General features: G+C 42.0%; 2 long non-coding RNA genes across 2 annotated transcripts; one reads left to right on the top strand and one right to left on the bottom strand.

The window, feature by feature from the left end:
• Positions 1 to 19,541: 19,541 nt before the first annotated feature.
• LOC117366411 lies at positions 19,542 to 58,304 on the bottom strand. The gene is made up of 3 exons (XR_004540582.1): positions 58,202 to 58,304; positions 30,690 to 30,790; positions 19,542 to 20,225 (listed from the first exon to the last, which is right to left on the bottom strand). It is a non-coding gene; the product is annotated as an uncharacterized LOC117366411 (long non-coding RNA).
• Positions 58,305 to 71,036: 12,732 nt separating this feature from the next.
• On the top strand, positions 71,037 to 74,519 carry LOC117366405. The gene is made up of 3 exons (XR_004540580.1): positions 71,037 to 71,097; positions 72,149 to 72,277; positions 74,309 to 74,519. It is a non-coding gene; the product is annotated as an uncharacterized LOC117366405 (long non-coding RNA).
• Positions 74,520 to 144,179: the final 69,660 nt, after the last annotated feature.

Here is a 144,179-nt window from a genome sequence, read left to right on the forward strand (position 1 = left end):
AATGATATCTGTGGCTGGTGTAGAACTATGGAATGCCTTGCCTAGTATTCTGCGGTTTTGTATAGGGAGGATGAATTTTAAGACAATGCTGAAAACTTAATTATTTGCTAATGCCTTCTTATGTTAAGGTATATTTCAGTTGATAATTGCCTTTAGAATTTTTTTTGACAGCAATGTATGATTTAAAAGTTTGCGTGTATCTCTGAATTGATTGAATTTGCGTTCTAATCTAATCTAATCTAATCTAAACCTTAAGTTTATATACCGCATCTATCCCTCTTTATAACAGGGATGATTAATGATGTTACTTAGTCATGTCTATGTTATTTGTGATTTTATGTATGTATGTACGTACATAAAATCACAAATTTTATGTATGTATGTGTGATTTTATGTATGTATGTGTGATTTTAAGATTTTATGTATGTATGTGATATGGAAATCACATAGTTGTATGTGGTATATAATTTTTTTTAAATAAATAAATAATAATAAATAAGATAGGCCTGGGAAGGGCCAAAGATGGTGGGAGGGTGGCATTAGTGATTGGGAGGAGTGTTGGGGGGGAGGGGAGACTGTTTTGGTTTCGGATTCCATAAAAATCGTATGTCAAATTATAACTGTAGATTCAGTTTTGGTTCCCATTTAGGCTAATTATGAGGTGGTAAGTGCACATGGACTGGCCTGATAATTCAGAAACAGTTGTGTGAATTGTTATATGGGTTATTAGTGATAGATTTCTATACACAGCCTTTAATTTTTGAACTGTAATTTATGCAAATGTTACATAGAAAAGAGCTCAGTCTGGAGGATAAAGTCCCAGGCATTTCAAAGAAGTAACACCTTCTGGCAGGTTCATGAGTGCATTTATTCTGGGATTCATAGCTAGTGTCTCTCTGTCATAAGATTGTTGATATAATATTTACATAGGCTGATTAGAAACTTGATTCAAGAAAACTGGACATAATAGTAAAGGAGAAACCCAGAACATTGTTAATAGAAGTGACAGTGCCAAAAGATTATTCTATTATGAGGTGAAAGAGAAGATGCTCAAATACCAGGAAATGCAGCCAGATTTTTTTTTTTAAAAAAAAAGCTGAAATAGAAGCATTCTCCATCATGTTGTATGCCATAGGCCAGGGGTAGGCAATTCGGGTCCTTGAGAGCCAGAGCCAAGTCAGGTTTTCAGGATATCCACAATAAATATGCATGAGATAGATTTGCATCTCAAGGACCTGACCTGGCTCCGGCTCTCGAGGGCTGGAATTGCCTACCCCTGCCATAGGCCAAGTAAAGGTATTTTACAAGTATACTTTGATAAGTTGTTTATTAGGGGCATTTTCAAAACACAAAGGCCTAGATTGACTGAGTCAGGGCAGAGCCCTGACAGTAGTGACAGGCGTAGCAGCCTCCTGTCACTGCTGTCAGGGCTTCTGCTGGGCATTTCTTTTTTTTAAAGGTACAGATATTTTGCATGTATTACACACGCAAAATATCTGGCCAAGAAAAAAAAAGCCTCCCCCCAACCCCCACAAAGCACTCCCTCCCTTCCCCCCCTCCCCAAACCCCAAAAAATGGCAGGAGGGATGCTGACTCCCTCTTGCCATCGGCACTGCCCCCACTGCGCTAAAATAAATAGAAGGAGGGATGCCGACTCCCTCCTGCCCTTGGGCCTACTCCCCCCCGACCCCCCAAAACAAATGGCAGGAGGGATGTCCACTCCCTCCTGCCACCGGACGTGGGTGAATTCCCTGTCCCCATCCCCCTCCCTCTCCCTGTAAAAGTTGGAAGCAGGAGGGGTGCTCAGTCCCTCCTGCTCTGTAGGCCTCCAATCTTCGGGAGCAGGAGGAACAGCTAAGTCCTCCTGCTGCTCTGCCTGGCTGCGACGCAATGCTGGCCTTAGGTCTGGCCCGGTGCATCATGTGATGCACAGAGAGGGACCTAAGCCCCTGATTGGCTCAGGCACCTCAGGCTCCTCCCTTGGGAAGTCTCTGATTGGCCATTTGTTTGGCCAGTTACCAACAGGTCTGCAGTAGTCAGGTTTTAGGATAGTAAAACCCGATTCAAAATAGCCAATCAATTGTTAGTGAATCAATCGCTTGGCTATTTTGCATGGGGTTTTACTCATTTGCATGGGTGTATCGGATGGGATCATAAACTAGGCAATGGACTGTTTAGTGAATCGGGTCGGGGAACAGGAATGATCGCAAAACCAGTAAAACTGGTTTTGTGATCGTCGTTACAGGATCGGTAAGTTTAGTGAATCTAGGCCTAAGACGTCCAAAAAATGTGAAAGAGGCTATTAGAGCCAAAAAAATATCCTTTAAAGAATGGAAAAAGGATCCGAATGACAAAAAATAAGAAAAGACACAAGCACTGGCAAGTTAGATGCAAAGCATTGATAAAGAACGCTAAGAAAGAATATGACGATAAACTTGCCAATGAGGCAAAAACTCATAACAATTTTTTAGGTACAACAGAAGCAGAAATCCTGTGAGGGAATCTGTGGGTCCGTTGGATGATCAAGGCACAAAAGGGGCACTCAGGGAGGATAAAGCCATAGCGGAGAGACTGAATTAATTCTTTGGTCTTTACGGATGAAAAATGTAAGAGATCTACCTGAACCAGAAATGGTTTTCAAGGGTGATGATGCAGAAGAACTGAAATAAATCTTGGTAAATCTGGAAGATGTACTAAACCAAATCAACAAGTTAAAAAAGTGATAAATCACCTGGACCAGATGGTATACATCATATACAGTACTATATTCTCTGTCACCTCCAAACATCTTCTCAGTTTGGCTCATGTGCTGGGCAAAATGGGTGGGTTTCTTACTACCTAATCCTATGCTCAGTCACAAGGTGCAAATATAGAAACTGTCATTTTACTTATGGGCACACAAATATTTTCTTAGTGGAAGCAAAACAGGTATATCTTGGCTATTCTGAATCAGGGTTGCGTCACATATCCTTGAGAAGACACCAAGATTTGCAGCTCATTCTGTGGAAATAAGGACGTGATCCGTTTTTGTTTGACTACCTTAAGATATCCATGATGAGCTTTAAAAAATTATCCTCTTTTCATCAGGTAGACTAAAATAGCAACCGTAGTTCTTTGCTCAGCAAATTCTGCAACAGACTGTTCAGAACTTCAGGCAGTTCAGAAACAGGTTTTATATTATTTATATGGAAAGTGAGCTAGTAGTTTTTCCAAGTAATATATTAACAAATTTGGAGATTTTTCAGAAGCCCCAAGTTTTTGCAGACTTGCATTCTTAGATAGTGAATGTCCATAGTTTCTTAAAATGGAGAAAAATACATGTTTGTATACAGGGCACGTGACTTCAAATACAGTACATAGGGCTAGAGTCACTAAGCAAACCGATCATGTACCGATCGGTTTGCGACCCGATTTTACTCCAGCCCGATTCACTTACCTCTGTGCCGATCTGAGCATGGGGCATTGACGCCATTTGTGAAAGCTTCAGGTTTGAAAATAATTCTACATGCAAAATGACACCAGCGCAAGGTTTTAAAATTATAACCAGGATTTATTGAATTATTGGTTCTATTTTCCCATTATTAGATCAAAAGAATAGCATAATTGCTTACGTTGCGCTCATGGGAGATCATCATCGTGGCCAAAGACTGGCCTTCTCACAATGGTCTCGTCGTTCTATCTCATTACAGTCTATTATATAACTTTTGGTTTAGTGACATCATCAAGTTTGACGACCAATAACATTTCTATGGGTGGTCTTAAAGTTTAGACAAAGAAACATTCCTCCATGTTTAAAAGTTAGTCAAAGTTTCAGATGATTTCTGAATTAACATTAACATTCAAAAGAATTCACAATTATTAACATGGTAAATTCTCAGTCCTTCCATGCTGACAAGTTCTGAGCCTTAAAGGAAAAAAACTCCTAAGCTGACAGATTCAAATTGCACAGCCTTACACAGAAATCTTACTCAGGAGAAAAAGGGGGGGTTAAATCCCCCTCTCCTCTTCCTGAAGCATGGGCTTTCAATGCCCCCCTTTTCCCTATTCTTGAGACTGACTCTAATCACTTCCAGATGTTGTGCTCAAGATTTTTTCTTAATGTTTCTGCTTATAAACAATTTATATAAACCATTTATATTTCCACAATCATATCACCACATATTACATTCAGGGGCCCCAAACATTCATAATTTCATTCATATCTTGGCCATTCATACTTCATACATTTTATATCTCAGTTTGGAATATGGAGTTTTCCTAACTAGCCTGAGCACATCTGTTTTCAATTAGAACCACGAGGCTAAAGGCGGGAAGCTGAACAAAGAACAGAAACTATTCACTGGCACAAGATGCTGGCCTAAGACAGGACAGTTATAGCACATACAAAAGAACCTAAAACTGGACTCCATGTAATCATGTAATCATGATTTAGCTCAACAGCAAAGTACACAAGAAAACACCATTCTTTTCCTTATATTAATCTTTAGTGTGTTTTTTCTTCTGGCCTTAGCTACATTATATTTAAATGTTTTATTCACCTGTTTTTCGTACGCTTCTATTTGGGCGCGGTCCTTAACTAACACAGATGTTTGTCTAACTAGAATTACCCAGAATCATACGAAAAACTGGCGCTACAAAAATACTGCACTATCATGCTTCTGACCTCAATATCGTCCCATAAACAGCACCCCCTGCTGGCCACGAGCCACTACTCCTCAATCCCCTCTTGAATATTTCTGAATTTATGAAGTAATATTCAGAATTGAGCTCGTGGTCTTATCTGTGGCGCTGGGGTTCACTCAGGGTACGGTTCTTCTTATGGATCAGTGTGTCTGTGCAAGTATATTCTTTTAAATGCCAATTAGATAGCAAAAGCCAGAAAAATGTACTACCTAGGCCTGCAACGGCAGGTGCCTAGAAGATCTTACCCAAAGCTTACTTGAATTCTCTAGTGAGAATGCAAGCAAATCCCATCCACTATTCTAGATAAAACCCATTCAAGTGTACATTTATGTAAGTTGCTGTCTAAACCATATCATATAGGAAACTTACCATTCCAGTGATAGCTAGACAGTCTGTTCTAGGTGCAAGTACAGTCCTAGAGCAGAGACTAACCTAGTGTCTGTTGTTTTATTCATAGAGGTATTCATGAAACGCCAGTACTTTTGAAGTTAAAAAGTCAGAAAATTTAGAGAAAGTATAGCTAAAGAAAAATAGAACCCTAGATTTCCCTAAGATAAAGAGAACCTCAGTATTACCTAATTTAATTAGTCCCTATGCTCAAAAGTGTTATGTTATAAAATCTTGGAATTATATCAATAAAGTGTAAAATAATGCACAGTGTTAAGAAAACCCAAATATATGCTTAATATGGAAATGTACTCATGTGCAGATAATGCATGCACATCAGATATAAGTTTTCTTTTTCTGTATGTGTTGCAGGAACTCATTTCTCAAATTTAAATTAAAATCATTAAAAGGACTGATGATATCAGCTGTTAAACCCAATTAAACAATATTGCGGCACTGTGTTACAGCTTAGAAGCTGCCACTGTGTATAGAAATACAGTCATATGAAATAAAATTTAAAATACAGGATAAACAAAATATTTTCTGAGAACAATGCATGAAGACAATGATAAAGAAAATACAGTTATTAATACAATATCAGAATAAGTCTATGAAATTATGCAAAAGCATAATTAAAGTTCAGAAGCCTAATTCAAATGAAGTGATTTAAAGTAACATGGTTTAAGATAAAGTCTGTTTTTTCGTTCAAAATTTTTATATGAGTCCAGAAATGTCTTTTGCAAATAGTTTTAGCAACTTGTAAGGTCGGAGTCTCTAAATTAATTTCAGTGAAATTTAAATCATGGCTTTAAAAAGTTCATGCTGCAACGTTTTCATAATTCAAGCTTGGCTTTTCTGTAACTATGGAACTGCTTTTCTTTACACCCGTACTGGTACAACTGAAAGGTAAGCACAGCTCATTAGTTGAAGACAAAGGAACACTGAAATTCCCGCCGAAAATTCAGCATCGGAATTTTTCTCTGTGTTCTCCACAGCTCTAGTGGTGGAATGTGGTACTGCTGATCAGTGTAAATCCTGGAAGGAAAGCACATGTTCATTAACAAAAGAACAAAGAAAAGAGAAACACATAGCACGTTATCACGTTATCCCCTCTGCAAACAGTACTAATTCTTGTATTGCAGAGTCTTCTGTGTAGAATTGTTGAAAAGATTCAAAGAAGGTTCTTAACTGAAACACAAAACATACAGATTAAATAGACTTTTTTCAGGGTCCTGTAGTACCAAAATATGGCCACAGGAAAATTTAAACATGCAGACACATTCTCTACATGGTAAAATTAGACTTTCTTTTTTTTCTAACATCAGGGAATTATTCTCAATTTCATATTTTTTATTAGGTTCCTATCCTGAAGAGCTTACTTGTAAAAAGTAAGCAAAATTTCAATTCCGAATTCATCCACTTAAATAAAAGTTTATTATAATTGTTCTTTTCCGTTAACCAAGTTAGCAAGCCCTTTGTTTCACATTTATTTCAATTTTAAAAAAATATATAGGTACTTAACCTCTATTTTTCTTAATCTTTTTATTTTAAACTTCCCAATTTAATTTTAAAATGTATTTAAATTTAATTACTCCCTAATCATACATTCCGGACAATGCACAAGTTTAAAAATACTTTATAAACCATGCAGGGGCACAAAAATTCATATTCAAAATTAATTTGAACCCTGAGATAAAAATATAAAGGCAGGGATTTTATTTTTCATGCACTGCTTTGCTTGCTCATAAAAACAATCTTTCTTGTAAGCATGGTATCTGTTTTTTGGAATAAATCTTTTTCTTTTCCACAAAATTATCCTTTCACTGTTGAATACAATTCCCAAGTCCAGCAGAATTCTTTTCTCTTCTCTCATCTTCCCTATCGAACTTCTCCATATCAGATCCCTTACAATCAGGTCATAATTCATAGCACATCCTTCCTTAACACGTCTCACAAAACTTTCTTCCACATTCTTGTACGTTCGTTCTACAGACTATCTCCCTGCTTTGAAATCGCCAGACATTTAACTTTCTTTTCCTTTTCACTTAACCATCTCGTTTAAAAATCATTAACAGTTCTGTTCTTCCAACATTCTGATAACCTTTTTTAAAATATAAAGAAACAAGGGAAAAATTCAAGCTACATAACGTCTTTTTTTTTTTTTTTCTAGAATGCATCTTGTACAGAGCCCTTAGGCTACAAACAGCTTCTGAAACTCTCCCAAAGTACCTCCATTGTTCCTAACACAGCAGGGATCACTTAGCTATGTAAACTCTGCTCTCCCAATACACTGCAAGCCTTTTTGAACTTAAATCAACATATTCAACTTCTCGACATCAAAACAATTGAATTACATGCTCGTGCTTAGTTGGTAAAGTTTTATCAGAAAGAGACCACATTGAATCCTGATAATAAGCAAATACCTGTTGGAAAATCTGTAGCCCTGAGACAAAGGACTCCATTGCTGCTATTCCCTCCCCCTCTTTCCTCACGTGATAGCTCTGTGGAAGGCATGGAGGAAAAAGGTGGGGGTGAAAATCCCCCATTTGCAGCCCGCTCTTTCAAACAACGAAGACTGAAGGGAACGGGAAGCCATTAACTTTATTTTTCTTTTTCCAGAGACAAGAGAAAAAGTTAGGGCAGAGCAAAAAAAAAGACAGAGAGAGACAGAACTGGAGTTTAGAAAGACAAAGCTGAGAAACACAATTTCTTTTTTCTTTTCAAAGTAGTTACTTCAGATAGGCACTGAAAATGCAGAGGGAGACAAAGAAAGAGGGGGGGTGCCCTCAGCCCGTTTTTTCAAACAAAGAGACGGGTGAGGGAAACTTTTCAAAGTCAGATTAAAACAGACAGTTTTCTTTTTCACAGAGAGAAAGAGTTAGTTCAGAGACAAAGCTTAGACACACAGCAGGAAAGAACAAATTTGTTTTTTTCTTCAAACTTAATAACTTCTATTATAGCAAAAACTTACGTTCACAGAGGAGACCTGCTCTCTACTGGGCCTTACTTTTACCTTTCAGACAGGCACTGCTCAGTTTAAAAGCCAGATGGAAAAATGCCAGCACTGCAAGGTTTTTTTCTTTCTTTTCACAACATTCTTTCTGTGTTACTTTTATTTCTAATTTTTTTCTTTTTCTTTTTCCATTAATATTTAATTTCCACTAACTTTATACAATTATGTACAGATATATACAAGCATGCATGCTCCTTACTGTTAAATAATATTTCTTAATATTTTTAATTTTTTTATTAATTTTTTTTTTTTTTTTTTTTTTTTTATAATTTTTTTTTTTTTTTTTCTTTTTTTTTAAACAGGCGTAATACTCACAATTTTCCAGTTTTCCGGTCCCGTTTTATCTCTAATTTCCGCCATATTCCTGCGCAGCCAGTCAACCTGTGACTACCTTTTGTTACACAACCATGCGAAATCTCTAAAATTCCCAGAGTTTCTATGAATAACCTATAAGCTTTTTCAAGGCGTCAAATTAGTTAGTTCCCGGGTTTCGCCACCAATTGAGCATGGGGCATTGACGCCATTTGTGAAAGCTTCAGGTTTGAAAATAATTCTACATGCAAAATGACACCAGCGCAAGGTTTTAAAATTATAACCAGGATTTATTGAATTATTGGTTCTATTTTCCCATTATTAGATCAAAAGAATAGCATAATTGCTTACGTTGCGCTCATGGGAGATCATCATCGTGGCCAAAGACTGGCCTTCTCACAATGGTCTCGTCGTTCTATCTCATTACAGTCTATTATATAACTTTTGGTTTAGTGACATCATCAAGTTTGACGACCAATAACATTTCTATGGGTGGTCTTAAAGTTTAGACAAAGAAACATTCCTCCATGTTTAAAAGTTAGTCAAAGTTTCAGATGATTTCTGAATTAACATTAACATTCAAAAGAATTCACAATTATTAACATGGTAAATTCTCAGTCCTTCCATGCTGACAAGTTCTGAGCCTTAAAGGAAAAAAACTCCTAAGCTGACAGATTCAAATTGCACAGCCTTACACAGAAATCTTACTCAGGAGAAAAAGGGGGGGTTAAATCCCCCTCTCCTCTTCCTGAAGCATGGGCTTTCAATGCCCCCCTTTTCCCTATTCTTGAGACTGACTCTAATCACTTCCAGATGTTGTGCTCAAGATTTTTTCTTAATGTTTCTGCTTATAAACAATTTATATAAACCATTTATATTTCCACAATCATATCACCACATATTACATTCAGGGGCCCCAAACATTCATAATTTCATTCATATCTTGGCCATTCATACTTCATACATTTTATATCTCAGTTTGGAATATGGAGTTTTCCTAACTAGCCTGAGCACATCTGTTTTCAATTAGAACCACGAGGCTAAAGGCGGGAAGCTGAACAAAGAACAGAAAACTATTCACTGGCACAAGATGCTGGCCTAAGACAGGACAGTTATAGCACATACAAAAGAACCTAAAACTGGACTCCATGTAATCATGTAATCATGATTTAGCTCAACAGCAAAGTACACAAGAAAACACCATTCTTTTCCTTATATTAATCTTTAGTGTGTTTTTTCTTCTGGCCTTAGCTACATTATATTTAAATGTTTTATTCACCTGTTTTTTCGTACGCTTCTATTTGGGCGCGGTCCTTAACTAACACAGATGTTTGTCTAACTAGAATTACCCAGAATCATACGAAAAACTGGCGCTACAAAAATACTGCACTATCATGCTTCTGACCTCAATATCGTCCCATAAACAGCACCCCCTGCTGGCCACGAGCCACTACTCCTCAGATCCGAATCCGATCCGTGCATGCAAATGAGGGGAATGGCATGCAAAGTAGGCAGAGACGCGATTCAGTAAAGAAATTTTTGAAACCGGCTGGGCTGGCCGACCAACACGAAAAGCGACCGCTGGGGACCAGTCGCAAGCGTCCTCTCTGACTGTCCTCAGGACTGAAATCGCAGCCCTGCAGCCCAGCTCTGCCGCTCTGCTCTTTCCAGCCAAATTTCCCACACAAACGCCCCTTCCAGCCGCGCCCCGCTCCTGCCCTTCTCCTGCTGAGCCTTGCTCTTGCCGCCCCGACTCTCCTGCACGGGGCTGCACGGCAGGGAAGGGCGGCAGAGAGCAGGAGAGTCAAAAATTGCAGGGATTTAAAAAAAAGAAAATTGTTCTTAAAGAAAGTGTCAGAAGGGCAGGCAGCTTTCAGAATGGCAGTTACAGCGACTTGGTTAATGCCGGGGATCGCTCTTCCAGAGCAGGAGAGTCGGAGCCAGTAAAAAACAAACAAATCAACCCCCCCCCCAGCAAAAATGAACACCGAACGCATCTTCCACCTCGACACGACCTGTGATGTACTTAAACGTCATGATAGAGACGTTTAAGTACATCACAGGTCGTGTCGAGGTGGAAGATGACATCTTCCTACTCAGGGGACCCTCGGCCACAAGAAGGCATCCGCTGAAACTCAGAGGAGGGAAATTTAAGGGTGACACCAGGAAGTATTTCTTCACGGAAAGAGTGGTGGGTCTCTGGAACAAGCTTCCGGAGCAGGTGACCAAGGCCACCAGCGTGCTTGACTTTAAGAATAAATGGGACATCTACGTGGGATCCCTACAGAGGCCTAGTAAGGCACTCAGACGCGATGGGGGTGGGTCAGTAGAGTGGGCAGACTTGGTGGGCTGTAGCCCTTTTCTGCCGTCATCTTTCTATGTTTCTACAGGTCATCAGGATCACACACTAGCGATCCATGTGGTCGGGGGGGGGGGGGGCCTCCGATCGCCCTCATTTAAATTTTATTGTTTATTGAATTGGTCGGGCCTGAACGGATCGGCCACGGAAACAAGGTTTGTGAATCTAGCCCATAGAAAAGATTAAAGCTATATAAACTTGAAACATGAGCACTCGTAGCACCAGCCATTGTTCTTCCACCTGAGATACTGACCTTTCAGACACTCTGGCGTAAGTGGTAATGGGATGAAGATGAAAGGGAATAATGGTTTGTTTCCGCTTATATGTCACCCTTTCATGGGGAACAAAGCAAGGTGATGAGCAAACTAGACAAGACAGTTGTCAAGCAGACTGGATAGGTCTTTATCTGCCGTCATTTAATGTGCTGCATATGTTAAATATGCATGTAACTCTCATATTTCAATGGATTTCTGATTTCTTTCTTTCGATATTTAATTTTATTTGTCTGTTGTAGAATACCTTGACCTGTATAGTATAGCAAGTTTTTAAATAAACATAAACAAACAAATACTTGCTAAATTCAAATACCAGTATGAAAAGATCTACCGTATTTTCACGCATATAACGCATGCGTTATACACGATTTTACAAACCGTGCATAACCATGCGCGTTATATGCATGAGTGCGTTTTACAACTTTTTTTTACATAGTTCCCCCCCCCGATGCCCGATTCATCAACCGGAAGGACCGCTCACACCCCCACCCCAAAGGACCGCTCACACCCCCACCTAAAGGACCGCTCGCACCCCCACAGCCTCACCCCCTCCCCCTCCCCCTCCCCCTCCCGCATGGAGAAGCGCAAGGCGATATACAAGTTTGTTTATTGGAAGCTTCTATACCACTGCTAAATGACTGGGGAATCAATGCTGAGTGGTTTGCATGAGCTTCCGTAAAGGTGTTACAATACCTGAGCTTCAGTAATGGTGTTACAGTATATGACCTAAATATACAGTATGTGAATCTTCCCTATTTATACCATCTATATACATATACTATAATTATTGTTTCTGTATTGCCATATACCGGTACTCGTCTTTCTTTGTATTATTTGTGAGTTTACCCTTTCATGTTCCAAGTGGGGGGGGGGAGGGGTAGCCTGCTGTTTCCTCCATGTTGCTGCTCCCCCAAAATGTTAAGACACCCATAACGAAGCATGAGGAATAATGGATACATCACATCAATGAGAAGGATACAATGTTGCGAGTAGATAGGGAAGCCGGGAGAAGGTAACGCCACTAATGCGGTAAATACTAATCCCCAAACTAGCCACCATTTGACGTCCCCACAACCCCAAATATACCCCCAACTCCCTCCAGGTCTAGGTATGCCCTCCTGGGCCCATCCGTATCCCTGGTGGTCCAGTGGGGGCCATATGGGCAGGAGAAAAGCCTTCTTGCTTCTTCCCCTTCTAGTTGCATATTGCAAATGACTGCCATGGTCTTGCAGCAGTTCGCAGTGCCACGAGCAACCACAAGAGGCTGTAGAAGCCATTTGCAAAAGGCAGCTGCATGAGGCAAGAGTGAGTGGGCTTTGCTCATGACCCCGTCGTCCCCCACTGGGCCATCAGGGATACAGGTAGATCTGGGGAAGCCTACCTCAGGGGAAGATTGGGGGTATGTTTAAGAGAGGACTGGAAGGCCTCAATGGATGGCAGACAGGGAAAAGGGGAGGCAGTAGGCAGATTCAGAGGGCTCAGGAGGGGGAGGGAGTTATGTAGGCCCTAAATTAACATGCTTAGCTATGTGGATCCTGGCATTGAATATTACCTGCACCCATATAACCCCCTGACTCCTCTCTAACTCTGGCCCTTGTACCGCCTCTAATCTGCCCACTTTTTCTTGGGGCTGGTCAGAGACAATTTTCAGTAGCACTGTCTGCTTTAGCGCCACTGAATATCAGAGGTTAGACAGTGGTAAGTAATTTAAGAGCACAGGATAGGTTCCTGTCTGTTTAAATCACTTTGAATATTGATCAATTGAGATACCATATTTTTCGCACTATAAGATGCACCTGACCATAAGACGCACCTAGGTTTAGAGGAGGAAAACAAGAAAAAAAATATTCTGAGCCAAATGGGGTACTAATAAGAACATAAGAACATAAGAAATGCCTCTGCTGGGTCAGACCCGAGGTCCATCGTGCCCAGCAGTCCGCTCACGCGGCGGCCCAACAGGTCCAGGACCTGTGCAGTAATCTTCTATCTATACCCCTTTATCCCCATTTCCAGTAGGAATTTGTCCAATCCTTTCTTGAACCCCAGTACCGTACTCTGCCTTATAACGTCCTCTGGAAGCGCATTCCAGGTGTCCACCACACGTTGGGTAAAGAAGAACTTCCTAGCATTTGTTTTGAATCTGTCCCCTTTCAACTTTTCCGAATGCCCTCTTGTTCTCTTATTTTTCGAAAGTTCGAAGAATCTGTCCCTCTCTACTCTCTCTATGCCCTTCATGATCTTGTAAGTCTCTATCATATCCCCTCTAAGTCTCCTCTTCTCCAGGGAAAAGAGACCCAGCTTCTCCAATCTCTCAGAATATGACAGGTTTTCCATACCTATTATCAGCCGTGTTGCTCTCCTTTGAACCCTCTCGACTAACGCCATATCCTTCTTAAGATAAGATATTTCATAAAATTTCATATTTCATAAAATATACCAGGCTCTGCACCCAACCCACTCACTCCTTGCCAGGCTCCTTACCCATCCCCACACTCCATGACAGGCTCTGCACCCTGTCCTCCCTCCCTGCCAGGCTCTGTACCCTGTACCACCACCCTGACCTGTACCCTGTCCCCCCTCTGGTGGTCTAGTGGTAGGCCGGGACAGGAGGGATCTGTCCCAGCCGACTAACAATTTTTTATCCCCCCGGGGGATTTCAAAAGGTACAATTGGGGGAGGGGGGGTTACAAATTGTTATATTCACTCCATAAGACGCACAGACATTTCTAACCACTTTTTTAGGGGAAAAAAGTGTATCTTATGAAGCAAAAAATATGGTATATATTAAATTATCTAGTGTTTAGGTTCTCATTAAAAATGTTGGAATATTATGAGGGCTGGAAAATGAAAATAAGTACAAAATTGTAGCATCCACCCCATACAATGCAGCCTGTTTTGACAATAAAATGCTATTCTGGATCTTGCAAAATATCACCATTAGACTGAAAGCTTTAAACAAAATACAGAAATGAGAACACAAACATGAAAATCTGCTCTATGAAATGCATTTTGTAGAAAACTAAGTATTTTTCCAGAACAGAATGTGTAATGGTATTTTGCAATTATCTAATATTAAGTAAATGACTTAATGCAGCTTTTCTCTATAAGGAAGTTAAGGGACTAAATGATTCCTAACTAAAAACATCAACTTTCTTGATTTTATCTGTAGAATTCTTAGTAACATTATGATAGCTTAAGTAAGTACAAAATGTACCCATGTATAAATTACTTCCCTCAGTCATATGCATGCAATTTAATGTATAATTTAAATTTTGATAAACATGTTTTGTCAGTAAATGTACTAAACATTTACATAGTGGAGCCACAAACTGTGGGGGAGAAGGCAACGGCAAACCCCTCCTGTACTCTGCTGTGCAACGTCTCAGGGTGGATTCTTTACTGCGCGTGTTGCCATGAGTCGGTGGCCGGCTTCAGTCGCACCATCCATCCATCCATCCTAAACATTGATAGATGCAAATATACAATCTTGAGCATATGCGCTGCTCCATCTCTGTTCATCACCCTTTCCTGCTCTGAAGGAAGTTTCGGAGAATGAATATATCTGATCGTTGCAAGGTTGTCGTCCGTGCAACAAGGCAGTGCTGGGAACCAAATGACTGCTAAAGGATGCTAATTTATGGAACGCGCTGCCTTTTGAATTATGTAGTATTAGCTCTGTGACACAATTTAGAAAACATCTTAATGCTCATCTGTTTTCCAAAGCCTTTTTTAGGGGTCCTTTTAAGTGCTACAGTAAACACTAATGCATGATTACCACAGCTTACCGTATTTTCACTCATATACCGCGCACCCGTGTAAAATGTGCACACGGGTATAGCGCGCGGGGAACAGAAATTTATGTAATAAAATTTTAATATAGCGCGCACACGCGTATACCGCGCATGCTAAAACCTCCTCCCGCCTACTCTGAACCGGCATCCTCCCTCCCCGCTCGCGTCACCCCCCCTCCCCCGCGATCCTACATCCCCCCCCAGCACCGCAAAGACAACTCTTACCCGATAGGGCACCGGCACCGGCACCAGCACCAATGCACAGGATGTGGCAGTGCCAGTGCCCGAAGATCCTCCCTCATTGGGCTGGGCTGGGCTGGGCAGTGCGAGAGAGATCCTCCTTCTTTCTATGCCGGGCTGGACTGGGCTTTGAGCATTTGCGCATGCTCAAAGCCTTCTGGTCTCGCTCTCTCCGAGATTATCTCGAGAGATTATCTTGGAGAGAGCGCGACCAGAAAGCTTTGAGCATGCGCAAATGCTCAAAGCCCAGTCCAGCCCGACACAGGAAGAAGGAGGATCTCTCTCGCACCGCCCAGCCCAGCCCAGCCCAACCCAACAAGGGAGGATCTTCGGGCACTGGCACTGGCCCATCCTGTGCATTGGTGCTGGTGCCGGTGCCCTATCGGGTAAGAGTTGTCTTTGCGGTGCTGGGGGGGATGTAGGATCGCGGGGGAGGGGGGTGACGCGAGCGGGGGGGGGGGAATTTTTTTTTTAATGAAAAAAAAAATTTGTACAACACGCTCACACGTATAACGCACATGGTTATGCACGGTTTGTGAAAATACGGTAATATGCCTTACCATGCAGTGCGCTTAAACGTCCTTGGTAATTTTGGCAGCTGCATGCCAAAACAGCAGCATAGAGAATAGCCTAACGCTGCTTTTTTTTTTTTTTTTACGAATAGTCCCCTGAAGCAGTCACCATGGAGAAAAGAGGAAACCTTCTCAGGGCTCTGTGAACGGCATCAACTGTTGTGTGGACATTTAAAGGTGACCCTGGCTTGAATTTTCATCTTATAGAAAAATAGCAAAACCCGAAAGTCAATGGGAGATGAAAAATCACACAAAAAAAGGCAAAAACTCCCATACCCCAAGAAATGGAACTGGATAAGGGGGAGAGACAAGAGCAAGAATGGTAATCTACTCAAAGAATGAATTTTAAGTGCATGGGAGAGCCCTCAGTCACACAGCCACCCACTGGAAACTCCCAGAAGTAATGGCTGTCACTGGCTTACACCCAGAAGAGTGTTAACTGTGAAACATCCCCGAGCTCTCTCCGTGCTAATTTAAGTGAACAAAGTGCACCCAACAGTGCTGAGTGTGAAAAAATATATAGAAATCAAAAAAACACACTCTACCATTCGCTAAAATTGTCTCTACCCCTTATCCAGGGGGCCAACAAGTAAGAATCAAACGTCCATATCCAACAGAGCAAAAGACCAACTGGAAGTACTTAGCTTCTCCGTGGACAACAACAGTCAGCAGATGTCAAATTCGTCCGACGGGACTCCGTTTCGGGGGTGTACACCCCCTTCTTCAGGAACGGCTAGACTGCGCTGTGTCCCCCAAATCATCCGACACAGCTTGGATTGACAAAGCGGAAAATGGCTTAAAATTCATTATTTGGTTATTCTTTGAGTAGATTACCATTCTTGCTCTTGTCTCTCCCCCTTATCCAGTTCCATTTCTTGGGGTTTGGGAGTTTTTGCCTTTTTTTTGAATTTTCATCTGGCATGGAAAGCTGAATGGACTGTTTCTAAGTGCAAGATAAGCGACCATTTTTTTTTCTGCTACAGATGGTATATTTTTCAACAGTAGACGAGGGGCTGCTGAGAAGTTTTCAGCCAAAGATGATGACAATAAGGTGCTGGTCGCCTATGTATTTTATTGTTTGTATTTCTGTTTTGGTTGGTAGGTGTGTTTGATGTTGATCTAGTTCAGGGCTGCCCAGTTCCGGTCCTCGAGATCTACTGGCAGGCCGGGTTTTCTGGATATCCACAATGAATATGCATGAGAGAGATTTGCCTGCACTGCCTTCTTGGTATGCAAATCTCTCTCATGCATGTTCATTGTGGATATCCTGAAAACCTGGCCTGCCAGTAGATCTTGAGGACCGGAATTTGTATTTTGCATGTAATTTTATATTTTTGTATGTAAGTTTGTAACCCGCTCTGGATAAGGGCGGGATATAAATAAATAAACCAAACCAAATCAACCAAGTTGGGATAGTCTCCATCGAGAGCGATATACTTACCCCCTCCTTTACCAACGCGTAGCGTGGATTTTAGCGCCAGCAGAGATGGTAACTGCTCCAATGCTCATGAGCGTCGGAGCAGTTAGAAACATAGAAACATAGAAGATGACGGCAGAAAAGGGCTATAGCCCATCAAGTCTGCCCACCCTACTGTCCCTTCCTCTTAAGTCTATACCTAGTGACTATTTATTCAGATTGACTCTCTTAGGCATCCCCTATAGGCATCCCATTTATTTTTAAAGTCCCATTTATTCTTAAAGTCCAACACGATGCAGGTTTCGATCATCCCATCAAGTCTGCTGACCCATCCTCTTAAGTCTATACCTAGCGACTGATGTTCCAGTTCGACCCTTGTAGGGATCCCACATAGGTATCCCATTTATTCTTAAAGTCCCAGCACGCTGCTGGCCTTGATCACCTGCGCTGGAAGCTCATTCCAACGGTCAACCACTCTTTCTATGAAGAAGTACTTCCTGATGTCGCCATGAAATTTCCCGCCCCTGAGTTTGAGCGGATGCCCTCTGGTGGCAGAGGGTCTCCTGAGAAAGAAGATATCATCTTCCACCTCGATACGTCCTGTGATGTATTTAAATGTCTCAATCATGTCTCCCCTCTCCCTACGCTCCTCTAGAGTGTAGAGCTGTAGTTTGTTTAGTCTCTCCTCGTACGAGAGACCTTTGAGACCCAAGATCCTCCTGGTGGCCATCCGTTGAACCGACTTGATTCTAAGCACATCTTTACGGTAATGTGGCCACTGCCAGCGCTAAAACCCACGCTACGCTTTAGTAAAGGAGGGGGGTTAGTCTAGCGATTTTACATTTCTTTCATTCCATATTTTTCCATTGGAATGAAAAAAAGTGGAAAATCACTGGACTGTGTATAGCCCTCAGTAGAGACTATGTCGGCTGGGCTGAGAAATTTTCAGCAACCTCTTGTATATAAACTATTTAAATACTCAACTATTTAGAAAAATATAACTGCACATTGCACTTTTTTATTTTGTGAAATGGCATTTTCAGGGCCAATGATGGTAACTTATTTTATGGGGTTTTGAGCCATTATATGGACTGCCTCGTTATTGATTTATTTTGTACTGAGGTCCTTTTTCTCCATTTTCTTTGAAGAACCTGTTAAGCTGATGAGTCTTTAATATCATGGAGAGGCTTATTGGATTCTATATCTGGGTTGATTTTTCCTCTACTCTCTATGCATTTTGGTCTTTAATGACAACAGATTTTGTGGCAAAATAACCCATCTTAATGGTAGCTCACAATGATAACTTCCCCCCTATATAGACCATATACGAATCACTATTCAAAGTGATTTAAATAGGCAGAGAGTCTGATCAGACACAAATATTCAGTGCTGGTGACTAGACATGGCCAAGCAATGAATATGGGGACCTAATTCTACCTGTGGTAGTTAGCATTAAAAAACTGCTAACTGCCACCAGCTGAATATCAATTAGACTGCATTTGTCTGCTATTTCATAATATAAGAATATAAGAAAAACTAGATAGAGTCAGACTGAGTTCCATCAAGCTCAGCATCCTGTCAACGGCAATGGCCAGTCTTGGTCGCAGATACCCAGCCGATCCCGAGATCTGTTACTTATAGCTGATTTACAGGGATGACCAGTGGCTCTCCGAAATTGACTTAGCTAATTATATTTTTTTTCTGGACTTTACCTCCAGAAATATTTCTAGTCCCAAACTGACTTCTGTTGTGTTTAACCCTATTAAACTAACACCTAACCTCCAATGAAAAAAAATAATGAGTATTGGTCTACTATCATGAAAAATCATTCACTAGGGGAAAAAAGCCTCACTGAGCCAAGACTCAATTTAAAAGTCTATTAGATGGCTCTAGTCTTATCATACAGGAGGTCTAAAAATACTCCTCATTGAAATTAACTATTTTTTTCAACACCAGAAAGTGTTTTGAAAAATGAATTTTTTTCTTAACTTCTATCAAAATTGAAAACAAGCTTTCTTTAGAGACATCCAACAACTCATTCAATGTCCACATCCTGTCCAATGAAGGCTGAATGTCTCTGAAGAGAGCTTGTTTTCAAGTCTGATAAAAGTTAAAAAAAAACATTTTCTGATGTTGAAAAAATAGTTAACTTCAATGAGGTTTATTTATTCCTAGGTTAAGACTAGAACCATCAAATCAAATAGATTTTCAAATCAAGTTTTGGCTCATTGAGGCTTTTCCCCTCTTTTGAGTTGATGATTATAGTAGGCTGATACTCATAATTTTTCAGTGGAGATTATGTGTTAGTTTAATTGCATATTAGTACTCCACTTCCCTCTGAATCATTTATAGTGGAAATTTAACCCTAACTAGGAAAATTTCCAAGGTATGGAAAGACAAAGTCAGCCTTGCATCGGGATTGTGGCTATCAAGCTTAGCAATCTCTTCAAACTTATTTTTTAAATGATATTTTCTATTGACGTAACCTAAAGTGTTTCTATAATAGCATTTTATTACAAAAGCATCTGCGTGGATATATATTCAGTCATATAAAGATATGAATTGCAGAAAAGATGTTCTCCAAAAGGAAATTATATGGAGAGCTGCAGTGCAGCAGAATGAACAAGATAAGTTCTGTCTCAGCAGGGAATAGAGGTGAAAAAACAAAACCCAACAACCCCCAAAAAACACCCACACACAGAACAAAGCATCTTAAATTAGCACGACCAAAACACAGCAGGCGCCAAGTCATGGTGTAGCCATATTTCCTGAACAAATGAGTGTTAGAGACCTTGCAATTAAAGCTTTGGATGGAAACTTTAAAACTACCCAGGAGTCACAGACATTCCAACTAAAATGAAAAAGCTTCCTGACGCACAAATGAAGCAGAGATATCGGTTTCTGATACATTAGCAGAAATAAAGGTCACTATGAGATACATTAGCAGTAATAGAATTTCATTGATTTGCAAACGGTACGCTTCCCCTTCTCTCTCTTTTCCTCCATAGCCACCATTCCTCAATCTTCAGCAAATAATTAGTGACTTGCCATGACTGAAGCTATCCTTTTTTTTACTCTAAGAGCCATCCTCTTGCTTTGCCTTCGATTGAACCTCTTCGGCTTCCTGGTGGGTGGATCCCTGACAAAGCTTCAGCATTCCCTTTTCAGGTTGTTGCCTGTGGAGATGAGTGATATGACATTTGTTGCTGGGTTGTTTTTTTTTTTTTTTTTTTTAGTTTTCAAATAATGAAACATTAATAAGTTACCACATTTGAAAGCAAAATAGCGACGGAAAGAAAAACTCAAAGGGAAATTTCAAATGAACAAAAGTTATTGAAATCAGTGAAACCAATCCAGTATTTAGTCCTCAAAACAGGGAACGAATCCTTCGCAATCCAAAGTAAATCATTTTATTCATGAATCAAGAGTTCTTCATTAGTACCGGGTAGCGCTTTGGATTCTTGCCCAGAAATAGCTAAGAAGAAAAAATTTAAAAAAAGTTTAAATTGAATCAGGTTGGACAGACTGGAGGGACCATTCGGGTCTTTATCTGCCGTCATCTACTATGTTACTATCTGTCCTGGTAGGCTCACCATATAACTGAAGTACCTTGGTCCAGTGATGTAGTTAGGGTAGGAGGTATCCAGGGCGGTGGAGCCCCCTGTACCCTCCTCTTCACACCTACACTCCTTCCTTCCCCCTACTCCTTCCTGCCCCCCATTCCACACTTGTGCTCTCCCCCCAGTACCTCTTAACCTTCGCCAACACGAGTGGCTTCTGCAAGCATGTTTCTCGTTTAGCAAAGATAATACAGAGGTACGGAGTGGGAGGGGGGAAGGAGGGTCTCTCAACTGAGGTGATGGAGACAGGCAAGGATGGGACAAGCACAAAGGATCTCAAAAGAAGAGGAAAGGGGAGTGTGGCCTAGTGGCCAGAGCTGCCACCACAGCATACTGAGGTTGGAATTTCAATCCCAGCCTGCTTCTTGTGACTCTGGGCAAGCCACCATTGCCCCGGGCAGTGGCATAATAAGGGGGATATGGACTGACCCGGGCACTGGCATCTCTCCGCCCTGCCCTGCCAACCATGTCACCCTCGTGCCATCCCTCTTTCCACCCCGTACCTCTGTATTATCTTCGCTAGCGTGAGCAACTTCTGCCTGTGGTTCACGGCAGCCTGGTTCCCTTCTGAATCACTTCCGGGTCACAGGGCCAGGAAGTTATATCAGAGGGAATCCAACACTGGCTCGAGGAGCATACTTGTAGAAGCCACTTGTACTGGTGAAGGTAAAGAGGTTCGGGGGAGGGGGGGAGAGCGCAAGTGTGGAATGAGGGGTAGGAAGGAGGGGGGGGGGGCACGAAGAGGGGGCATAGGGGCGCTAGGCTAGGGATACCAGACGTCTGGATATACCTGGACATGTCCTCTTTTCATTGGTGTGCAGACGGCTTTTCAAAGCCCGGCACTTTGTCCGGATTTTGAAAAGCTTCCTCCTCGGGACCACATTGGGAGAGCATCCGCACGTGCGCAGAAGCGAAGCAGTGACATCACACGCATGCACACATCCGTGTGATAGCATTCAGTCATACCTGCGCATTCTGATGCGGCTCTGAGCAATTGAACAGGTTGAGGGGGGCAGGGCTGGGGACGAGGCTGGGGTGGAACGGGGTGTGACTTGGGCAGAACGAGGTGGAGCTGGGTGGGCCTGGGGCGTGTCCATGGGTTCGGATTTTACAAAAATAAAATCTGGTAACCCTACGCGAGACACCATTTATAGAATCAGGTCTAAGTGCTCTTGCGCTAGTTTTTATTTTGCGGTAACCTGGACTTTTGTACAACATGCAACAACAACAACAAAAGCTTTACAAAAAGCCACATAAATACTGGGCTTAGTGTAGGGGAAAGTCCTGAGATAGAATGAACGGCACCCAAACTTTACCACCTTCTGAAAATATGAATTAGACATATTTTATACCATAATCTATCCTAAGGGTCTCAAAGTCCCTCCTTGAGGGCCGCAATCCAGTCGGGTTTTCAGGATTTCCCCCGTGAATATGCATGAGATCTATGTGCATGCACTGCTTTCAATGCATATTCATTGGGGAAATCCTGAAAACCCGACTGGATTGCAGCCCTCAAGGAGGGGCTTTGAGATCCCTGATCTATCCTGTATAAGACTCTGGTGAGATCTCATTTAGAATATCGTGTGCAATTCTGAAGTCCACACCCTCAAAAAGATATAAAAGGGATGGAGTCGGTCCTGAGGAAAGCTACTAAAATAGCGCGTGGTCTTCGTCATAAGGCGTATGGGGACAGACTTAAAGATCTCAATCTGTATACTTTGGAGGAAAGGCGGGAGAGGGGAGATGTGATAGAGACGTTTAAATACCTACTTGATGTAAATGCGCATGAGTCGAGTCTCTTTCATTTGAAAGGAAACTCTGGAATGAGAGGGTATAGGTTGAAGTTGAGAGGTGATAGGCTCCGGAGTAATCTAAGGAAATACTTTTTTACAGAAAGGGTGGTGGATGCGTGGAACATTTCTCCCGAAAGAGGTGGTAGAGACAGAGACTGTGTCTGTATTTTCAAGAAGGCGTGGGATCTCTCGGAGAGAGAAAGAGATAATGGTTACTGCATATGGGCAGACTGGATGGGCCATTTGGCCTTTATTTGGCATCATGTTTCTATGTTTCTATAAATATGTATCAGAAACGTATTGTAGGGAGTCATTCATCTAACTAATAAAGTGAATTTAAATAATAAAAAACAATGTTTAAAAAATCATTAAAAATGATTTTGAGAGTGCTCAGTGTGATATCTTATTCAAAACCAGCAGATTGTGAGAATAAAGATATATGATCTTTACATCATTGCACTCACCTCCCTACCAGCCCTAAACATCTTGTTGAATATAAACTGTTCAAGCAAACTTATAGTAAAAGATGTATATAGATGAATACTTAGCTGAATTCACAAGATGTCAATTTGATTGAAAGATATTGTAAAGTTCACCACTCATGAATGAGTTTGTTCAAAGAGTCTTGTCTTTAAGGGCTGCTTATTGATGTTAACTTATTTAGTGCAATGAATTATTCCGTATTGTTACTCCATGTTGTTATAGCTGGCTAGGAAATAGTGTTGAATAAAGTGAGTCTCCACAAAAACCAAAATGAAAGTCAACGTGTAGCTAAAATATCTTAGTCTGAAAGCTAAAGCAAAGTGTCCAACATTTCCTCATTTCCTCAACACCGATCGTGTTTCGCTTTAAATAGCATCATCAGGAGGAAAAAACTAAAAATAGAACAAAAAATATAATAATAAATTTGATGCAGTTGTCAAATATCAAAAATATTTTAAAGATATATATAATGTATAAACTTTGAAAAACTACTAATAAATTACCTTCGGGTCTCCCAAAAGAGAGAACACGCCGTCAGGAGTCATTCATGCCACATATACACGAACTGTTGACAAAACACCAACTGTATGAAAAAGCATAATACAACGGAGAAAAATAAACCTCAATTGTGAAAGGCTGGGGCTACACAAGTGCCCAAACCTGTTCACATCATCACTGGTTTATAAAAAAAACTCCGTATACATATAAATAAATAAATAATTTCCATTCATGCAGAATCAAATATTTTTCAAAAATTTTTTCAATATAAGCAGTGTAAGCAAAGTTCAATGCATTAGATCGTGTCAAAAAAGTGACCAGAATCCCAAACTAACTAAAATATTAGCGAGGGCTACAGCTCAACTTCACTTGTGAAACGGTTGTGGAGGCGTAGGGCATAGAATCACAGTAGAGGAGAAAAATGCACTCATCTGAAGGTGTGGAACTTCTAAAAAAGCTTCTAACTCCTTGTCCCGACAGAAAAGTCTTTCTGTTTCGCCTGATACATATTTACTGATTATATACGATTGTATTCCTTAATATATTTAGTTGTACAACTTCTATGTTTCTATAACCATAAAGCTCTATGAGCTCACAATGCAAGTGTTAAGAACGTTTACTTGTAATAATAATGTTTCCTATGATCTCACAATGCAGGTATAAAGAGCCTTAGCCAATAAGGAGAGGAGGAGACAGTGGATGCTGTAGATCAGGGGTCTCAAAGTCCCTCCTCGAGGGCCGCAATCCAGTCGGGTTTTCAGGATTTCCCCAATGAATGTGCATGAGATCTATGTGCATGCACTGCTTTCAATGCATATTCATTAGGGAAATCCTGAAAACCCGACTGGATTGCGGCCCTCGAGGAGGGACTTTGAGATCCCTGCAGTGTAGATGGTCAGACTGGATGGGCCATTTGGCCTTTATTTGGCATCATGTTTCTATCCTCTTTGACCCTATAGTCAATAAAAATTTGTTGTCAATGAATCAGCTTTGATTTTTTTAAAGTATATTGCACATTTTTTTAATCAAAGAAAGATACATCAGTATTTCTATATTTCTTTATACTGCTCTATTACCAAAAGAAGTTACTACTGCAATATTTGGTTCTCAAAAGTCTGATGCACATTATTCTTAATGGTTTAGAAAGATATGCAGGAACAATAAGTACAAATTCTAATTTATACTTCCAAGCATAAAAGGTTCCCGTCATTACATTAAATTAGAAATTAATGCTGAAGTAAAGATGTTGAAAAAAGCTCCATTTGTAACATACTATACTTCATAATTTACAGTACATTAAATTATATAGCTTTAAAACACATTATGCCTACGTCATGAGCAGATGAAAGACATAAGCCATAAGCAATTTTTTTTTTGTATTGATCAGCATTTTTAATCCATCTAGTTCTAATTAGCTCTCTTGAAACAAATCAATTAAGCCCAACTTACCTTAAGAGCTGAGAGGATGGTAAACAAATGAACATTTTAGGCACATTTCAGAAGTTTAAACCATCAGAAACTGTGCAAGAAGAATTTTGCTACCACAAACTATAATCGTAAAGCCCTGCACTCGATACAAGTTATTATTTGATAAGAAAGAGAAAATCATTTTCTGTCAAAAAAATCTGGAAAGTATTTCTTTATGCCAAGGTAGTAAAAAGAAAACAATAATAACAGGGAAAACAAATGGTGCTTCTGTCATGTAGTTACAGGAGGAGGAAGGGAAATGATTTATCTCCAAGATCACAGAAAATTACTCATAAGAACAAAATAGCCTCACTGGGTCAGACCAATGGCCCATCCAGGTCACTAGTACCTGGCCACTAGTACCTGGTCACTAGTACCTGGCCAAAACCCAAGGAGTTGCAACATTCCATACAGAATCCCCAGAGAGTAGCAACATTCTAGAACCCCAAAGAGTAGCAACATTTTAGAACACTAAAGAGTAGCAACATTCTAGAACCCTAAAGAGTAGCAACATTCTAGAACCCCAAAGAGTAGCAACATTCTAGAACCCCAAAGAGTAGCAACATTCCATGCTACCGATCCAGGGCAAGCAGTGGCTTCCCCCCATGTTTGTCTCAATAACAGACTCAAAATGTGGATGGCATCAGAAGGAACAATGGTACTGTTTTAAGGGGAAACAAAAACACTGTATGTACTTGAGCAAAAAACTCACATCGCAAACGAGACTGGTTTGAAAAGTTTGGTAAAAAAGCATACCCTCTCTTTTACAAAGGCGCACTAAGCATTTTTACGTGGATTTAGCATGCACTGAATCAACGTGTGCGCTAACCACTAATGCGTCCATAGGATAACATGCACACATTAGCGTTTAGTGCGTGTTTAGCGTGTGATAATATTTACCTTTGTAAAAGAAGGGATAGTCTCCCTCAAGGGCTATAAACTTAGTCCGGTGAGTTTCCAAGTTTTTTCGGAAGTTATGTTTCCTATGCGATGAAAAAACAGGAAACTTGCTGGACTAAGGGTCGGATTCTGGAAATGGTGCCACACTATTGGTGACTGCCCAGAAAAGTGACGCCATTCCTATGTTAATCCTGCGATGTTGCCATTCACAGAATCATGGTCACATCCAAAGTAGGCGCTGGAAATGTAGACCAGGGTTTTACAGGCCTCCATTTCTGGCGCCTACTTTCAATGAGAATCACGTCCATAGAGTTGCCTACCTGCGCCTATGTCAACTTCCAGCATAAACCACGCTTACTTTCTAATCTAATCTTCTATTTGTGTGTCGCGCATACCTATGTAGGCTCAAGGCGACTTATAGAGAGAAGAAGATAGAAAGAGGATAGGAAGGAGGGGAAGGGAGGAGTAAGGGGAAGTGTTTAACTAGGAGGAAGGATATACTGTAGATATAGATTCATTGAAAGTGCAGGTGTCGAAGTGAAGGGTTTTCAGTTTCTTCAATACAAATTATACAGATCATACTTATCCTAAATTAAAACAAAAACCTAACATGACCCTGGGTATTGCAATCATCTCTACTGTACTCTATATTACAGTCTTAACTATAAATCCATAAACAATATTATACTTAGGGCTCCTTTTACTAAGGTACGATATGCGTTTTAGCGCGCACTAACCATGTGCTAAACGGTAGCACGTGCATGTAGGTCTATGGATATGTTAGCACGCGCTAAAACAAATAGCGCATCTTAGTAAAACAGGAGGTTAGTCTAAGTTCACAAAGTTACATAAAGGTTCACAATTTTTTTTTCATTTTCTTACATTGCCAGATCTTATAGCTAAAATTTTCTCATACTTAGCATATAAGCATAACATATTCCACCAATTATTATAATCTAATTTTGAAAAATCTTTCCAATTAGAAAGTATTATTTTAATAGCAATCATTATTAAAGTTTTTAACATCTGCACCTTATAAATGTCTAACTCCATTTTCAATCTCATCTCATCTATTATAATTATTTGATAAGATAAGGGTTCCGTTATATCAAGAAGTTCAGATATAGTTATCCAAATCTCCCACCAAAAGATTGTATAAGTGGTCTTTTGTAGATCATATGTTCTAAAGTTCCAATCTCAGACTTACAAATTCGACCGTAGTTCTGCATCCATAATGCTTTCAATGTACAGTATACAGCATAGTTGAATATAAACTGACCCGAATATAAACCGAGGTAACCTTTCCCCCGTCCAAAAAAAAGAGGAAAGAAGGTTGACTTGAATATAAACCGGGATGGGGGGGAGGAGGTGCCCTGCCATGCACTACACTGTTGAGACCCTGTTCCCCCTCCCTCACTGCTCTGCCAGGCTCTGCATCCAGCCCCCTCGCTCCCTCCCTCCCTCCCCTGCCCTACCAGTCTCTGCACCCAGACCCCTCCTTCCCTGCCAGGTTCTGTACCCTTTCCCCCCCCCCCTCCCTCCTGATGCCTTGCAGGTCTCCACCAGGCCTGCCATGAGACCTGATGGTCCAGTGGTGGATGGGACAGGAGGGCTCCTTCTTGCTTCCTGTCACAGCCGATTCTAATTTAATTATTTATTTTAAAAATTTATATATCACCTGGAGTCTCATCGGTTTCCAAGATAACATGCATAAAAAAACCCTATAACAGCATACATATACCATTATACAATAATTCAATATAACGTAATAAAGTGCAACTTGAGGAATCTTCAATATTATCCATCACTTTCATTCCAGATAAATCAGAGCAGTATCAGAAAAAGCAATTCACAAATATGCATCAACAAATAGCTTTGTTTTAAGTAATCCCTCCCACCTTCCCTAAGTACCTTAAGTATCCCTGGTGGTCCAGCGGTGCATTGTGTCAAGAGCGACTTTTCTTTGCTCCTGCCTGTGCAAAACCGCTAGCTAATTGGTTGCTGTGAGTTCACGTGGGACCACGTCTGCTGTGCTCCGCTGTTTGTGGAAGTTTTGCCTTCCATGTGTGTTTTGCAATCTAATACAGTATAGAATTAGTATAGAATTTCCTGATGTATCGAAATGGACTCAAGTTAGACGAAATAAATTTCTGACTTATCGTCAGTCAATTTTGAGTATGGGAGCAACTTTTCAGTTACGTTTCCCCTGCAAATGCTGCGTTACCCATCAGAACACTAGATATATATTTTATGACCCTGATCAGTTGAACTTTTTTCTAGAGGGCAAAGCAGCTGGTAAAGCTCCAGATTCCCCCATGGAACTTCCTAACCAGGATGATAATTAATTTAATCCAACTGTGATCTCTTAATGTGATTGAACATTTCTTGAAAACCAACTTCCCTTGGAGGTGAAGGATTTTCTCTCCTCAGGTTGTGGACTGTGAACTTAGTTATTTTTGTGGAATTTATAATTCACTTGTTTTGTTTCCTTTCTAATTGTTTATTACCACTATATTTTTGTTTAACAATTTGTAAATCTTATAAATAAAGTAAACTAAATTAAACCTTAAGTTTATATACCGCATCATCTCCACGGATGTTGTGGAGCTCGGCACGGTTTACAAGAACTTAAAATATAGGAAGAGAAGGAAAAAAAAAAAAAGGTTTACATGAATAAATAAGAATTAGGCCTTAAAAGTATCTGCTGTGATATAGAAGTAATGGTTCTTCATTCTATCTTTTGTAGGCTTACTTCTTTGATAAATTGGTTATGGCTTTTAACATGTGAAATCTGGGGAAAGGGAACTAATTAGAAGCCAGGGGGAGGGGACAGGAAGGGAGTGAAAGGGAGGCTGAAAAAACAAAACCTGCACTCTTCTGTTAGAATATTAGGTGGATGTTATCTTGGTACCTTTTCATGTTATATTTACACATATGACTTATTTATAGTTAAGAAAGGTTTGGACAATTTATAGTTAAGAAAGGAAAAGTCCATAGTCTGTTATTGAGAAATACATGGGGGAAGCCACTGCTCACCCTGGATCGGTAGCATGGAATATTGCTACTCCTTGGGTTTGGCCAGGTACTAGGGACCTGGATTGGTCACTGTGAGAATGGGCTACTGGGCTTGATGGACCTTTGGTCTGACCCAGTATGGCTGTTCTTATGTTCTTACATTTGCCAAGTATAGGACAATCAAGCCATTGTAACATCACTGATGAGGTTGGCTCTGAGGCACTGTGGACTGAGGCATTATGACATCACAATCTGAGCTCTGGAATGTTGCTCTCATTGGGGTTCCGGAATCTTGCTATTCTTTGAGATGCTGGAATATTGCTACTCCTTGGGTTTGGCCAGGTACTAGGGACCTGGATTGGCCACCATGAGAACGGGCTACTGGGCTTGATGGACCTTTGGTCTGACCCAGTATGGCTGTTCTTATGTTCTTACATTTGCCAAGTATAGGACAATCAAGCCACTGTAACATCACTGATGAGGTTGGCTCTGAGGCACTGTGGACTGAGGCATTATGACATCACAATCTGAGCTCTGGAATGTTGCTCTCATTGGGGTTCTGGAATCTTGCTATTCTTTGAGAAGCTGGAATGTTGCTACTCCTTGGGTTTTGGCCAGGTACTAGGGACTTGGATTGGCCACCATGAGAATGGGCTTGATGGACCATTGGTCTGACCCAGTAAGGCTGCTATTATGTTCTAATGCCGTGCAAATGTCTTTCAAAAGTGGACTGTTTATAATCAGGCTTGTCCAACCTTTTTCTGTTGGGGGGGGCCACATTTTATATTTTGTAATATTTGGAAGTCCAAAACATTTGCGCGTGTTGGCCTTAATTCCCTTTAAAAAAGGGTCCCTTTCTGATTACGAATGTTTACTCTAGACTAGAACAACCCCAACCCAAAAAGCCCAAAAAGCAGAAGCTGGGCTTTGGAATCAAATCAAGATCTTAATATTTAATAGTGCCACTGAGATAGTCCAATGGTATCATACCTTCATATAAACTCTTTATCTAACATACTAGTCCTCTGAAAATGATGAAAAATATAATTTGTATTAGTAATTATATTTCAAATTATAATGCAGTAAATATAATGCTTTTTGGTCTATCTCTAACAGAGATGTATAATTTTAATGAAGACTACGTCGGAATTGTTAAGTGAATAATTAATATGTGATGATAACCTTTTTTACATAAGGATTGTACTATTCATATTATAGAACTTTTCTTGGTAAAAAATAATTGGCTCTCTTGAAAAATAGACATGCTATTAAAATATTACATGCATATCCATGTGCTTCTTTGGGGATGAGGTGAGAAACATACATTTTTACTTTAAAAAAAAAAAGAATTACACAATTAAATGTTATTAAATGCTCTTCTGGAAAGTTGTAATATATTCTGTAACAGCAACTGGTATATGGTAATTATATCTGTAAAAAATATCAAAATATATTACGGTAGCAAACCTTTTCGTGCTTTTTCTTTGTTCTTTTCAAGGTCTTTTGAAAATCATGGCTTATGAAAGAACTTGATTATAATCAGTTGTGGAACACATAAAAACGTAAGCATTCCCATTCTGGCACAGACCGAAGGTCCATCAAGCCCAGTATCCAGTTTCCAACAGTAGCAAACCCAGGTCCCAAGCACCTAGCTAGATCCCAAGTAATAAAACAGATTCTATGCTGCTGCTTATCCTAGGAATAAGCAGTGGATTTCCCCGAGCTATCTCAATAATGGCCTATGGACTTCTCTTTTAGGAAATTATCCAAACCTTTTTAAACCCCGCTAAGCTAACTGGTTTCATCACATTCTCTGGCAGATTCTAATTAAGATGAATTTATGGTATGCATACTGTATACTCACTTTAATATTTCCTTGACTGTAATTCAGACTTGGTTATATTTTCTAGATTAGATTAGTATTTCATTGATCTTTTCATAACGACAGATATATTCATTAACGACCTGGAAGCAGGAACAAAATGTGAGGTTATTAAATTTGTAGATGACACCAAACTATATCGCAAGGTCAATAACATGGAGGACTGCGAAGATCTCCAAAAAGATCTGACAACACTGGAAAAATGGGCCAAAAAGTGGCAAATGAGTTTCAACATAGGGAAATGCAAGGTCATGCATATAGGGAAAAAAACCCCGATGTTCACTTACAAAATGGGGGGATCAGCGCTAGGGGTGAGCGACCTTGAAAGAGACCTGGGAGTGATGGTAGACACAACATTGAAGGCATCAGCGCAGTGTGCCACGGCCTCAAGGAAAGCAAACAGAATGTTGGGTATCATTAAGAAGGGTATCACGACCAGGACAAAGGAAGTCATCCTGCCACTGTATCGTGCTATGGTGCGCCCGCACCTGGAGTACTGTGTTCAGTTCTGGTCTCCGTACCTCAAGAAGGACATGGAGGTACTTGAGAGGGTCCAGAGATGAGCAACTAAGCTAATAAAGGGCATGGAGGGCCTCTCATATACTGACAGACTGAAAAAGCTAGGGCTTTTCTCCCTGGAAAAGCGGAGACTTAGAGGAGACATGATAGAAACCTTCAAGATCATGAAGGGCATAGAAAAAATAGACAGGGACAGATTTTTCAAATTAAGGGGATCAATAAGTACAAGGGGGCACTCAGAGAAATTGAAAGAGGAGAGGTTTAGAACAAACGCCAGGAAGTTCTTTTTCACACAGAGGGTGGTGGATACATGGAACGTGCTACCAGATGATGTGATAAACAGGAGCACGCTACAGGGGTTCAAAGAAGCTTTGGATAGATACTTGGAAGACAAAGGGATTGAGGGGTACAGATAAGAGTAAAGGTAGATTATAGGGATGGGATTAGAGGTAAGTTACAAAATTAATCAGGGACCACTGTGCAGGCACTAGGCCTGATGGGCTGCCGCGGGAGCGGACCGCTGAGCAAGATGGACCTCTGGTCTGACTCAGCGGGGGCAACTTCTTATGTTCTTATGTTCTTATCTTTTGATGGAAATGTTCTAAGTAGGAGTAGCTGAATCTCTCTTTTGTACTTGGCATGGAAGTTCTGAAATTTAGGGCTCCTTTTACAAAGGTGTGTTAGGGCCTTAACGTGCGGAATAGCGCCCGCTAGCCCCTACCGCCTCCTCTTGAGCAGGCGGTAGTTTTTCGGGTAGCGCGCATTAATCCGGTGCATGCGCTAAAAACGCTAGCGCACCTTTTTTAAATTATTATTATTTCTTTATTCATTTTCAGACTTACAATAAGTGTGACAATATGTCCAAACAAATTAACAATAAATATATCACTTAATAATCATCAATGGTACAAATAATATGCTCTTATCACCCACCCTTCCCTATCATATAATCAAATATCTTGTACAATATGTAATAATAAAAATACCCCCCTCACCATTGAACTCGTAAATTTAAGGGAAATAATGTCATCTAATCAGTACAATACTTTGTTAATGGCTCCCACACATCCTGAAATTTCTTGAAATATCCCCGCTGTATTGCAATAAATCTCTCCATTTTATAAACATGACATCAGGAATTCCACCAGAAATTATAATTTAATCTACTCCAGTTTTTCCAATTATACATGCTAGCGCACCTTTGTGAAAGGAGCCCTAAGTTCTCAAGAGCTGCAATCTGATCAGGCACTAAAGAAACACCACACTACAGGGCTCATTTTCAAAAAAGAAAAATGTCCAAAAAGTGGCCTAAAGAGGCAAATGGATGTTTTTCTTGCCAAACCCTTCCAATTTGCTATTTTTGAAACCCATTTTCTAGATGGGCATCCATGCTGTTCATCCGCAGTTTGTCTAAATCTCAAGGGGTCATGTTAGAGGCATGGTGGGGGCAGGGCTAGGGCAGGCCTATGACTTGAACAATTTTCAGCCATAAACATTTTAGAATACATCCAGGGGACAGTTTGGATGTTTGGGGCTAGACCTGTTGTAACAACAAATAAATGCCCAAAAAGGTGCCCAAACTGACCAGATAACCACTGGAGGGATCTAAGCATGACCCCTCCCCCCCACACACACACTTCCCCAGATTTGAATTAAGATATGCATGCAAATTGGGTGCATGCCAAATCTATGCGGTTAACTCAAAGTGCCACATATAGAATCTGGGGGTAAGCGTGCATCATATTATGTACATAAATATTGATCACGCTCCTTCCCTTTCCATGCATCTTCCCCTGTGAATGCCCTCTCCTCCCCCCCCCCTCCAATTTACAAGCTAAAAGAGTTAGGTGCAAGCAGGTCGATATCCAAAGCAAATTAAGTAGTCAGAAATGGCTCCTGGCTGGTTAAATTGCCTGCTTAGGCACTATCTCGAAACTGGCTATTTGGAGGAGGAGATGATCTGGGGGCGGGGTCAGTGCTTGGCCTTTTAAATGCTGATATTCAGCACTTGACCAAGGTAACTATATAAATAGATCTACATAAGAGACTGGGATTGTTCTCCCTTGTGAAGAGGAGACTACGAGGGGATATGATCGAGACCTTCAAAATGCTGAAAGGAATCGACAAAATAGAGCAGGAAGAAAAATTATTTACAATGTCCAATGTGACACGGACAAGAGGACACGGACTGAAGCTGAGGGGGGACAAGTCCAGGACAAATATCAGGAAGTTCTGCTACACGCAACGAGTGGTGGATACCTGGAATGCTCTCCCAGAGGAGGTTATTGCGGAATCCACCGTTCTAGGATTTAAAAGCAAACTAGATGCACATCTGCTTACGAGAGGCATAGAGGGATATGGGTGACTAAAATTACGCCAGGTGTGCACCTGACTGGGCCTCCGCGTGTGCGGATCGCCGGACTTGATGGACCGAAGGTCTGATCCGGAGATGGCAGTTCTTATGTTCTTTTAATGTCTCATTCCACAGTGCCTCAGAGCCAACCTCATCAGTGATGTTACAATGGAGTAGCAACATTCCAGAATCCCAAAGAGTAACAAAAGATTCCAGAATCCCAAAGAGTAACAAAAGATTCTAGAACCCCAAACAGTATCAAGATTCCAGGCAGAATCTCAAAGAATAGCAAGAGTCCGGAACTCCAAAGAGTAGCAACATTCCAGAGCTGAGATTGTGGCACGGACAAGAGGACATGGACTGAAGCTAAAGTGGGACAAGTCCAGGACAAATATCAGGAAGTTCTGCTTCACGCAATGATTGGTGGACACCTGGAATGCTCTCCCAGTGGAGGTTATTGCAGAATCCACCGTTCTAGGATTTAAAAGCAAACTAGATGCACATCTCCTTACGAGAGGCATAGAGGGATATGGGTGACTAAAATTACGCCAGGTGTACACCCTGCTGGGCTTCCGCGTGTGCGGATCGCCGGACTTGATGGACCAAAGGTCTGATCCGGAGATGGCAATTCTTATGTTCTATCTTTATGCCACATAGTTAATTAAATGTTGAATATCACACTTAGCCAGTTATGGTGTAGCAGGTTCAAGAAACTCGGAAATTTGATGCTGAAGCTCGAGCATGGCACACAGTGACGTAGTGAGGGTGAGAGGCACCTGGGGAAGTGGCGCCCCTCCCCCGCCATCTTCTTCACCCCCACCCCCATCCGTTCCTTCCCCGTCCCCTCCTAATATGCACGCGCTCCCCCATGTAAATATAACAAGCGGATTAATTAAACAGAACTGTGCTGCAGTCATAATTCTGAACAATAACGTAATAATGCATATTACCCAATACAACATATGAGCAGTTGCAGTTGGACGGTGATGTCCTAGCCACAATGAAGTCCTAGGTCTTTCAAAGCACTAGCAGTAACACTAGGTTCAAGTTTCACAATTTGATAAAACGCTTATAAACATTTCTAAGCGATTTACATTAAAAGTTAAGATATAAACACATAAATTGTACCAAAACATAAAGAACACTCACTGGAAAATTGAGGAAAGAGGGTGGAACTACAATTATGATAGGAAAGCAGCATAAAATGGGTAAAAATGTTAGGGAGGCTACCTAAGAAAGGGTGGTTTGTAACTGTGGCTATATTAGTCTAAGGATCTGAAGTTTATCGCTAAATTTAACTCTCAAAAGCATCAGTAAAAAGAAAACTTTTAAGGTAACTTTTAAATCTATCGAGGAGTGTTTCTTCTCTAACGAAAGCTGGTAGGTGATTCCATGTTTGTGGTGCTGTTACTAAAAAAATATTCGCTCTTGTGTTGATAATTTTCAAAGAGGGGACAGACAGGAGATTATGATCTATGGATCATAGTGTCCTTAAAGGGGCGTAAGGAATGAGTAGCTTGTCAAGAAAAATAGGTTGTTTTGACTGACGGATTTGAAGGTTATTCTAGGGTGGATTGGCAACCAGTGTGCATTTTTCTGGAGGGGTGAAACATGATCAGATTTCTTTGAGTTTGTTATGCCGTATTTTGTATAATTTGTAAATGTCTTATTTCTCTTTGGGGTAGGTTTTTATAGAGGGAGTTACAGTAGTCCAATTTCGTAATAACCAGAGAATGTATTAGTACAGTGGTTCCCAACCCTGTCCTGGAGGACCATCAGGCCAGTTGGGTTTTTCGGATAGCCCTAATGAATATGCAGGAGAGAGATTTGCATATAATTGAGGTGACAGGCATGCAAATCTGCCCCATGCATATTCATTAGGGCTAATCCAAAAACCCGACTGACCTGGTGTTCCTCCAGGACAGGGTTGGGACCCACTGTATTAGTATATTTAAGGCCGCTGGGTCGAGTACCTTTGCTAGGGATCTTATCATTCTTAGTTTTAAAAAAACAACAACAATTTTTTTACGACTGTGCTGATCTGGTCGTGGTAAGTGAGTTTCTGATCTAGCACTACACCTAGGATTTTAACTGAGGTGACTGATTGGAGCACACAGTTATTTATCAAAATTGGTGATTTTAAAGTGAGAAAATTCCACTATCACTTATTCAGAGAAGTGCACTCACTTTTTAGCTTTCACGGGAAAAGGCCTCAGAAATGGAGCCTACGCACGATTATAGACTGAATTGATCAAATTGATCAGCGTAGTGGTAATGCTCCTTGCTCCAGTCATCGGCCAACAAAAACCCGTTTATTTAACTTTATTTCTAGAATGCTTAAATCTTATTCTATCATAATAAATTATTAAGTTTATGTTATTTAAAACTTAACTTATGTTCTAAAGCATTTTTTATGGGTTTTCTTTTTTATAAATGTTCATGCACAACTCTATATTCACTGAAAACAGTGCTGTAATTGTGACTTAGCTTCACAGTGGTACGGATAATTTATTATGATAGAATAAGATTTAAGCATTGTAGAAATAAAGTTAAATAAACGGGTGTTTGTTGGCCGATGACTGGAGCAAGGAGCATTACAACTACGCTGATCAATTTGATCGATTCTGTCTATGATCGTGCGTAGGCTCCATTTCTGAGGCCGTTTCCCGTTAAAGCTAAAAAGTGAGTGCACTTCTCTGAATAAGTGATAGTGGAATTTTTTCTAGTATATTATTGGATCATATACTCCACTAGGGTAGGTTTATTTAGATTTTAAAGTGAGGCCATCTTTCCGGACTTAGCCATTAGATGAACGCTCACACAATGTCCAGAAGTATTACTAGAGACCTGTTGGATCCCCACAGCCCAAATCCTTGAATGGGCCAATCATCCCCAAATCTAAAAGCTGCAACAACATAATGACAATCTACCCCATGCCCCAAACCTACTCAACTTAGGGTAGGCAAATGTCATTGAGCTTAAGCCCACTGACTACCCAGCTCTGATTGATTAGCACCACAGGCAATCACTGCCTACCCTTTGTGGGCCAGGTGGGGGAAGGGGTTAGTTCAGCCCCAGCTTATTATGGAGTTTCTCTTTTAATGTGCTTTAGTGAAAAGGCCCCCTCAGGCAAAAAAGTATGAATTGCAGTCTTAGGGCTCCTTTTACTAAGCTGCGATAGCGGTTTTAGCACGTGCTTTGCGGCGCGCAGAATTGCCGCACAGGCTAGACGCTAACGCCAGCATTGAGCTGGCATTAGTTCTAGCCACGTAGCGTGGGTTTAACGTGCGCTAAAATTCTGCGTGCGCTAAAAACGCTATCGCAGCTTAGTAAACGAAGCCCTTAGTTTTTATAATAATTCTGCATCTTCTTTTCTGCTCTTAGTTTAGAAGACAACTAGATTATTCCACTTGCAATAAAAAAAAATAAAATAAATGTAACATAGAAACATAGAAATAGACGGCAGATAAGGGCCATGGCCCATCCAGTCTGCCCACCCTAATGACCCTCCCCTGCCTTCATGTACTACAATCTAAATCCAATGCATACTTTAATGTTCCATAATCTAATATATCTAGCATAATGTAAATATATTTAAAAAGCAATTCTTAAACGCAAGTATAAGCTACTCACTGTTAAGCATCAAAGGTGCTTATGTCAGTTTATATAGCAATTTATGTGACAAAATGTGCATGCTAATTGCTAATATATTTGAATTCTAAGTACTTATGCTCATTTTTAAATGCTCTTCAAGCATCACATTAAGTAAATATTATTCTAAGAATGTCATTTGTCTCTCATAAGAATTAAAAATGAAAGTAGATATTAGTTTATGCTGGGAAAGACGATGGCTCCCAACCCTGTCCTAGGGGCCCACCAGCCAGTCGGGTTTTCAGGATATCCTTAATGAATATGCATGAGAGAGATCTGCATATAATGGAAGTGACAGGTATGCATATCTCTCATGCATATTCATTAAAGACATCCTGAAAACCCGACTGGCTGGTGGTCCCCCAGGATAGGGCTGGGTAAACGATGGGCTCCTTTTACTAAGCCGCGTTAGGGCATTAACGCGCGCTAAATTGCCGCACACGCTAGACGCTAACGCCAGCATTGAGCTGGCGTTGGTTCTAGCCGCGTAGCACGGGTTTAGCATGCGCTAAAATGCTGCGGGCGCTAAAAACGCTAACGCAGCTTAGTAAAAGGAGCCCTATACATATTGCTTGATGTGAAAGCTGGGTGCTTACTCTAAACCAGGGGTCTCAAAGTCCCTCCTTGAGGGCCGCAATCCAGTCTGGTTTTCAGGATTTCCCAAATGAATATGCATGAGATCTTTGTGCATGCACTGCTTTCAATGCATATTCATTGGGGAAATCCTGAAAACCCGACTGGATTGCGGCCCTCAAGGAGGGACTTTGAGATCCCTGCTCTAAACCAAGGGTCTCAAAGTCCCTCCTTGAGGGCCGCAATCCAGTCTGGTTTTCAGGATTTCCCCAATGAATATGCATGAGATCTATGTGCATGCACTGCTTTCAATGCGTATTCATTGGGGAAATCCTGAAAACCCGACTGGATTGCGGCCCTCAAGGAGGGACTTTGAGACCCCTGCTCTAAAAGATCTCGCTGCTATTATTACTGAATGTTCAATTCATGAAATATTTTTGAAATTCAAAGACCTGCTTCTCTTTCCCTCACAAAAAGAATTATTGATTGGATGTTGTGCAGAATTTTTTTTTTTACCTTGATGAAAGCGTTTCAGGCAGGCCTGAGATGCTGAATTTTGGCTTTTAAAATGTGATAAACCGCTGCAGCTCGTAAGTGGAGAGAGCCTCTGGCAGAGCGAAAGTTAACCTTTGTGATTTGGATTATCATGACAGGCTGAAGAAGAGGGCAACTTTATACGGGTATTAAATTCCTATTAATACATTTCAGTCTTTGAAATGTAAAGATTATTTTAAACATTCCCCTTCATATACAACAAACACAGATAGCATTCTATAAGCATAAAATAAAGACAGGATGATGGAGGAGGCAGGGGGGACAATTCCATTTTTGCATGAATTCCAGTATCTGAAAACTTGGCTTTTCTCAAAAATGTAACACCTCCCCCCTCTCTGGTACCCTAAAACCCTCTATTCCTCCTTTACTCTTAATCCACAACCATCCTTTGGAGTTCCATTCTGTCTTAGTCCTGTAAAGTTTCAAGTTTCAAGTTTATTAGGTGACTTGATTAATCGCTTAATCAAATATTCTAAGCGATGTACATTATAAAATTTACAATTATTAGAAAACAATACAATACGTACAAATACTTAAATAATGGTAAATTACTCTTAATTTTAACATTACTAAACATAGGGTAAGGAGGGATGAAATACAATTCATAAAGTAAATAAGAAACATTGAGGGAAAATACAAAAGGGAAAAGGTAATACAGGTATAACAAGGTAAAATATAATACTCCAAAGATAAAATTATGTTGTAAAGGCATCTTTAAAAAGGAAGGTTTTTAACTCGGTTTTAAATTTTCCAAACTCTTTCTCCTCCCGTAAAAAAATAGGGAGGGCGTTCCAAGTCTGTGGTGCTGTACATGAAAAAATAAATTGTCTCCTCGTATTAATAATTTTTAATGAAGGAATAGATAGCAGCTCTATGAGCCGAGCTCTACGATCGTGGAGACGATGCGGTATACAAACCTAAGGTTTAGTTTAGTTAGTTTAGTTTAGTATCCTTAGTGGAATTCAAGTATCCTTAGTGGAAATATCTCCAAATGTTTACATTTACAAATACTGCAACAGTAATGAACCACACTCTTAAACAGTGGTCTCAAACTTGCGGCCCGGGGGCAACATGCGGCCCGCCAGGTACTATTTTGAGGCCCTCGGTATGCTTATCATAATCACAAAAGTAAAATAAAACAGTTTCTTGATCATATCTCTTTAGCTATAAATTACAATATTATTATTAAAACTTAGCCAAAAGGAAAGATTTATAAACTATAAAGAATTTTTACCTCATGCAAAACTGTCATTTCTTTAATAAGACATTAACTATTTTTTTCTGCGGCCCTCCAAGTACTGACAAATCCAAAATGTGGCCCTGCAAAGGGTTTGAGTTTGAGACCACTGCTCTTAAACCAGGTTATCTGAAGTCCAATCTCAGTCTCTCAAATTTCCTGAGAACCTCTTTCTAAAAGTTGCAACATGTACAAGGGGCCGCTAAAATGTTCTCAGCACAACCACCAAAGTTGGGGCAGTCTCCATCAAGGGCTATACAGTGCTCCCCCGGTCATTTGCGGTAGGTGATTTGCGGTCCCGGTCATTCGCGGTATTTTACGACCACAAATAACCAGGCAGGAGAGAGCAGCCGGAGCGCCGGCGAGTGAAGGAAATCACTCGCGGTATGCTTTGACCGCCTCTTCCTGCACTAAAGTCGGGCCTCACCAATCAGGAGCTGCGTGTCAAAGCGAGCGATTTCCTTCACTCGACGGTGCTCCGGCTACTCTCTCCTGCCTTTCCTGTCTCCCCCGCAAAAAACATATTCACGGTTTTTCAAGATTTGTGGGGGTTCCTGGAATGGAACCCCCGTGAATATCGGGGGGTACTGTATACTTAATCCACTTTTTATAGAATTTTTTATAGAATTAGGCTGCATATGTCTTTAATGACTTATATTTTATCACACTGCCGAGATTAGAGCGAGACCAGAAAGCTTTGAGCATGCGCAAATGCTCAAAGCCTAGTTCAGCCCGGCGCAGGAAGAAGGAGGATCTCTCTCGCACCGCACTGCCCAGCCCAGTCCAAACCAACGAGGGAGGATCTTCGGGCACTGGCACTGGCACATCCTGTGCATTGGTGCTGGTGCCGGTGCCCAATCGGGTAAGAGATGTTTTGCAGTGCTGGGGGGGATGTAGGATCGCGGGGGAGGGGGGGTGACGCGAGCGGGGGGGGGGAGGATGCCGGTTCGCAGGGGGAATGCCAGATTCGAATGAAAAAAAATGCTCTCGGGTAAGCGAGCGGGGGGGGCGGGGGGAGGATGCCGGTTCGGAGTAGGCGGAAGGAGGTTTTAGCATGCGCGGTATACGCGTGTGCACGCTATATTAAAATTTTTTAACATAAATTTGCGTTCCCCGCGCGCTATACTCGTGTGCGCGTTTTACACGGGTGCACGGTATATGGGTGAAAATATGGTAAAGGCTCCTTTTACTAAGGTGCGCTAAGAGTTTTAACACACGCTAAATATTAGCGCTCGCTAACGCGCTAAACGCTAACGCTTGAATGTTAGTCTAGGGACTTCTTAGCGGTTAGCGTGCATGCATATTTAGCGTACGCTAAAACGCATAGCACGCCTTAGTAAAACGGGATGTTGCTAGGGCCAGGGTGTTTCGGGCTTATGAACATGTTTTCTAATAAGCACAAATATACATGCAAAATAAGACAGGAAATTTGTCTGTGCCAAACAGCAGGTTTAAATGTTGGATTGGATTGAATTTAATGCATTTGATATTCCACTTGAGCCTAGGTAAGAAACGGTTTGCAATACTAAATATAGGCATTGAGCTACTGTCTCTGTCCCAAACGAGCTCATAATCTAATTAAGCATACAAGAGAAGACAATCACTAATATTACGGAGATACAGTGGTGCCTCGCATAAAGAACGCCTCGCACAGCGAACGCTGCACACAACAAACTTCATGTCATGATTCATACAACGAACTTCGTTTCACACAACGAAGTCGCCCGAGCTTCCACGATCGCTGTTGATGTATTGCATCCTTCCGCGCAGGCACTGCAGGCAGTCGTTAGTCACTGCGCTTAACGCGTTTCACATAACGAACTTTTCGCATAACAAACTTGCTCCTGGAACGAATTAAGTTCGTTGTGTGAGGCACCACTGTATATAATAGGAGGGAGGAAAAGAAAGTACCCCACGGAAAGTAAAGAACAGAGAAGGCAAAGAAAAGAAAAAAAAAAAACCAACCCTCAAGATGCAAGAAAATGAGTATTATAGTTAGATTGCAAGGAAAGATAAAATAGTTAAACTAACAATCTAAATTTATAACACGAAAATGAGAAGATTAAAAATTAAACTAAAGTAAACTCTAAACAGTTTATAGTTCTGAGTTTCATTCCTGCCCAAAAGACAGAACAAACACCTCAATTTATCATCCAAGAAAGGCTAGTGCGTATACTTTCCTTCGGGTAATTTTCAAAGGCTAGGCGCATATTTTCAACCATGCAAGTTAAGCATCCCGTTATAAAATTATGGGCACCTTTTACAAAGGCGCGCTAGGGCCTTAACACGCGGAATAGCGTGCGCTAAATTGCCGCGCGTGATAGCCGCTACTGCCTCCTTTTGAGAAGGTGGTAGATTTTTGGCTAGTTGCGTGCGCTAATCCGGTGCGTGCGTTAAAAACACTAGCGCACCTTTGTAAATGGAACCCCACGTGTATTTCAAAGTTAGATGTGCTTATATTGACTTATTATATATGATATATATTTATATATTGCACTATTGAAGTTTGGAAAATCAATAAAGATTTTTTAAAAATAATAATTTCCCTGTGAGTCGATCGTACTAGAAATCGATTCTTAGGGACAGAAATCTCAAAGTGGACAATAAGCAAGTCAGCTTAATAGCCATAAGCAGTAAAAGCCAACGGGACTGGAAAACCACAAGTATTTACAGTATTTGTTCAATCAATTGTTGAAAGCTAGGAGCAATAGCCCATTCTTAGAAGGGTCAATTGGAACACATTTGTTTTATGTTTTGGGTGTTTTATAAACTGCTCGCTCAGAGCTTTATCTTCAGCCCTTCAAGTTCACATTATTGCTAGGGGCTTTTACCATTTGTTTTTATCTGAGAATCTCTGGTTTTTTTTTATGTGTCTTGGATATGTACACTGTTGGCAAACTTGAACGTACCCTAGAGGACAAAATTACAATACCTTTGTTATAAATGAAGAGTTTTCCTTAATCACCTACTTGTTCCTCGGTCATTGAAGCTATTTCGTAATGTTCAGTCTGAGCAGTTTTATAATCCTGAGTGCAAATGATATAATTTTCTGTTCCCCAATGCGAACATCATTCTGCAGGAAGATGAAACACAAGTGACCACGATGTGGCCAAAGCCATCTCTCAGCTGTTGATTCCATTCGCAATGCGGCCTTTTCAAATCTCTGACTTTTAATCTTTTGAACCACAGGGTTGAAGTGATGCTTAATATTAAGTTAAGACCAAACGAGTGAGGAGAGAAAACCATTTGATATCAGGAATACCAAATCAGTGTTTAATTGGACCATGAATTTCCCCTGGGGACTTATTTTTTGTTGTTTTTTTTTTTTGCAAATAATGTTTAATCCCATATATTTTATGTTCCATGTGACTTGTGTTGTAATTCGTAAGAGCAAATATATTAGTGCAAGTGCGTTTGTGTGCTGGCAGAGTAATTTAAAAAAAAACCTATTAAAGACACAGTTGATTACAAGTGCATTTATGTGAGTAAAGGGTCCTTTTACTAAGGGCCTGTTTTACAAAGCCGCGCTAGCGGCCCCGAAGCCCATAGAGATTTAAAGGGCTTCGGGGCTGATGCCGCGTGGCTTTGTAAAACAGGCCCTAAGGTGTCGAAGTGGAAGATGATATTTTCTTTCTCAAGGGACCCTCGGCCACAAGAGGGCACCCGCTCAAACTCATGGGCGGAAAATTTCATGGCGACACCAGAAAGTATTTCTTCACAGAGAGAGCGGTTGATCATTGGAACAAGCTTCCAGTGCAGGTGATCGAGGCAGACAGCGTGCCAGACTTTAAGAATAAATGGGATACCCATGTGGGATCCCTACGAGGGTCAAGATAAGGAAATTGGGTCATTAGGGCATAGACAGGGGATGGGTAAGCAGAGTGGGCAGACTTGATGGGCTGTAGCCCTTTTCTGCCATCATCTTCTATGTTTCTATGTTTCTATTTAGCGCGTGCTAAATTGGCTAGCGCCCCTTAGTAAAAGAGAAAGTAAGTGAGGGGTTGAGCGGTGGTACAGATAATCAGCTGTTTTATTTTTTGTGTATATGTAATGTTTTTTTTAATTTTTTAATGATTATGTATGTTGCTTGGAAACCACCTAGGAGTTTAGGCAGGGAATACATTTTTAAATAATAAATATACATAAATAAAGGACTTAATTCTATAAATATGGATGCAAAAAAAAACCCAAAAAACATGCTAAATGCTGTTGCATAAATCAGTCTCGAGACGCGGCACACTAAAGGTAGTGGCTGTGGCTCGAGGCACCTGGAAGTGCATGGATATTGCCGTGATGACATCACATGCATGCGTGACATCATCATGTCGATGTCCACGTGTGTGTGAAGGCCCTCCATGCGGGCCCTGAGATGCCAGTGAAGGGTGCCAGAAGGGAAGAGGGCCAGAGAGAAGGCTAGGTGCTGGCGCCCACTGATTGCAAACAGGAAGCGCCTCTCGCCATGAGAGGCACGTGCTATAGGCAGTCAGCTGGCACTGCCGCCTCTCCTCCTCCCCAGTATACCGCGGCACACAGTTTGAGATATACTGGTATAAATGGTGCTCAAAGTTGAGCACTGTCTATAGAATAGCGCTTAGTGCCGGGATCCGTGCTGAATTTTAGGCATGAGGATTTACACCAACTGAATCCTGGAGTAAATCTCCCAAATTTTCTAACACTGTGTGCAAATTTATTTATTTAATTTATTTTTAAAATTTCGATACCATTTTATTCCAAAACGGTTTACCAAAAAGGTTACATACCTAAAACATCAACACTGATCCGCTCAAGCCCCTTTTTTATTCAATATGGCAACCAAATCTAAATTTGGATGTTTTGCGGAAGGTGCACAAAAATCCAGTACCAAAAATGCCCATTTTCAAAACTGCAAAAAATGCACAGAACAAGCCGTCGGGATGTAGGAGGGTTCAGCATTCTTAGTAAACTAGCCACACAAACTGCCCAGCAGAGCAGTGAGGCACCATAGGGGGGCGCTGTAGTGAAATTAACATAAAAGACCCCAGGAACACATCTCACCAAAACCCTCTCAAAATCTGCTAGACCCAACTGTACACCACGCCAATAACCATTATGCCTGCAGGTGGCACCTTCATGGGTGGATTTTGGAACGATCACAGATACCACGAGTGTAGTGGTTAGAGTGGGATATGGGTTTGAGTCCCCATCTCTATGGTTGACTACACTGCTCACTAAGCTACCCGAGGAACCTGTTTGCTTCTCTTCTAGGACTGTCCATAACATCTGAAGCTGTCATATAGGCTGGTATGTACTGTTTCATTCACATCTTTGGAGTGGGTCAGTGATCACTGAGGGAGTTTGGGGGGGAGGTCATGATAAAATCCCTCCAGTGATCACCTGATCAGTTTGAGCACAGTTTTGCCACTTACTTGTTATTAAAACAGGTTTACCACCAAATATCCAAATTGTGCCTTGGATGTATTCTTAAATGATGTTATAATAATAATAATTTTATTTCTTATATACCGCTATACCATAAGTTTAAAGCGGTTTACAAGTTACATACAATGAGAGTAAGAGATGTTTACAACAAGAAGTAAGAGATGTTTACAACGATATACATACAATGAGTGTGTGAGATGTAAGGGGAACAGAAAAAGTACTTTCTGGGATACAAATTACAAATGGAAGAGAACCAAGATGGTTTGAATCAAAAGGAAGTATCTAGTCAGAGATTGGGGTGCAGGGGAAAACAATTTGGGTGGAATACCTTTACAAATGGGAAGAAGGATGAGTTAATCTAAAATCAAGAGAATTGGGGATTGGGATGAGGATAGCTGAGGGGGATTGGGCAAGAATTAGGAATTAGAATCTGTTAAAGAGACGGGTCTTCAGTGGTTTTCTGAAGTCGGCATAAGAAGTGGCCTCGAGAATGGGTTTTAGAGCCATGTGTTCAGTTTGCCCACACCATGCCTCTAACAAACCCGCTTGAGATTTAGACTAATTACTGATCAACTGCCTAGATAACCATCTAGAATATGTTTTGAAAACAGCGAATTGGAAAGGTTTGGCAAGATAAATGTCCATCTGCCCCTTTATATAGGGTTACCATATTTTTCTCCGGGAAACCCCGGACACATGACTCTGCCCTATTCCACCTCTAGCTTCCCCCACACACACAAAGCGTCCTTCCGGACGAGCCACAGCTGCGTCTGGAGGGCCCGGAGCATGCGTGGATGTGTGTGACATTATCCGTGCACACTCAGAGGTTCTCCAGATGCGGCCGGAGCTCGTTGGGGGGCTTTCCAAAACCCGGACAAATGCCGTGTTTTGGAAAGTCCGTCCGGGAGCCTGGACAGTCCTCTAAAAGAAGGACATGTCCGGGTTTTCCCGGATGTCTGGTAACCCTACCTTTATGCCACTTTTGGGATATTTTTCTTTTTTTGAAAATGAGCCCCATAGTGGACCAACCCCCCTCTTTTACAAACGCAAGCGCGGTTTTTTTTGCGCCGGCAGCGGTGGTAACTGCTCCGACGCTCATAGGAATTCTACGAGCGTTGGAGCAGTTACCACCACTGCCGGCGCTAGAACCCGTGCAATGCGTTCGTACAAGTTATAGCAAAGGACTTACTTTGCCCTAATAGTCAACCCAAATAAGGTCAGCTTGAACATAAAAAGACAATGTTTTCCACTGATCTACCTGCCATATAACAAACATTTTATTACCTACTGAGCGTGAATCATGCATCTAAGAAATACAAAAATATATAGGTGAAACTGCTGAGTACAGCATAGTAGCTGACGTACTAATTTGATTGCCTGTCCATGATATACAGCCACCTACTGGTTGTTCTATATGATTAATTCACCCTTTTGTTTTACCATTTGCAAGAAAGTTAATTAAACACATTTATCTTGAATAGGGAAAGTGTAATATCAGCATCTAATTTTACATACCTTTAGGTCTTTTAGAAGTTCAGAGTTGTCATGGTCTGTCCAATCCTCTTTAAAAATTCTAATAAAAGTATTACAGATCTGTTCTTCATTTCAATGAATTTTCTTACTATGCAAGGATATTTCCCTTTTTTGTTGTTGTTGAGAAAATGCATTCTCATTTTTTAGAATTAAAATGAAGTCCAGAGAAAAGCGACTAAGATGGTTAAGGGGCTGGAGGAGTTGCTGTACAGCGAAAGATTAGAGAAACTGGGCCTCTTCTCCCTCAAACAGAGGAGATTGAGAGGGGACATGATCGAAACATTCAAGGTACTGAAGGGAATAGACTTAGTAGACAAGGACAGGTTGTTCACCCTCTCCAAGGTAGGGAGAACAAGAGGACACTCTAAAACTGAAAGGGGATAGGTTCCTTACGAACGTAAGGAAGTTCTTCTTCACCCAGAGAGTGGTAGAAAACTGGAACGCTCTTCCGGAGTCTGTCATAAGGGAAAACACCATCCAGGGATTCAAAACAAAGTTACACATGTTCCTACTGAACAAGGATGTACGCTGGTAGGGCTAGTCTCAGTTAGGGCGCTGATCTTTGACCAGAGGGCCGCCGCGTGAGGGGCTTAAGGTCCTTTATATTTTGTGCCCTGTGCTGGGGCAGGGGGTGGGGATGAAAGGCCCTTGTGGCCTCCAAATCTGACTATGAGGGCCCTCTAAGCCTTGCCACGATCCCCCACAAAAAAGACGAGACCTGGAGTGTGTCAAGTTCTCTGCTGTGGCAACAAGCAAACAATTTCTTAAAGGTTTTATCTATGAAGCAAATGGGTTCATTTGCAGACCATGCTTAATTCTTGCAGGGGGAAAAATATATATATAATGGATCCTAAGCCCTGCAAACATTTGCACAGGAGGCCTGAAGAGAGAAAAATAAGATACGGGTTAAACAGCAGCAGGGCACTGAGGGAATAGAAGTAACAAAGGGAATTAAACGATCTGTCTGTAATTATTCACTCTCCCCTTTTCACAGAGCACTCGCACCTACACTTCAGTTGGAGGGGAGCAGGAAACAAACAGAGCCAGATTATTAGCATGTCAAAGCCCCCACACGCCCCGAGCCAGCACTGGCCACCGCGATTGCCCACGACCGTCTTCCTTTCTCTGGCCAAGAATACAGTCGCATGCCATGAGCAAAGCCAAGATGCAGAAAAAGAAGAATCGTGAAAGCCCGCCGGGCACCAATAGGCACTTGGAAACAATCTCCAGTTTCACTCCTTCCAGCTGCCTATTGCCTATTAGAAAGCCCTTGGCGAGCAGCGCATTGTAGTGCAGGCGAGGGGCAGGGGGTGCCCGTGCGAGGTAGGAGGTGGAGCCTTGAGACAGCCTAAAGCAGGAGCGGCAGTGAATGGCCAGCAAGAGGCAGCTTCCGCTCCTGCTTTAGGAGATCTGAAGGCACGGGGAGGAGGGTTGGTCACTCCGAATCAGGAGGCCGATTTTTTTTTTTAACAAACTGATTTGAATCGATTCATCCAAAGTGAATCGGTGAATCGATTTGAATCGTGAATCAGGCAGCACTAATGGAAGGTAACAGAGGATAGAATAGACAGCAGAGTAGAGTACCCAACAAAAAACTGGGAAAAGTGATAGTTATCACGTGGGTGATACATAAAATAGTACAAGATACAAAAAACACCCATTCTTTCAGTATATAAATTAATTACTTGAAGATATTCAAAGTGCTCAGAACCAATCAAATGGTAATAAAAGATCACGCCGGGGTTTTGCCTCTGGAGAAAATCACTTGTTCAATCATCGCAATTTAAATAGTATATTGATTATAATTCCAACTATTCAAGGTGCCATAAACAACTCAACAACTATTGTATACTCATCTTGGGTGTCCAATTCTTCCAGGTTCTGACGCTTTTCGCCAGACCAGGGTTCCTCAGAGAACCCACACATAAAATGTCTCAAAACGATCTTGAAAAACCACAAATACAGTTTTTAGCAGGGGAGACTGGAGAGGGCAGCCGGAGAGAGAGAAGCCAGAGCGTTTTGACATGCAGCTCCTGATTGGTGAGGCCCGACCTTAGTGCAGGAAGTGGCGGTTGGAGCATACCAAGAGTGATTTCCTTCACTCGCCGGTGCTCTGGCTGCTCTCTCCAGGACTGTGAATCGCCAACCGCAAATGACCAGGGGAGCACGGTAAGCTCTTACCTCAAAATCTGGAGTCCAGTTATATCTTATTGTAACACGGTCTGATGACATTCAGCTACTTTATTAGAATATAGCTTTCATTAACAAAAGTCATACATTACATTATGGCTCATTTCTTACATCCCTTTAGGTGTGTAGCTCCGGTGTCACTCTGTGCTTTGGATACTGCGCCTGGTGTTGGCTATGGGTTGTACTAATACTCTCCTGCTAGATAGGCATTGTTCAGCCTGTTGTACTGTATCCATAATTATTATTCTACTAGTCTTTAAGCTCATTCCATTAACAAGTGCTAGAATAGATTTGTGTGTCTGTCTTTCTTTCTTTCTCTCTCTCTCCTTGGCCGCTGTCTGTATGTCTTTCTTTTTTTGCTGTCTCTCCTTGGCCGCTGTCTGTCTGTCTTTCTTTTTTTGCTGTCTTTCTCCTTGGTCACTGTATGTCTGTCTTTCTTTCTCTCTCTCTCTCTCTCCTTGGTCGCTGTCTGTCTTTCTTTTTTTGCTGTCTTTCTCCTTGGTCCCTCTGTCTGTCTTTCTTTCTTTCTTTCTCTCTCTCTCCTTGGTCGCTGTCTGTCTGTCTGTCTTTCTTTTTTTGCTGTCCTTCTCCTTGGTCGCTGTATGCCTGTCTTTTATTGCTGTTTCTCTCCTTGGCTGCTGTCTGTCTGCCTTTCTTTTTTTGCTGTCTTTCTCCTTGTTCGCTGTATGTCTGTCTGTCTTTTTTGCTGTCTCTCCTTGGCCGCCGTCTGTCTGTCTTTTTTTTTTTTTTTTTGCTGTCTTTCTCCTTGGCCGTTGTCTGTCTGTCTTTTTTTGCTGTCTTTCTCCTTGGCCGCTGTAAGTCTGTCTGTCTTTTTTCTGTGTGTCTCTCTCTCCTTGTCCGCTGTCTGTTGTTTTTTTTTCCCCTTTCAATTTTTCTCCCTGTCAATTGTCGTGTGCCATCCTACCTTTTTTTTTTTATCACGTGTTGTGTTGGGAAGGGCAACCGGCACACAGTAACTGCTGCTGGATTAGGTTAAACCTCCACTCGAAGCAAATCGTCATGCGTGCACGCGCCGCATGCTTTACAATTTCTCTGCCAGTCACAGAGCTACGGACGCATGGAGCCATGAAGATTGAAGTGCGCATGCGCGCTAAGGGTATTATTATATAGGATGAGCCCTTCTTTGTGCAGCTTATCTATATCGTGCCTTGTTAACATTATTTGTATTTTTGCTGTATGTTAAAATAAAAAAAAAATCTTTGAACTAAAAAAATATTATGGGCTTGTTAAAGCTCATAATTGAAGTCAAATTACTAATTAACCCTCACTTTTAGAAAACCATAGCACAGTTTTTAGCACCTGCCATGGCGGTGACAACTCCAACATCATAGGAACCGTGCTACAGTTTTGTAAAAGGGGAGTAAGTTAGACGTTTAACTTAAAGCACCCATTTATTTAGATGCCTTTCCTTAGGTGCGTCTTATAGAATCTTCCCCCAGGTGTTAAACCCAGATTTTACAGCACTTTAGTAAAAGAGACCCTGAATAGATCAAATATAAAATACATTCCTTTTTTTTTTTTCTTCTTCTAAGCAATCATTGCAGAGTGAGCATGATTTCTAAGAGCTGCAGTGTAAGTGAGAAGTGTTAAACATGGCAGAAACCTTAAAGGAATTTTCTGCGTCAGTGTTCACAAAGGAGACCACGGAGACTAATGACAAAGCCAGAAATATATTTTTACATTGAAAGGAAAAAAAAAAATGCTAGAGTAATTGAGGGTCATAGTGTTACACGTATCAAAAGAAACTATTTTTATAACTGAAAGTGGAAGAGCACAAGGGAATCGGGAGCTTCATCCCAGAACGGTAAAGACAGTGATGTCAACTTACCGTATGGAGCAGCTCATTAGGAAGAAGAAAAGAAAAAAGGTTAGGGCGATAAGCAATAGAGATATTACGTGCGCATGCATTTGAGAGGAGATCGAGGGCTGTAGGGAAAATATGAACTGTTACTTCTACAAGGAGCTGAAACATTAACAGAAATGCTTTTTTTTAGGGTCATAAAGACAAATAGTGAGAAGCAGACCGATAATTGCAAAATGCTCTTGGAAAAATAGTTATATGTATATGTTATATCTGACAGAAAGAGGGATGGTGTGCCTTAAAAAAAAAACCCAAAAGAAATACAGACCCTCATTTATCAATCTGCGTTAGAATTTTTTTTATCGCGGGCCACTGGGATAAAAATCTGATGCTCATAGGCGTTCTAAGAGCGCTGGAGCTTTTACCGCACCGGCCTGCAATAAAAAGTCCTAACACAGCTTAATAAAAGGGGGCCATAGTAGAGTTACCAGATTTTACTGTAGTAAAATCGGAATCCCTAGACCCACCCTCAGGCCTGTCCTAATCCCACCCTAGCCTTGGCCCCCAGCCCCCCGTTGCCTGCTCTCATTGGGCAGGAGGGCATCCGTGCATGTGTAGATGCGTGGTGATGATGTCACGCACATGCGCATGTGCATGTGACCTCATCAGACAGCATCCACGCATGCGCGGATGCCCTCCTGATAGATCGGTTAGTACGCCTTAGTAAAAAGACCCCTATATTCTATGGGCACCTTAGCATTTAACGCGCATTAAATCGGTTAGCGCACTTTTGTAATAGGACCCCTGAGTTTTGTAGAGCTATACAAATTCCATTTTTATAACAAAATGAAATGGATACATTTACAGAGAGCAGTGGGTGAGAATGTTTTCATATTTGAATATCAAAAATGTTCAGAGAAATTTTTGCTGACTCACTCCCACCACTTTTGCATGACCCCGTCTTAGTCACGAATCTACATTTTTCATCTGAAAACATTTTTTTTTAAATTCTCTCTTCTTTCAAATAACTTCAAAAACTTTGCAGCATATTGATTATAATTAGCAGATCTAAAACTGATTGCATGTCACATTAATTGCAATTTGTTCATAATGAAGGATGTGAACAATTCAAGGTTAAACACAGACTAGGTGGATTTTAGATTTTTAATTCTTTAGAATTTACCTAGGTTGCCTTGTAAGGATTTTCCCTTTGAAAGTGAGATTATAGGTTCATGCTTGCATCGTATCATCCTCCCTACTATTTGAATATTAATGATATGATTGCAAGCATTTGCATGTGGTACAGCTTGTTGAATTTGGTGTTCATTGAATTTGATATTTCCTGAAAGATTACTGATGTGGAAACTTTCTTTATTGATTTGAAGGCAGATTAAACAACTACAGACAATTCAGAATATAGCTCTGAGACTCGTCTATTCATTGAAAAAACATGATCACATTACTGAGGCATTCATCAATTCTCATTGGCTTCCAATCCAGGAAAGAATACAATTTAAATTCTACTGTATACTATTTAAAACCATAAATGGAGACAGCCCAACCTACCTAAACGACCGCCTCATCCAAACCACTTCTACCAGGCATAGAAAAACACACACCCCATTCACTTACCCCCCAATCAAAGAAGTAAAACGGAAAAAAACTATACAACGGACTACTGGCCACTCAGGCAGCGAAGATAGACAACCAAGTCTCCAACCTATTGACAACAACCCCAGACTACAAGATGTTCAGAAAGGAAATAAAAACTATACTCTTCAAGAAATCCCGTAATAAAGCTTAATACCATGATAAAGCTTAACCCCCCTCTTACCATCCCCTCCCTAACCCCAGATCCTACTTTTCCCTCTCTTGGAAACCTTCTCTGATCTAACGTTGTAACCCTTCTTCCATAACTCTTTTTGTAATCCGCTTTGAACCGAAAGGTCATGGCGGAATAGAAATCTGTAATGTAATGTAATTTTACATAGTACCGGAAGCCACTGAAAAGTTCTCAGCCCAACCAAGAAGAGAATGATGTGGGGCCATGAACCCTACAAGTTGTTCCACACTTTTCTTGAAGGGGTAAAAAGGTTGAAGAATTTATAAAACAAATACTTATCCTGAACAAGCTTTTTGAATAGCGCTAGGTCTATAATTGCTCAAGCCACTTGTATTGATATTTTGGAAGCTGGTTTCTAAAAGATCTTTGTAATGATTAGGCCCAAACACAAACTAATACATTTTCAAAGAGGCCAAGTTAGGAGCAAAATTTTCAAAGTTAAGAACATAAATATTTTGAATGGGGTCTTTGTATCTTACAGCTCCCACCTTTTATATGCCCACGGAGGATTGTACAGGCTGCCTGAATCAATATGTCGTGTTCCATCCCTGGCAGTGTTCAAATCCAAGCTAAAGGCCCACTTTTTTTTGAAACTGCCTTCAACTCTTAACTCCCACCCACTGCTGTCAGATACCTAGACCCACTGTATCATTTCCTCTACCATAATCTCCCTAACACTGAAATGTCCTGTCTAAATTAGATTGTAAGCTCTTCTGAGCAGGGACTGTCTATTGTATATTAAAATGTCAGATGCCTCTACCCACTATATCATTTCCCCTACCATAATCTCCTCATCCCCTAAATGTCCTGTGTAAATTAGATTGTAAGCTCTTCTGAGCAGAGACCGTCTATTGTATGTTAAAATGTCAGATACTTAGACCCACTGTATCATTTCCTCTACTATAATCTCCCTAACCCTGAAAAGTCCTGTCTAAATTAGATTGTAAGCTCTTCTGAGCAGGGACTGTCTATTTATGTTAAAATGTAAAGCGCTGCGTTTGCCTTTTCAGTACCTGCAGGAAGCCGAAAATCACTGTTTAAAGTTAACTGAATCACTGGCATACTTTCCATCCCTCCTTCTTTTTCAAAAGCATTTATCTGGTTAACTTAGGCCCTCTTTTACTAAGGTGCGCTAAGCGATAAGCATGCGCTAATCAATTTAGCGCGCGCTTTACGCTAATGCGCACATGTTAGTCTATGGACGCGTTCGTGTTTAGCGCGGGCTAATTGGTTAGCACACCTTAGCAGTGGCGTACCTAGGGTATGTGGCACCCGGGGCCCATCATTTTTTGACACCCCCCCCAATGTAAAAAAATATTTCTTGTAATGACCATGAAACGGAATAAATGGTCAGAATAGAAACAGGCAGTGAAAATTTTCTTATATTCCAAACATAACATAACATAAATTATGTCTGAATTGTCATGACATCAGAAGTACATATGGAGTAGTTGCAGGTGATGCTTGGGACAATTCTGATTGTGTTAGTTCGGTTTTATGTGTTTTTTGAATAGAAGGGATTTTATTTCTTTTAGAAGGTTTTGCAGTATGTGGTCGATGTCAATTGGTTGTAGGGTTGGGGGTCGAGTGTTGCAGCTCGAATGGCTAGGAGGTTGTCGAACAGTTTTTTTCTTTTGACGTTTTTGGTTGGAGGGTGTGTGAATGGTGCGTGAGTTCTCCTATGTCTGTTTGAAGTGGATTGAATTATTTAGCTGAAGAAATTAGTTACCCCCTCATCCCACACACATTAATTCTCTTCCATTTTTGTTCCCATTCTAAAAAACACTGATAAGTTCCCAGAAAAAAAATACATTAAAATAAGAAGTGAAAACAAAGGCCCCTACAGATGAGAACATAACATAAGAATAGCCTAACTGGGTCAGACCAATGGTCCATCATGCCCAGTAGCCCATTCTCATGGTAGCCAATCCAGGACACTAATACCTGGTCAAAACCCAAAGAGTAGCAACATTCCATGCTACCGATCCAGGGCAAGCAGACACTTCCCCCATGTCTTAATAACAGATTATGGACTTTTCCTCCAGGAATTTGTCCAAATCTTTCTTAAAACCAGCTACACTATCTGCTTTTACCATAACTTCTGGCCACTTCATTTTTAAGTTTAGATCTTTCCTTTCAAACAGAGACCTTGCTAGATGTCAAATACAGCACAAGGTAACTTCACATGGACTTAGCTGTGCAGGAAATGTGAATCTCCTCATACACCCACCATATAGTGCAAAAATGTGCAAAGGTCTGTTTTTTTCTTTCGATCACTACATAGCCTAATGCCACACAAGCAGCGCTGTTACAAACATATTCTGTAGGTCAATGCTAAGGATAACAAAGTTTCCTTCTTTGGACCAGAAGGAGATACTGATAAACCACTGGAAGAGATCCCAACACAACACCCAAAGACCCACTCAGTGTGTGAACCAGTTGAGTGGAGTGGACTAACTGGGGGGTGGAAATGGGCCCGGAGTTTGCTCAGCAGAATTTTCCAGACCACCTCTTCCTCTCAACACATTGACACGCTGCCACCACCACCACTAGAAACACCTCACTGGGTAGGCCAGCTATGCTATAAACTTTATAAAACACATTATTATATTTTCTTATAAAGCACATATTTTAACTGAACTCTCTGACATCCTCAGCCTTTCCATTCACAAAAATAGAAGGAAGAAAAGTTCCCATTTCCTGCTGTTTCATGTCCCCGGCCTATACAATATTTTTTTTCTGCAGACCCTTCAAAAGTCTGACCAAATCCTCGTTTCACTTGCATTATAAAGTACTGAGGATGCCATCTCTCCCCAATCCCAGGTCCTAAAGTCTAAGACAGTAGCGCAAACTAATGCTGCCAGATTCAGGAAAAAATATTTCGATTCGATTCAGCCTATTGAATTGGTTTTTCAATTCGATTTTCCTGCCCAGTTGGGTGATTTTTTTCTAAACTCCTGGTGGGTTTTATAGCTTTTTCACCCCCTTTGGCTTCTCCTAACCACACTGGCGCTGTGGTGTAATAAAATAAAGAAACAAAAAGGACTTTTCCTCTCTCTGTTAAATCCTAGCTCACGTTTGCAGTCCAACACCAGCTCTGTCAGGATACACATTTCAAATCTGACATATTATAATCACAAAACAGAAAATAAAATTAATTTTTCTACCTTTTGTTGTCTGGTTATATTTCAAATCTTGTTGGTCCAAGGCTCTGGTTTTCTTCTGATAACTTGCTTGCCAGGGTCTCCTTCTTTCTTCTTTCTGCGTGCTAACCATCCATCTGCCAACTCTGTCCTCCCTTTCCATTTCCCTTCCCTCCCCAGGAAGTCTGGTATCTTTCCTTTTTTTCATCTCCCTCCACAGATCCACCTTTTCTTAACTACCCTTTCATCCGGCATCTCTCCCTCCTTCCCCACCACCCCAGAGTCCACCATCTCTCCCTTTCTTTTCCCAATTACCCTCCTATCCAGTATCTCTATCCCTCCTCCACACCATCCCTTGTGTCCAATTTCTCTCCCTTTCAGTTCCTTCCCTCCCTAAATCCCATGGTCCATCATTTCTCTCCCTCTCCTCTATTTTCAGACCCATTATTTCTTCATCCCCCCCAAAGTTTGGCATATGCACGTCTCTTTGAACACCCCCTTCCCTCCGTGTACTTCTAAACCAGGGTCCCCCCCCCAAAGGCCTGCCCCCCCTTAAAGGTCTGCCTGTCCCCCCTTGAAGGCCTGAACCCCCCTTGTAGGCCTGTCCCCCCCTTGAAGGCCTGTCCCTCCCCCTTGTAGGCCTGTCCCCCCACCTTGAAGACCTGCCGGCCTGTCCCCCCCTTGAAGGCCTGTCCCCCCCCCTTGAAGGTCTGCACCCCCCCCAAAGGCCTGCACCCCCTGAAGGCCTGTCCCCCCCTTGAAGGCCTGTCCCACCCCCTTGTAGGCTTGTCCCCCCCCTTGTAGGCCTGTCCCCCCCTTGAAGGCCTGCCTGCCTGTCCCCCCCTTGAAGGCCTGTCCCCCCCCCTTGAAGGCCTGTCCCCCCCTTGAAGGCCTGCACCCCCCGAAGTCCTGCACCCCCCCTGAAGGCCTGCACCCCCCCCTGAAGGCCTGTCCCACCCCCTTGTAGGCCTGCCCACCTCCTTGTAGACCTGTCCCCCCTTGTACACCTGTCCCCCCTTGAAGGCCTGCCTGCCCCCCCCCTTGAAGGCCTGTCCCTCCCCCTTGAATGTCTGCACACCCCCCTCGAAGGCCTGTCCCCCCCCTTGAAGGCCTGCCTGCCTGTCACCCCCCTCCCCCTTGAATGCCTGCCTGCCTGCCCACCCACCCCACCCCGAAGGACCACTCGCCCCCCTGGCCTCCCCGCACCACCTATGAAGCAGCACTACCTATGCTCCCGGCCTTGCCGTTCAGTCCCCACCACCACCACAACCCCCGAAGGACCGCTCGCCCCACTGACCTTCCTGCACCACCTATGAAGCAGCCGCAGCAAGATCGCGACGTCAGCTATCCCTGCGCTGCTTAGGCGCTGCTTCCTGTGCCGCATTCCCGCCCCTCCTCTGACGTCAGAGGAGGGGCGGGACCGCGGCGCAGGAAGCAGCGCCCAAGCAGCTCAGGGATAGCTGACCTCGCGATCCTGCTGCTTGCTGCTTCACAGGTGGTGCAGGAAGGTCAGTGGGGCGAGCGGTCCTTCGGGGGGGTGGGGGGACTGAATGGCAAGGCCGGGAGCACCCCTTCAGGGCTGGCACCCGGGGCGGACCGCCCCTCCCGCCCCCCCCTTGGTACGCCACTGCACCTTAGTAAAAGAGGGGGTTAGTGTTAATGGGCCCATTTGTTTATAAATTTCCCAGCATGCTAAATGAACAGCTTTTCATTGGATATCGTAATGCCCAGTCAACAGTAATCCATTTAGAATCAACGGATAGGACAGATTTAAATGTTATCCAGATGGCAGCAATATTCAATTACTGTCACACACTTACCTCCTAAATAGATGGTCTCGTGCAGGAAATGGTATTTTTTTTCTATATTTAGTAATTTCAATTATACTTATCAAGCATATATATACAAGAAAAGAATAACATTGGTGACACATATTAGACAAGAAATATTACAAATAGAAAGAAATTAGTTCTAAAGTCCACTTTGCGAGGATAAACTAAAAGTAAATAATTCCCGATGGAAATCCAGTTATAAACACTGAGATCCATTTTCAGTTTTAATTACCCTTTTTTTCATGTTCCAATAGAAATTTCTAGAAATGAAAATGATCGAAAAATATAGGGCTCCTTTTACGAAGGTACGCTAGCGTTTTTAGCACACGCACACGATTAGCGCGCGCGAGCTGAAAAACTATCGCCTGCTTAAAAGGAGGCGTAGCGGCTAGCACGCACGGCTTTTTGGCGTGTGCTAAGTGCGTGCCAAAACTGCTAGCGCACCTTTGTATAAGGAGCCCATAATTTTTTTTTTAACCCTGATAACATAGGAGAAACACAGGAAAAAAGTTGCTCCAATAGCCAAAATGAAGGGACAAAATTTATTTTTTTTTTTTAATAATTTTTTTTGACGGACAAGATGCTCAGAACCAAAAGGTGGCAAGAAAATCACAAAACCGGGGACAAACCCCTGTAAGTGTTTTCAATAGTCTATCATTGTACCTTCTTCAGTCGTTAGAAAGGTTTTAACAGTGTCTGAATAAAAATATTATTTTAAAGTGTCCATTTCTTAATAGAACAGCAAACTCCAATAAGTTAAAGTGCAAATTATTTTGAAAAACATAGCTTGAAAATAAAGGTGAAGTTATAAGGATGTTGTCTCACTTCAGCGGGTCCTAACGCATTTCGCAAGTGGCTTCCTCAGAGAACCCCCTCATGCTGGCTGTAAAAGATGAGTAAAACTCCTACCTCCTACCTCACTCTTCACCCATGATTACTTCACTTCCAACAGGAAGTGAAATAATCATGGGTGAAGAGTGAGGTAGGAGTTTTACTCATCTGTTACAGCGGGTCCTGACGCGTTTCGCCAGTGGCTTCCTCAGAGAACCCCCTCATGCTGGCTGTAACAGATGAGTAAAACTCCTACCTCCTACCTCACTCTTCACCCATGATTACTTCACTTCCTGTCAACAGGAAGTGAAATAATCATGGGTAAAGAGTGAGGTAGGAGTTTTACTCATCTGTTACAGCCAGCGTGAAGGGGTTCTCTAAGGAAGCCACTGGCGAAACGCGTCAGGACCCGCTGGAGTGAGACAACTTCCTTACAACCTCACTTTATTTTTAAACTAAGTTTTTGAAAATAATTTGCACTTTAACTTATTGGAGTACGCTGTTCTATTAAGAAATGGACGCTTTAAAATAATATTTTTATTCAGACACCATTAAAACCTTTGCAATGATAACACTTACAGGGGTTTGTCCCCAGTTTTGTGATTTTCTTGCCACCTGTTGGTTCTGAGCACCTTCTCGGTCAAAAAGGATTATAAAAAAAAAAATTTTTTTGTCCCTTCGTTTTGTTTGTTTACCTGATAGGCCTTTGGGGACATTTTTTTTTTTGTTTAAATCTTTCCCAGTAGTGTTATTGGGGTAGTCCAAATTTATGTCTTGAGCAAAACTTTCAAACCGGGGAGAAGAAAATGGTTTGCATTATTTTTGTAGACATGCAGTAGGTTCTTTGTGGAATTGTCTCAACTAGTTTACTTTCATTTTCCTCTCTGCTGATGAATTTAACCCATTTTTGTTCCTTCAGTTTTCAGATCCTTTTTGCTGCTCCACGACTGCAAGCAAATGTTAGCCATCCTGTTATACCAACTCTGAATAAGTCTCTTTAATAGATTTTCAATTTGCAAACCATTAAGAGTGAACCCTATCAGAAAGTAAATTTAGGTAAATGAGCAATCATTTGGAAGCAGTTAGCCATTGATTTCAAGCTGCACTAAACTGCTGCAAGTGAAGAAAATAACAATTTGCTATATCAACTGAATAACTCTGTAGATCTTAGTGCAAACGATGTTATGTGCAATTGAAATCCAATGTGTATAGGCCGGGGATTCTCAATCTGGTTCTCGGGACACACCCGGTCAGTCCGGTTTTCAAAGATAGCCACATAAAAGTTGCCACACCGCAGGGTTTCTCGACTTGGACCTATGGTTCATAGACAAAATCGCGCGAGACAACGGCACGCCGACAACTGGGCGCAAGGTTGATGGCGCGCCGAAGAAAAGCACTATTTTAAAGGGTTCCGACGGGGGGTGTTGGTGGGAACCCCCCTATTTTACTTAACAGACATTGCGCTGGCGTTGTGGGGGGTTTGGGAGGTTGTAACCCCCCTCATTATACTTGAAACCGAACTTTTTGCCTGTTTTTTAGGCAGCCACCGAGATCGGTGTCCTTTAAAGAATCAGGCCCTAAAGATACAGAGTGCAGTGCAGGGAATTTGTAGTCAATGCAGACAGTGACCTAGCAAGGTGGGGAACAAGGGGAGGGCGGTCCGTCCTGGACCTCCTCTCCTCATGCACAGCCCTCCTTCCCTTCCCCCACACCTCTAATTGTTCACCGCCGCAAGCAACAACTTCGTGTCCCTATCAGCTCTCCCGCTGTTGTCACTTCCGGGCACCACACCTAGGAAGTGGCATCAGAGGGAGAGCCGCTGGGGTCGCGAGGAGCTGACGTCGTCACTTGCGCATTGAAGTTGTTACTCGCAGCGGTGAACAGCTTGAGCTTCGGGGCAAGGGGGGCTGGAGACATGGGCGGAGACGAGGATGGGGGAGGGGCGCCTCTCACCCTCATTATGCCACTGAATGCAGAGGAAACTGAGTCACATGGGAAGTGAGGTGAGCTGCAGAGTTCAAGGTGGGCTGGAGGAAAAAAAAAGGCAAGAAATAGGGATGACGGAGACCAGCAAACTGCGCTAGCAGTTTGTAGCGCGGTTTGTAGCACTAGCAGTTTGTAGCACTAGCAGTTTGTAGCGCGGTTTGTAGCACTAGCAGCTTGTAGCGTGGTTTGTAGCACTAGCAGTTTGTTGCGTGGTTTGTAACACTAGCAGTTTGTAGCGCGGTTTGTAGCACTAGCAGTTTGTAGCACTAGCAGTTTGTAGTGCTCCCAAAGCTCATAGAGTTCCTATGAGCATTGGGAGCAGCGTGGGCCATTCAGCGCTACTCTCTGTGCTAAAAGCCGCTAGCACAGTTTGATAGAAGAGGGCCCCGAGCTATTGCAATAACCTTGAAGACACGAGCCTGAGTTAAAAGTTTAACAGACCAAAAAGAGAGGCAAGGACAAGTGAGGTAAATGTGAAGAAGTTGTAATGATAGCTTTGAGCAAGGTGAGCATTGTGGGCAGAACAAAGAAAACATCCCAAAAATAACACCAGTTCTGAGCTGTCATTCTTACACCGTTGCATGCCACTTCGGCGTGTGCAATGAAACAAGTGACACCACTTGAGAGAGGAAAGATAATTTTGTGCAAATCTAGAAAGCAAAGACCTGAAAGTCTCATTTTAAGACATCACGCCTGACATATTAATGGCAGGAGCCAGCTGTTAACTTTATTAGACTCTTCTCCTCTTGTACTTTTCTGCCACTACAAGGGGGAGAATAATTTCAGAGTTAAAATAGGTCACACTTTCCACAAGAAAAAGATGACTTCATAAACATATTTTGGGGGTCTCATATCTCAGCTACTGAAACACTGGACAGAGGTAGACTTTTGAAGATAAATCTATTTAAGACAGGAAGCTAAGGAGATCTCTTGATTCAGTGGCATACCAAGGGGGGAGGGTGGTCTGCCCCGGGTGCACGCCCCAAAGGGGTGCACAGCTGGCCACCCTCCCTATTCACCACTAGGCAAAGAAGAACTAAGACCCCTTTTACCTACCCCCCACTCAAAGGCACCCAGCGCAAGAAGATATTTGACAGTCTGCTGACGACGCATGCAGCGAAACTGGACCACACTATCTCCAACCTGCTGATAACAACAAACGACTACAAATATTTTCGCAAAGAAATCAAAACCCACCTATTCAAAAAATGTATACAGATGGCTTAACTCCAACCAATTCCCAACTCCAACTCAACGCAACTCCCCCCTCCTCCCCCCTTCACCAGTTCCTTTCTCTTTAGCCTCAAGCATGTCAACTGCTTCCCTAACGGTATATATACTGGATCTGCACTATTTCCTATTTGTACAGCATCTTGTAGCTCTTGAAATATACAGCTCCATTATTCTTGTAACTTCTCCTGGAAATGACTAGAATTCTCTCTGTAATTATCCTGGAAATGTCCAGTTGTCTCTTTTGTAATCCGCCCAGAACTGCAAGGTTGAGGCGGAATAGAAATCAGTAATGTAATGTAATGATACTACCATCACCAATCTACTGACCAAATCAACAGACATTAAAGCATTCCGAAAAGAAATCAAAACTCATCTCTTCAAAAAACACTTCCCATCATCATAACCTCACAAAAGTATTAGAAAATGCTCTCATGACTACCCTAACACCACCACCAGCAACACCCGAATCCGGACAGTATTATCTCTATTCGTCTAAACAGCAGAATCCGGACAATATTATCTCTATTCGTCTAAACAACCTATCACTATCTACTATCTACTACCAATCTATCCTGGAAAAGTCCAGAACAACAATTGTAACTTAACGCATTCTTGATTATATGTACTGCAATGCTACTGGAAATGTCCAGTCTTCTAACTTGTAATCCGCTTAGAACCGCAAGGCACAAGCGGAATAGAAATCACTAATGTAATGTAATGTAATCTATTCTGTTGCTGCTGCTTTCCTTAACCAGCAGCAGCGGCAGTAAATAGTGGTGTCCGCAGGTACTCACTCCGGCGGTTCCTCAGCTTCTGGCTGCGTCGGAAGCGTTCCCTCTGATGTCACAACGTCAGAGAGAAGGCTTCCGATGCAGCCGCGGATCACGTGAGGTATAGACGCCCACAGCTTTGAGCAGGGGACCGGCCAGAAATGCTTGGCAGGGAAGAGAAATGTTGCTGCACAGGGAAGGGAGGGGGAGTAGAACTGTTGCACAGGGAAGGGGGGGGCGTAGAAAAGTTGCTGCTGCACAGGGAAGGGGGAGGGTAGAAATGCTGCACAGGCAAGGGGGGTGTAGAAATGCTGCACAGGCAAATGGGGGGGAGAAATGCACAGGCAAGGGGGAGAGAAATGCTGCTGCTGCACAGGGAAGGGGGGGAAATCATGCTGCTGCTACAGCACCCAATTGGGGAGAGAGAGAGGGAAGGAGGGAGAAGGAAGACAAGGGAGAGGAACCAGAGATGCCAAGTCCATGGGAGGGAGGGAAAGATAAAAAAGGAAAGGAGATACCAGACCATGGAGGGAGAGGAAGAGATGCCATGGCATGGGGGGGAGGGAAGGGAAGGAGATAGAGATACTAGACCATGGTGTGGAGTGGAAAGGAAGGAAGGAAAGTAGAAGAGAAAGAGAAAGATGCCTACGCATAGGGGAGGGGTGGAGACAGAAAAATGGAGAGGGGGTGAAGCTGAAATGAATCATGTGCAAAGGAGAGAAGGGACACAGGATATACAGTTTATTGAAGGGACATAGAAAAAGGGAAGATGCCATATGGAAGAGAGAGAGGGTGGACAGTAGATGGAAGGGGCAGAGAGAGTGTGGGCAGTAGATGGAAGGTGTACAGAGAGAGAGCAGACGCTGGGTGGAAGGGGCAAAGAGGGCAGATGTTGCATTGAAGGGAGAGAGGACAAACGCTGTTTAGAAAGAAGAGATCAAAGAGAAGATGATTAAATGGCGGTTCAGTTTAACTTTGGTCTACATATTTCTATTTTTAGTTTGTGATTGTTCCATATTGGGCGGAGGTGTATCTGTTCTGTGTGTATGAAAAGGACATAGTTTTCAGTTGGCATTGACTGTACAGGATCAACTGACTGTGCGGGATCTGGCTTGTTTAGTTTTACAATGTATGTGTTGGTGTTCTAGTGCTCACTGCAGTGTTTAAGATGTTGCCTTTTCCTAGGTACACTCTTGTTGTGCGATATGTGGATTGTTACTAAAAATCATATTTTTCATATAGATGGGGTGGGGGTGTCAAAAAATGATGGGCCCCGGGTGTCACATATGCTAGGAACGCCACTGCTTGATTTCATTTATGAGGATTTGTATATGGGCATGATAATATATGGCAGGCTAGGAAGTGATGTCAGAGGGAGAGCCAAGGCCATCATAAGCAGCCAATTCCAGACTTCATTCCTTTCATCTAGCTACCCGCTATGCCTGGGATAAATTACCCAAGTTTGTCCATCAAGCCCCTTCCCTTGTTTAAAAACAGACTGAAAATCCACCTTTTTGATATAGCTTTCAATCCTTAATCCTACTCCTCTGCCCTCCAACCCAGCCAGCAGATTAATTGTTCCCCTTAACTGTAGCCATGACATCCTGTTTGTCTGTCTTGCCTGTTTAGAGTGTAAGCTCTTTCGAACAGGGACTGTCTTCTTTGTGACTCTGTACAGCGCTGCGTGTGTCTGGTAGCGCTATAGAAATAATTCATAGTATTAGTAGTAGTAATGTAATGTAATGTAATTTATTTCTTATATACCGCTACATCCGTTAGATTCTAAGCGGTTTGAAGAAAATATACATTAAGATTATAAATGAGAAGTAAGAAGGTACTTAAAAAATTCCCTTACTGTCCCGAAGGCTCACAATCTAACTAAAGTACCTGGAAATTAATAAAGAAGAGAAAATAAAGATGGTTGAAAAAAGAAAAATTCTATGTGAACTTATAGGATGGAAATTAAACTGACAGTGAAGAACTGTATGAAAAATACATATGAATGCAGTTAGAGAGGGTCGGTTACAATCTATTTATGGTATTTGTTTAATTGGAAGGTGTTAAGGTGGGTAATTTGGGGGAAGGTTATCTGAAGGTAGGTGAATCTTCTGGAGGTAAAAGAGGAGGGGTTAAGATATTTGGATGAATTTTTTGAAAAGCAGGGTTTTGATTTCTTTTCTGAATGTTTTGAGGTTGTCTGATATTGTCATAAGATTCGAGATGGAATGGTTGATTTTTGCTGCTTGTGTTGCCAGAAGGTTGTCAAACATTTTCTTGCGCAGTGTGCCTTTGAGTGGGGGGAAGGCGAAAGGGTTCGAGGTTCTTCTGTGTCTTGAGGTGGAGATTTGGTTTAAGCGGTTGTTTAGATAGGAGGGGGAAGAGCCGTGTAATGCTTTGAATATCAGGCAGTGGAATTTGAATTGGATTCGTGCTTGTATGGGTAGCCAGTGAGAGTCTAAGAAGGCAGTTGTTATGTGATCATATTTTTTGAGTGAGTAGATCAATTTGAGGGCGGTGTTTTGTATGGTCTGGAGTTGTTTTATCATAGTGGCTAGACAAGGAAGATATAGGGAGTTGCAATAATCCAACAGACCTAAGACTAGGGATTGGACGATTAGTCTAAATTGTGCTTGGTCAAAGAATTTTCTGATTTTACGGAGATTTCTCATGGTTAGAAAAGCTTTCTGGGTTGTTTTGTTGATCTGGGGCTGCATTGTGCAACATCTGTCTATCGTAACTCCTAGGAGTTTTAGTTTGGTGTGTTTAGTAGTGTGAAGAGTTTCAGTTTTTGGGAAGCAAAGATGAGATTATGATATCATAATGCCTCATTCCACCAATAAGAGCCAAGCTCATCAGTGATGTCACAATGGCTTGATTGTTCTGTACTCTCCTCTGCCCTCCAACCCAGCCAGCTATTAACCGTTCCCCTTAACTGTATCCATGACATCCTGTTTATCTGTCTTGGCTGTCTAGATTGTAAGCTCTTTCGAGCAGGGACTGTTTTCTTACTCTTTGTGACTCTGTGCAGCGCTGCGTGCGTCTGGTAGCGCTATAGAAATAACAGTAGTAATAGGTTGGAGATGCTGTTTGCTGTTGCTGGTGAAGATTTCAAGAGGTACGATGGGATGCCACGTGCAGCGGAGAAGGAGCAGGGATAGCTGTGGCAGGGAGGTGTATGGCTCGTTGATGCCGGGTGTCACCGCCCCGGGCACCTCCTTCCTTCGCTACGCCACTGCTGTAAAATTGTCCCTGCTTCTACACGCATAAAATTACGTACAGAGATGTCATAGAATCTACTTTTGCAGGATAACGTGTGGAAGGATTCCTAGGAAAGAGGAACTTACAAGTGGAGACATAACATAATAGTTAGAATAACAAACTATGACCCAGGGAAGCTAGGTTCAAATCCCACCCACCACTCCTTGTGATCTTTGACAAGTCACGTGAAAGTGGGGTTACCAGACATCCAGGAAAACCCGGACTGAATTTCCAAAACTCGGCAGTTTGTACAGGTTTTGGGGAAAGCCTCAACAAGCTTTGGTCGTATCTGGAGGGCCTCTGAGGATGTGCGGATGAGCTCACACACATTCGCGCATGCTCCAGGCCCTCCAGACGCGGCCAGAGCTCGTCGGGGAAGAGAGGAGGCTTTGTGGGGGCAAAGTTGAGGGCAGAATGGCGCGGGTCTGGAGGCCGAACTGGGCACGGCTGGAGGCGGAACGGGACGGGATCATGTATCTGGGGTTTTCTGGACTCTAATATGGTAACCCTACCTGAAAGGCAATTTTATAACAAGGCTAGGCAGTGGACACAGTGTGAATAAAACTCTGAGGGCCACCAAAAGATTTCAAGATTACACATACTAATAATTTTGTAAACCCCCTTGACCTGCTTGTTCATGTTGGGTATTAAACATTAAAAATTAATATTGGAGTTTATCCATAAGGACTGCAAAGTAGATTTCATCTGTTAGTTTATCAATAAATGTAATTGTTTTCCATGTATCCAATAAAATTATGTTGTCCTTAGCATAGCTAGGTAGTCTGATACTTAATACTTGAGAAAGTCGCATAGGGGACATAATTATATAGTTATTAGTGCATTCTATGCAGTATTTTATGATTTACCAATTGTATTGCACTATCAAAGTTTGAAAATCAATAAAGATTTAGACCAAAAAAAAAAATCAAAATTAATATTAATATTAACATTCATTGTACAGCACTTCAAGGACACATTTTAAAAACTCTCACTTTATTTCGGATTGTCAACAATAGCAAATTCCATAAATGAGACACCTGAGTAACACACTATGTTACATCCAGATATTCAGTGGTAGATTTATAGTCTAAGTCAGGGGTAGACTTATAGTCTAAGTCAGGGGTCTCAAAGTCCCTCCTCGAGGGCCGCAATCTAGTCGGGTTTTCAGGATTTCCCCAATGCATATGCATGAGATTTATGTGCATGCATATGCTTTCAATGCATATTCATTGGGGAAATCCTGAAAACCCGACTGGATTGCGGCCCTCGAGGAGGGACTTTGAGATTCTTGGTCTAAGTGGTTTACACTCAGGTACTCCAGCATTTTCCCCTATCTGTCCTAGTGGGCTCACGCTCTATATAATGTACCTAGGGCAATGGGGGATTAAGTGACTTGCCCAAGGTCACAAGGAGCAGTGTGGGGTTTGTACCCACAACTTTAGGGTGCTGAGGCTGTAGCTCTAATCACTGCACCACACACTCTCCCTGTGCTGAATATCAACCCCATAGTAACAACCCTCCCCTCCCCCACACACAAATATTCATAACAAATTGTTCCACTTGATAAAGTTATATTAAGATTCAATAGAGAACTCACTTTTACTGCAGCGATAATTTTTTTTTTTTTTTTAAAGAAGAACAGTAATATGGAAAATGACATGCAAACGAGGAATTCTCCCAATTTCCAGTGCATTAATGAACCAAAATTGTAAACTGCATGCTAATATGCTCCAGCTAACACAATTAAGCATTCTGGTGTGGTTCATTACAAAAGGTAGGTTGTGAAAGCCACATCTCAAGAGAAATAATGCCAGAATAGCAATAACAGTTGCAGAGAGGTATTGCAACCTTAATAACTGGCTCAATAAAGCTGAGGAGTAATTGTGGGTGATCTTTTTCCAGTATGGAATAATTGGCTGCATGATGGCTATTATTATAAAGGCAGAGAAGGGCAGAGAGCGAAGAAAAGAGAAGCAAGTAAGAGACAAAGACAAGGGGAGAATTCGAGGAACAGAGTAACATAGTAAATGACGGCAGAGAAAGACCAGAATGATCCATCCAGTCTGCCCCAACCATACCTGCTCCATAAATTAATTTAATTTAAATGGTCCTTTTTCTTAGATATTTCTGGGCCAGAAACCCAGTGCCCAGCCACTAGTGTGCTTAGGTTCTATCTGCTGGAGTCTCCATCAAAGCTCACTCCAGCCCATCTTAACCATCCCAGCCATCGAAACCCTCCCCAGCCTGTCCTCAACTGAATGTTCATATATGGGACACAGGCTGTGCAAGCTTGCCCAGTACTGGCCTTAGTTCCTACGATGTATAACCATTATTTTCTGATTAGAGATCCTCTGTGTTCATCCCACGCTTGTTTGAACTCTGTCACCGTTTTCTTCTCCACCACCTCCCTCGGGAGCACATTCCAGGTATCCACCACCCTCACCATAAAGAAGAATTTCTTAACACATTAGTATCAAGAGTCACAGAAGAGAAGAGGAAATTTTAGGCCTAAGGTAGCTTATAAGGGAATTCTAACCAGCATGCAAATATTGAATTAGCTAACCAGACATCCAGAAACATTCCATGTTTCCCGTGGTGGATGCATGCAGCTGACAGAAACAAAAAAAAGCAGTGGCAGAATCCAGCAAAGCTTATGCAAGGTGAAGAAAAGCAGACTTGCAAATGAACCAAATCACAATGAATAAAGAGTAAAATAAGAAAGCTATTAAAACAAATTATTTACAGGAAAAGATAAGTCCTCAACTCTTTAGCCCATGCCAATGCGAGCAATACTACAAAACAGTTATCAGATAAGCAAAACATTCATTTTACAAAGCTTCAGTAAGCATTAGTGTGTGCTTACCACAGATAAAAATGGACTTACCACAAGCCAGGCTGAGGTGACAAAAATTATGTTTTTCCTCTAGAATAAATCAAAACTTTTAAGCCAAAACATTTTATTCCAATTACTAGGGCTAGGATACATGATTGTAAAGCAAGTGGGGTTGATGTTCAGCTAGGTTTCCAGACGTCTGGATTTCCCCAAACAATGTCTTCCTTTTGAGGACATGTCCTGGATCCAGACGGCTTTTCAAAACCCAGCACTTTGTCCTGGTTTTGAAAAGCTTCCAACAAATCCCCGTCGGGGATCCGCGCATGCACGGATGCCCTCCTGACCGACGAGAGCAGGCAGCGGGGGAGGGGGCTGGGCGGGGCTAGGATGGGATTAGGGGCGGGACTGGGGCATAACAGGGTGGGGATGGATGGAACTAGGTGGGTCAGGGGAGGGCGGGTCTAGGGGGTCCAGATTTTCCATTTGGAAAATCTGGTAACCCTATTCAGCCTGCATTGACAAGCAACTTATTACCTGTGTCTCAACCACGGGCTGAACTAAGTCTAGATCAGGGGTCTCAAAGTCCCTCCTTGAGGGCCGCAATCCAGTCGGGTTATCTGGATTTCCCCAATGAATATGCATGAGATCTATGTGCATGCACTGCTTTCAATGCATATTCATTGGGGAAATCCTGAAAACCCAACTGGATTGCAGCCTTCAAGGAGGGACTTTGAGATCCCTGGTCTAGATACAGTGGCGTAGTAAGGGGGGCATAGGGAGTGGGATGGACCACCCCAAGAGCCATTTTGGTGGGGGCGCCAGCATCTCTCCTCCTATCCGTCCCTTTCCCCCTCTTATCTCTTTAACTCATTGTTGGCTTGATCAGCAACTCCAACCTACTGCCTGTGTTAGGTTTGCCAGATTTTCCAATTGGAAAATTCAGACCCCCCTAGACCCACCCCCCAGGCCCGCCCAGTTCTGCTCATCCCTGCCCTGTAATGCCCTACTCCTACCCCCGTCCCGCCATAGCCCTGCCCCCTGCTGCCGACTCTTGTCAGGCAGAGAGGAAGTCCACGCATGCGCGGATGACATCACGCATATGCATGTGTATGCGTGACATCATTGCGTTGCATCCGCGCATGCACGGACTTCCTCCCTACTCGGCGCGATTTGAGGAAGCTTTTCAAAACCCAGGACAAAGTGCCGGGTTTTGAAAATCCGTTCAGACCCCTGGACATGTCCGGGGAAATCCGGACATCTAGTAACCCTAGCCTGTGTCGACCTTGGCTCTCTCTCTGAAGTCACTTCCTGGTTGAGGCACTAGAAAATGACATCAGAGGGAGAGCCGTGGCCGGTGCGGGCAGCAAGTTAGAGATGCGGCTCATGCCAGTGAAGAGTTAGAGGTGTGGGGGAAGGGAAGGCATGCACAAGGTAGGGTTGGGGGGCATGGAAGAGGGCGCCATTGCCCTGGGCGTCTCCTACCCTTACTTTGCCACTGCCTAGATATTCAAAGCTAGGATAGGGCTGCCAGATTTTCCAATTGGAAAATCCAACCCCCACCTAGACACACCCCCAGGCCCGCCCAGTTCCGCTCATCCATGCCCTGTAATGAATCTGGGAGTAAATGTCTTGCCCAAAATTACAAGGAGTATAGATTAAATTTTAACTTTGGCTTCCCTGGTTCTCAGCCTGCTCCTCTACTAGGCTATTAATCCATGTTATTTTAATCTCTTTTATCAGATATTGAGGGGGAATTTTTGATAGTGTGTTTAAAGTCTGACTTTGGACGTTTCCCATAAGACGTCCAAAAGTCTGGGCAGGGAAACATCCATTTTCGAAACCACTATATGTCCAATTTTTTAATATATATATATATATTTAATATGACCTTTTTAGACGTCTTGGCCCTTAAGACATCTAGCTTTTTTTGCCATTTTTTCAAATACAAAAACATCCAAGTTCAAATCGCACCCATTTGGATGTGGGAAGGACCAGCACCTTAATGGACTGACCAGCATCTTAGTAGACTGGCCACACAGACATCCCAGCAGTGCAGTGAAGTACCCTCACATAAAGGTACACATTTCACCTGAACCGCCTTTTAGTATATGGTGATCCCTCTAAAACTCCCTCAAAATCTATTATACCAATCTGTCTACCATCCCAATAGCCCTTACGCCTGCAGGTGGCACCTATATGGCAGTACAATAGGTTTTGGGTGGTTAGAGTTGCTTATGGTTAGGGTAGTGGTTAGAGTGGCTTATGGGCCTGGGTCCTCCTCTCTGTGGTTCACTAGCCCACCCACCAGGCTACTTAAGACATCTCTGTACTCCTCTACTAGGCTTTCCCATACCTGGTGCTGCTGTTCAAGAGACCAGGGCTGTGGAGTCGGTAGATAAATGTTCCGACTCCGACTCCTCAGTTTTTTGTACTTCAGACTCCGACTCCGACTCCAGGTACCCGAAATTTCCTCCGACTCCGACTCCATAGCACTGGTTAATTTTCAGATCGTTAAAATGGAATGTCAAGTTGAGAGAAATGAGCATTTTCGACACCACCTTCTTTTTGCTTTTAATCAAGGTTCTAAGGCCGTAGAAGCTGCTCGCAACATTTGTGCTGTGTATATAGTGGGTGCTATAGCTGAAAGAATCGCTCGTGATTGGTATGCCAAGTTCAAAAATGGAGTCGGTAGATAAATGTTCCGACTCCGACTCCTCAGTTTTTTGTACTTCTGACTCCGACTCCAGGTACCCGAAATTTCCTCCGACTCTGACTCCTCGACTCCGACTCCACAGCCCTGCAAGAGACAGGTATGTACTGTTTAATTTACATCTTTGGGGGTGGGAGGAGGGTCAGTGACCACTGGAGGAGTGTAGGAAGCCATACGTTCATCTCTCCAGTGATCATCTGGTTAGTTTGGGTACCTTTTGGCCCTTACTCACTTTTAAAACAGACCTACTTCTGAACGTCTAAATGTCGCCCCGGGCATCTTAAAAAAAAGTTTTGATTATCCCTGCAAGATGTCAAAATGCTAAGCCCGTCCAAATCCCACCCAAAACACACCTCTTACATGCCCTCATAACATTTAGATGTCCTGGAGGGTGAATGCCCTGCAAGACATCTAAAAAATTAGCTTCGAAAATTGGCACTTGGACGTTTGGGCGATTCATGGCGGTTTATTCCTTTTTTGGACGTTTTTCTCTTTTGGAAATGAACCCCCATTTAATTTTTGTTATTTATAATGGTTTGTAATAACTCTTGTTATCTACTTCAAATGCCCTGTGCACGTGAAAAGGCAGAATGCATGTTTTTAAATTGCATTACATTACTGGAATGTTCTATATGTAGGGCTTCCAAAGGCTGACATTTGAATTTTAGAAATAATTCAGAATACTTCAGCTCGTCTTTCTTTAGGACTCTGTCATTGTGAACCCGTCAAACCTGCTTAATTCCACCTTCACTGGCTTCCAATTACCTGGCAAGCTAAATTCAGGATTGCATATTTTAAATATATTATGCAGAGTTGTTCTCTCTCTCTCTCGAAACTTGAGTCCTTCCTTGAAAGCTGCACATCTGCCCTGCGCTCACGCCAGATAATTTCCCATTTCTTGCCTTGTACTTTGCCTTTATAAATTTGACAGTTTGATTTTATCTAACCTGCTGCGACAAGTACATATAAATAAATAAATGACCATGGAAATGGCACTAGTAGGGTTAGGTCAAATGTTTAGATGCTCTAACCTTAAAACAGCTCGTTATAAAGTCAACTGGAGATTTTGCTTAATCGACTTAAATAAACAAGCTCCACGAGAATAAGTTCATTCCTCTTTTTAGTATTATGCACAATGATACTTCTCGCAGGTCTACTGGTAGCGCTTGGGCTTTTGGGGCCAAGAAGACGCGGCCGTATCCCGCTTACCCCGAGGCACAGAGCCAGAGAGGGAACCTCCCTCCGCGGTGACCCGACACTCGGATCCCTGCCGGCCGAAGGTGAGGGAAAAGTTTTTTTTTGTTTGTTTGTTTTTGTTGTTGTTGTTGGTTTGTTCAGTCGAGGGTGAGCGGGAGGGAAGTCGCGTCCGCCTCGTGTGAGGTCGGATCGAGAGGGGCGACCCCCTTTCCGCTCACCCCTAATCTATCCTACCCCTCCCACCCCTACACCTAGCCTATTGGCCCCAAGGCTTCGACCGATTTGTCTTCGCTCCTCCCTATGTGGCTCGGAGCTTGTTTTTACTTCTCGTTCCCATTATATAATGCGTCTTGTAAATTCATCCGTTGGTGAAACAACCCCCCTCTTTTTCAAAGGTACGCTATGCTTTTTAGCGCACATTATCGTGTGCTAAACATGTACTAAATGCTAATGCATGCATGTTATCCTATGGGTGCATTAGCAGTTAGCGCATGTGTTGTAAAGGAGGGCCAAAGTATTAATTTTTTTATCTGCTAGAAGTTCATAAAATATTTGTAAATCCAAAGCAATCAAAAAAACCATATTTTTTTTTTTATCTTACCAGAGTGGAAATATAAAGATTTTTTTTTTTAAATGTATTTGCATTATTTTTTTTTTTTTTTAATTGAAATTTATTAATGTATCCAAACAAGTATACAGGATATGGGAATTTACACAAAAAATATAGAAATATTATTTCTTAATACAACTTAAATCAGTCATAGAAAATCAGAAATCCCATCAAGCTCACATCATTGAGGAGAAAGAATTATATTACATAATAACATAAAATTTAGTAATCAATAAGAGATAACACCCATAATTTTATAGAGGCATTTAACTATTTAAACTCCTATTTTCATTGAAATTGTCATAACCAAGAAAGGAAAATTCTACCCCAACTTACAAAAAGGGGGGTTACTAAGAATGGATCAAAATATATGTAATCCTTATCCTGAAAAGTTATCAAACACTTACACGGAAATTTCAGAAAAAATGTGGCACCGGATTCCACTACCTTAGATTTCAAAGCCAAAAAAGCTTTTCGTCTAAGTTGGGTTACTCTTGCCACATCTGGAAATATTTGGATTCTAGCCCCACAAAACATTGCCTGTTTATTTTTAAAATATAGATTCATTATCAGTACCTTATCAGTACATATTTGCATTGTTATTATTTTTTTTTATCTTTAGACTGTTTTAGTCACATTTCAATTTCATAATGAGTTGTTAATTTTGCATATTTTACAGTTTTTGTCTTTTTTGTATTAGTGGAGATTTTGCTGTTAATATTTTTACAGTATATCTTTAGATGGTAACTCAGTTGTATACATTTTTAATCCTTTCTGTTGTTTGTTTTAATCATTTCAGGTTTCAAGTTTATTTAAAAATGTGATTAATTGCCTAATCATAACTTTAAGGCAATGTACAATACTAAGGGGCTCATAATAATAATTTTAAAAAAGTCTAGAAAGTGGCCTAAATGGGTACCTTGGACGATCAAAAAGCCTGGTCAATCAAGCACCCATAACCAAAGCTGGTTTTAGATGTATCTAAAACCAGCTTAGGCCTTTCCCCTGCTTCTAAACGCATAGAGCAAAAAGAGGCGTTTTTAGAGGAGGGGAAAGGGCGGGAGGTGGGACGACCTAGACATAGGCGTTCAGCAGGTATAACCAAAAGTTTAGGCAGGTTGCCTAGCCGACACGTATATGTTTTGACTTAGACCAAGTCAAAACAGGTATAAATGCCAAAAAAGGGGCCGCTGAGCTGATCGTGGCTGCCACGATGAACTCAGCGGCCCCGGCAAACTGCCCCCTCCCCCCACCGCAACCATCGTGGCAGAACAGATGGCTCATCTCTCCTGCCGAAATGGTGATCGCCCACCCCCCGAAGCGCTTCACTTCAGGGTGAGGATCACGGCAGGGGATGGGAACAGTGATAATTTTTTCCCCCGTGTAATTTTCTAATCCAGACATTTTTGGGCTGCCATAGCTAATGTTGACCTTTAAGGTCTTGCTGTATTTATGGAGCCTGCAACAATCTAAATAATTGCACTGAAAATATATCTAATTTCAGGCAAGAAGATTGAATCAGCATGTTACCATGGATGTGCTACTGTTTTATGACAACAGTAAATAGATGCATTATATTTGAACCATGCGTGTGGTTGCTATCAGAAAGAAAAAATCAGCGTGAAGTCGATCATAATCTGTAGCAATCTAAAACTAACTTCTCCAATTAGAACGATGCAAATTATAGGGACCATATTTTTTTTTCTGTGATCTATCACATTTATAACGTGTTGTTTAATTCTTATAGCATATGATGCTTCAAATATACAACATGTGTAGCTGTGTCATTGGTTATGCATATAGAAGCTGATTCTATAAAGGACACCTAAAGTAAGGTGTATCTTAGGCGCATAACTTAGGGGTCCTTTTATTAAGGTGCGCTAACCGATTTAGCATGCGCTAAATGCTAAGACATGTTATAATATCTGTAATGCACTGCCATTGTCTAAAATTCAAAGTTTAATAAAAAAAAAAAGAATTGGGAGATAGGCACTTATCTGATTCAATAAAAGATAGGCACCTATCGCAATGCGCTTATTGGCATCTATCACCTAAATAGGTGTTTCTATGGGTGGAGCGCGAGTTAGGGGCCACTAAGCGCGGTTCTCCTAAATCTTAGGCGCCTGAAATGTAGGCCTTTAAAACCCTCACCTACATTTCAAGTTCAAATTCAATTTATTCGATATACAGCAAATCTAAAACCAAAGGCACATCCAAGCGGTTTGCAATAGAAATATAATAAAAGAAATAAGAATAAAGACTAAAAGGATTAGGTAGCAAAAATTAGACTAAGTACAAATTTCCCCAACAGGCAAAACAATAGGGAGAACACGAGGAAAGGGAAGAATTGGGAAGTTACAATAAAAACCAACAACAGATGATTGGGGAAAGGGAAGGGATGAGCAATATGGTGGGGAAGGAGGACTTTTTTTTTTTTTTTTAATCTTTATTGATTTTCCATTACTAACAAAAAGTGCAACACAATATTCATATCAGTAACATTAAGAAATAATCACTTAAATTCAATCAGTAGCAATGCAACAATATAAGACCCCCCCACCCCACAATTACATCAAGGAATCACACTAAATATATATCCCTCCCCTCCCTCCCCCGCTAGATGTATCTGAATTATACCAACAAAAAGAAGGATAAAAGAACTATAACAGTTGTACAAAAGACGTTAATGGACCCCAAACTAAGTTAAGCATCTTAGAATGCTTTTGTATGTTGGCATTCATTTTCTCTTACCTATAGTTTAAACATAAGCTCGACCACCAAAAAGAAAAATTAAGACGATCACAGTTTTTCCAATTTCGAGTTATCTGTATGGCTACAGATTTTTGATTCAGCCCACACAAATTGAGAACTGCAATAGTAAAGGCTGGATGTGGCTTTGACGGAAAAAAAAATGAAAGTTAAGAGCACAAAACCGAGGAGAAATAGTAGGCCTTTAATTGATTTTTCAGAACGGAGATAGTAAGGCGAGGAATTCCAGAGAGCGGGAGCCACGACTGAAAATGAGGAATTCCGATGAAAGTCAAGGAAAGGTTGTTGAAATGAAGGGACAACTAATAACTGTTGCTGTGGCGAGTATGGAACGAGGAGACTGACCCCCCCCCTCTTACTAAGGTGCACTAACCGATTAGCGCGCTAATCGAATTAGAATGCGCTAAACGCCAATGCGTCCTTAGGCTAAAATGTGCGCATTAGCGTGTAGCGCGTGTGTTACCGTGTAGTGCACGCTAACCGGTTAGCGCACCTTAGTAAAAGAGGGCCTAAATAAAAAGGAAGGGAGACTGCTTGATAGGATTTGATGAGAGAGAATGTTAAATTTAATGGTTTGTTTAATGGTGTAATCTGTGAAAAAATGTGCACACTGCCCAGATAAATATAACTCACTGAAATTTCATTGATTTGCACTATTTTTTTTTTTTTGTATTGCATTCTTTTGCAAAAAAAATTAGAAGTGCGGTTAGTTTCTGTAGTGAACGTTCACACAAGATTAAATATATGTGAAAGTACATGCTGGATTTTTGTGATGCAAAATTATGCCAAGTGTTACATACCTGTATATTTACTGTATATACATAAATTAGGAAATTAACATGAAAAAAATGTGTTCAAGGGCTGGTCTTTGCAAACTATATAAGAGGTAAACAAGGGCAGGCTGACGAATTCACAAAAGGCCTGCATGCAAATGGCGATGATCGTTGACACGCCCCCCCCCCCCCCCCCACTGCATGGATCGCTAGAGAGCGATCCCAACGCATTCGCAGACCATCTGCCCATGTGTCTAGAGCAGCAACTTTAAAAAAAAAACAACTTTCTGGCCCAGTGAGCCCATGGTTTTAACCCGCTTTAAACCCGCGGGTTAAAACCCCGGGCTCACAGTGCAGGGAAGGGCTGGAGATCAGGGCTGAGACGAGGCAGAGAGCAGATCGGGGCAGGCACGAGAAGGGCAGAGAGCAGATCGGGGTAGAAAAGCAGGGCAGTCGGAAAGGACCTGAGCGACTGGTCCTCAGCAGTCGCTTCCTTTTGGATCGGCCAGCCCAGTCGGTGTTCCCTGAAAAGTTTTGTGAATCGCGTCCCTGCCTACTGTGCATGCCATTTCCCTTCATTTGCATGCACGGATCGGAATCGAATCAGAGAGGTTAGTGAATCGAGTCGAGGTCGCAAACCGATCGGTACACAATCGATTTGCTTTGTGAATCTAGCCCATAGTCAACATTTTGAGCCAATGTGGCAAAAGGTTGGAGCGAGGGGGGGGGAGTTCTCTTCTGCTTAAATCACTAGACTATCAGTAAGTGCTGGGAAGGCTGGAAAAGGGTTGGATGATGCATTTGGAAGGAGCATGTGATGAGAGGATAGGGTCTACCAAATATAGCAGATTGTCAGTCTCTGCAGAAACACCAAGGTTCCAAATAAGGAGTAGAGGAAACCAGGTCTTCAAACCTAAGAAAACTTTACATGGCCTGTGTTGAGTCATGCAAATGTTTAATTTATAGGGTTGCGATTAAAGTTTACTTTGGCTTGAAGATCTGGTTTCCTCTGCTCCTTGAAGAGAGAATAGGGTCTGTCTTGAGTAAAAGTCAAAGCTAAGCAATGGAGAAAAAAACTTATTTTCAACCCAGCAGGAGTCCTAAGAAAATTTCTAAAACGTTATGAAAATGATAGGCTCCTCTAAATATCTGGCAGTCTTTGAACTTGAATATCAATTGCATTGAATATCTATGCAAAAATGTGCTCAGAGACCTGGAGACTGTACCCAGAGAATGCTCCCCATATACAGCCTCTCCATCCAATCATAGCATATTTAATATAGTGTTAAGAACATAAGAACATAAGAAGTTGCCTCCACTGGGTCAGACCGAGGTCCATCTCGCCCAGCGGTCCGCTCCTGCGGCGGCCCATCAGGTCTGCGACCTGTGAAGTGGTTTCTGACCACTTTTATAACCTACCTCAAGTTCTATCTGTACCCCTCTATCCCTTTATCCTCCAGGAACCTATCCAAACCCTTCTTGAACCCCTGTACAGAATTCTGGCCTATCACTTCCTCCGGAAGCGCGTTCCATGTGTCCACCACCCTCTGCGTAAAAAAGAATTTTCTAGCATTTGTTCTAAACCTGTCCCCCTTCAATTTCTCCGAGTGACCCCTAGTGCTTGTGGCTCCCCTCAGTTTGAAGAATCTGTCCTTATTTACTCTCTCTATGCCCTTAAGGATTTTGAGGTTTCTATCATGTCCCCTCTAAGTTTCCTTTTCTCCAGGGAGAACAGTTGGAAAACGGTACTAGACCTTTAATAATCAAATACGGTCAAAACCAACTAAAACACTTGTCTTATCTTGAAGGTTCCGATGAGAAATTTCATGATTTGTCCCTGCGTCAGGGAACCTTATTGCTGAATAGATGATAACTGCTCAAATCAATAATCGGACTCGGGTCTCTCAAAATGTCAGCTGGACTTCAAAAGCGACTTACTATGTCCACTGACGCAGGGATGAAACGTGACGTTTCACTTCGGAACCTTCAAGACGAGATAAGTGTTTTAGTTGGTTTTGACCTTATTTGATTTTTAAAGATCTAGTACCGTTTTCCAACACAGCACTATATTAAATATGCTATGATTGGATGGGGCTGTATATGGGGAGCATTCTCCGGGTCCGGTCTCCAGGTCTCTGAGCACATTTTTGCTTAGCTATAGAATGCAATTGATATTCAAGTTCAAAGACTGCCAGGTATTTAGGGGAGTCTATCATTGTCATAAAGTTTTGAGTAAAAGGTTTGCATTGGGGGATCTGATGTTGGAAAGTGCTTTAGATTTTGGGAGAGGCTGTGATCGTCTTTGCAAATTGATGGTGTCGGTGAAGCTGCGTTACCAATGCATTTAGATGGCATTTCTATAAAGAGGAACCTAACTGGAGCTTAGTCTATAAAAGAAAAGTAGACACCTACTGCTGCGGATGGGCAGACTGGATGGGCCATTTAGACTTTATCTGTCATCATAATTTTATGTTTCTTTTATAGAATACTAGCATAACCAGATGTAAGGATGTATATTCGTGGTTTTTTTCTTTTAGTTTTTTTGTTATATAAATTGTACACCTATTTCAACTTCTTAATTATGCTTATCTTGATTTTCTATTACTGCACACAAGAATTTATACTTTTGATAGATTTATGTATAGGAAGTGCAAAATATAGTTCAAAAAAATCCTGAACCTCAACTAATGTACAAATAGAATGGTTTTCCACATTTAAAACTTTTTTTACAGGAATAAACCTTTATTGATCCAGTTCCAATGCAAAGTCAGAGTCAGGTTTTGGCAGCTAAAACTGACTTAGACTTTTTAATGAAATGCTTATTTTAAAGTGAAATGGCCAACACTTGACTTTTCGTAATCTAAATCCCTTCCAAGTCCTGAATATACATGCAGTTACTAAACGGAACAGAAAAAAAAGGCCAAAATCTAACTTCATAGTGAATTAAAGTTCCAATTATTCAGGCTTTTTTGCTGAGAGAAATAAATTGGATGGCCCTGTTGAAGTATTAGCTTGATGCGCCTTTTAACAGATAGAAGGGGCAAAAGTGTACATGAGTTTCTAGCAACTACAGTATATGTACTATAATGGGGCCTTTTCACTAAGCCACAAATAACCAGGATGAAAGCAGGAGTTCAAGATACAATCACTTTATTAAAAACACTATATAAAAAATGAAACAGCAAAATCCAGATGAATGGTTGTACTAAGGACCCAAAACAGAAAACAAAACCAGAACTGCAGTATAATGTGCAAGGTGCAGGAATTTAATAAAAAAATCATCAAAACATACATAAAATAAATATAATAAAAAATCCAAAAACTGGTCCAAAAAACCCACTTCTTCCTCAGGGGTCCCGGATGATGGTACGTGGAATATCAAAAAACCAGATTGGAAAAAAACAAAATCGAACAGAACAGGCGTACTAAGGATCCAACATGGACCTATATCTTCATCAGAAGTCCATACATCCTGTGCTGCACCATATAAAATTGTGGATATTTGGATTAAAACCAGGTTGATACGCACAATCACACACTGGTCTCCTGCTACAAAGCACAGGCTATATGGACTCCTGACGAAGGCATAGGTTGCCGAAACACGTTCTGTGTTGGGTCCTTAGAACATCCATTCATCTGGATTTTGCTCCTTCGTTTTTTATATATTGTTTTTTAATAAAGTGATTTTATCTTGGACTCCTGCTCTCATCCTGGTTATTTGTGGCTTTTCTAGTCCTTGCATTTTTGACTTGACTTTTGCGGGTTTGCCACCCCTTTTGGTTTTCTGCTCTTTTTACTAAGCTGCGGTAAATAACGCATGCGTACCGTGGGTTAAAATCCACTGCCACAGGGCACACTCAAGCATCCTGTGATGTTCAGTGCGCACTATCCACATGCTAAAATATTGAAATCAATTTAATGCCGGGGGTGGGGGTGGTGGAGAGTAGGTATGCTCAGCGCTAATTGGTTAGCGCAGCTGCATTGCTGCACACCAACCAATTAGCACGCAGTTAGCATGGTAGCACTTAGATCTGAATAAATAAGTATTGGTAAGAGCTCCCATGCTAATGGCCATGCGCTAATTGAAAAGTTAAGGCCAGATTCTGTAAATGTCACCTAAATTGGCAGTTGCCTAAGAAAAAGGTGCCGGCTGTGTGTCAGTCATGCTTAGGCACCGTTTAATAGGGTTACCAGATTTTCGTAAATGAAAATCTGGACCAATGGCCCCGCCCCCAGACCCGCAACGTTCTGCCCGGCCCCACCCCATTCTGCTCGAGTCATGCCACGTTCTGCCCCCGCCCCTCAACCCGTTTGCTCGTCAGGACAGCATCTGCGCACGCGCCGGTGTGACGCGATGATGTGAAGCGCACGCTTGTGATGTCACCGCGTTGCATCCGCGCATGCACAGATGCCGTCCCGATGTCGCTCATTGCTAGAAGCTTTTCGAAATCTGGACAAAATGCCGGGTTTTGAAAAGCCGTCCGGACCCCTGGACGTGTCCTCAAAAAGGAGGACGTATCTGGTGAAATCCGGACATCTGGTAAATCTACCGCTTAAAGCAGGGGTGTCAAAGTCCCTCCTCGAGGGCCGGAATCCAGTCGGGTTTTCTGGATTTCCCCAATGAATATGCATTGAAAGCAGTGCATGCAAATAGATCTCATGCAGATTCATTGGGGAAATCCTGAAAACCCGACTGGATTCTGGCCCTCGAGGACCGACTTTGACACCTGTGGCTTAAAGACTCGCGGCTAACGACACCTATAACAAAACTTAGGCATAGAGAAAGTGGAGAGGGGCAGATTCTTTAGACTAGCGGGGACAACAAAAACAAGAGGTCATTCAGAAAAACTGAGAGGAGACAGATTCAAAACGAATGCAAGGAAGTTCTTCTTCACTCAGCGGGTGGTGGACACCTGGAACGCGCTTCCAGGAGAGGTGATAGGACAGAGTACAATACTGGGGTTCAAAAAGGGACTGGATGACTTCCTGGATGCGAAGGGGATTGCAGGGTACAGATAGAGGGTTACTTACAGGACATTAGGCGAATAGGGTATGAACGTTTTAGGTTAGAAGCACTTACAGGCCATGGACCTGGGGGGCCGCCGCGGGAGCGGACTGCCAGGCACGATGGACCCCCCTGGTCTGACCCGGCAGGGGCAATGCTTATGTTCTTATGGTAGGTGCCGCTAATGTAGGCCAGGGTTTTACAGACGCTTAAGATCTTTTGAGATTCATGCCTAACGTCGCCTAAGATCATCTCTGCCCCCTTAACCATGCCTACTTTGAACTTAGGGTGCCTTGATGTAGACGCGATTATGACGCCTACTTTTTTAACACGATTTCAATTCATTTTTTAATGACTCGGTCAACTGCCGTACTGATCAAAGCAATTAAGTTAGGCATTGGTAGGGTACCTAATGCCATATTGTGGCACCACTTACAGAATCAAGCCCTTAGGGCCATATTCTATAAATGGCCGCTGTAAGTTAGGCGGTGATAGGGGCCTAACTTAATTGTTTTAATTGGCTTTAATCGGCACAATAATTGACCACATCATGCAAAACTCATTAAAAACTCATAAAAAAAGAAGGAGCCAGGAGGCATCTACAGTATAGGCATTGTTAACGCGTCTGCAACAGGACGCTCAATGGCGCCTTATGACTAAGTGGGCGTGGTTAAGGGCAGAGGGAGACTGAAGCACCATTAGGCACGATGCACTAAATAACTTAGACCCCTGCAATGTAGGCCAGTAAAATGCTGGTTTTTTTTATTGCAGGTATCTATGTTTTTTCTTAGGCGTCATTAGCCACGATTTTGTTAACGGAGCTGAACCATGACTGACACACAGCTGGCATCCATTTGTGAAAATGCCACTGATTTAGGCGCCGTCTGACAGAATCCAGCCCTTAGGGGCTGATTCTGGAAGCGGCGCCTGCCATGGCAGGTGCTTACATAATGGGCGCCTGCCACACGTCAATAACCGACGGGCGCTGCTTCCAGAATCGCGGCCTGACGGGAACCCGGGCGCCTGAAATGCAGGCCAGGGTTTCACAGGCCTCCATTTTTGGCGCCTGGGGTCATGTCAGAATCGTGGCCGGCGGTGCATTGTGACCCCGAAGTCCAGCGCTGCCCCTAACCGATCCCCCTTCTGGGCTTCAGCGTCACTATGCACTGCTAGCCGCCAGGGAGATAGGCGCCGATCAGGGAGGCCGCATAGCCGTGGCTATTTTTTTAAATCACCTTTTAATTGGTTTTAAAGGATGCCGTCAATTACCGCATTTTCTATCACCAATTAAAACAATTAGCCCCCTCTTTTACTGAACTGCAATATTAGCGCAGGTTATTAGCGCAGGGAGCTGCACTGAATACTCCATGCTGCTCCCGACGCTCATAGGAACTCTACGAGCGTCGGGAGCAGCACGGAGCATTCAGTGCAGCTCCCTGCGCTAATAGCTGCTATCGCGGTTTAGTAAAAGGTGAGGGGGGGGGGGTAAGTTAGGTGGTGGTAGGACGCCTAACGTCTAGCTTTTGGCGGCCCAACGAGAATCAGCCCTTTAGTGCATCGCCATTACAAGGGGAAATAGAAAATTATGGCTATTTTATCTCAACAGTAAAAATGGCCTCAGTGCAAAGGAAAACCCACAATATGGAATCTTTTCCAGAGAAGTGAAAATGGCAAAACCAGAGGACATAATTTGAGGCTGAGGGGTGGGAGACTCAAGAGCAACGTAAGGAAATTCTTCTTTACGGAGAGGGTGGTGGATGCCTGGAATGAGCTCCCGAGAGAGGTGGTGGAGAGGAAAACGGTGACTGAGTTCAAAGAAGCGTGGGATGAACACAGAGGATCTAGAATCAGAAAATAAGATTAAATATTGAACTAAGGCCAGTACTGGGCAGACTTGCACGGTCCGTGTCTGTGTATGGCCATTTGGTGGAGGATGGGCTGGGGAGGGCTTCAATGGCCGGGAAGGTTTAGATGGGATGGAGTAGGTTTTAACGGAGATTTCGGCAGTGGGAACCCAAGCACAGTACCGGGTAGAGCTTTGGATTCTTGCCCAGAAATAGCTAAGCAGAAAAAATAAAAAAAATTTAAATTGAATCAGGTTGGGCAGACTGGATAGACTATTTGGGTCTTTATCTGCCGTCATCTACTATGTTACTATGTTACTAACATGCATGCATTAGCATTTAGTGCGTGGTTAGTGCACGCTAATATTTAGCGGGTGCTAAAATGCTTAGCTCACCTTAGTAAAAGGAGCCCTTGGGGTAATGATAGGAAAAAAAAAAATTTTCATGGAGAAGATGCTGATGAAGACGGTGAGAGAATTCAAAGAAGCGTGGGATGAACAGAGAGGATCTAGAATCAGAAAAGAATAGTAAATATTGAAGAACTAAGGCCAGTATTGGGCAGACTTGCACGGTCTGTGTCTGTATATGGCCATTTGGGGGAGGATGGGCTGGGGAGGGTCTCAATGGTTGGAAGGGTATAGATCAGGGGTAGGGAACTCCGGTCCTCGAGAGCCGTATTCCAGTTGGGTTTTCAGGATTTCCCCCAATGAATATGCATTGAAAGCAGTGCATGGAAATAGATCTCATGTATATTCATTGAGGAAATCCTGAAAACCCGACTGGAATAAGGCTCTCGAGGACCGGAGTTCCCTACCCCTGGTATAGATGGACTGGAGTGAGCTTTGACAGAGACTTCAGTAGCTGGAACCTAAGAACAGGACCGGGCAGAGCTTTGGATTCTTGCCCAGAAATAGCTAAGAAGAAGAAGAAAAACAACAACAAATTTTTAGATTGAATCAAGTTGGGCAGACTAGATGGGCCATTCGGGTCTTTATCTGCCATCATCTACTATGTTACTATTAATACCGCAGGCCACTTTTTAGCGCAGGATACTGAAAAGTGTCCCTGATTAAAGGAATGTTTACTCTAAAATTTTATTGTAATCATGCAAATATTTTCCATTTATTTTCAAACACAAAGACTTTTGATGCTTATCATTTGTTTTTACCTTTCAATCAGTTATACAGTGCCATTAATATATTTATAAATGAATATGACAAATTATTTTTAAAAGAGTTAAATCATGGGATAATGTGTGTAGCTGCTGGAAATCAGGTAATTGAGAAATGAATGCCACCTGAGTTTATTTTCTATTATTCATTCTGTTTTGATGATTTTTTTTCCTTGTTATTTGTATATATTATCTTCACAAAAAAATGTAGGCACCGAAGCATTAACCTGGATGGAAAGAGCTTCAGCACCTTGTTTGCTGAGGCTCGTAATAAAATATCTTCTGCGAAGGAACTCGTATTTTAGGGGTGTGCGGAATGAACATTTTTGCGCTATGATTTCCTTCGTTGTTTACGAGAATGTTTACAATGTTTTCAGCCATGAGCATTGCCGACGCTAGCCACGCAGGTGGAAGTCGCCGGAGATGGGCCATGCATTCGGGTCAGCGGGGCACCGCGAAGGCACTGACTGTACCGGACGGTGATCCGGGCCATCGACTCCCCCCTGACCATGTGTGCAGCGGCCGAACCCCCTCTCGACGCGGACCCACCTCATGCTGGCACCCCGCAGGCGGCGGTCCCACACACCAGCGTGCAGCCGTCGGAGGATTTGTTCGCCGCGGGAGCCGGAGGCGCCTAAGGTGAGGGAAAAGACTGTAGTCGAGGGTGGGAGGAAGGGAAGCCGCGTCCATCTCCCGGAATCGCCGTGTCAAAAGGGCGACCTCCCTTCCGCTCACCACTATCCCCCTAACCCACCCCCCTCCCGCTTCTTCGTTAATTGGCCCTTCCTTCTCCTCCTTTCCCCCTCCCCCCTTCCATCTTTATCACTCTGGCTTCGGCCGATTTGGCTACGCTCCTCCCTATACGGGATCGGAGCTTGTTCTTTATCCTCATTTTCTGAGCACTGCAGTGTTTCCTTTAAAGTCACAGGGGTGTCACTGTGACAATATAAATAAGGTTAAAAGCAGAATTGCAATTATAGTAGGGAGGAAAAAACATTAGGTTAAAACTTCTGTCTTGCAGAAAACTCTCAAAAGCCACAGGCCACTATTTGTTATAATAAGCTTCTGGTGATTTCCAAAATTGACTACTGCAATGCCCTATTCAAGGGTATAGCTCAAAATGAAATCAAACGTCTACAGATTATCCAGAACGCCTCTATTAAGCTCATATCAAAAGCCAAGAAGTTTGATCATGTAACACCTCTCCTTAAAAAAAGCACACTGGCTTCCGGTAGCTCACCGGATAACATATAAATTATGTCTGCTCACATTCAAATCATTACTCTATAAAACTCCCGCTTTCATCTATAAATTATTAATTCCATATACAGTGGTGCCTCACACAACGAACTTAATTGGTTCCAGGAGCAAGTTTGTTATGTGAAACGTTCGTTATGTGAAACGCGTTTTCCCATAGGAATACATGTAAAAAAAAATAATTCGTTCTGCAGCATAAAATATGCTAAGATGACATAAAAAAGATAAATTTTTTGTTATTATTTTTATTTAGATACATCTAAAAACATACATCTCCCTGTCCTTTTACTTCCACTATCTTCCTATCCCATCTCTATTCCCTTTTGTCCCTCTCCCCATGATCAATCATCTCACCACCTCTCTCTGCCCTCACCCTCAGGGTTCAAGATTGCTTCCACTCTTTTTCCTGTTGTTCTCTCTGCCTGTCACCCTATGATTTAGCATCCCTTCTGCCCTTGTCCAATATTTCCCCTTCTCTCCCTCCCTCTCATCCCCTGCTCCAACATGTGCTTTCTCCACTCCACCTTTCCTCCCTCCCTGCCTCCACCTTTGTGGCGCTTTTGCACCCGACCGACAACAGAACAGGCCCGGTCGGACAAATCTCCCTGTCCTGTAGCCGCGAATCTAAATTACCTTCTTACAGCAGCTGGATTATTGAAGCTGCTGTAAGAGGTAATTTAGATTCGCGGCTACAGGGCAGGGAGGTTTGTCGGCCGGGCCTGTTGTCGGTCGATCGGGGGACCTGACCATCTGTGCACATTCTTCGGGGCGGACCGCCCCCTCCCCCCTCTTTCGTTCGCCATTGCCTTCTTCCTACCTGCCCTGCCGCAGCCGCACACAGCCGACCGGAAGTCTTCCTGATGTCAGCGCTGACGTCGGAGGAAGGGAGGGCTTTGCTTAAGCCCTCCCTCCGACGTCAGCGCTGACATCGGGAAGATTTCCGTTCGGCTGTGTGCGGCTGCGACAGGGCAGGTAAGGAGAAGGAGACTACCCTCGCGGCTCGACCAACCCCGCTGCGATCCAACCCCGCAGGAACCCCGGAAGTATGCAGCTCGGGCGACTTCGTTGTGTGAAACGAAGTACGTTATACGGATCACGACATAAAGTTCGTTGTGCGCAGCGTTCGCTGTGCGAGGCGTTCGCTGTGCGAGGCACCACTGTACTTCCAATAGAATGTTGAGATCCAATGAACAGCATTTGCTAACGATTCCCTCTCTCTCAAAATTATTAATACAAGACGACAATTTATTTTTTCTGTTACGTCTCCCCAAGCCTGGAATTCTCTCCCTGTTTACTTGAGGGAAGAATAAAATTTGGAGAAATTTAAGAGTAAATGAAAGAGTTTTCTTTTTAAAGACGCCTTTGAAAATTAGTTATCCAGTCAATTTTAATCTGACTCTATTATTTTATTGAAGCTTTTTAACTTCACCCCCCCCCTCCATGTTTTTTCCCTGAATGTCTCGCTTTCTGTCAAATAACTTGTAGTTCTTTTCCTTTTCCCTCTGTTTTTAGTTTTGTCAAGTTTGTTAATAGTCCCATAGGACTTTGTTTTTGTCATGCATTGTTTTGTTTCCCCAACACTGTAATTTTTATGTACATCGCTTAGAATCAAGATTAAGCAATTAATCAAAATTTTATTAAACTTGAAACTTGAAATGTTTGTTGGAGTTTTTCTTTTGTGAATCATTTTTATTTCTCAAAATAAATATACAAAGTATACAGATAATTATTATAAATATACAACTATACAAAAGATAACTCAAACATGAAACAGACTAGTTGTACATATCACAGTTAATAAGCAGGGAGATAGTATTAATTATAAGCCAATACAACCAGTATCCTATGTCAACCAAATCCAGCAGGGCCAGTACATATAATTTCAGCTGAGAGTATACATGTGAAATATGGAAGAGAGTTCCCAATGAGCATCATAATGAGCATCCCAAATGACTTAATTAATTGATAAGAAGTGACTCTCTCTATATTTTTTATAAATATTACATTGAGGTAATTTATGTCAAATGTCCAAGTCACAATAAAGTTGAAAAGGTCTCCATACTCTGAGAAAAGGACTAATAGAATGATGTTTTTCATGGTGTGTCAATATTTTTCAATGATAAACTATTTCCCGTTATTCACAATTTTAAAATAGACACTGAAGGAAGATGGTGTCTAGTACATGCTGCGATACACTCAACTAATTTTATTTTTCTTAATATATACGGCCCGGTCAAAGACCACCCAAACTTTTTCAAAGAGCTTCAGCTGGCGATAGTTGAATTTGATACTTGTTCTCTGATATTGGGAGGGGACTTTAATCAAATTCAAGATCTATATATTGACAGATCTTCTTCTTGTAAACCCTCCAAATCCAAGTCTTTCACAGCTCTTCATGCTTTAAAGGACGCCTTTTCTCTTGTGGATCCTTGGCGCTTGCTTTACCCGAAAGGTAGAGAATACACACATTTTTCACCTCCACATAATACATACTCGAGAATCGATTATTTTCTCTTATCCCCTTCTCTTATTCAAGATCTCACCAATACCATTATACATCCAATCTCTCTCACTGATCATGCTGCCATCTCTTTATATATATCCATCTCAGCCCCACATAAGGAATCCCCTTCATGGCGGCTAAACAACGCCTTACTGCTAGACGAGGAAATTATTGAAAAAATCAATTCTTTCACTGCGGAGTTTTTTGAAAATAATTCTAAAGATCCTGAAATTTGCCCTTCCATTGTCTGGGAAGCATACAAAGTAACCCTTAGAGGTGAATTGATTAAAATTGCCTCTTGGAAAAAGAAACAGTCCATGAGAAAGGAAAAAGATTTAGAAAACTCCATCAAAACCTTAGAATTACAACATATGTCTAATCACATACATGACCCAAATACTTTCCAACGTATTCAAAATCTTAAATATGAATATAATACTTTAGTTTCATATATAGCTAGGCGTGATATTTTTATCTCTAACTCTGGTCATTACATGGGAGATAATATAATGGGTCGTCCTTTGGCCAGATACCTTAAAAATAAATCTAAAAGACTACATATAACGGCTATTCAGAATCCATCAGGTCAATTAGTCAAAACCAGATCTCTAATTTCCTCTCAATTTGAAAAATTCTATACTTCTTTATACCAATCCGAATCTACCACTCCTGAAGCAGATATAGACTCATTTCTTACCTCCTTAACTCATCCGACCATTCCAGAATCTGTTAAATTGGAACTTGATTCTCCAATAACTATATTAGAAATTGAAACTGCCATATCTTCCTTACCTGCTGGGAAAGCCCCTGGCCCAGACGGCTTCACGAACGAATTCTTTAAGCAATTTCGCACCCTACTAGCTCCTCATCTCCTTAAATATTATGACTTCCTCCACTCCACTCCGGACAAGCAATTCAATTTCACCGAGGCCACCATTGTAGTAATCCCTAAACCTGACAGAGATGACACTTTAGTTAAAAGCTTTCGCCCCATCTCTCTCCTCAATTTAGACTACAAGATAATGGCAAAATTACTTGCATTAAGACTTACCAAAATAATCCCATTGCTTATACATAAAGATCAAACAGGGTTCATTAAACAAAGATATATAGGAGACAACCTGCGCCTATTTCACTATATTAACGCTCATGCTAAAACAATGTCAGACCCTGTAATAGGCCTAGCTATTGATGCTGAAAAAGCCTTTGACCGAGTGGAGTGGTCTTTCCTTTTCCATGTCCTGAAGTGGTATAATTTTGGCCCATTTTTTACAAACTGGATAAAAACGCTATATCATCAACCCACAGCTCGTATTAGGATTAACAATTCTTTATCCAATAAATTTCCCCTCCATAGAGGTACTCGACAAGGCTGTCCTCTCTCACCATTGCTATTTAATTTAGTGTTAGAGCCACTCCTTTCAGCTATACGACAAAGTCCCTCAATTAAAGGTATTCCCTCCTCTGATCGAGATTTCAAATTAGCAGCTTATGCTGATGATGTTTTACTTTTTCTGAGAGACCCTTTACTCTCCCTTCCCAATATTATTCACATTATCACTCAATACTCCCTCCTTTCCGGATACTCTGTTAATTGGGAGAAATCAGAGATCTTCCCTCTAAATGATAATATACTTCCATCAGATTTGGCTCATTTTCCTTTTTCATGGTCACATGAAGCTGTGAAATACTTGGGGATTTTAATACATAAAGATTCGGTTCATGCTCAAGATCTTAATATATCTAAAGTCAAAAATCTAGTTCTAAACACTACATCTCGATGGACTCCACTCTTTTTATCCTGGTGGGGTAGAATTGCATCCATCAAAATGACTCTGGCCCCTCAAATTAATTATATCCTTTCTATGCTCCCTCTGTTATGCCGGAAATCATTATTTAATTGGCTAAATATGAAAATATCTGAATTCATTTGGAACAAGAAAAAACCTCGAATTGCTCTCGCCAAACTGAAAGCCTCTAAGATCAACGGTGGTCTCAACTTTCCTGATTTCTATCACTATTATATTGCTTCATTAGCCAAATATGGAGCTTACTGGCTCACTAACTCCTCCACTCAAAATCTTCCCACTCAAGATCTTCCTGCCTGGTTTGAAATGGAATGTTTTTTATGTACGCCTTTACACATCTCATGCTTACTAACGGTGTCAATACCAAGGCACTTAAAGAGATACTCTTTATTGGGTGCAACGCAGCATGCTCTTTATCTTATAGATACATTGACTGAAATCTCAGTTAATGTTAGTCCACTCATGTCCCTTTGGAACAATCCCAAAATTCAAAATCACGACAAATCTCTATCATGGAAAAGGTGGCAGCGGGCAGGTATATGGTTTGTCCATCAATTGTCTACCCTCAACTCGTTAGTTCCATTCGATATACTGTGCTCTACATACTCGCTGCCTCCTTCTACTTATTCACAATGGCGTTCTCTCACTGGAGTGTTGCCTTCTTTGCATATACGATTTGACTATATGACTTCCAAAAATACTATTTACAACTGGTCTTCTCTGTCTCTATTAAAAGGCAAGGCGATATCATCCTTCTACAGTATTTTAAGAGATCACTCCTTCACTTTTTCACCTCACTCTATGAAGCACTGGGACGCTATACTTACCACTCCGCTTTCTGACATTGATTGGGAGCTTTTCTGGTCATCAACAAATCGCCCGCTTTTATCTTCTAGAGTATCACAATCAATGTACTTTCTTATGTGGCAGGAAATATGGACCCCACTTCGCATGTGGAAAGCTAACTTAAAGCAAGACTCTGTTTGCTGGAACTGTTTGAAAGAGGAAGGAACTCTTGATCATATGTTATTTCATTGTACTCTAGTCCGCTCTTTTTGGACCTATGTCTGGAACACCATACAATCTATTACTAACTGCTCAGAAGAAATCTCTATAGACATTGTAATCCTTCGCTCTCAACACCCATGTTTCACACAATCAAATTGTCCACCTAAACTCATTGATACCATGTTGGTGACTGCTCTCATGCACATTCTAAAAAATTGGAAATCACCCTCGCTATTAGATTATACCTTTTGGTGGAACTCTCTGAGTATGTATCATAGATTTGAATCCTATGCATATGAGAAGAGAGTTACATTCCGAACCTGCATGAACTTGAAATACAACAAATCTCCATGGTCATTCTTAGACTCCTATGTACGCTCATCTTCTTAGACACTCCTGTTATCCTTTTCTTCTCCTCTCTTCTCTCTTTCATTTTTCTTTCCTTTTTCTTTACTGCTCTCTCTCATCTTTATCTTATATATCCCTTACATACATTTTTAATAATTGGAGCCTTTGCTCCTATACAGTTAAACATAGATTTATATATTTTATATACAGAAAGCTTTATTTTGTTTCTATGTACTTTAAATGATTCTTGTATCCTTTAAAATACTTAATAAAAATTATTGAACTGAAAAAAAAAAAGAATGATGTTTTTCAGTTATTATATTTTCAGATTTGTTGGTTATGCATACCATGCTCCACCATACAATATATTCTACCTTAGATAAGTCCTTCCAACAGTGCAAGATGTTTTTTAAAAAAAAATATTATTATTTTATTTATCATTTTATATTTAACTAGTTGTTTAGCTCGTTACATTAACGGGTGCTAGCAGCCCTTTTCCCTTATTTTTACCTCCTCCCTGTCCAGCAACACCTCCCCCCCCTTTCCCTGCTCCCCCCATATAGCAGTAGCCCTTCTCCTTTTATCTCCCCCTGTCCAGCAGCACCCCTCCCATTCCCTCCTCCCCCTGTCCAGCAGTAGCTCTTCTCCTTTATGTCTTGCCCCCCCCCCCTCCCTGTCCAGCAGTAGGCCCAGGATCACAGGACCAAAGCTTTTACTCCAATCCTCTTGATGCCTGACATCCAAGTAGGGGAAATCCACTCTCCCCACCTCCTTGCTCCTGCTGCACTTCCTCCTCGGCTATACACACGCACACACACTTACATACAGCTCTCCGGCTCCTCACGCCACTCCTCCACCTTCCGCTTCTTTGGCGGGGGCCAACGTTTTCTTTATTTTCTTATGTTTTCTTTTCGCGTGTTGGACCTAACAGCCCGAGCCTCCAGCAGTCTAACTCTGAAGTTGAAAAAAACTTCGGCCCGTCTCTATGCTCAGCCGCGGCGGGCTACAGCTGCTGCGACCTGCAGCCGGCGACAGCCGCGGCGGCCGACATCCGTCTGGACTTTTTTTTTTTTTTTAGTTGAAAGACGCGGCGGTGGCTCCTCTCATGATCCCCACCTGCGTCGGAAGTCCGATGCAGGCGGGGATCCTGAGAGTAGCCACCGCCGCGTCTTTCAAAGAACCGTAAGCCGCGCATGCGCACTTCCTATGTGTCGCTACAGCTCACGGAAAACCGGCGCACACATAGGAAGTGCGCATGCGCGGCTTACCATTTTATTATATTAGATTATCAAGTATAAACTTGTACAGAAAGCAAAATTTAAGCCAAGAACTTTTCATCAATACAAATCAAACATTTAACAATATGCTTAAATTCCAACTCAAGCCCTTCTTTTTTTGGATCCAAGGTAACAGAAGCGAGATTTAATAAAAAATATGTAAAGAATACTCCAAACTAGATGAAACAACTCAGGGATAGCCCATAAATTTCATCATTACCTAGGGATTAGCTTTTATCTTTTCTTTCTCCAGTCGTGATAACGACAGGAAAGTCGTCAGCTGGAAAGGTTCAAAGAAAACATATTTTTTGTGAGGATTAATAGACAATACATTTACATGGATGACGCAAATAAAACGTCGCCCCCTAAGGCTAACACTCCAGACTTTAAAAGTAAAAATTTTTTATGACGTCTCTGGGTATCTCGGGCAAGATCTGGATACATTTGTATTTTCATGCCTAGGAATTGCTTCTGCGTTTGTAATAGCCAAGAATAATAAGATGTTAAGTAAACAGGAAATGTTTTTAGCTGCTTTAAATTTATCAATTGCACTCAGTAATCGAAGGCCCAAAGGTATGGAATTCCAAAGCTGTGGACCTTTTACAGAAAAGTCCTAATATCATGAATGATTTCTCGATGTGTTTGGAACTATTAAAACGTTTTTGATTCTCTGATCTAAAGAGTTCTTGGAGGGGTGCGTGGAGTCAAAAAATGTGTGAGATATAAACAGTTCACCCGTCATTATTACTTTAAAGGCCAATAAAAGTATTTTATAGGTGATATGATGAAGAGATTGGCAGCCAACGGACTGCTTTCAAAATGCCACCTGAAACTTGGGGCTCCTTTTATCAAGGTGCGGTAAGGGGTTTAACGCGCGGAATACCGCACGTTAAACCGCCTTCCGCGCTAGTCGCTAACGCCTCCATTGACGAAGCGTTAGTATTTTGGCTTGCCGCGGGGGTTAGCGCGTGATGAAATGTCCGACGCGCTAACCCCCGTTGCGCACCTTGATAAAAGGAGCCCTTGGTATACATCCTGGCGTGCAAGTTGGGTGCATAATCTCTGCTATTCTGAACACTGCGCACATCTTTTGCAGATGCCCCTCTCATGGACACGCCCCTTTTGAACTGCATGCAATCCAATTGAGGCGCCCATTATTAGACAAGCGCTGAGCCAGATTGGCATCCAAACCATAATTAGTGCCAATTAACCCCGATAATTAAATCTTTGGAACCAACGGACTAATATTTTTGGACACCAATCTGGGATTCACGTGCGATTTTCAGCACACAAATTTAGGTAAAAACCTTTATAGAATTCAGGGTATAGCATATAACTGCAAGGTAGATATTAATTTATTTATTTTTGCCAATTATGACCTCATTATTGCTCATTAATGGTGCTGATTAATGTAATTAGAAAATTAAGTTGGGCGCCTACATTGGCTAGGTATTCTGATCTAGGTACTGTTTATAGAATCTGGGCCTAAGTGTACCCCTTTGTAAGGCCTAACACTAGAGACCATTTCACAGAATTTATTTATTTAATTTATTTTCTATACTGTTCTTCTATGGGATCTAAGAATGGTTTACATGAATTTATTCAGCTACTCAAGCATTTTTCCCTGTCTGACCCAGTGGGCTCACAATCTATCTAATGTACCTGGGTCAATGGGGGATTAAGTGACTTGCCCAGGGTCACAAGGAGCAGCGTGGGTTTGAACCCACAACCCCAGGGTGCTGAGGCTGTAGCTTTAACCACTGCACCACTCTAGAAATCAAAATGTAATAAAAGTGAGCCCAGTATAGGACAATCAAGTCATTGCGACATCACTGATGAGGTTGGCTCTTAGGCATTGGTGGAATGAGGCATTATGATGTCACAATACAGCTCTGGTTATCAGAGGCTGAAGCTTTTCACACTATTTATTTATTTATTCAACTAGTGTTTAAGCCCGTTACATTAACGGGTGCTAGAGTACATGTCTGTCTGGTTTTTTTTTATTTGTCTCTCTCTCCTTGGATGCTGTCTGTCTGTCATTCTTTCTGTCTGTCTCTCCCTGGCCCCCTGTCTGTCTATCTTTATTTCTAACTCTATCCTCTTCCCTCAATCCTGCATGTGCCCTTTTTAATTTCTCTTCCCCACTTCCTTCCAAAGTCTGCTCCCCCTGTCCCTCAGACTTCCATTCAGTGTCTGTCTCCCTCTCTCTATCTCTTCTATCTACTGTTCACCCTCTGTTTTGCCCCTTCCATTCACTGCCCTCTTTCACTTTCCATCCAGTGTCCGCCCTCTCTCTCTCTCTCTCTGTTCCATATGGCATCTCCTCCTTCCTTTCCCCCTTCCTTTTCCCTTGGTCTGGCATACATTCCACCTTCCCTCCATGCCCTGCCATCTCTTCTTCCCTCCAAGCCATTCTCTCCCTCTCTGCTCCCTTTCCTCCTTGAACACAATTCATTACTGTTGCCGGCTTCAGGTCTTCCTCTCTGTCGGGTCATCTTCCTGAAACAGAAAGTAGGCAGGACCCGCCAGAGAGGAAGGCCTGAAGCCGGCAACAGCAGCGAATTGTAAACGCTGCTGCTGCTGCCCGAAGAAGCCAGGCCTTGAAAAACCCGAGGCAGACCGCTTCTCTTCCCTCCCAGCCCAACCCCCGCTGACTCGGCTCCCTTACCCTTATCCTGCGTCGCGGAAGTGTGAAGACTGAACGCCAGCAATTGGGGTGGCGAAGACATGGCTCAGGAGACTGTGAGGTGTTGGCGTGTGGCGGCGCTCCACGAAGCCCTCCTCCCGGCAGCCGCCGCCAGCATCAATCGGGACCAAGCTTGGCTGCGCTTCCTCCAGCGGTTGGTGAGTGAGGGCGGGAGGAGGGGAGTGGCTAGAGTGATCCCTGCCTCCGCGTTCTAAAATGGAATGCGGCCACGGATCAGAAATCACAGCGGCAGGGATCACGAAATTTCAAGAGCGCATGCGCGCTCTAGGGTTTTATTATATAGTATTTTCTCCCAGGGAAGCTCAGACTAATTTACATGAATTTATTCAGGTACTCATACATTTTTCCCTGTTTGTCCTGCCAGGTTCACAATCTATCTAATGTACCTGGGACATGGGGAGGGGGAGGGGGAGGGGGTTTAAGTGACTTGCCTAGAGTCACAAGAAGCAGCATGGTTTTGAATGCACAACCTCAGGGTAGCTTTAACCACTGCATCACACTCTCCCCCACCTTTAAGATTTTTTAATGTACTGTATATACAGATAGCACATAAAACAGAGTCTGTTATTGTAGGGCTTACAATCTAATCCAACAATATCACCAGCATCAATTCAAATGATAAAGACAAAGTACATGCAATATTGCAAAGCAAATGGTTAATTGAAAGAGCAGCATAAAGATTCTCCAGATAGGGATTTGGCAAAGCGAGAAGTGCTTGTCAGATGGCAGGCGACAAAGAAAGCAGTTCCAAATCATTAATGCAAAAGAAGGAAATACCCAGCCACCAACAGTGGCAAGGATTGGAACTATAAATCATTTCTTGTCAGTCTGGAAGTCGTAAGAGGGTCTATATAAAAAGCATTTTCTCATAGTCTATAAAATGTGTGTGTGTGTGTGGGGGGGGGGAGAAAACTTTTAATAAACCAGGCCGAAACCTGTGAATATTTTAACAGGTAAAAGGGTTAAGAAAAACAAATATCCACAGTCAACATACCATTCACAGGAATTAAATCATGGAGATCTATTTAGAAACACTTTGGCCCAAATTTGGTAACCAGCGCCTACAGTTAGGCTCCTATTTCGGAGGCGCCCAACTAGATAGGCGCCTACCTAAATAGAATAACAAGCTCAATTAAGCTCCTTATTCATCGCTAATTGAAACATAGGCGCCTATCAAGAAAGCACGATTCGGTAACAAGGCGCCTCTAAAAATTTAGGCGGCCTTGCAAAAAATAGCCGCTATGCATGTTAAGTGCGGGCGTGGCGATGTGTTAGGCGCCTTGTTACATAATCACTGCTCTTAAGCGTGTTTAAGCGCTCGCAAGGGCGCCTAACTTTTAGTTGTTCCTACAGCTGGCCTATTCATTGGGCGCTTCCAAATTAGGTGCCCAAATAGGTGCTGCTCAGCGTGATTCACTAAACAGCACCCAATTTTACTTGAATCGCGCTGAACGGTGCCTATATAGGCACCTAACTTTTGGGCGCTTCTTATAGAATTTGCCTTTTTGTTCTCCAAAACAAACTCTGCCTCTCACGCAGAATACTATTCGTCTTTCCGAATCCCAAAGGATGCCAATTCAAAAGATTCCTCAACAAGACACTTTCCTTCCAAGCAGGAATCTGGAACAATATGCCCTAAGTGACTTACTCCTTAACTCATCGTCATACCAATCATTCAGATCACCGAAAACCCATTTATTTAACAAATTTGTTTAAAACTTCCTCAAACGATTTCCTCTACGTCTACTTGCATGCTCCTGCCTTCTGATATATATAATTAAGTAAGAAGAAACAAAAAACAATGTGGAGAAATGATGTTCCTGAGATGGACTTTATTAATATTAAAATAATATTAAACGTTGGCAAACCATATAAAAACCTCTAGGACACAGTCCGCAGAAAAACTTTGGACCCTGGACCCAACACGGTCCGTGTTTCGACAGAATGTCTTCTTCAGGGGTCCCTATGAAGTCCTATGGTAAAGATACGTGGATAAAAATGCCAGTCGGAAATAAAATGATCCATAAAAGCTGTGAGCCCCTTTCCATAAAAGGTATTTCCCATGTAGGCAAACTTGGGTCATCCCTCCCCTTTAGAATCACTGAGATCTGGAATAACCTCACCTCCCCTCTCCGAACCTCAAGCTCCCTCCAACTCTTCCGCAAACACCTAAAAACCTGGCTATTCTCAAAACTGTAACACTTCCCCCCTCTTAGGCCTCTCACCTTCCCCCTTTACACCTAACTCTTTAATCTCTCCACTGTAGTTCCTCTCTCATCTTTCTTCCTGTAAACCGTGCCGAGCTCCGCATTCGTGGAGATGGTGCGGTATATAAACCCAAGGTTTAGTTTAGTTTAGTTTAGTTTACACAACTGTAAGCTAATAACATATATTTGATCGTAATTTTATAACAACTCAAATGCATAGATACCACCTCAAGCGTTATCCATATTTTTGTTTGTTGAAGGTGCCTTAGAATTGGATGTTCCACTATATTTGGAGAAAACAGAAGCACAGCTTGCTTTATTTTTCATCACTGACTGGTAAGGAACACAGTGTAAAACTATTGATGATAAGGGATACAAGCCATATATAAAAGTCAGAAAGCCCATCAAATTATGGGCACTGTTCCAGGGAACACATACAGAAAGTGAGGAAACTCTACTCGAGCTGTAAATCAGCAACAAGACAGGTTTAGTGAATTACTTAAGCCTCCTGACTGATTCCCAGCATCACAAAACAAATATCTGAAGAGCAGATGCGTTTCGAACATACTAAGAACGATGGCTACCTTGAACTGCTCAGTAGTACCACCATCAAAACACCAAATGTTAAGGCTCCTCCTCCTCCTGGCAGAGGAATGAATGGAAAGGCTGGATAGAACGAGTCAGAGAAGGCATTGTCTTTGAAAGCTGATCAAAAAAAATAATGAAGTTGGTCTAATGATAAAAGAAGACCGCACAACTATCCGTTAGCTGATATTGGCAATAAAAAGTTTCATCAGTTTCATAGTTCTTTCAATACATGTCATCCTGGTCGCCATACATGAAGAAGGACACGGTACTACTCGAAAGGGTCCAGAGAAGAGCGACTAAGATGTTTAAGGGGCTAGAGGAGTTGCCGTACAGCAAAAGATTAGAGAAACTCGGCCTCTTCTCTCTCGAACAGAGGAGATTGAGAGGGGACATGATTGAAATATTCAAAATACTGAAAGGAATAGACTTAGTAGATAAGAGCAGGTTGTTCACCCTCTCCAAGGGAGGGAGAACAAGAGGGTGCTCTCTAAAATTGAAAGAGGATAGATTCCGTACGAACGTAAGGAAGTTCTTCTTCACCCAGAGAGAAAATTGGAACGCTCTTCCGGAGTCTGTCATAGGGGAAAACACCCTCCAGGGATTCAAGACCAAGTTCGACAAGTTCCTGAAGAACCGGAATGTACGCAGTTGGACTAGTCTCAGGGCACTGATCTTTGTCCAGAGGGCTGCTGCGTGAGTGAACTGCTGGGCACGATGGACCACTGGTCTGACCCAGCAGCGGCAATTCTTATGTTCTTAAATTCAAAATTGACTACTCCTCAGAAAAGCCAATTTTCTAGACACCACAGTTTCCATCAACAATGACCATATACAAACATCTACTCTATATACAGGAAGCCTACAAATAGATTCAGCTACCCCCACAACTTACACAAAAAACCATTATACACAACTAGGCCACACAATAACATCATATCTACCCTGCCCAAAGAGACATAGATAAACACCTGAAATTTCTGGCTGAATCTTTCAAACAAAAAGGTTACAGCCTCAAAATAATCTTCAAGAATATTGCCTCTTCCCACGCTCACTCCTGACTGTCTTTGCAACTTAAATATAGAAGCATGTCCAAAAGATAAAATAACTAGCTCATCGCTTCATCTAAATGGTCATGACCACCCGATTTCAAAATCTATAAAAATATTAGGAGTCACATTAGACTCTCACTTAATTATGGTAGAACATACCAATTTAGTGGTGAAAAAGTATTTTTTTGCGCTATGGAAACTAAATACCATCAAAAAATACTATCCTTTAGTCTTTTGGTGCAGGCATTGGTGCTTTCTATACTGGACTATTGCAACATTGTTTATTTGGGAGTACCAAAGAAAATTCTGAGAAAACTGAGAATAGTGCAGAACATGGCTGCCGTCTGATATTTGGGTTGAAGAAAAATGATCATATTAGTCCTTACTACCGAATGATGTATTGGCTGCCGGTAGAAGCACGAGTAATATTTAAGTTTTCCTGTATTTCTTTTAAGATGTTTTGGTGATTGGCCCCTACCTACCTTCTATCTCATTTCGTGCTAGACAGCCTTACGAGGATAACAAGGAATTGCAATTTATTCGCATATCCAAATATCACAGGTTGTAGATACAGGTCTTTTTTGGATATGATGCTTGTATTTCAAGCAAGTAAACAACAGTCTTTGTTGGGTAATTATATTAGTGGTGCCATGTTGTCTTATGGCGCATTTCAAAAATAATTTAAGACTGTACTATTTGATAAATTCATTTCCTAATTGAAGTTTTATTCATAACAATAACCTTACACTGTCTATACTTTAGGAAACATGTTGTACTTTTATTAGTAGTATTTTGTATTTCGCTGATTGTCCAGCTCTCTTCTATGTAAACCGCCTAGAAATCGTTTGATTGTGGCGGTATAGAAGAATAAAGTTATGTTATGTTATGATGGCAAATAAAGGCCAAATGGTCCATCCAGTCTGCCCACCCGCAGTAACCATTATTTCTTCCTCTCTCTAAGAGATCCCATGTGCCTATCCCACGCCTTCTTGAATTCAGACTAGAGAATGACACGGGAAAAAAAGTGTCCCTATCTCCACCCCGTCCCTGTGAACTCGGTCCCCGCCCCTCCCCGTCCCCACAAACCATCTGATCCCATCCACACAAGCCTCGAATAGTTTTATACTGAACACAGCTACAATACTACTTTATCCTAAAGCAAAAAAAAAGAAAAGAAATAGAATTTTTTTTCTATCTTTGTTGTCCAGTTTCTGCTTTCCTTATCTTCTCATCATTGTCTTCTTTCCATCCACTGACTGCCTTTTCTCTGCCTCTGTCTATCCCTTGCATCTCTGTCTTCTTCCCTTCCTTCTCTCCCTCCCCAGGTGGATTTTAACATCTCTCTCCTCCTTTCCTCCCTTCAGATCTGGTATCTGTATCTGTCTATCTCTACGGAGCAGTGAATGGACATGTCTTTGTACCCACGGCGACCACTTTTTTCCTTTCACCATTTTGGCGGGTTACCCAAGGTTAGCCATGGGTAACAGCCACCGTGTCATTATCTAATTCAGACAGTCTCTCTCTCTGCCACCTCTTTCGGGAGATTGTTCCATGCGTCTACCACCCTTTCTGTAAAAAAGTATTTCCTTAGATTATTACGGAACCTATCGCCTCTTAACTTCATCCTATGCCCTCTCATTCCAGAGCTTCCTTTCAAATGAAACAGACTCGACTTATGCACATTTATATTACGTAGGTATTTAAACGTCTCTGTCATATCTCCCTTCTCCTGCCTTTCCTCCAAAGTATACAGATTGAGATCTTTAAGTCTGTCCCCATATACTTTATGACGAAGACCATGCACCATTATAGCAGCCTTCGTCTGGACAGACTCCATACTTTGTATATCTTTTTGAAGGTGCAACCTCCAGAATTGTACACAATATTCTAAATAAGGTCTCACCAGAGTCTTATACAGGGAGATCAATATTTCCTTTTTCCTACTGGCCATACCTCTTCCTAAGCACCCTAGCATCCTTCTAGCTTTTGCCGTGCAAGTGACTCTCTCCAATCAAATGCTGTCCTAAGCAACTTTCAATGGTCTTCACTGTGACCTAGCCTTACATTCTGAGCCTATTGGTCTCACTAACCTATTGGTTTCACTAACCCTTTAATATTGTGGGTGCTTCTTCTTTCCTGTCCTCTTTCCTGATCCTCAATATTGTTCAGAGAACACAAGAGCAATCCCCATCTCTTCCTGGAATGAAGACTCCTTTTTAGAAACATAGAAACATAGAAAGATGACGGCAGAAAAGGGCCACAGCCCATCAAGTCTGCCCACCCCACTTACCCACCCCATTAGGTCTGAATGCTGATGACCTAGTTTCTTAACTCTCGTAGGGATCCCACTGGATGTCCCATTTATTCTTAAAGTCGAGCACGTTGGTGGCCTCGACCACCTGCACTGGAAGTCTGTTCCAGTGATCTACCACCCTTTCTGTGAAAAAATACTTCCTGGTGTCGCCATTAAATTTCCCTCCTCTGAGTTTGAGCGGGTGCCCCCTTGTGACCGAGGGTCCCTTGGGAAAGAATAAGTCGTTTTCCACTTCGACACGACCTGTGATGTACTTAAACGTCGCAATCATGTCACCCCTTTCCCTACGCTCCTCTAGAGTGTAGAGCTGCAACTTGCCCAGTCTTTCTTCGTATGAGAGACCCTTGAGTCCGGAGACCATCCTAGTGGCCATCCGCTGGACCGACTCAGCCCGAAGCACATCTTTACGGTAATGTGGCCTCCAGAATTGCACACAGTATTCCAGGTGAGGTCTCACCATGGTTCTGTAGAGTGGCATTATGACTTCAGGTTTGCGGCTAATGACACTTCTTTTGATGCATCCCATCATTTGCCTTGCCTTAGATGAGGCCTTCTCAACTTGTTTGGCAGCCTTCATGTCTACACTGATGATTACTCCTAAGTCCCGTTCTTCCGAAGTCTTAGCCAGTGTTTCTCCATTTAAGGTATAAGTTCTGCATGGATTTCTAGTACCAAGATGCATGACCTTACATTTCTTAGCGTTGAAGCCCAGCTGCCACGTCGAGGACCAGTTTTCCAATGTGATCAGATCCTGCGTCATATTATCCTTGAGAATGCTTTCACTTACTATATTACACAGTTTGGCGTCGTCGGCGAACAGTGCTACTTTACCCCGAAGCCCTCGGGTCAAGTCACTTATGAATATGTTGAAAAGGGATGGTCCCAGGACCGAGCCCTGCGGCACTCCGCTAGTCACTTCCGATGTCTCAGAGAGGATACCGTTGACCACCACCCTCTGAAGTCTTCCACTCAGCCAACCGTTGACCCATGCAGTTAGTTTCTCACCTAACCCCATCGACTTCATCTTGTGCAATAGTCTGCGGTGTGGGACACTGTCAAAAGCTTTACTGAAATCCAAGTACACTATGTCCAGAGACTCTCCCGAGTCTAACTTTCCCGTCATCCAATCAAAGAAGCTGATCAGATTGGATTGGCATGACCTACCCCTAGTGAATCCATGTTGACAGGGATCCCTTAGGTTCCCCTCGTCCAAAATCATGTCTAATTTACCTTTAAGTAAAGTTTCCATGAGTTTACATACTACTGATGTGAGACTTACTGGTCTGTAATTTGCAGCCTCTGCTCTGCAACCCTTTTTGTGCAGAGGAATGACGTTGGCTGTTTTCCAGTCCAGGGGGACTCTCCCCGTACTTAGGAAGAGATTGAAGAGTACTGCTAACGGTTTCGCCAAAACATCACTTAGCTCTCTGAGCACACTTGGGTGCAAATTGTCCGGTCCCATGGCTTTGTTCACCTTAAGTCTTGACAGTTCACTGTAAACATCAGCAGGTGTGAACTCTAGTTTCTGAAATGGGTCTTCCATACTATGCTTTGTTTCCAGCCGTGGCCCGTGTCCTGGTGCCTCGCAGGTAAAGACTGAGCAGAAGTAATCATTCAGTAGTTTGGCTTTATCGGAATCTGTTTCCACATAATTTCCGTCTGGCGTTCTAAGGCGTACTATCCTGTTTGCGTTCCTTTTCCTGTCGCTAATGTACTTGAAAAAGGATTTGTCCCCTTTCTTAATGTTCTTTGCTAGAGTTTCTTCCATTCGAAGTTTGGCCTCCTTGACTGCTGTTTTGACCGCTGTAGACTTTGTCCTGTATTCAATGTTTGCTTCTTTTTCCCCGGTGCGTTTGTATGAGAGAAATGCTCTTTTCTTCTCCTTGACGAGGTACGAGACCTTATCAGTGAACCATTGGGGTTTCTTTTTTCTTTGTTGTTTATTTACTGATTTTATGTAGCGGATAGTTGCCTCTTGAAGAGTCGATTTCAAGGTTGACCACATGGCTTCCACATTATCAGTTTCTTCTTGAACCTGCAGAGTCTGATGGACGAAATCTCCCATGCATGCGAAGTCAGTGCCCCTGAAATTGAGTACCCTCGTTTTAGTGTGTGATCTAGGGAAGCCTTTCCTAAGGTTAAACCATACCATGTTATGGTCACTGGTGGCTAGCGTTGCTCCCACCGAGACCTCCGAGACGCTTTCTCCGTTCGTAAGTACCAGGTCCAGGATGGCCTGGGCCCTAGTGGGCTCTAGTACCATTTGCTTGAGCCGTACTCCCTTCATGGACGTTAATATCCTCCTACTATCACAAGTTGTCGCTGAGAGTGTGTTCCAGTCTACATCAGGCATGTTGAAGTCTCCTAACAGAACAACGTCCCCCCGTAACGTGATGTTCTCGATGTCTTCAATTAATTCTGTGTCCATGTCCTCCGATTGCCTTGGAGGTCTGTATACCACACCAAGGTACAGGCATTTTTCTCCACCTCTGGCCAGGTTTACCCAGATGGATTCCCCAGTATACTTGACATCCGTGATCCTGGTTGTCTTGATGTTCTCTTTGATGTATAGTGCTACCCCTCCTCCTAACTTACCCTCTCTGTCTTTGCGAATCAGGTTGTATCCTGGTATAGTAGTATCCCACCCGTGAGAGTCTGTAAACCACGTTTCGGATATAGCCACTACATCTAGGTCTGCATTAACTATTTCTGTTTCCAGTTCTAGAAGTTTGTTCCCTAGGCTGCGTGCGTTGACATACATAGCTCTCCACACTTTGTGTTTACTAAGCTCCTGTAGAGAGCCACCCATTTGAGTTAAAGTGTCTCCTGGCAAATCTCTTGCAATAGGGGTACTTACCTTGGACCTAGAATCAAAGTTTTTGGTCGCCACATCGCCACAACATTTGATCTGCACACCTAGCCTACATTCTTTTAATGCACCTGTCCTTTCAAGCAGCTCTTTCAAGCCTTTATCCTCTGCAAAAAATCAACTCACTTCTCATACTTTCCACATCCACTGATCAGTGAAAGCGAATATCCAATTCAAAGGCTCTTGCCACAGGGAAACAAGACTTGTGATTCAATTTCTATATACTGTAAGTAAATTGCTCATACATATTTTATGATAAACACTTGAAAATCAAGAAAACAGAGTCTTTCTTAGATGTTAAGCTAGTTCTAGTGTGTTGATTTACTCATTCTGGAAATTGAAGTATGTGCATGTATTGGGAGGGCCAGAATCACTCTTTTCTTATGTATACCAAATTATGCACAATAGGATTTGCTTGGTATGTGCATGCTAATATATATGGAATAGGAGAAGACGGTAGCTGCATTCTGATTATGCTGTCAAAGCTTTTCTTCAAAAATTCAGAAAGGACCACTTGCATACAATTATGCTATTTCTCCACCTGGAAACATCTTGGGGGCCCTTTTACCAAACAGTGGTAAAAAGTGGCCTTAGCTTGACCACTGAGGTAAGATGGCCGACATTCCCATTTCTGGTATTAATGGCCATGGACTAATTTTGCCATTAGTATGCAGACCCTTACCGCCAGAAAGGCAAGGGAGGTGTTTTTCAGCCAATGATCAAGTCTTTATTTAATTTTAGCCAATCATGTGCTGCAACCTGCTCATTATCAGCACCAATTTTGCTTTATAATTCATTTAGGCATCTAGTTAGGAAGTATTTCTTCACTGAAAGAGTGGTTGCTCATTGGAATGAACTTCCGGTGCAGGTAATCGAGGCCAGCGGCGTTCCTGATTTTAAGAGTAGATGGGATGCCCATGTGGGATCTCTAATAGGGCAGGGTTAAGGGTATGGGTCATTAGGGGAGGGATGGGTTAAGGGATGGGTCATCATCATAGACTCCTCTCTCTCCTTCAATGACCACCTCAACTTCTTGGTAAAAAAATGCTTCTTTAGTCTTCATATGCTGAGGAAAGTGAGATCGTACTTTCATCATTCTCACTTTGTTGTCCTTGTTCAATCCACCATCCTCTCTAGACTGGATTATTGCAACTCCATCTATTTAAGCCTAACTAAAAAAAAAACTCCATAGACTTCAGCTAATCCAGAACGCTGCGGCCAAGCTTATTTTTGCTAAAGGCAAGTTCGACCACGTCTCCCCACTCCTGTCCAAACTTCATTGGCTCCCAGTTCACTCCAGAGTCCTCTTTAAATGTGCCTGTTTAGCTTTCAAGATCCTACATGGCATCCTCCCTCCCGTTATCCCACTCTTCTGGAACTCCTCTAACCCTAATTCCATTAGATCATCCCAAAAACTGAAACTATCGTTTCCCTCTGCAAAAGGTATATCCCGCGTAGGAAAACTAGGAACATCCCTCCCCTTTAGAACCACAGAACTCTGGAACAACCTCACATCCCCGCTCAGAATTTCAAGCTCCCTCCAATCCTTCCGCAAACACCTGAAAGCTTGGCTCTTTTCAAAAATCTAACACCTCTTGCTCTTTGGTACCCTGTCCCTCTTTATCTTCCTAGCTCCTTTCCTATAACCCTTCATTGTAGCTCCTTTTCAACCTAACCCTGTAAACCGTGCCGAGCTCTACGTTTGTGGAGATGGTGCGGTATACAAACCTAAGGTTTAGTTTAGTTTAGTTTAGTCATTAGGGGAGGGATCTCTAGGAGGGTAGAATTAGGGGGGTGGGTTGGTAGAGTGGGAAGACTTGATGGGCTACGGCCCTTTTCTGCCATCATTTTCTATGTTTCTATGTTTCTAGACATGTTGATCTAGGTGCCTAATTTTAGGTGTCTTTTATAGAACCATGGCCTTTGTGACTACAAAGAGTTTGCACCACCTCCAAGGCAGTCGGAATGTCACTGCATAACTGACTGAAGGTTCCTGACCTTTGATTTAATAGGGCGTTTGTAATTTCCTAAAGAGAATACAGCTATCACCATGTTTTGTTTTGTTTTTTACTGCTGGAGGATTAAAGTAAATAGAAACAGGCTCGGTGCCGTTTCATTTTGATGAATCTCATTTCAGGATAGAAGGATTTTCATTCTGTCTTATTAATAATATCTTCTGCATCGAGCTTTGTGTAGGAAGATGAGTTTACTGGCCAGGAAATGTATTCGTCAGTGCTAGACGGTTCCGGACCCTCCGGCATATTGGCATTAGCAGAACCAATTGCATCAGTTAGTCATTTGGGAGGCGCGAGATGCCGGAGGATCTAGGAAACGAAAGATGTTGTTTTTGAATATATGGAAGCCTTATCTGCAAGTCTTACATCCTAAGGGTCGCAGTGCGGTTTTAAGCTGGGTGTCGTAATTTGTTAGTTAGTTGGGTTGGGAGAGTAATGGTGAGTACTGGTGGGGCGGGATGAAGAGTATCATGGGGGGAAGGAGAGGGGGGTTGAGGAGGGGAAATGGGGTGTATTGAAGGTTCTGGCAATTAGTCAAAGATAGGATAAGTGGCTCAGGTGGGGGGAAGGGGTGGTGTGACATTTTTGGGGTTCATAAGAGTACAGGGCTTAGGAGTACCTTTCCACCCTTGTTAATCTCACTTGCCCTATGTAGAGATGGAAGGGGAGGGAGTTTGGTTGATGTTACTCTTTTATTGTATATGCTTGTTCTATTATTGTATATGATGTATTATTACTTGTACTATGCACCTTTGGGGTGCACTGGTGTTATATTTGCTGTGTTTACATCAATAAAAATTGTTTGAACCTAATAATATCTTCTGGGAAAGAAGACACACCTGGGGGCACAGTTACTGTTTAGTAAAAGTTTTCATCTGGTTTCTAGGAAAGGATGCATTTTTAAAGTAAATAGCTCTTACTAACCCAACAGATACAATAAAAATAGATGGAGAAGGGAGAAAGATAATATGGCCCGGATTCTAGCAACGACATCTTGAAATTAGGAAGTAGTAGACCACTACCACTAACTAATCAATTGGAATGCATGTTTCTCTAAAAAAATCAATGCGGTGAACGACACCTACGTTGAACGCACCGTTTGCATGCCTACGGAAGCACCTAGGCACACCTAAGGATACCTGAGGCCGGCGTGGTCATGGTTTACCCCAGAAGTGGCCTTGGGTAGGCGCAAGACAGGCGCCTTAAATGTAGGTCTGTAAAATGCTGGCTTACATTTAAGGCACCTGTTTTAAAAACAGCTGCAATTCTATAAATGGCGCCAATTTGTGATTGACACATGATCGGCGGACATTTTTAGGCAGCTGCTGATACTGGCACCATTTATAGAATCCGGGCCTATGTAAAAAAAAAAAAAAAATGCAAATAAAAAAATATGTAAGGGGTAAGATGATGGCCATCCACTCTTGTCTTTCAGTCTCCTTGAACTCTCTTTTCACTTGCTTTAAAGAAACTATAAATGTAAAAATGTAAGGAAGAGGAGATAAGCCAAACAAGAATGAGAGAAGACAAAAATGAAAATCTAACGCTGGCTTTTACAAAGCTGCGGTAGCAGGCCAACGAGGTAAACGCGCTGGAGCATCTACCTCGCCAGCCCGCGGTAGAAACCTCTACCGCAGCTTTGTAAAAGGAGCCCCAAGACAGGAAAGTGAAGAATGTTATAAAGGAAAATGTGTAACCCGTGTAGCTGTCACACCATCAACCCGTAGTCGTAGGCCAAGTCTCCCTTAATACGATCCACCACCCACTTGAAGATGTGAGCCGATTCTCCAACAATTTGATCCACCGCCGACTCAAAGATGCATGCCGAGTCTCCACTAATATGATCAATAATACTCCTTAAGCAAAGATCCAGCCACAGCCAACGATACCATAGGCAAAATGTCCGCTGCCCAACAGCAGAATATTGACACCAAGGCTGTGTATCGAGAACAAGGCAATAAATGCAAATCACACCCTCTTTATTGACAGTTAACTTTCTCCATATAAGAATTTTACATCTAGCAATATCCATTCAGCTCTAAGGAATTTTTAAAAAACATAAAACACGCCGCCAGCTCCTCTGCCGATCGTATAAGAGCTTTTGAATATTGACTTCTGTATATGTGAGATAAGGAGAGTTTTAGGCAGGAATGAAATTATTTCCTGAAGAAGTACATCTCCAAGAAGAATATATAGGTTTAAATAAAAAGCGACTGGCTGCGAGGGAGAGAAGAGGGAACTTAGTTATAACCGGGAAGGAAGCAACAAAGAGACAAGAGACCGGTGCAGAATATACGGCAGAAGGTCACAGAATTTCCACTGCTACACTCTTCTTTCCATGCAGCCTCTGTGACTATATATTTTTAATTTGTTCCCTGCATTTTTATTGCTAATGTCAAATAGTATTCGAAATGCATCTACAATGCTGACCATTTTCAGAGTTCTGTCAGTCAGAGGTATCAAATTTTTTTTTTTATAGCAGTCTGCTATAGTTCCGTTACTTCAAGTTTTTTTGTGTGACACTGCAAATTATTAGAACTATCCAGATATCAGCACTATATATAGCAGAGTTATCTGTTAGTATAAAATAAGCTTGGTTCTGGAGCATATCCTTCTGCAAACACTGAATGGATGTGGAGTATTGGGGGCTGGTAAATGGTACAGGCTAGAACAGGGGTGGGCAACTACAGTCCTCGAGGGCCGGAATCCAGTCGGGTTTTCAGGATTTCCCCAATGAATATGCATGAGATCTATGCGCATGCACTGCTTTCAATGCATATTCATTGGGGAAATCCTGAAAACCCGATTGGATTCTGGTCCTCGAGGTCGGAATCCAGTCAGGTTGTCAGGATTTCCCCAATAAATATGCATGAGATCTATATGCATGCACTGCTTTCAATGCATATTCATTGGGGAAATCCTGAAAACCCAACTGGATTCTGGTCTTCAAGGCCGGAATCCAGTCGGATTTTCAGGATTTCCACAATGAATATGCATGAGATCTATGTGCATGCACTGCTTTCAAATGCATATTCATTGGGGAAATCCTGAAAACCCGACTTGATTCTGGTCCTCGAGGGCCGGAATCCAGTCAGGTTTTCAGGATTTCCCCAATGAATATGCATGAGATCTATGTGCATGCACTGCTTTCAATGCATATTCATTGGGGAAATCCTGAAAACCCAACTGGATTCTGGTCTTCGAGGCCGGAATCCAGTCGGATTTTCAGGATTTCCACAATGAATATGCATGAGATCTATTTGCATGCACTGCTTTCAATGCATATTCATTGGGGAAATCCTGAAAACCCAACTGGATTCTGGTCCTCGAGGACCAGAGTTGCCCACCCCTGGGTTAGAGGGAGGTGCATGCAAAAAAGAAAAGAATTGGAAAGGCTGGTCAGGTGGAGAGGGAGACATTAAGAGCACTGAGTGGGATTGGGGGCCTAGAGAGAGGGGAAGGAACAGTGATGTAGCCATGGGGGGAGGGGGAGAGATAGGGGTCTTGGGATAGGGATACAATATTTTACTCCTGTAAAATCCAGACCCATGGCCCTTCTCCTAGGCCTGCCCAGTTCCACCCGACTGAATCCCGTTCTGCCCAAGTCACACCCCATTCTGCCCCAACCCTGCCCCCCTCAACTTGTTCATGTGCTCGGAGCCAAGTCGGAAGGGCATCTGCACATGTGCAGCCGTGATGCAATGACATTGCACGCATGCATGCGACTTCACCACATTGCATCCGCGCATGCGTATTTGCCCTCCTGATGCAGTCCCGAGCTGGAAGCTTTTCAAAACGCGGACAAAGTGCTGGGTTTTGAAAAGCCATCCGGGTAAATACAGACGTCTGGTAACCCTATCTCGGGGAGCCTGAGCCTAGGGTTACCAGATTTCCTCTTTTAAAAAAAGAGGCTACTGACACCTGGCCCCCCCTCCCACCCTTTTCTGCCCCAGCTTCGCTCCATTCTGCCCCAGCCCCACCTCACTCCGCTCACTGTCCCAACCAAAGCCCTTTCCCCACATGAACCTCAAGTCTCCTACCCCGAGCTCGGGGCTGCGTCTGGAGGACACTTGGACGCCTGGACAGTCCTCTAAAGATGGGACATGTCCAGGTTTTCCCGGACAGCTTGTAACTCTACCTGAACCCCCCTCTACTGTGGGCTCAAGCCCCCTTCAAACTTGAAGGACCATATTTATGGCTGGCGGAGACCCCGACCATGCTGCCTGATCAGAGAGGAAGTTGGCAGGGTGCTCCAGGTCTTATAGTCTTATGTTCTCAGTTCATGTGTTAAAATGAGCATGTGTGGAAGTGTTGGCATCAGAGCTAGTACACCCGCTAGTTTCCTCACTGCTCAGGCAGCAGGGGTGGGGCTCCTGTGGTGAATATCTTTAGCTGGTAGGGTTTGAGCATCTCCACCAGCAAAAATATGATGTGGCAGCAGCTGGGAGAGAGATAAAATGCTAGCCCCCCTCCTTCAAGTCCTCCGGGTTTCCTGAAGGGCATAGAAAAAGTAGACAGGGACAGATTTTTCAAATTATGGGGCACCACAAGTACAAGGGGGCACTCGGAGAAATTGAAAGGGGACAGGTTTAGAACAAACGCTAGGAAGTTCTTTTTCACTCAGAGGGTGGTGGATACATGGAACGCGCTTCCAGAGGCTGTTGTAGACAAGAAAACATTAAATGGTTTCAAAGAAGGTTTGGATAGATTCCTAGAAGAAAAAGGGATTGAAGGGTATAGATAGGTATAGGCAATGGGCCTGATGGGCCGCCGCGGGAGCGGACCGCTGGGCAGGATGGACCTATGGTCTGCCTCAGCGGAGGCAACTTCTTATGTTCTTAAAAAATTAGGCTCTGGCTGTGCCTCTGGGAAAGAATGTCCAGGACTGATCTTGTAAATCTGCAGGGCTTGGGGAGAAAAAAAAAAACCTATGAAACATCTGAGGAATTTGCAGGGATATCAGTGATCATATTTTCTGAAGTTTGTCATGTTTTCGTGACTGCTCATGTTCTTGTACACATTTGTTTAATCAGGAAGGCTTGTATGCATGATAAAACCATCTTGCTCAAGCAAATTAATTGATCATGTATGAATTCGTAGGTATAGGTATATATTAGTGATTTTTTTATCCACCCAAACAAACTGAACACAAGCTTCTGAATGCACACACATATCCTCTAGGGCAGTGATTCCCAACCCTGTCCTGGAGGAACACCAGGCCAATCGGGTTTTCAGGCTAGCCCTAATGAATATGCATGAGAGAGATTTGCATATGATGGAAGTGATAGGCATGCAAATTTGCTTCATGCATATTCATTAGGGCTAGCCTGAAAACCCAATTGGCCTGGTGTTCCTCCAGGACAGGGTTGGGAACCACTGCTCTAGGGGTCCTTTTATTAAGGCTCTCTAACTGATTTAGCGCACACTAAAGATTATATTCTATGGGCTCCTTAGCATTTAGCATGCGCTAAATCGGTTAGCACGCCTTAATAAAAGGACCCCCCCCCCTAGTGAGCTGAGTGAAATAATGCAAAATAAATGGTATACAGTTCAGGTATATTTGGATTCTCAAACTAGGGCACCAGGGTCAGCTACAAGAATGTAAAACTAAACACGGTTATTTTACGAATGTCAAAGACTGCAAAAGAGAAGTAAATTGTGGGCTCCTTTTACTAAACGGCAGTAGAGGTTTCAACCGCAGGCCAGTGAGATAAATGCCTCATTGCTCATAGGAATTCTGAGCGTCAGAGCACTTACCTCGCCGGGCCCACAGTAGAAACCTCTACCACCGTTTAGTAAAGCCCAGCGTATTATCCCACTTAAAAGCCATGGCTTCAGCAAGCTTTGGGACTTACAATAAAATCTTTTGCAAGCTTTGCAAGATCTTGCTGTTTAAATGAAAGAGATTAAGAAATAAGCATGCTTTCATTCCTTGACTACAGACATATCTAATCCCCCCAAATTGTTATTTTAAATGAACCTCCAATAGATTGATTAGCACACAAGTGAATCCTTGTGGACACAACTTTGGAATTTTAATATATATCGGTTGCTCAATGTCAATTGGTTTCAATTAAATTATATTTTATAAGATGCGTGAAGGTTGCAAATCATGCTAGTTATAAATGAGTTTCTGTTCTGCAATTATTATGTAAATGAGTGAAAAAAATAGCAGGAGGATATTTTTGTTGTTGAATATTCCAACGCAGGAGATAAATACAGGGCAGGATTAACCAATAGGCCCAGTAGGCACGTGCCTAGGGCCTGAAATGGTCAGGGGGGGGCCCGATGAAGGAGGGCATCAACATTGTTTTTTCCAAACGGTGATGGGCCCCTCCAGCATCGATTGCCCGATCGGTAACGCGGGCCCCCCCTCCCCCATCGACGGAAAGTAAGACAAGCAAGCAACGCGGATAAGAAAGGCAACGGGAACTGTAATTTTGCAAGCGGTGCTGCTTGCCCAAAGCTTCCCTCTGACGCAGCTTCCTGTTTCCACCTGGGTGCATGGTGGGGTGGGGCGCGGCAGGGGGACCAGTGTACTTGGGTGCCTAGAGGCCCTCAACGAATTAATCCTGCCCTGGATAAATAGAGCCAGATTCTATAAAATCGCTCAAAAATGGCTGCTGGAAAACATCAGCACTAAGGGATGGATTCTATAAATGGTGCCTAGCGGTGCCTACATTGAAGGTGATGCTTGGCACAGTTGTCAGTCAGCTTATAGAAACGCACCTAGTGGTGCCTAGGCGTGCTTAGGTAGGCGCTAGTATACTAGGCCGGGTTTTACTTGATCTAATTTACCGGCACTTAACTTGGACACCTAGTGATGCTTAAGTAACCACACCTATTCTCTGCCCATACCAGGTACGCCTCATTAGGCATCGGATGCCACCTTGACTTAAGCATTGCTAGGTTTCCTAAGAGTGTGGTGGCAAACTCTTAATTGTTAATTAATTTTTTTGATTGGCTGAAAACTGGCACGGTCAAGTACCATGCTAATTAAGCCAATTAAAAAATAATTGTGTGCGGACTCCAAAGTTAGACATCGTTAGACGTCCTTGGGCCCAGATTTTAGTTCCGGAAAATCTGGTAACCCTACCCAAGCTTGTTGCAGAGACTGAGCATTCTGTAACAAGGTGTGAAATTTTTCGGGATGCCCCTTATGATTTTTCAATTAATTTATTAATTTTGATACAGTTGATATTTGGGGGAGGTGGTAGACCAGTCATTGACAGAACACCCCATTGAATTGAACAGCGTAAGCTGCTCTGTTGTGAGCTGGGAAAAGGAGTCTGAGGTCTTCCACCTTTCCAACATTATTTCAACACTGTTTTTCAGCCAGCATATTGGATGTTTATGCAAATTTTTTTTTTTTTAATGTCTTGGAAGAGTGTTTTGAAAAGTTTATTGAAGAACCTTTTTTTGAATATTGTGTAATTTATATGCCCACTCCACTATTTTGATGTTTACATTCTAAGGCAGGGATCTCAAAGTCCCTCCTCGAGGGCCGCAATCCAGTCGGGGTTTTCAGGATTTCCCCAATGAATAGGCATTGAAAGCCGTGCGTGCACATAGATCTCATGCATATTCATTGGGGAAATCCTGAAAACCCGACTGGATAGCGGCCCTCGAGGAGGGACTTTGACACCCCTGCCCTAGAAGAATATTAATGACCTTTGCAGAGAGAAGAGAGTCCCTCTGAGTCAGGGATCTCAAAGTCCCTCCTTGAGGGCCGCAATCCAGTCAGGTTTTCAGGATTTCCCCAATGAATATGCATTGAAAGCAGTGCACGCACATAGATCTCATGCATATTCATTGGGGAAATCCTGAAAAGCCGACTGGATTGCGGCCATCAAGGAGGGACTTTGAGACCCCTGTTCTAAGGGTTCTTCACCCACCCTCAAAAAAACCCTTGCCGCTCAATTCCCTTCACCTTCTGTCCTACCAAACTCTGCCCCCTTTATACCCTGTCTCCAATTCTTTCACTCCCTTACCTCCACACCAGAACAGCCAGTCTCATTGGTGACCCGTCAAATGCGTGCAGAACAAATGCGCCCCAACAATTGCGCCCTGACATTTGCGCGCACTGAATGGCAGGTCCACCCTGACAGGATACTTTTTTGTCTTTTTGCACTACACTTAAAAAAATCCACTTTCTATCTAGTGTTAGAGTGAGGTGGGGGGGGGGGCGACAGTATATTTTTTGACACAATACTTTTTTGTGTTTTTCAACATACTTTTCTGTCTTTTTGAGGATTACAAAGTAACCCTCTTTTTTGAGGGGGAGACCCCTCACTATACTTAAAAAATTAACTTCCTATCTAGTGTTAGGGTTGGATATCTGGAAGGCCTTGATTTGCTGAGATTCCTCAGGTACCTCAAGCCCCTCCCAAGGTTTTCCAGGCCTACATTTACGGCACCAATCTTTGTGGTGAGTCGTGCCCATATAGGCACTTTACAGCACCTGTCGCCACTTCCGGCATTAGCTACGCCCTTAAAATGCCGTAAAGCGCCTACACATGATTCACGATAATGGCCCTCTTTATTTAGGCACCAGTTCATTTAGGTGCCAGTGTTTGATGGTAATCATGTTTACAGAGGCGCCTAGCGACACCTTCCCCTCTTTTACAAAGGTGCGCTAAGCTTTTTAGCGCATGCTAAACACGTGCTAAACACTAACGCGTGCATGTTATCCTATGGATGCGTTAGCGGTTAGCGCACATGTTGATTTAGCGTGCGCTAAATCCACGCTAAAACGCTTAGCGCGCCTTTGTAAAAGAGAGCCCTAATGTAATTTCTGGCGTAAACCATGCTTACTGTCTATATATCTTGCCTATATATCTTATTTCTATCTCTATCTCTACCTTTCCTGTCAGAATATGTTCAATGGCATTCCTTTCTGTATTTATTTCATTATAAACCACTTAGGTCAGTAAAATGCTGGAGCAATATATAAAATGCTTAATAACCATAAACATACCTTGACCTTAGGCACAGTTCGGCATCTCTGTAGACGCGGTTATGGCATCCTTTTTTGTAGGCAACTGCGGGCGCCTACGTTTTTTATCGAATGACTTTTTCGTGAATTTTAAATGACACGGTCACTTACTGCTCCGATTAACACCAATGAAAACAAATTAGGCAACAGTAGGACACCTGCCGCCACTTAACTGTACGCCCCTTTTACAAAACCGCGCAAAAAGGTTTTTTTTAGCGTCGGCCGGTGCGCTGAATGCTCTGCGCTGCTCTGACGCTCCTAGGAACTCTACGACTGTCAGAGCAGAGCATTCAGCGCACCAGCCAGCGCTAAAAAGCTTTTGTGCGGTATTGTTAAAAAAAAAAAAAAAAAAAGGGGTGGGGTGGGTGGGTTACATTAGATAGATTGAGTACCTGAATAAATGCTTGAGTACCTGAATAAATGCATATAAACCGTTCTGAGCTCCCCCCGGGAGAACGGTATCGAAAATTGAATAAATAAATAAATTATAGCGCAGTTACTAGAATCAGGCCCTACTGGAGCAATGCTATAAACTAGGTAAAGGGGGAGGGTGTGTATTTGATAAAATCATTTTCTCACTCCCACTGGAGTTTAATAGCAAATACCTCCTTTAAAAACAAAACAAAACCCCTTAAACTAGATGATATTAAAAAAAATATTCACGAGAAAGAAAAGGCAGTGTTCAGCCTATTGATCTTTCTAATCCACTGCTAAGCAGCTCCTGAGATGAGTATTACGATGCTAATCTCCATTTTTAATAGCAGCGTGACATCTTCAAATAAAATAAGTTTTCACTTTTTAATATTGCTTTACAAACCTGTAGCTACTTTGAAGGCATTATTTTAATCCAAAATAATTTTTTTTTTTTAACCTCATATTAGTACTTATCAACTCTGTACAAGATCTCAGCTGCCATGCACGCGCCCTCCTTCCCCATACCGCTGCGAGCAACAACTGTAACGTGCTCCTCACGTCCCCGGTCGTGTCTCCCGCCGAAGTCACTTCCGGGCGCCGCGCTAAGGAAGTGATGTCGTCGGGAGAGACGACGGGGTCACGAGGAGCACATTGAAGTTCTTGTTGCTTGCGGCGGTGAACAATTAGAGGCATGGGGAGGGGAAGGGGGTGCGCATGTGTATTACTATTTTAAAAGGCAATAGAAGACCTTCAATCACTATCCTCACTGGACAGAATGCCAGGAAATCAAAATAGTATACATATTAAGTTTTATTACATATATACAATATTTCTAGCCATAATCATTGATTAAGTACAGAGTTTGAATCAATACATTACCGGTTATTGCATCACTCCGATGGGGGACCACATTCAGGAGGCTTATTCAATATATCATCACACAGCTCGTCAGCAATGGAGAAAATGTCCCTTCCTTACAGGTAACTCCCCCCCCTTAAATTGTACTTTTTCCCCATCCCCTTTTTCCAGATTGGATATACCAATGCGTGCTTATCTCATGTTGAGAATGTAATCTCCAATCAGTATGTCTTGAAAACATCTGGCTTAGCTCGTGGGGTAGCTCGTGGGTTGTATACCCAGCCCCTCTTTATAGATTGGATACTTTTTCCCCTACCCCCTTTAGCCAGATTGGATGTACAAACGCGTGCTTATCTCATGTGGTGAGAGTGTGTTTCTGTTAAGCACCTATCATCAGGTGCTTAAGACTCCTGGCTCTGCTCGTGTGCTGACAGTGACTTGCTCTCATAATAGGCAGTTTATCAGTAGGTGCTGAAAAATTTCTGGCCTGGCTCGTTCTCATAATACTTGTGTTTCCTTGTAATAGCTATCATGGATCCTAGGCAGTGTCACTCAATATTAATATTCCTTTCATATCATACGTTTCACATACGTGTCACATTCGGTCCTTATTGAGTGATATTGCCATAGGATACCATCGTGGGCCGAGTTGGTTTACAGCATAGTCCATAAACCACATAACAATTCCACAAGGACAGAACAAGTACTATTATGGTTATTATAAGTAAAGGGTGAATTAGCCAATTCAAAGTGGTAGTAGCTGATGGTGCATAGCCCAGAAACACATCCCACCAGTGATGCGATGTTGCATCCGCAATTGTGGATCCAATATGAATAATTTGATCTGCTACAATGGTAGTACTAATCTGGTGCTCTAATATACTTTTGTTCAAATTCCTTATGGACTGATTTATCCTACGGGATCCTTGTATTATTGCCTTTAACTTTTCCAACTTCAAATCCCAATTTGGAACGGAAAAATTGTTTTCCCAGAGTACATTTGTTTTAAGTCCTAAATCAGGAGTTAAAACATAAGTTTGATTCTGCCAAAGAAGTGTTGACATATTGTGTAAGCATCCTACAAATGGTACTATCATTTTTGGTATTATTGGCTCATTAGTCACCACACATATTACACGTGGTGCTATTTCAATCATATATTGATAAGTTACCGGTAATATGGTCCATTCACACACATTTACAGTATTTTGTAATAAACATGGTTCATATACTATTGATTGTAATTTACAAATACGCCCTTGCAATGTGGAGTCACAAAATGTTAAATCATGAGTTTGATTATTCATATCAATCATTTGTCCGTTGAATTTAGGTGCCCAGAAAAATTGTTTCTGAGGTTCCCCTAGTATGAGGGGTAACACTATATATTTACACATAATAATTTTTTTTTGTAACATTATACATTTTAAACATTCCTATGCAGTGAGTATCATTACATTGTACTTCTGGTGCTTGAAATTGTATCCAAAAGGTTTTTGGTATAGTTTTATTAAACACGGTCCTCCATATCTGCTCATTTCCAGTCATTAATTTAGATTGAAAAATTCCTTTTTGTTGTTGTTGCTGCATGGTTTGTAACGTACATAGAGTCCAATTAATTATGTTGGAAACCTTCTGATCAATTATATATTCAATATCTGCTGTGGCATTTGCTAGGTTAAGTAATTGATTATCAATCCCTGTTTGTAATAATGCAGATTGCCATATGGTAGGCATCCATTTTGCAGCTATAGTCAAAGCATCATTAATATTACTTCCCGCCTTATGTAATCTATTGGCCAATGTTTCAATATCAAATGTGTTTAAAGTACCTGTGATGGTACCATATCCCCCCATTAATGTATCATACCATGCTCTCCTTCCTCGGTATGAACACTGAGAAGAGGGAGGAAATGATATTTCAAACATCACATTAATTTTTTGTGCGTGTAGACCTACCATTTCACATGTGGATGGTAATCTCTTTATTTGTCCCGGATCTATCTTGGCCGTATCATTTTTTATGAATACCACAAATTCTACCCACATTGATCGGTTATAAATTTCTGTGGGATTAGTACATACTACATAAGACCTATTCACAGTAATATTCATTTGGGTTCCAATATATGTAGTACAATTGTTTGTAACAAAATACCTCTGAGTCGAACTGTTCCATGTCATAAATTCTCTTGTTTGACAACACATGACTAGCACTTCTGCAGTTATATTCAAGGTAGTGTTTAGTCCCTCATATAATACGTATTGGGCGATTGGTCTAGTGTGTTCATTGCTTTTAATTTCTGTAATCCATGTATGGTCTTTTATTGTCACATTTGCAATGATACATCTGGAGTTAGCGTTGCAAGTGAAGTTATCTTGCTTCCGATCCATTGAAGAATGCTTCCATCTCCATGACGTAACGACCCCTTCTTTAATTGTAATACGTCGCCCGGGGGCAGCGCCTCTTACCCCATACCATATTCCAAGGATTCCAAGGCACACGCATATCTGCAAATTTCAGAAAACATTATTACTCTCTCAAATAACATTTCTCCTGAGGGACATATTCCCATTTTTCCACTCCCGGTTTCATTACAAGGAGAGCCTTATCTTTCCCGATTGCAATCACCTCCGCTGGTTCCGGAGGTCCTTTAGGATTGCTAATCCAGATTTTGGCTCCTACGTTTACGATATTTGTAGCTCCAAACTCCCCTTCCCCTCTTACAGTCAACTGAGAAGGAGGGGTTATTTCCCTAATTGGCACGATATAGATTGGTATCAATAACAATTGAACTACTCGTTCCCCCTTCGCAATTATTACATCATTTTCTCCTAAATTTTTCAATATGACTTTAACCTCCCCTTGATAATCAGCATCAATTACTCCCCCTAAAATGATAATTCCTTAAGGGCATACCATAATACTGAATAATCATGTCCAAAGTCCTTAGAGTGCTCCATTGTGACGCAGAAGCACAAGGGAATGCTAGTAATAATCTACAGCAGTACACATATATTTACATTTATGACTTTCGGGTAACGGTCCTATGAAACCCATTTGCCAAATCTGGGCTGGCAAATCGCCCCCTGCCCATGTGCCCCATTACCTTATGTGGTACTTCCCGTTCTTGATATGTTGACACACCGGACATTTTCCGATCACATGTTTGATCACATCTATCGTCAAAGGAATCTCTCATTCCTGAGCCCACCTGTAAGTAGCTTTTTCTCCAAGATGTCCACTTTTCTGATGTGCCCAAATGGCTGTACCTTCCAACCATTCTTCCACCTTAGGAATTTCATTAGTAGTTGTTACAGAAATGGTAGCTGCGGCATCTGCTTGGGAATTAAACAATCGTTCCATTGAATCAACAGGCATATGTGCATCTACATGAAATACTGACACTATTGTCTCCTGTACAATTTTTTCTATGTCTTGCCACAATTCTTTATCCCACAGTTCCTTACCATGAATTAACCAATTATGGGACTTCCACCCCATTAACCATGTAGCAAGACCATTAGTGACCGACCAGGAGTCAGTAAAAAGATATTCCACTCCCCATTTCACTGGGGATTCATGAGCATATACTGGCTTTATGATTTCCAGCTCTTCGTTAGGAATATTAGCTATTTTTTTTTTTTTCGTGCAACGTAGCTACCTCATGCTCACCTATTTTAGCTCTTTGGGAAATGTACCATTTCCATTTAATAATACTTTGTTCCTGAGCATATCCTACTCTATTTGACTTGGGATCAGACATTACCCATTGCATAATTGGAATTTGTGGCCGCAATAGTAATCTGTTCGGTCTCAGCCAACGCCCAATAACATGCTAAAAATTGTTTTTTTTGAAGGGAATATATACATGTAATTCCACTTCCCCCTCTCTCATGGGCCACAAATCTACAGTGGTCTGTATGGCTTGTTTAGCATTTTCAAAAGCAACCTGCTGTTCTTCTTCCCACATAAACTCATATTTTTTACTAGTTACCTTGTATATTCTTTGGAGTGGGAAAATCTAATATTTTTCGTTTTGCTTTCTCTGTGATTTCCCTAATATCCTCTATTCCACTGAATTCCTAAAAATTTTACCGACGTTGCCGGTCCTTGTATTTTTGTTGGATTTATTTCCCTTCCCTTCTTTTTCATATAGTCAATTAATAAATCCAACTGCCCTTTCACCTCTTCCTTCGTTGTTCCCTGTATCAATATGTCGTCAACATAATGAGAAATTTGTATAGAGGTGAATTTCTGAAATTTATCTAAATGTTCCGCTACTATTTGAGGACAAATGGTAGGACTATGTAACCATCCCTGTAGTAGCCTAGTAAAAGTAGATTGGGCACGTTCAAACAAACCTGAAACCTACTTATAGGAATATACATTAACATTTTATAACATTTCCAATATTCTTTTATCGTTCTTAAAAACTTATTTCGGACTGCTGAAAAGTCCGCGGCTAGCCTTCAGATAGTGACTAGTCAGCCTGCTTGTTACTATTCAGACAGTGACTAGTCAGCCTGCTTGTTACTACAACCAAAGGCACATCCTTCCTTAACACGTCTCACAAAGCTTTCTTCCACATTCTTGTACGTTCGTTCTATCTCCCTGCTTTTAACCATCTCTTAAAGAAACAAGGAAAAGAAAAAAAAATTCAGGCTACATCAGACAAATAGCTTCTAAATTACCTCCATTGTTCTTAACAGCATAGATCTACCCTACAGAAACTCTTTCAAACTTAAATAAACTTTCTTTGTTTCCTGAACCGCAAAACAACTTTCAATTAACTTCAAGTAGCTTATATCGGCTAATCGGAACTCCAAATAGCATAAGGCTTGGTAAAGTTTTATCCATAAACCCTTTGGTTCCTTGCTTACATTATTAATTTCATTACAAATTGTTAATATTTAAGCATATTTTAAATATCGATCCCTGTTTTTGTAACATTCGTAGAATTGCAGCCAGACCCCATGCTGTCTCTTTCCCCCTCCCCTCTGCCTAGTATTCACGTGTTAGCATTGAAGGAGGAAAAAGGTGGGGGTGAAAATCCCTCCCTTTGCAGTTTACTCTTTCAAACAAAGGAATTTTCACGTGTTAGCATTGAAGGAGGGAAAAGGTGGGGGTGAAAATCCCTCCCTTTGCAGTTTACTCTTTCAAACAAAGGAACTTTCACGTGTTAGCATTGAAGGAGGAAAAAGGTGGGGGTGAAAATCCCTCCCTTTGCAGTTTACTCTTTCAAACAAAGGAACTTTTACTCCAACATCCTATTTACTCGACCGCGCCTTTTCCGTGCCTTTTCTTATATTTTATGGCAGCAATATGAACTGCAGATTCCTCAGCTATCTTTTGATAGTGATCTAACTTATCTCTTCAAAGTTTACCACTACATTCCAGCATAAGACAACGCCTCTCTATTTCCACCTGCGCCCGTTCTGCTTTAATTTGTTCCTGAACTGCTGTTTGCATAACCGAATGTGCACTATTCGGTATGCAGAAGTTAATACCCGGCTCCTTTGAGCCAAAGCCAATACATCACCCGATTATCGGGGCATTTTTTTTTTTTCTAAACGACATCACCCGATTTATCGGGGCATTTTTCTAAACTTGTACAAGATCAATTGGTTCTGCACTTCCCAGAACCTTTTCCCATGACTCTGCTAATCCATGATTATTGGCTAGTTCTTGTGCTATTAAATTATACGGTGCCTCGGTCCAGCGGGGCACCTCTGTAGGTTCTTTTGAAGATTTCTCTCTCTCCCTGAACATTCTTGTATCACAAGAGCGCTCAGGTTTTCTTTAGAGAAATCCTGCCGACTACGCCAATTAATGTATTACTATTTTAAAAGGCAATAGAAGACCTTCAATCACTATCCTCACTGGACAGAATGCCAGGAAATCAAAATAGTATACATATTAAGTTTTATTACATATATACAATATTTCTAGCCATAATCATTGATTAAGTACAGAGTTTGAATCAATACATTACCGGTTATTGCATCACTCCGATGGGGGACCACATTCAGGAGGCTTATTCAATATATCATCACACAGCTCGTCAGCAATGGAGAAAATGTCCCTTCCTTACAGGTAACTCCCCCCCCTTAAATTGTACTTTTTCCCCATCCCCTTTTTCCAGATTGGATATACCAATGCGTGCTTATCTCATGTTGAGAATGTAATCTCCAATCAGTATGTCTTGAAAACATCTGGCTTAGCTCGTGGGGTAGCTCGTGGGTTGTATACCCAGCCCCTCTTTATAGATTGGATACTTTTTCCCCTACCCCCTTTAGCCAGATTGGATGTACAAACGCGTGCTTATCTCATGTGGTGAGAGTGTGTTTCTGTTAAGCACCTATCATCAGGTGCTTAAGACTCCTGGCTCTGCTCGTGTGCTGACAGTGACTTGCTCTCATAATAGGCAGTTTATCAGTAGGTGCTGAAAAATTTCTGGCCTGGCTCGTTCTCATAATACTTGTGTTTCCTTGTAATAGCTATCATGGATCCTAGGCAGTGTCACTCAATATTAATATTCCTTTCATATCATACGTTTCACATACGTGTCACATTCGGTCGCAGCAGGGGTGATCGGGGAAGGAGCGAGGAGGGGAGGAGATGAGGGGAGGGGTGCGCCCACCCTGGGCACCTCTCACTCTCGCTACCCCACTCTTGCATATGTCCCAGTTTAGCAGGAACTTTGTACGGAACGTTTGTACGGAATCTATCCCCTTTTAACTTTAGCGAGGGCCCTCTCGTTCTCTCTACCTTGGAGAGTGTGAACAGTCTGTCTTTATCTACTAAGTCTATTCCCTTCAGTATTTTGAATGTTTCGATCATGTCTCTAATCTCTCGTTGTACGGCAACTCCTCCAGCCCCTTAACCATTTTAGTCGCTCTTCCCTGGACCCTTTCGAGTAGTATTGTGTCCTTCTTCATGTACGACGACCAGTGCTTTCTTTCAATTTAAATAAAAAATAAAAAAGATAAGAAGTAAAACAATAACCTCTGAATTCTATATGGTGCATTGAGTTGTGCATGCAAATTTGGACGCACCATTTTTTTTTTTAACTTTTATTTATTCATTTTCAAAATATACCCCTTCTTTTGCAAAGGTGCGCTAAGCTTTTTAGCGCGCGCTAAACACACGCTAAACGTTAATCTGTGCATGTTATCCTATGGATGCGTTAGCGGTTAGCGCATGCGTTGATATAGCACATGCTAAATCCGTGCTAAAACGCTTATCATGCCTCTGTAAAAGAGGGCCTTAATGTATAGACTTAGGGCTCCTTTTACGAAGGTGCGTTAGGGCCTTAACGTGCGGAATAGCGCGTGCTATTTGCTGTTCTTCTTCAATTCGACCTCTCCGCAGCCTTCGATGTCGTTCACCACGACATCCTAATCTTCCAACTCTCCGAAATAGGCATAAGCTCCACAGTTCTGGATTGGTTCTCGAAATTCCTACGCTTCCGCTCCTACACCGTTAACACAAACGGTTCCTCATCCCCCGCCTGGAAGCCAAAATGTGGAGTCCCTCAAGGCTCACCCCTCTCCCCTATCCTTTTCAACATCTACATGTCCTCTCTGAAACTCCTTCATTTATCCCCACTAGAAACTCTCTACTCCTACGCCGATGACATCCTCATCCTCCTCGAAACCGACTCGAACCTCTCGAACCTCGCTGAGAACATTTCCACATGTATTACGAACCTCCAATCCTGGGCCCAATCTGTACAAATGAAACTGAATGAGTCCAAAACCAAACTACTTTGGCTCGGCCCAACCTTAGACCATTTACCCACCTCCATCCCTCTATCTTCCGGCCCCACTCTTCAGCTTGAGTTTTCAAGCAAAGTCCTTGGCATCATCTTAGATTCCTCTCTCTCCTTCAACGATCACCTCAACTCCCTAGTAAAAAAATGCTTCTTTAGCCTCCATATGTTGAGGAAAGTAAGATCCTGCTTTCATCATTCTCATTTCGCCATCCTCGTTCAATCCACCATTCTTTCTAGACTGGACTACTGCAACTCCATCTATATAAGCCTAACAAAGAAAAACCTCCATAGACTTCAGCTAATTCAAAACGCCGCGGCCAAGCTTATTTTCGCAAAAGGCAAGTTCGACCACGTTTCCCCACTCCTCTCCAAGCTTCACTGGCTCCCAGTTTACTCCAGAGTCCTCTATAAATGTGCCTGCATAGCCTTCAAGATTCTACATGGCGTCCTTCCTCCTGTTATCCCACTCTTCTGGAACTCCTCAAACCCGCTCTCGACTAGATCCTCCCAAAAACTGAAACTATCTTTCCCTTCTATAAAAGGTATATCCCGCGCAGGAAAACTTGGAACATCCCTCCCCTTTAGAACCACAGAACTCTGGAACAACCTTTCATCCCCGCTCAGAAATTCTAGCTCCTTCCAATCCTTCCGCAAACACTTGAAAACTTGGCTCTTTTCAAAAACCTAATCACCTCCCGTGCTCTAGTATCCTGTCCCCCTCTATCTCCTCAGTCCCTCTCCTATATCCTTTCCTTGTAGTTCCTTTCCTCTCAACCTCTGTAAACCGTGCCGAGCTCTGCACACGCGGAGATGGTGCGGTATACAAACCTAAGGTTTAGTTTAGTTTAGTTTAGTGCTAAAATGCCATGCGTGCAAGCCGCTACCGCCTCCTCTTGAGCAGGCAGTAGTTTTTTGGCTAGTGCGCGCTATGGCGCACGCTAATCCAGTGCGTGCGCTAAAAACGCTAGCGCACCTTCGTAAAAGGAGCCCTTAGTTAGGGTTTATTATGTTGAAGCTCCTGTTAGACTGTTACCTTTTTGTAGTGTAGTAATAATAATAATAATTTTATTTCTTATATACCGCTATACCATAAGTTCGAAGCGGTTTAGTGAGTTTGCCACTTTTTTCTTTATATTCTACTCTCTGGAATATCTTACCTCGCATCCTCCTTATTAGTTGTCTGAAATTTCCTTTGCTTCAGTCTCTAGTTGAGAGAATTATATTTAATTTATATTTTAATTTTGTAATATTGGAAAATTATCTTGTTCAAGAATATAATTGTCTTGGGCACCCAATTTAATTGAATAACAAGACAATTAACATTGATAATTGGCTTAACCACCAATTATCAGCATTAATTGGATGTAATTTAAATTTAGATGTGGGATCTGTGCCTACATTTTACACACGGTTTCAAAAAGGGCGCATGGGCGGATCAGGTACTTTCCTCACATTTACATGTGAAATTTATTTATTTATTTCAATTTCTATCCCGTTCTCCCAGAAGCTCAGAACGGATTACAAGTAGACATTCCCAATTGTTTGAAAGCAGACTAGTCATGACAATAAATAGGTTACAGTAGGCAATAACGGAGCTTATTCTAGAGACCAGACTGGTCATTGCGAAGAGTACTAGGAGAAGTCTATTGAGGAGGCAGTTTTTAATGGCCCGATTGGCAGAAGAGGAAGGTCGTTAGTGAGTCTAGCGACCTGATCTGTGTGGGTGGTCAGTTCTATAGCTGAGGTAGGAAATGGCTGTAGGATCTTTTGTACGCCGTACTCATTCGGAGGGATCTCCCTGCGGGAATGCTAAGCATTTATAGCGCGTGCAGCATTGCCCCGCGCGCTAACCCCACGTTACGCGCTAAGAACTGACGCCAGCTCAATGCTGGCGTTAAGGACTAGCGCGCGCGGCAATTCAGCATGCGTTATTCCGCGCGTTAAAGCCCTAACGCAGCTTTGTAAAAGGAGCCCTAAGTGTCTAACTTAAGGTGCCGTTTTCAGAATCCAGGCTGAAATGCATTAAATTAGTCTAATTTTTAACTTTTATTTACTGTGCATTCAAATGGACTGACAGTATGATAAATAAAGAACTCATCGTTTTTCCACTAACACCTTTAGCACACTGATTGTTTGTACCAAATAGTTGCAATATCTGCTCTTTTGAAAAAGCTGGATTTCAGTTAAGTTGTCTGTATACACAAATCCAGATCTTTTTCATTAAAATAAGATAGATGTATTCCCCTTGGAAACCAAATCGATAGAAAGAAAAGAACTAGCCTTTCTCTCTACACACTGTGATAGTTCAAGCTTGTATGAGTTAATTCACCTTCCTAAAATGCATACATATACAACAAAAATGAGACAATTTCCTTAAATTTTTTTTTTTAACTATTTTTCATATTTATTGAATTTTTTTTTACTCTGTTCTCCCAAGGGAGCTCAGAATTTATTCAGGTACTCAAACACTTTTGCCTGTCTGTCCCAGTGGGCTCACAATCTAATGTACCTGGGGGCAATAGGGGGATTAAGTGAACTTGCCAAGGGTAGCGTATATGTATGTGAACTTTGGGACTTTCATGTCCTTCTCCTTATGCTTGAATAAAAAAAATTCTTCCTACATTGTATAGTATATTAAGAGATCACTGGAGATAATTATAAATAAATAATGAATTAAATATTAATATAAATTTTTAAATTTTGTGATGGGTTCTCAGTTTTCACAACTCAATTATCAGGCCCAGCCTGTAACGTTGAGTTGAGAGTTGTATTAACCCAAATGGGTTATTCAAGTATGAAACATCCCTGGACCTAATTTCATAATGAATAAGGTGCAAAATCACACAGCCAAAATTAAATCACCATTCATCTCTCTAATATACTGCTGTGCAATATATAATTGCTACCAAGTCCAAAAATCAATTTGAGGTTCAGCTTCCTAAATTCTTCCTCTAGTATCCAAAAATAAAGAGTAAAACAGTTCATAAAGTCCTTGCAACGTGAGGGCATCAAATGAGACACATTCGGTCCATCGTTCTTGCCGCAATATTGAAGCTCTATGGGGGCTCCGTTTCGGAGGATCACTCCTCCTTCCTCTGGAGCAGGGGTGCCCAATGCGTCGATCGCGATCGACCAGTAGCTCAGGAAGGCAACGTGAGTCGATCGCGGAGCCCATCCCGGGCTCCGTGATAGACTCGTGTTGCCGTCCTGATCTATGGGCCGATCAGCCTTCCTCTCCAGTGTTCTCCCTAGGGCCTTTTAGCTGGGCGGTCCGCCCAGCTGTCATCTTCCGCTGCTGAACATTAAAAAAAAACGGCTTGGAGATTTCAGCCCGTAGGGAAATTATGCTCCGGGCTCTAACGTGTGCGTGCCTGCTTCTCTTCTCTTCCCTCCGAAACCGGAAGTTATGTCCGGGGGGGGGGGGGGGGGAGAAGGGAAGCCGGCACGCACATGTTGAGAGCCCTGAAGCAAGCATTCGCTATGGGCTAATGCGGGAGACAGGTTAGTGAAGCATTTGTTCTTCTTGCTGCCGGGTCCTGCCTACTTTCTGTTTCCGCGAAGGCAGGACCTGGCAGCATTTCCCCCAATAGGTTGATCACGATCTTGGGCTGATCAGCCTTCCTCTTCCCGACGGCAGAATTGACGTCGGGGAGAGGAATGCTGGTTGGCCGAAGCAGGGAGAGCTTGGGGCCTGTTATTGGTGGCGTTTGGGTCCTGGTCCCCGATGGCAATGGCAGTGGCAGTGGCTTGGGGAGGGCAGGGAGAAAGAAAGAAAAAGGGCAGGCAGGGAGACAGAAGGAAAGAAGAGAAACAGAAAAAAAAGAAAGGGAGGCAGAGAGAAAGAAAGGGCAGGGAGAGAGGAAGGAAAAGTCGGGGGAGGGAATGAGGTCTGGAGGAGAGGAAGCATACAGGCTAAAAGAAGGGAAGAAAGATTGTATGCACAGTCAGAAGAAGAAAGTGCAACCAGAGACTCATGAAATCACCAGACAAGGTAGGAAAAATGATTTTATTTTAAATTTAGTGATCAAAATGTGTCTGAATTTATATCTGATGTCTATATTTTACACTAAGGTCCCCTTTTACTAAACCGCAATAGAGGTTTTTAGTGCAGTGGAGCCTATGAGTGTTGAGAGCAGCGCTGGGCATTCAGCGCAGCTCCATGCGCTAAAAACTGCTATCGTGGTTTAGTAAAAAGGGAGGGGGTTATATTTGTCTATTTTTGTATGGTTGTTACTGAGGTGATAGTGCATAGAGTCATCTGCTTTGACCTCTTTGGAAAAATCCTGGAATAGGAATGATAATTAACATTTTCTATGCGTACAGTGTGCTTTGTGGTTTTTTTTTTATTTTATTGTTGGTAGATCATTTTGACTTGGTCATTTAAAAAGTAGCTCGCAAGCCCAAAAAGTGTGGGCACCCCTGCTCTGGAGCAATAGCACTGAATTGGTGGAAGTGGAGAGGAGAGCAAATGTAACCAAAAGGCAATAGAAGCTCAAATGGAGCAGAATGCAAAACAAGAGGCTTCTTTTTACTGAGGTGCATTAGCGTTTTTAGTGCATGCTGCATTACCATGCACGCTAACCCCACGCTACGCACCAAGAACTAATGCCAGCTCAATGCTGGCGTTAGCATCTAGCGCACGCGGCAATGCAGCGCGCTTAGCATGCGCTAAAACCGCTAGCAAAGGAGCCCAAGGATGCGTGGAATGTTTGGTGTGGATTGAAAGTGTGGCCTCCACCATTGTGGATTGCAATCATCAGCTGACCCATTTGGATATTAACAGCAGAAGGAAATTTGTCTACTGCAGGACTTTTAGATAAGTTTGCACGTTTTTGGGGGGGCTGGAGCTTTTTTTCTCTATGGATAGAGTATTTTGCTTTCCAGTCTTTTTCCCAGCGTATAGAGCCAATGAGAATATTGAGGCTCTTAATACTGGTTGATGGTTTCGTATTTGGGTGGATCAACTTTGGAGCTCTGAGGCCCTTTTTTTTTTTTTAAATTATTCATTTTCAAAATTACATTAAGTGTTAAATATATTCATTCACATTAACAATAAATATATCACTTACAAACAATCATTGGTACATTACATAAATTCTTATCCCTTCCCCTTTCCCATCCCTCCCACCCATATATTCCATTATCATATAAAAAACATGTAATAATAAAATTCCCCCCTCCCTACACCTTAAATTGATAAATATAAGGGAAACAATTTCAATTAATCTTTACAATATTTTGTTAATAGTTTCCATACATCCTGAAATTTCTTAAAATATCCCCATTGTAATGCAATAAACCTTTCCATTTTATAGATATGGCATAAACTTTTGATTCCTCATGATCCACCGAGAGCATTAAGATCCGTATCTCAAAACAATCTCAATATTCCATCTTTAAAAATAATTGGCACTCGTCGCACATCCATTTTCTCTGTAACAGCCCCAACGATCTGGAATAATCTCCCTTTAGATTTAAAAATGGAAGAAAATCTAAAAAATTTTAAAAGTAAATTAAAGTGCTTTCTTTTTAAAGAAGCCTTTAATTAAATTTCTTAAATTCTGAGATATACCAGCTTTTACTATTTCATTTAACTTCCCAGTCCCTTTCGTGTTTTCCTTGAATGTCTCTCACACTTTTCTATATCAATTGTATTTCTCCCCCCCTCTCCTAATTGTGTTTTGGAGCCTTAGGGCCCATAATTACCCTGTAAGTAATTTGTCGTCAACACTGTAAAATTTTTTTATAAAGATATGTCATAACTGTTTTATGTTGTACTAATGTTATATTAAACTCTGTACAACGCTTTGAAGTATCGATAAAGTGTTTAATCAAAAATCTGAATAAACAATAAACAATAAAGAGTTCCACCAGAAGTTATAATTTAATCTCCTCCAATCCTTCCAATTATATGTAATTTGCTGAATGGCAACACCAGTCATTATAAGTAATAATTTATTGTTATTCGCAGAAATCTGAGGCCCTTTTGATAAGTTTGTGTATGAACTTCAGAGGTAGCTGGCCGCAAATATATTCGGATCATTTTTTGCTCTATATTTTTGCTGAAAAGTGAGTGAGTCCATTCCTCGTGTTTTTCATTTATGTAAAAATACAGCCATGGATGCTGATACAAAGTGGTCCTTAGAAACGCACAAGTCACAAGCGTGTCTTCTAAAATGTTCCAACTCACCTAACCACAAAACAATAGGGATAGGGCTGTCATTTGTAATGACAGAAGAAATGTGAAATGACATATCTTATGTTGTTTTATGTCATTTCCAAATGAACATGAGCAGAAAAAAACACCATATTTGTGGGGGGTTATTCTATAAACAGTACCGAAACTTAGGTGTTGGTGGGTGCCCTACCGATACCTAAGTTAATTAGGAAATGCCATTTAAAATTATAAAATGAAAGTGCCTACTGGAGCTTAAATAAAAGGCAATGGAATTGTGCCTATATAGGTGCTTTATGGTTTTTAACGCCACTAAAGGTGTGGCTAAAAGCCTAAAAAATAAAATAGGAGAGTTACAGTATATAGCACTGAATGATGAGCTAGATATAATAGGCATCTCGGACACCTGGTGGAAGGAGGACAATCGATGGGATCTGGGTATCATCGTAGACAACATGATGAAACCTTCTGCCCAATGTGCGGCGGTGGCGGCAGCCAAAAAAGCAAACAGGAAGTTAGGAATTATTAAAAAATGGGATAATTAACAAGACCAAGAATGTTATAATTCCCTTGTAATGCTCCATGGTGCGACCTCATCTGACGCGTTGCGTTCAATTCTGGTCTCCTTATCTCAAGAAAGATCTAGTGGCGCTAGAAAAGGTTCAAAGTAGAACGACCAAGATGATAAAGGGGCTGGAACTCCTCTCGTATGAGGAAAGACTAAAATGGTTATGGGCTCTTCAGCTTGGAAAAGAGTCGGCTGAGGGGAGATAGGATTGAAATCTACAAAATCCTGAGTGGAGTAGAACGGGTACAAGTGGATCGATTTTTCCCTCCGTCAAAAATTACAAAGACTAGGGGGACACTCGATGAAATTAGAGAGTAATACTTTATAAAACTAATAAGAGGAAATATTTTTTCACTCAGAGAATAGTTAAGCTCTGGAACACATTGCCAGAGGTTGTGGTAAGAGCGGATAGCTTAGCTGATTTTAAGAAAGTTTTTGGACAAGTTCCTGGAGGAAAAGTCCATAGTCTGTTATTGAGAAAGACATGGGGGAAGCCACTGCTTGCCCTGTATCAGTAGCATGGAATATTGCTACTCCTTGGGTTTTGGTCAGGTATTAGTGACCTGGATTGGCCACCCTGAGAACGGGCAACTTGGCTTGATGGACCATTGGTCTGACCCAGTAAGGCTATTCTTATGTTCTTATGCTAATGTCGGACATGACCCCCTAATTATGCCACAAATAAGATGAGTATTTAAAACTTAAGTGAATACTTTATAAAATGAGAATATATTTTAATGATTTTTGCTTATCTGGAGACCGATGACGATTTTGGTGCTATCGGTCTGTGTGCTAAAACACCATACACACGGCAGCACCGCCGAGGCTTGTTAGCTGTTATCTCAAGATACGTGCAGATGACGAGTTATATGCCATTAGTGCAGGCTATGTTTATTAGTCACATTAAACTCCAGTTCTGCACTCTAATTCCTGAAGCTTTTAGACCCTGCGTGCGAAAATGATTTTGTTCCCAGAGGCTTCAGCTCTGCAGAGAAAAGAACTTTGGCACTTGGCACTTTACGTAATAGAGTTGAATATTTCAGAAATAAAACCTTCCTCAGCCAGTAACTTTGTGGAGAAGGGAACTGATAAAACAGATTTTTTTTTTCCAGACTGGCAGTAACATCCTTCATGCACGAGATGTGTACAAACAGATTATAATCTTGACAGGATATCTTTTCTTTTCTTTTTCCTCTAGCCATTGAGACAGCTTTGTTGAATACGGGGGAGGAGAAAGCAAGAGGGGCTGCTCGGAGGAATGTCAGATATGTTTAGTGTTCCCATCAGCCGGTCACATAATGCCTGTCCAGTACCAGAGACGCACTGAAGCATATCTGGGAACCTAATTACATTTCTTCTAGACTTCTGATCAAACTTATGACTAGAATGACAAGTACCTTATGATATCTTTTATAAGTGCTCTTAACCAGTGATAGGAATAGGAGTTTGATGCATTTTATCACGTATTTTGATAGTAACATAGTAGATGGCAAGCAGATAAAAACATGCACAGTCTATCCGGTCTGCCCCATAAGATAAAATCATAGCATATGATGCAATACCGTGTATCCCTAAAAATAAGCCCTAATGCGTTTTTTGGAGCAAAAATTAATATAAGACCCAGGCTTATTTGGGGGGGGGGATGTCTTATTTTTTTTCATGTACAACAATTATCTCTCCCTTCCTGTCCTCCACCCCGATTCTTCCTCTTTCCTGTCTCTCATCCCCTATGTGCAGCATCTTTCCTCCCCTCTCACCCATCCCCTTGTGCAGCATCTTTCTATCCCTCCCTCCCATTCCCCTGTGCAGCAGAACCCCACCGACCCTCCCACCGTGAGACTGACATACCGTACCTCCGAGGCCTCCAAAAACAGCAGCAGTGCTCTGAACAGGCCTTCCCTGCGAGGGCCTTCCTTCTGCCGCATCTCTGATGCTCTGAATGGGCTGCTTTATGGCCTTCCCTGCCGGGGGGGGGTCTTCCCTCTGCCGCATCACTAATGATGCGGCAGGATGTCATTATTGAATGCTAGCATCTAAATACCAGCTTATTCATATCTAAAACCTTATTAGCACTTCTAAAAAAAAAAAGCACTAAAATAGTACAGTGAATCTTTGAAATAATGTACAGTCGACTCCGTTTAAGTGCACGTCCTTTGGACCAGGTCTCCACATGAGTTTAAACGGAGTGTGCGCTTAATAGGAGTATGTGTGTGGGGGGAGGGGGAGGCTGTTGCTAAGTCGGCTCAGTTTAAATATGGTGTGTGGGCTGCTGGAGCCTAAAGTACAGGAAAGCTATGCCCTACAGCTTGAGAGGAAGCGGAGTACTCCCTTTCCCAGCTGTCCCAGTGCTTAAGCTGCTGTGTGAAGCCTAGCCATTCCCAGTCAGAACGTGATTGCATCTAACTGGAGTGAATGTCACGTGAAAGAATAGGGGTGGGACCTATGACATCAGTGAGCATAAGCGGATTGTGTGCTTATCCGAATTACTAATATCCAGAGTTTACGACCATTGACTTTAATGTAAAAAAAATAAAAAATGGGACCGTGGTGGTAGGCTGCGGATAACCAACGCGTGCGCTTAGGTGGAGTCGACTGTATTCATGCCAGTAATTTTGAAGACAACAGTGAACGCAGAGGAATATAAGAATTATACACCTGTAGTTAATGGTCCTTATTTATGCTAATTGAAGAGACAACGGTGTCTCAAATGCTAGATTTTATGGATAATGTTAATTATTATGATCCTTTCCAGGCTGGGTTTAGAATCCGATAATGGTACTGAAATTACTTTGACAGACATCAGCGATGCTCTTCATTTAGAACTAAAGATAATAATAATGTATTGATTTTACTTGACCTTCCTTGAGTGTTTGATACACTGGTTCACTCAATCTTAATTATCCATCTGCTGTCTTCAGGTGGAAAGGTCATTCGTTGGCATAAACCATTTGAAGTAATAGGCACCTGCTTGCAATTATTGATGGCTTTAGTACTGAACCTCTTCCAGTTTTATTTTATTTTGATTACAACAAGGATCTATCATGTCACTTACCTTCTCTTAATCTGTATTTACTCTCCTTAGACATTTGGGATGAAATGTGTTGTTTTGTGTTTATAATCTGAAGTTATACCTTCCTACAAGAGCAGATTGTGGCCTTACTTTAAAGATCTTGGCAGGGTGGTATATCATCTGTGAATGAATGCCATTACAGAATGCTACAGCTAAATATGTCCAAAATTAGATACCGTTTTGATTGCCAAAACAAATAGCAAAGGCTCAGCCAATTCTTGTTAAATTATTGCAAGTGTCTATTATAACAAGTGTCATTTTCATGTGAGATTATAGAATGAAGTCTATTAACAGTCAGTTAATAGACTTAATTCTATAATCTCGCATGAAAATGTGCATCGGGTATGTACATTCCTGCGTAGATTACGGGCTATGATCTCTCTAAGCTGAGCACGTGAGCAATTGCTCATATGTTCTTGGAGTGTCGCTCACAGATTTTACATGGACGCTCACAAAAATACTTGAAAATCTGGAAAATTGGTGGCTTTTAGAACTTGTTGCTCTCACACAAAATTTTTTTTTTAGAACTCGTCGCTCACATGAGAAAAAAATGTGCACGCACTTAGCCAGTCCTTCGAGGAAGTATAATAGGGATAGACATTTCTTTGTAGTGATATGGAAAATGTCAGGGTCATATCCCATGTAGTTGCATGTTCTTATAAAATGAAAATTCATGTTTCATTGTTTGCTAATAATAGTGTGCATTTTTTTGAGAGGGTGCCCATTGAATATGCATTTTCAAGGCCTACATTTCAGGCACCTATCACAGCCCTAGGGCTGCCTAAGCTCGCCTAAGGCCACTTCAAGTGAATCCACGCCCACGCCTAGCCTTGAGTGAGCTTAGGTGGCTCTACGTATCTCCCTTGGCTTGCAAAAACTCGAACAATGTAGGCTGCCTTCCTTGGGGTGATTTTTTTTTTTTAACCTGTGTCCCGATTGGCTGGTTAGACAGTGGTAGGACATTTACTGCCACCTACAATCGGGATGCCGTTTATAGAATTTGACCCTGACTGTTTGAATAGTGAAGAATATTTGCTGGCCTTGTAACCTAGAAGTTGGCACCTTGGAACATATGCTCTTTAAATGCCCTTATGAATATGACTATTGGGTTAAAAGTCTGGTCCTCTATTTCTGATTTGCTTTCTATTTCACACCATATATCTTATAGGTTAATCATTTTTGGTATTACTGATTTAGATGTTGAGTTGGACAGTTATAAAGCCCAACTTCTAAAGAATCTATTCATGATACAGTAAAGGATTGGACAGTTTCCTGCTGGAAAAGGGGATAGAAGGGTATAGAGGATTAATGCACAGGTCCTGGACCTGTTGGGCCGCCGCGTGAGCGGACTGCTGGGCATGATGGACCTCAGGTCTGACCCAGCAGAGGCATTGCTTATGTTCTTATGTTATGTTCTGTCAAATTGATTCTTTTTCATTGGAAAGACTCTTCTAAGCTAGATTATACTAATTGGTGGAATTTGGTGTGTTTGTATGCAAAATATGAAAAAATGCTTCCAGTTAAATGTGGGAATTGAAGGCAATATAATTAAATATGGGAATCTTTGCTTAGCTATTGTAGTTAACTATGTTTGGATAGTTGTCAAAAATGGCTGCCATAAGTTCCCGTTGTAGTCTCGTGAGATCACGGGAACTCACAGCAGCCATTTTTTATGATGGCTCTGCACGGGGCAAGAGTGTAGGAAGATCACTCCCGCCCCATGTCATCGCTAGACCACCGGATAAAGTCTGGGGAAGTTGGGGACGGATCGATTCACTAGGGGGGGGAGGGGTTTCCTGGGCCAAAAAACCGCAAATAACTGAATCAGCAGATACTGGAACCATGGATTCAGAGGGGGGGGGGGGGGGAGTGTACATTCATGTAATTTTTCTAGCGTATCAGGCTGGTAAATATTTCTGCAAACCATTGTTTTTCCCTTGAAATTCATTTGACAATAACCCTTTCCATGATTATTTCTTGTTTGGCTATGTTTATTTTTTATTTATATTTATTTATATGGATCTAGATATTTCAGATAAGAGATATAGGTATAGACAGATGTACAGTATATATACTATATATGTTATATTATTGGACACTCTTTGCAAGTAATCATTATAAATAAATAGATCCTAACTTATAGATTGCACTTTTTTGATGAAAATAATTATTTGTATCAAATCTGATGACATAGGTAAAAATATTCCAGATGCAATTATGAGAAAAGGCATAAAATGTGACCCTTTTAATGATTATCGTTAAGTCATTTAAATGTGTAAAGATGATTGGATTTATTGCCTTTAGAATTCAATGCGAAGTGCTGTGAATGTATTTATGACTTATTAGATTTCGTCTAATTTGCAGTTTTGCGATGTTGCTTGAACTGAGTTTAGCAATTAATTACAATTATGCCAGAGCTAAATTATGTAAGATTATGTTTATAGATGTAATTATGTATAAGCTGAAACAGCTAGAACTTTCCAATGTGAAAGCTAATTTGGTGTGTATTTTAAATAAAGCAAATGGATTTTCTAGGGCTTCTAAGAGTCTTTTGTCAAACAATATGTTTTATAAAAGGAATGAAACGTTAGAAGAAACCAGACCTCTTGTCTTTGACTGTTGCGATTGGGTCTGATATGTAGAGGAGTTGAACAAGGGATGTTTAGTATGCTTCCAATATATGTTTCTGTATATGCTATAAATGCACCTTGTTCTTATGACGTTCTTCACCATAACCTAAAAAAAATCATTGAATCATAAATAAATCAAATGGTTTGTTACAGTCTTGAATGATGTAATGCATCTTTTGGGGATGTGGTGAGGTGGGGTGGAGCAGCGCTGGTGGCCACGGCGGAGGGGGGTGGAGGTGGAACCAATCAAGCGAGTTTCCCTTACTTCCTATGGGGAAACTCGCTTTGATATACGAGTAATTTGGTTTACGAGCATGCTTCTTGAATGAATTATGCTCGTAAACCAAGGTTCCACTGTACTTCGAACCTATCAAAAGAGTTAAATCAAAACTTCAGAGGTGTCACTCTAGGCTCAGATATCCTCTCATTGCCCAGAGATTTACACACCAGCCTCCTCATGAGTTCTGAAAAAACTCTTTTTAGTGCTAATTTTAATTTTACATGTCTTAAATATAATAAAATATTTTAGTATAAACCTTGCTCCAAACACCTCACCTCAAATGCCGAAACAACTGAATGCCCCAAGGTTCTGGACATGCAGCTACTAGACACACCCACCTCATAACTTCCTTTCTATCCAATGATGTCATCATCCCTCTCATATCTAACCTGAAAGATCCCTTTAAATTAAAGAATATAATTCAATTGATTATTAGCACTTAATTGACTAATTAGTTTATGCACAGATCTGGGTTCTTAGCCCAAATTTGGGTGATCTATACAGAATCTGGAAGTAAATGCCTCTACACTTAATGCGACCAGGTTTAGGTGAGCCTAATGAAATTTTCAGTGTGGTAATTGCAGAGGACATGCTGGCATCCTCCCCTCCCCCCCCCCCCCCACAAAGAATTACCACACAGCTTTTGCACTTAGTAGATATTCTGTAATTCCCTAAATTGCTGTTAGGAACAAAACCAAGGGCTCCTTTTACAAAGATGCGCTAGTGTTTTTGGCGCGCGCTACCTGAAAAACTACCGCATTTTTGTGCATGCTATTCCGCGCGTTAAGGCCCTAACGCACCTTTGTAAAAGGAGCCCTAGTTGTGCATGATTAACTAAAACTATTATAGATTTGCTAATCTTAGGGGAAATTAGTAATGGAGGAAGATTGATAAGAAATCATATGACGGTTGAACCAAATATGGACCTAGTTGCAAAAAAAAAAAAAAATGCAGTCATATGCAATTTATGATTGGATCTTAATGAAGTAATTGCATTGTGATTGGAAATGTACGGACATACATATGAATAATAATAATAAATGAAATGATGTCATGAAGTTAATAAAAAAAATGCCTTTAGCCTGTGGCTTGGGGAGATTCTTGGGGTTGAAACTGCCAGTTAGCAGGCCTCTGAGATCTCCCATTAAGGCCAGTATGTTTTAAACTTCAATTTGCATCCGATTGTTATTCCTCGGCCTCCCTCAGAGATGGAAGGAAGTGGCCGAGTAGTAAATCAGTCCGCGCTGCGTTCGGAGCAAACATTTGCCGTTAACGTGTTCTAAGGGCAATAATAAATTACCAAATTTAGTAACAGATCCCCTTTGATTTTTAAGCCAAAAACTAGAGCTAGCAGCGGCATTCAGGATAAGCTATGCCACTCTAGAATGTCCTCTTCCCCTCTGCAAGACAAAAGGATGCAATTCCTAGAAATGTCACGGCAGCAGAAACCCAGGTCTAATAATAGAAACATTCTACAAGCTGATAGAACGCAAAAGTCAACAGGAATAATATTCTGCGATGATGATTCATTTAGAGGTGCCTCTTCTCTAGCTGAGGAAGCAACCCTGCCTAAAATAAATCATGATTTCTGTGTACCATTCTCATATTTCCAGTCTTTCTTAAAATTCTCTTTGCTTCCTTTCGGCTGTCATATTTAACATTCAGTTTCTTCCTCATCCCATCAATCTTTACGCAGTTTAAATGTATTTCTACTGTAGCCCCTTGATTCAAAGTGTTCTGAAACCCTCACTGCTCTTCCATAGCCCTTAGATATTAACTCAGAAAACATACTGTCAGTACAGCGATTTATTTCAATTAATAAATCTAGTCAAAGGAAGTCTTATCTACATGGATTTAATTCATGCTGCTAGCATATAATGTTATATTTTTCTGCTGAAAGCACTCATTTGCATATGCAAATGAGCTCTTCTGAAAGAAGGTCACACCTGACAGTATGGCTGGTTTATTTATGTATTCAGTTTTCTATACTTTTCTCCCAGGGGAGCTCAGACTGGTTTACATGAATTTATTCAGGTGCTCAAGCATTCTTTTCCTATCTGTCCCAGTGGGCTCACAATCTATCTAATGCACCTGGGGCAATGGGGGACCAAGTGGCCCACTCAGGGTCACAGGGGACAATGTGGGCCTAGGGTGCTGAGGCTGTAGTTATAATCCCTGCACCACATTCTCAGACACTGTATAGTATAATATAGCATGGCAACTTGTCTGATGGAGATGGCAAAAAACATAATTAAAGCCTAGCAATACATCAAATGACAAAACATGGAATGGTGAGACACAGCACGGTGAGCGTAGAATGGCAGAAACTAGCACGGCAGGCAAAGTATTACAAGCAGGGCTGACAAAGTGAAACATGACATGGCAAAAACGGTAAGACAAGCGTGCATAGCATGGAAGACATGGTACAGAAAACACTGAGTGGCAAACGTGGTATGAGAGATTGTAGCATGGTAGACATACCCCCCTCTTGTACTAAGGTGTGCTATGCTTTGTAACGTGTAGTAAATAGCGCACGAAAAACACGCACTAAATGCTAATGCATGCATATTATTCGATTGACGCGTTAGCGGTTAGCGCACGCGTTGATTTAGCGTGCGCTAAACACGCACTAAAACGCTTAGCGCACCTTAGTAAAAGAGGGCCTTAGTATGGTACCAAAATTCTGTAAACAGCGCCTAATGTTAGGCACCTATTATGGTGGCGCCCATCTAGATAGGCGTCTAAATTGAACAACAAGCTCAATGAAGTTTTTTAATTAGCAATAATTGAAACTTAGGCGCCTATCAAGAAAGAGCAGTTCTGTAACAAGGCGCCTCAAAAAATTTAGGCGGCCTTCAAAAAAATAGGCGCTATGCATGCCAGGCGTGGGCGTGGCCATGTGTTAGGCGCCTTGTTACAGAATCGCTGCTCTTAAGCTTGGATGGCCGCCTAACTTTTAGTTGTGCCTAGAGCTGGTCTATTTATCGGGCGCCTCCAAAATAGCTGCCGCTCAGCGTGATTCACTAAACAGCACCCAGTTTTACTTGAATCGCGCTGAACGGTGCCTATTTTGGCGCCTAACTTTTGGGCGCTTCTTATAGGGTTTGCCCCCATAGTGTATAGTATAGTCTAGTGCAGGGTTGGGCAACTCCGGTCCTCGAGGGCTGGAATCCAGTCGGGTTTTCAGGATTTCCCCAATGAGTATGCATTGAAAGCAGTCCATGCAAATAGATCTCAAGCATATTCATTGGGGAAATCCTGAAAACCCGACTGGATTCCTGCCCTCGAGGACCGGAGTTGCCCACCCCTGGTCTAGTGTATTAGGACAAAGATGGTGTATGCCAGTTGAACTTCTATAGTAGACGTTGTCTCCACCTAGTCTCTGGCCAAGCGGTTTTCCAACGCTAGGCAGTGACACACTTCTAACACCTGGCGTGAGCCCCTTTAAAGTAGGGTTACCTTCAAGCAGGATACCTTTGGAACAGCTGAAGTGTGTTTCATACAAAAACAGTCCAGTAGTCAGAATGGCTTAAATAGAAGTTGAAGACTTTATTTAGGCGCACAATATCAGCCACACAAATTAATATTGTTTCAGTGGTGGAAAAAGTTGCACAAAAACCAAGATTCTTCATAAATCAAAACATAAATCCCATGGCTCTGGACTTCACTACATGCCAGACAGTCCATGCGTTTCTCTTCACCAGAGCTTGTGTTTCAACAGGCAATTTGCTCTCCTAGTCACATGCTTCAATTCAAAACAGACTGGTCCTCTTCCATGATCCAGTCATTTCCTGCCAGTGGTTCCAACTGCTTCCCAGTCAGCACAGATTCCCACAGGGCTTCTTCCTCCGTCCTGGGACTCCTCCCCAATCTGGTTTCCGTTCCTCTGCCTGCTTCTCCTGCTCTTCCCCTTTAGCTCATTACAGAGTCTCCGTTTAAGCTGAGGGAAGAAACCACTCCCCTTTTGCTGCGGGGGAGGAAGTTTTCTTCCCTTGGCTTGAACTGTTCTCAAGGCACCCTGCTGTGCTGCCTTCTGCTTCACAGAATCTGCAAACCAATAAGGCCAATCTTTACTGTTTGACTTCAGGACATTATCAGGGAAGTCTCAGCTGTCTGGACCTTCTTCCCTTTCTCCCTCTGAGTCCACCAGATAGTCAGCTGACTTACTCCCCCCCCTCCCCCACGGCTCTGATTTGGTTCGCCCTCCTGCATCTGTGCTTGTAACTCTTACCAAATCTCTCTGTGACAAATATCGGGGTTGCAGGATTGTCACAACGTGCTTGAAGCAGAATTTGGGCACAAGATGGGTAGATATGTATTGTCCAAACCTTTAATCTAGATGTGCTTTCTGTAGTTCTACACGTGTATGTTGTCAAAATAATGCATTTAGCAGTTAAGGTAAAGAAAAAAAAAGAAAGAAAGGAAAAGACAGAGCTATTTCACAAAATAATGATGACAGCAGTATAATAACATTGCAATGTACAGATAGGATAAAAACGTGAATGATTTGCAGGTTCTTATACTGGTCCATTTAATCCCTGGTCAGGTCACAGTTTTTACATGGTGGAAGGACACCACACATTTTCCTGCTGTAGCAGTTATTTCTCTGTTTGTTTTTTTTTTCCTGTAGAGTTGTTCTTTGGGAGGTGAGGAGAAAAAGATTTGACTTTTTTTTGTCCTGTTATTTTTGTGAAATATTGCTCTCTAGTACTGGCTCCTTTTTAAAACCGCATTAGGCCTTTTTTATCACTGGCTGCAGCAGTATTAGCTCTGGCGCTCACAGAATTCCTACGAGTGTCGGAGCTAATACCACTGTGGCTGGCGATTAAAAAAAAAAGCCTAACGCAGCTTCATAAAAAGGGGGAGGGGGAAATAGTGTTTTACACAGTAGAATAAGAAATGTATTTTCGCTTCTGTTTCTCCACAACTTATTAAATTTACTGGGGTTTAGTAACTGTCTTTATAAAGAGATTCACCCAAGGTATACAGGAGGTACAGTTTAACTTAAAACTTAGAATTTTGTTAACAGCATTACAATAATAAAATGGCCAAATATAAACATTAATACAATCAGTGAAAAAACTGAAACCGACTAATAAGACTAACATGAATCAATATTGAAAATATACATATTTAACAACACTGTAGACCATAAGAACAGAAGAATAGCCTTTCTGGGTCAGACCAGTAGCCCGTTCTCACGGTGGCCAATCCAGGTCACTAGTACCAGGCCACAACCCAAGGAGTAGCAACATTCCATGCAGAATCCCCAAAGAGTAGCAAGATTCTAGAACCCCAAAGAGTGGCAAGATTCTAGAACCCCAAAGAGTAGCAAGATTCTAGAACCCCAAAGAGTGGCAATATTCTAGAACCCCAAAGAGTGGCAAGATTCTAGAACCCCAAAGAGTAGCAACATTCCATGCTACCCATCCAAGTCAAACAGTGGCTTCCCCCATGTCTCTCTTAATAACAGACTATGGACTTCCCCTCCAGGAACTTGTCCAAACCTTTCTTAAAACCAGCTACGCTATCCGCTCTTACCACAACCTCAGGCAATGCGTTCCAGAGCTTAACTATTCTCTGAGCGAAAAAAATTCCTCCTATTGGTTTTAAAAGTATTTCCCTGTAACTTTAAAATGCAGGTCTACGTTTCCAAAGCGGCAATTCTATAAATGGCGTAATTGCGTAATTGATGTGATCAGCAGCTGTTTTTTTAGGCAGCTACCACCACTGATGCTATTTATAGAATCCAGCCCTTTGTGTCTAGTATTTTCATTTATTTATTTTAAAATTTTCTATATCGTTTACATCTAAACAGTTAACAGAATATACATACATAATTTTAAGAACATAGTAAAATAGACATACAAGCAAAACCTTAAAAATTCTTAGCTAAAAAATGATAACATAACTTTGCATAAAAATAAAACTTAGAAATCATAGCTAAAATTAATAGCGTAGGGCCACAGGTATGTCTTAAAGGAAGCATCAACAAATAACTGCGTTGTGAGTAATTTTCTAAATATACCCTTCTCACAACAATTCTGTATCAGGAGTTCCAAAACTTAACTCCTACACAACAAAAGCTCTTTTTACCAGTATTAACCAACCTTGCCCAATCTGCATGCTAAATATTAGCGTACGCTAAACGCTAATGCGTGCATGTTATCCTATGGACATGTTAGCGATTAGTGCCTGCGTTGATTTAGCACATGCTAAATCCGCGCTAAAGCGCTTAGCGCGCATTTGTAAACGAGGGGGCGAGGATTCATAGTCTTCAGTAGGGCCAAATTCTCAGAACGCAAAGATCTTTTTGGAATATAGCTAGATATATTATTTTTAAATAATTCTGGAATATTTCCGTACAGAAATTGATGACAAATCATTAAGGCTTTGTACTGTTATAGTGTTTTTATGACTTGATTTTTCTGTATTTTATGGCAATCCACCTGGCTGTTGATGGAATACAAGTGCAATAAATATATAATTAGCTTGTGCTGTTTTAGTACAAGTCTCATTTTATGAAATATGACCTAGTTGCTAATAACTGAGGTTAATGGTAAAATAAGATATCTTAACAGGCGCCTAAGTTGATAACAACACCCCCTTAAAATGTAACCCCCCCATAAAATATAAATATAACTAACAACATTGAAAAAAGGTCTCTGTCATTTTCTCTTTAAACAAGCTTCTTTGATTTTATAAATATAGCTATTATCAATAAAGAATACGGAATATAGCCTGAATCATGGCACAGCGGTATAACACACACAAGCAGTGGCAATAGCTTTACACTACAGAACACTGAAAAAAAATATTGTCCTTGCTCTACAGCAGTGGTCTCAAACACGCGGCCCAAGGGCCGCATGTGGCTCTCCCAGGTTTTATTTGCGGCCCGCGGTCTGGAGGCAACATTCTCTTCCTTTTGGAGCAGCAGCCGGCTCGTTCACTCAAAGCCGCGGGTTGGCGGCTCCTTGCGAGATCCACTCCTGCATCGGAAGCCTCTCTGATGTCACAACATCAGACACGCTGCTGCTCCAGTGGCGTACCAAGGGGGGGGCGGTCCACTGTTCTCTTCCCTGCAGGGCCGACCAA

This window comes from Geotrypetes seraphini, chromosome 9 (genome assembly GCF_902459505.1).
Source record: "Geotrypetes seraphini chromosome 9, aGeoSer1.1, whole genome shotgun sequence".
Taxonomy (NCBI): domain Eukaryota; kingdom Metazoa; phylum Chordata; class Amphibia; order Gymnophiona; family Dermophiidae; genus Geotrypetes; species Geotrypetes seraphini.